Source organism: Oscarella lobularis, chromosome 14 (assembly GCF_947507565.1).
Source record: "Oscarella lobularis chromosome 14, ooOscLobu1.1, whole genome shotgun sequence".
NCBI classification, from domain to species: Eukaryota; Metazoa; Porifera; class Homoscleromorpha; order Homosclerophorida; family Oscarellidae; genus Oscarella; species Oscarella lobularis.
Genome location: NC_089188.1, coordinates 509,673 through 641,477, shown reverse-complemented (window position 1 = coordinate 641,477; position 131,805 = coordinate 509,673). Strand labels below are relative to the sequence as shown.

The window sequence follows — 131,805 nt, the reverse complement described above, 5'->3', positions numbered from 1 at the left end:
GCGCTGCTGGAGTTTCTACCGATCCAAGCAAGATTTCAAAAGTACGCGACTGGCCGGTACCGTCTTCGAAATCCGACATACGTTCCTTTGTGAACTTTGCCTGTTATCACCGCCGGTTTATTCCGGATTTTTCCGCCATCGCTGCACCATTCCACGACCTCGCCGCGCCACGCACATTGTTCTCTTGGACAACAACAGCACAGACGGCGTTCAAAACGCTTAAGGCAAAGCTTACGTCTGCTCCGGTGCTGGCATTCCCCTGTTTCAACACTCAGTTTTGCCTCAAAACCGACGCCAGTGATATCGGGCTCGGCGCTGTTCTCACGCAAATTATTGACGACGTGGAGCGACCGATCACTTATGCTAGTAAAAAGCTCGATTCAGCGGAGCGCATTTATAGCGCAACGAAAAAGGAGCTGTTTGCTGTGAAATGGGGAATGGCGCACTTTCGTCCCTATCTTCTCGGAGCAAAATTCGTCGTCGTTACGGATCACCGCCCCCTTGTGCACGTTCGCACCATGAAACAGCCCGCCGGAAGAATGGGTCGTTGGCTGCATGCTATCAGTCAGTTTGATTTCGAGGTGGTATACAAACCCGGGCGACTTCACACGGATGCCGACGCGCTGTCGATGATCTGCGCCGCTACGACGCTTCTTCCCTCAGTTTCATCGGACGTGCTTATCGCTGCTCAAGCCGCCGATCCCGCTATTGCTGCGGTAATTTCTTGTCTACGTGCGGGCGCCGACCGTCCACCGGCTGCAGGCATGTGGAGAACTGGAGCACTTCGACGTTTTCGCCAAATATGGTGTCAGCTTGAGATCGGCGGCGATGGCGTGTTGTACCGCAATACCCGTCTTGGAGCACAACTAGACAAAACGAAGATTCTGGTTGTACCGTCGACTCTCGTTCCGGACGTTTTGCAGCAAGTTCACGCCGACCCTATGGGTGGACACTCTGGCGTCAACAAAACCATTGCGACTCTAATTCAGCGCTACTATTGGCCCGGTTTCTCTTTGTCCGTTGACGACTACATTCGTCACTGCAGCACCTGCCAGAAAACAAGCCCGGCCGTGCCGCGTCCGAAAGCACCCTTGCAACCGATTCCAGTTGGAGGACCCTTTGAGATGATCGCGATGGATTTCTTAGAGCTACCACGTACCGCCCGCGGCAACCGCTACGTGTTGGTGGTTTCCGACTATTTTACCCGCTGGCCAGAAGCTTTTGCCACAGCCGACCAGAAGAGCAAAACAGTCGCGCGCATTCTCATGGACGGAGTCGTGGCGCGACACGGCCTGCCTCACGTACTGCACTCGGATCAAGGACCGAGTTTCGAAAGCAAAGTCATCCGTCATCTTTGCGACTGGCTTGGCATTCGAAAGACGCGCACTACGCCGTATCACCCACTGGGCGACGGCTTGGTGGAGCGGTTTAATCGAACGCTATTAGGCAAGCTACGAGCTTACTGCCACAACAACCCGCATGATTGGGATCGCTATCTGGACACCGCGTTAGGATCGTACCGGACGTCCACGCAAACGTCGCTAGGCGCGTCCCCTTTTGAATTATTGTATGGGCGGCGTCCTCGTCTCCCCACCGACGCGGCATACGGAACGTCCTTTTCTGACGCAGTCGACACAGGCGAACACCTACGAAAAATCCAAGCTCGCATGGCCGCTGCCCGAGAAGTGGTTGACGCCACACGTACGGCCGCTCAAGACCGCCAACAACGAGGAGCCCCAGTTCACCACGAGATTTACGATACCGGGGATTTAGTGTACCTCCACAACCCTGGTTGTCTGCGTGGCAAAGCTCACAAGCTACTTTCGGTCTGGGACGGACCGTTTCGTATCGTCGACACAAAAGGAAGTCACGTTTACGTCATCAGCCCGGTCGACAAGAAAGGCAGAAAGCGTTGCGTCCATCATGACCGGTTGAAGCGATGTTATCGTAGACGTGACGGTGATCTCGATGTCCACGACACCGAGCAAGCGCCGTCAGGGGAGCCCTTGTCTCGCAGACACGCTCCTGCGGAAGAACAGGCAAATTCCTCTACACCGCCGTTGGAGAGTGAACGACAGTCTGTGCGTGATATAGAGATCGACAACCGTAATAACGGGACGGTCGAGGACAGCGAGCCTGCGTTCACTCTTCCAAACACGGCTTTTATGCTGTCACCAACCGCAGGCCTCGTCGAGCGAACGGAACCGATAGCGGAAGAGCCCGATACGGACGTTCCCGCGGGAGTTGATGAGACCGTTCCGAGAGTGGAAGCCCGCAATGCTGATGTCCCCGAGCCAACCGCGCTGAACGAGGGACCTCCAGTTCAGTTAGTGCCTGTTCGCGAACCGGAACCCCGGAGCCTCCACGCCGCACCATCCGGCTGCCTCGACATTTCGACGGATTTGTAATGACGTCGCGCGCCGACGAGGAGGACGAAAACGACATTTGAGATTTGAGAACCCCCTAGAGTATGCAGTGGTGTGGTAAAGTAAGATACGGGACTTAATAAGGGAGGGTAGAATGGGCGTGTAAAGGAAATATAGATCAGTCTTGGTTCTGATTCGAGTAGGCGAGGATCTCGTTTATTACACAAGGACGACGTCGATCAGCTCCATCGACAAACAAAGACTTTGGACATTTCGGACGATCGATCTGCTTTGGAAAAGGAGATCTTGTAAGACAACGGACTCGTGGAAGAATTCACGATGAGCTTTGACTTGCGCATGCTCAGAGTCTTTGACCTGACCACATTTGCATAGAACGAACATGGCGCAGCCAAACCGCTGGATCACCCACGATCGCACTCGATGAAGAAGTGCGGCGAAGAAAGCGAACTGGCTTTGACGCCCAGAAGGGACCCCCTTTCGGGTCCTTCTCAATCGAACGTCGTATTCGGGCTAAGAGACGTTGCTCTGTGGACGAAAGACGCTTTCGAGAAGTAAGGTTTGCGTCGTCGCGCCAAGTAGAAATAAGGGAGTGTTTGTAAATGGGGCTCCTATTTAGGAACCTTGGTTTTCGAAGTCGATTCGTGCTAAACTGTGGCAACGAGGTGATTCGGTAGGCTGAGAAAAGGTAAGTCGTTCATTTCTAGGTTTTATCCGTCATGAGAAAAGGAGCGTGTCGACGGACCGCGCCCACTAAGTGGGAGTGGTCATTTCTTGTTCAGCCTGTTCCATATTTATTATCCATGTATATCATCGAACTTCTATTCTAGAAGTACAGATGTCATTTAAATCGTCACCTTCCATTTCCACTGTCCGTTCATCATAGAGATGTAGTTTTAGGTAGTCGGATAGAGGAATAACTTCATTAAATAATAAATTAATAACTTCTGCTCTCTTTGCTTTAGATTCCTCACCATCATCATTACCACAGCCACGAAATTTTCTTTGTGCACGTGATGTGTATGCCTAGAATGTTCCTATGATACGGCCAAGCACCTTGTTATAAGAAGATGAAAGAAAGCGTTTCCGATCGACAGTGTAATAGGGTGCATGATCGACGGTACAACTTCCCTTCCTGTTTGTATAAAGCGGATCGTTGATCTTCCAACGTAACGCGCGTTGATTTCCAGAAGCTAGTGCCGCTAACAGTCGCTAACCACCTGGAGTTCTCAAGCCTCTAGCTGGTATAGGAACAGGCGATTTCTTTCTCTCATGCCCTTATGTCCTATTTATAGACGTTTATAGCAATGATTGTAGAAGTTACAACGATTTTAAAAAATTCTCGTCGTCGCAACATTATCGAAAACTGTCGTCAAGCATGTTCATTGTCAGACGGAGTGCACTGACGTCGATATTCACTGTTTCTACGCTGCGTGAGAAGGATTCTAAAAATGCATTACTAAGGCATCCCACGAAAATGAATAAATATGCAGGCTTCAGCTTTGGACCGTGTCAAAATCATCGCAGCTTACAGTTAAATACCCATACCTCCTGACACGATTCTCAGAATCATTCTCTACGTTTGACGGTTTCCAATTGAATTGGTGCAGTGCCTGCGTCTCCTAGTGAAATCTGAACCGTCTTATACGCTGCAGTAAAACCGTTCCTAATCGCCCTTAGCCGTGCTTTTGTTAAGTTCCTGGCAAGGAAGGGGATGAGGGATGTGAATATTGTACTGTAGATGCGAGTTGAACAGACTCGAAAAAGCTTGTTTTTAGTTTACTGATTTCACGCATTTTAATAAAATCAATTATATCCCGGTGTGGGGGAGGATCAAAGGCGCCGACGGGGTGATAAACCTCGTATCATCCCGGGATGATATATATCACCCCTGCGGTCGTCATTGACGACGGCGATATAAGGTTATCGGCCGTCGTCAATGACGACCGCAGGGTGATATATATCATCCCGGGGAAAAGGGGCCCTTACATGCGATTTACCTGCTACATCTTACGCGACAGTTCGGAGAGAGTTCGGTCGAAGTGAACTAACACTCTAAGTCTTACAGCGAAGCAATTTTACGCGTGCAATCAGTGGTGTCGCTAAGGGTGGGCCAGGTCGGGCCAGGCCCGACCAAAATTTCTGTGGTCCGACCAAAAAAATTATTTTCTTTTTCTTTGTAAAATAAAAATTGGTTGGTTTACTTGTTAGTGTAGTTTCTTAGGGTTAGGGTTGGTAAAAATAATGCTTTAGTAAGGATTCGGGTAGAGTATATCTGAAAAGAAAAATTAACGTAATGACCCCGCCCACTCAAAAACTTTCGGATTAATAGGCACTCCTGCGCCTCACGGCGCCTACGCCTATCGTTGGTCCGACGGTTCGCCATTTGTGTATTCGAACTGGAATAATTTGGACGTTCACGGCAAAACGGAATTATGTGGCGCCGTCATTCCTCGATGGAGTAGAGCTTCTACTTTTCCTTATCGTATGAGTTGGTCTCTCGTATCCTGCATGTCTCGAAACCGATTCATCTATGAAAAACCGATGAGTGGGTTTAGTTATTGCTTTCGAAGATTTATGAAGAGAAGGTTTGTTTTTGTCGTAGATTGCGTCGTTCGACTTGTCGACGGCTTTACTCCGAATCGCGGCAGCCTGGAGATTTTTGTAGACGGCGAGTGGAGCCGTGTCTGCATAGGGCGAAATCGTATGCCAACGGCGTTCGCAGTTTGTCGACATTTGAATTACCGACGTCCTTTCTTTGTCCGTGCGTTGAACCGCTCCGCCGAGGAAATCAGAAAAAATTTCTCGCACATTGTCTATTGTACGTGGAATGAGGCTCTCAGCTGCACGTATAATAGAGCCACTGGCGAAGAGGAGATATTTTTATCATGTCAGTCCGCTCAATAACGCGTTCAATTAGAGTACAGCTTGCAGGGGACACATTGCTCCGAAAGGGATTACTGGAGGTTTCTACTGATGGTAGTTGGAAGAAAGTTTGCGCTCTTGGCAGACACCTACTATCAAAACTACCTCAGGCTACTTGGGATTCGATAGTGGAGGGATGAGATTCATTTCTGCTTCCAGCAGAGGGGGTGATTGGGGGACGTTTTAAGGTATCTGTATGTCAAATTCAATTGAAAAATGCAGTTTTAAGAGATTATTTTTCAAGCGCTGTATTGACTTCATTTTTGTCGAATGCTATAGATCAGAATGGCAAGTCAGGCTTGTGAATACCGTTCATAATGTGCCAGAGACAGAGGGAACAATTCAAGTTTTTGTCTTCAACGTGTGGAAATACATGTATGTCTGTGAAGACAAGTGGAACATTAATGCAGCTCAAGTGGTTTGCAGCGAGTTAGGCTATGAGAAGGCAATCTCGGCAAAAAGAAACTCTGAATTAACTTCAAGCAACCGAAAGTGGTCTCCGTTGAAAGTGCTTTGTCACGGAAACGAAACAGCTCTTAGACGCTATACGCACTTTAAATCCATATCCGGTCAACAATGCAAAGCTGCTGGACTCGTTTGCAAAGAAAAAGAATGTAAGGAAAGCTATTTATTTCCTCAATAAATTTGCAGTATACTTATTTATAGATTGCCCATCAGGGAGGTCTTTGTTTGCGGACTACTGTTACACTGTTTCCCATCGCATGCCCTATTACGGCAAAGTCATCGAAAGTGGAGGATGTGGTCCGGTCAATAGTGTTAGCATTAGCAGTCCTCACGAACAGGCTTTCGTGCTGTCTCTTCTTGCTGACATTAAAGAAGATGTTTGGATTGGCTTGAAGAGGAAAGATGGCGAAGCATTCGGATGGCGTAACAAGGAACCTCTAAGGTTCTTATGATTGGACTGAACGACATTTTCTTTCGTACGTTGCGTCTTTAGGCACGTCTTGTGGGCTATTGGAGAACCGCAATCCTTTAATAGGTGCGTTGTGATTGACCCTCTCGATGGCTACTGGAAAACGTCCGATTGTTACCGTAGCAGACAAATAGTATGCAAAGTTGCTCTTTGTAAGATGTTCGACTTGATTTTTGAACATACCGCATCTCACGTCATTTTTTGTTTTCTTTTCTAGTCAACATTAGTAGAGAAATTCGTGAAGCTACGGATTTGTCAGCAAAAGGTTCGTGTGGAGAGCACGAACTCCACTTCAAAAATGCGCGCTATTATCAGTCTAAGGAAGACATTGAGCTCGTATCGCAAGAACGTGCTTATCAAATTTGCGAAAATCGTAATTCTAGTCTGGCTTCGATAGACACTCTACACGAAAACGCTTTTATTGCAAAGGAAACATCACCGGTTAAAGGATCGCTCTATTGGATTGGTTTAGTCTACAATCGTACCTCGGTCAAAAAAAGCTTTTAATGGCTTAGTGAGGCTTTGGTCAATTTCACTAAGTGGGCAATGTATGAGCCAGCGGTACAAAATAGGAACAGTCGGAGTTGTGTTTTGTTTGGATCGAACGGGCAAGAGTTTGTCTGGTCTGTTTCAAACTGCTCTAAAAAGGCTGGATATGTCTGCAAAAGTACATTAGGAAGCTACACTCTAAGGCCATTTTAAATAATTAATGATAATTGTGTTATAGGATTGCTGAAGAAATCGAATGAAAGTATCTCAACTGCGCCTAAAACTGCAAATGGGTGTCATTTTTAAAATTTTATTTTTTGCCAAGATCAGTCGTTTCTTTAGCTGTTTACGTTTGTCATAACGGTTGGACGATGCTTGGCAACCGCTCTTGCTTCAAACGAATTAACCAAAAGAAGACGTGGCAGGATTCTGTGACTAACTGCGAGATAATGGGAGGCTCTCTGGCCAGAATATTGTCTGTTCGAGAGCACGATCGCCTTAACGCTAACATTCTCAACAGTGAAGAGGCTTGGATTGGACTTAATGACGTTTCAATGAGGGCTTTTACGTTTGGAAAGACGGCTTGTCTTTAGTTTACGTGAACTGGGGTGCATCCGAAGCTGAAAAGAGCGCTTTCTTACGAAGAAAACATGATTGTGTAGCTGCATCATCAAGTTTTTGGACAACACATAATTGCATTGAGAAGAAGCCCAGCGTTTGTTTTATGAGTGCAAGTCTAGGTATGTCGGTCGAGGCTAAGGAGCGTCTTTTACAACGTGATTTCTATAGATGATGATGAATGCTGCAACAACACGAACATTTGTCACGTCAACACAACTTGTGAAAATACATATTCTTCCTATAACTGCAGCTGTAATTCCGGCTTTACTGGAAATGGGACAACATGCAAAGGTTGGATTATTAATCAGGGAGTGCACATTTTCACTTATTCTTGGATTGCAGATATCGACGAATGTGATCACATCTCTAACGATAAAAGTCAAAGATGCATTAACACCGTTGGGTCATATGAGTGCGTTTGCGAAAATGGATATGCAGGCAATGGCAGTCACTGCGTTGATATAAACGAGTGCAATTTGGCTATAACGAATGTCATTCCCAGTCTACATGCATACACGAAGACGGCTCTTACCGCTGTATGTGTCTACCTGGCTGGACAGGAAACGGTAGTTTTTTGCACTGATGTCGATGATTGCGACATAATGAGTCCATGTCATTTAAATTCGAATTGCAAAAATCAGATTGGTTCATTCGTGTGCACTTGCCTGCATGACTGGAAGGGAAACGGTTTTATCTGCGACGACATCAACGAGTGTGAGATGAATAACTCATTGTATTCGAAAGCCACTTGCACAAATGAGGATGGCTCCTACTCGTGTACTTGTCTTCGAGGCTGGACTGGAGATGGATTCACTTGCTCCATACACTGATGAATGCTTCGTTGGAAAAACGTGCTACCGTAGGGCAATGTGTAACAACACAGAAGGATCGGTTCAATGCTGGTGCTGCAGTGGTTATGCGGGCAATGGAACCTATTGCGAAGGTACCTAAATAAAATTCTTCATTGAGTTTGAAAGTGGCAGTATTAATTTTTATTGTCTTGCAGTTGTTGCAGTCGCGTCGAGATCTCTAACGATGATCATTTCGCCAGTCGTCAGCACGATTACTCTGATCTTTTTCGCCGTTATAATTTTTGTTGCCTATGCTCGACGCGGAGCTCAACGGTTCGGATGGTCGACCTTTAGGATCTTTCTTCGCCGAACCACCCGAACAATGGGAAGTTAACCGTGGCGACATGACTCTTCTCGAAAAGCTGGGCGATGGCTTCTTTGGCGTTGTGAACAAGGCGTATCTTTTTCGCACTCCAAAGAGGAGACTTTCGAGTCGTCTTTCGAGTCGCCTTTCGAGCCGACTTTCCATCTTTTCAAGCCAATCTCGAAAGGATTCGACTTTCTCTGCAAGTGAGAAGTCGGTTGTTGCTTGTAAAATGCTCAAAGGTATATACATGCTCGTGTTTTGTACTTATTGATTTTTTTGTTTACATTGTCTCTTATGTTTGTAGGATCGAATGTGGAAAATGAAGAGTTCCTAGACGAAATCAAGCTGATGAAGCGGATTGGTCAACATCCTCATATTGTCAGCCTGGTTGGATGCATAACGACAAACACGCCGTTCTGTCTCATTGTGGAATATTGTCTTCACGGTGACCTTCTCAACTACCTCAGAAAAGAAAGACCCAACAAAGTGAGGACGGCCGAAGCTTTACTTTTAGTCACAACTCTGTTGTTTCTTTTGCATTAGCGTATTGAACAGGACCAACTGTCGTCGAATAAAAGCATCTCCATCTCTAGCTTTGATATCGAGGCGCGTGAATAAACTCTTTAGCAGCAAAGTACCGTTGACTATTCTTTTAACATTCGTTTTAGGATGAAACGCTCACGTTGCCGCTCGACTGCGACTCAGTTAAGCATCAAAAGCGTGAGATGAATGATGATTTGAGTGAAACTACAGACTCAGACTCGGCTACTGACGGTAAGACTTTCGAGAAGTCAAAAGGTACGTAGAGGCACAAAAATTTATTTTACAAAGGTGAAGGTGAAAGCGGCAGCAGTGATGTTGGTTGCAAATGGAGGTCTTCCGATTTAATATCATTTATGTAGCAAATTGCATCTGGAATGGTGTGCTTATTAAGTATATAGATAATAACTTGGAACTTATTCACTCTGCTTGGTTGGCACTTTTAGGAATATCTTGCTGGTAAAGGTTTGGTTCATCGTGACTTAGCGTGTCGAAACGTGCTCGTGTGCGAAAAAGAACTTCTTAAAGTATCCGACTATGGACTAACGAGATCCGTCTATCAAGATAGCGTGTATTCTCAAAAGACCGCGAGACGTCTCCCTCTACGATGGATGTCTATCGAAGCCATGACGCATCGTCTCTTTTCCGAACAGAGCGACGTGTAAAACTAATGTTTGATGATTGACTCAGAGCGCGTTTTGCTATAACAGATTCTCGAATGTATAGGTGTAGTCATGTGGGAAATATGTACACTCGGTAAGCTTAGCCATGTGATTTTTCTCTCCATTGAACATTTTAGCCCTGTAGGCTCTTTGCGTATCAAGTGAAAAACTTCTGTCGTATTTACGAAGAGGTAACCGGTTGAGCTGCCCAGAGAACTGCTCCGTTGACCTGTGGGTAATTTGTTTTGTGATTATGGCCAGTTATTTATTGCCATGGTCTTGCAGGTACGAGATGATGTCTGCATGTTGGCACGCAGATACTGAAAAGCGCTCATCATTCTCGAGTCTTAGGCAGCATCTTGGAAAAATGGTAGAAGCAAAGCAACAGAGCAAATACGTCGTGTTTGATGCTACAAGCCCTCATTGTTCTTGCGAGGAAATGGAATCATGGGATGAAACAATGGAGTCGGAAAGCGATCTTGATTCCTCTGAGATCAATGAAAAACAGTTACTTTCAGGCAAGAAGCAATTCTTTTGCGTATGGCTGTTTTTTTCGTTGTTGTTTTTTCGTTGTTGATACAGCTGTATTTCTTGTTTAATCCATGTTCTCAAAATTTTAAACATACATATATCGCTTTGTTTTCTAGGTCTGTGTCAATGGCAACACGAGTGAATTTGATGATGAAAAAGAAGAGGGGTCTTCCTGATAAAAGTCCAAGACGTATGTTACCATGGAGACGACGACTGTGGTCATTTTATTGACGGAACTTATGTTATCTGGGTCTGTGACTATGACAACACGTCTGCACGTAGTCTTTTTTTGATATCACTTTGGAGATTCAAAATTCTAAAAAATTGTGACAAAAGCTGATAAAAGTTTACTGTCCCTGATTAAATTAGGAACCTCGGTGGCGATGCCAAACATACTTCTGACCCGTATGTCCGGGTATTATAAACAGTTTTTCCTCGTTATTTGTTGAAAAGCAGCCTACCTCGATCTACGCGGGCATACGGGCATTAGCAAAGGCAAACGACAGTCTTAGTCTCTCAGAGCTTATTCCATTGCAATTACGTATCGCGAATAAGAAATTTTGTTCATTAGCCCTGTCTATGATGGTGCACAACGTTTTGGATCTTAATAATTCGACACGTGATTTCGAAACACAAACAATGGCAGATCGTCTTGTTTATCAAAGGAACTGGGACGATTGATCGACCTGGGGATGGCTAGAAGATCTTTAAAGGAACCGGACACGCGAACGTACGAAAGAATCCATTGCCAGAGCCCTAGTTACATCAGTACGAAGAAGGCATATGCATCACTGGTGGTCAGGCAAATAGAACATCGAGAGACTTTGAGCATAAGAACAGCGTCGGCTCGGCTTACGTCTGGGGATTTCAAGTAGAAAGCTCTGGACACACGTGATAAGAAGTACCGGGTTAAATGCATATCTATCAATTGCGTGAATATACTAAAATCGAGCCAATCTAAACACGGCACAAAGAAAAAAGCACTCGACTGACTTTGTCTCAATACGAAGTGCCCGTCAGCGAAAAAAAATGATAAAAAAAGTCACACCCCTAATCGTCACCTGATCGGATGGCAAAAGGAAGATCTTCGCTGCCACCGCTTGCGCACAAATATCTGAAAACACGAGGCCAGTATCCAAACATCGAAGCAACGTACTTACCCGAAACGACGAAAGAAGAGCGCGTCTGTGTTAGCGTGACCAAGGTCGCACCACGTGGAGGTCCAGACGCTTCGCAACCCAGTCGACCCTCACCAACGGCATGAATTGGATCAGAACCCACCTTGGGTGAGCCCCCGAGGTTCGTTGCCACCCCGGGAGACGACTATCGCCACCGCCGAAGAGGCCCGCTCATCGTGTGCTCGACGTGGAGGAGAGCCGGCCAACGTCGACGCTGTCCCATTTTACACAGTAGAATAAATCTACGGTGAAACGGAGCGAGTTGAAGCGCTCCACCGTCGAAAAGACGGCGGCACTCCGATCCGGAAGCCCCTAGAGGTCTTAGGGTAGTCTCGTTCCCAGCCCCTCCCCCTCCGTTAATATCACTACGGGGAGAGGGTCTGGGGACATGCCTTTGTGCACCGCTCCCCCCGATTTTGGGTGGGCGATAATTGGATGACGTAGTAGCGGCGAAGTAGCAAGTGCACGCGCGAAGTAGCAAGTGCACACGCGATTCAGCGTTGCGCGTCGATTTCTAGCTACACGGATCGCAAGAATCTCGCTCTATAGGGTATGCGCTGCAAAAACGGTTTCGCCGGCAGTAGTCGGCGAGTGCGGTGCGAGATAAGCGCACACGAGCGCAGATCTCTATACCGGCGAAACCGTTCTGCTGCGCCCCTTTGCATACCCTATAGAGCGACTCGGAGATTCTCGCGATCCGTACTGTAATGTAGCTGGAAATCGACGCGCAAAGCTGAATCGCTACTTCGCGCGTGCACTTTGCTACTTCGCGGCTACTACGTCATCCAATTATCGCCCACCCAAAATTGGGGGGAGCGGTGCACAACGAGATCAAAGGCATGTCCCCAGACCCTCTCCCCGTAGTGATATTAACGGAGGGGGAGGGGCTGGGAACGAGACTAGTCTTATGGTTGCGCCTCTAATCACTTCCAGATCGTTGCTCCAGGACGATTGCGTCGGTCGAATCGATGGCCCCTCTGGCTCCCTGTCTTCCAACGACTCACAGAGCGTACGAGCGAGTTCTCAAGCGACGGGGTTACGTAAAGAGGGAGAGCGTCGTGCACGACTTTATGTAGCTCGTGCACGAACGATGACGCGGGCTCTTCTCTCATTGGACGATGGGTGTGCGTAATTAACCGCAACGATGTCACGAGAGACAGCGTTGCCTTTTGCACCTCTACGCACAACCAAAAATGGTAATAATTGGAGTGATCACGCGCGTGCAGCGTTTGTCCCAAAAGAAGAGGGAAACAAGAGACGAACACGTGCACGCGTGCATGGTATAGCCGGATGTGACGTCGACGCCTCGCGAAACGCGACGAAAGCGCGACAAAGAGCGACCAAAAACGTTCAAACGCTTTCGAACAAGTTCGCTTTCTGAAGAGAACGCAGCGAACTCGATCGAAGCTTAACGAAATAGAGCATTCGCGAGATATCGAGCCCTAGCTCTGTACAATTTCAGTTTGGGGGGGGGGGGGGGGGGGGGAGCACAATCGATAAAACGACCAAAATTACGTTGCATGTGTTCGTGGGAATGGAGAGGAACACTTTCGCTCACCTGCTTCGAATGCGTGCTTGGATCGACGCACTGTCGACGTCGGATCGAGGCGCTTGGACGACGATTTTACCTCATTTCGATCAATATTCAGTCGCGAAGACATAATCGATCGTCCAAAATGCATAAAAATCGAGCAGCGGAGAGAAGAGAGTCGAGGACGAGCACGCTAAGATTCAAGATGGAGGACAAGACACTTGTGGACGCGACGTTATTATTCTGTCAGTCGATATTCTAAAGGCCTACACCTAGTGTGCCCAGTTGACGCGTCTCAATGTTTCCTTATCCCCGAAGAGACGAATTCGAAGCTCGCCCCCCTCCGTCGTAAGTCCAACTCTTTTCTCCGTTGCTCAAGCGAAAATTAAGACGTTGGTCTCCATGAAGATTAAAGGACGAAGTTCACAATGGCCCTTGCGGAAAAAAGTATCGTGGCCCGAGTGATTCTGAATGCCCAAATGGGGCCTCACCTGTCCTTTCTATTCTATCGTTCCATTGTGTTATCGTTATGGAGACTCCACGGAATGTACGAGCTTTTTTACTTTTGTGTACGTCGATATAATGTTTGTGAGGCCCCTTTTGTATCGAAGGCATAGAAGAAATCTTACGTTTTTAAACGTTAGGAAAAAATAACAGTGAAGGATTAAACAGTGATCTTCACTGTCGTAAAAGATGTACCTGTTTAATTCAACTGGGTATGAAAGAATTTCCAAAAATTGACTGACAGTGTTAGACCTTAGGGTCTTGAAAGAACGTCTGTCAGACATTTAGACGACACTAGAGAGTACACTTACTCAACTATTCCTTTGCACAATTGACACAACATGCATGCACACATATAGTGTATATACCCAGAATCAGAAAAACATTGGGGAACAGCAAGATGATTTGACAACACGGTTTACAACTTCTAATTTCGATTTTCACAGAGTCAGTTAAACCGTCAATACTTTTCGACAACAGGACGGACAACAATAGCCTTCGCTTCTTCATTGACGTAAACATTCAAGGCAACGCTCCACTTAGACGTGCTTCTCCATTTTGCCAATTTGGCAAGGAAGCCGTGAATGTTCAGGAATTTCTCATACTTGGAAAAATACTCCTGACTTTCGATTTGCCTGATTCCCTCTCGCTCATCAGACGGATTCATTTTCACTTCGACCATTATTCCGCATTTTTTCGAGTGCACGACAAAGTGAGGCCGCACGCCTTCTTCTAGAGCGAGAGAAGGATGCACTTCGAGGGAGCCGTGAGATTGTTCCATCAGTATACGCAAAGCAATCGTGAGAGAAGATAAATGAAGCTCAAGAAGGTTAGAAGCCCGCTCGTCGAATCCCTCGTCTTCAAAGATTTTAGATGGCAGGTTCTCCTTAACGGAACCCATGTGACAAGCCCATTGGAAAATATCTTGGTTCTCGAGAGCTTCCGTTGTCTTGTCAAACATTGATCTTTGCATCATTTTTCTTCGATTCTAAAATCGACGAGCAATTATTCCCATCGTACGAAATAACAGTGAACGATAATCGCTCATGCATGGGGGTGGGTCTAAGATTAAACCCGATGAACGGTTTAGGGGTCCTCTGTGAAAATATACAAAGAACCGGTTTACTTCTTGGTCGCGAGTGAGCTTCGGCACGCTCTTGGTACACACTTACAGCTCGATCGTTCGCAGGGAAGTCGCTCAAAGCGCAGGGCTCTTCGTGGTTGGTGTTGGCGCGCGTTAGAAATTTTGTTGATGACGTCAAGGTGACGACAGATGGCGCTTAAAACAAAGAATATGATCACAGATAGCTAAAGTGCACTAAATATAGCTCTGTGAAAAACCGCGTTGTAAAAAAGTAAGTGAAATGTTGCAAAATGCTTGATATTTAGTTGATCGAGTGGGCATTTTTCTAAAATTTTTTGATATTAATTCTACAAGTGCATTTAATGATGTTCTCTATATTATAGTTTAATGAGCTAATAATAATTGTAAGCTGAAGCGCTGTAGTCTACATGTATATGTGTATCTCTGCTGTTTAGGTTTCTGATGACGTTTACGTATGTACGACGTCTGAGGTCTGATCACGTGAACGTTATGCTGATTCCCGCAGATTCCCGCGTCTTTGTCCATGTGACTGTAAGTATTTTACATCAATGGCACGTGCCAAACTCGTCCCTGCGATCTTATTGGTCGTTCAGTTACCCGCATTGATCGGGCAGTTGCCTCACCGAACGCCTTCGCACACAACGTTCCTCCGATCGCACCGCGCTGCTGAAGTTAGCACGATACCCGCTCGATCTTTCTCGCTCTCGGAGAAGAACTGCGACAAAGAAAAGCGACTATAGGCACCAATGGCAAGCGCTCATAGGTAAATTCGAGTCGTTTTTGCCCGAAAAACTCGTCCATTAACAGCTACGTCGAACGATCGATCGTTGTTCGTTTCATCACTGCCGAAAGCCTTGCTCGCGCTGCATTCTGAAGGCTCTAAAGCGACGCAATGGAAGAGGGGCCCCTTTCGCGATCGCACGAAGTCTTTTGCTGAGAGGCGCTGCTTGTAAAACGAAAGGGACAAGGTATGCGTTACGCACAGCGTTGGAAAGATATGAGTTGTTTTTGTGAAAAGGGGGGCCTTTTTTGGATATTTTTTCCCAAGTCCATTCAACTGTGGGCAGCAACGAGATTCAGTAAGCTTCGAAAATGGTACGCCATTCATTTCTAGGTTTTATTTGCGAAATACGCCTCGTGGCGACCCCGCCTCCAGTATGGGTGTGGTTATTGGCTCTTTAGCTGCCGAAAGACAAGTCTTTCATTCACTAGGCTATAGGTGTCAAAGAACAGTTATGTAAAGACCACGCCAACAATGTGGGTGTGGTCAGAATGTTCCATGATCCATATAATCATTAGCATCGTGAAACTTCTAATCTAATTAGAAAAACAGAAGTCATTCATATCTTAAAATTATTTTCACTTTGTTCAATTTCATTCTAATTTACAGTCCATCTTTAGTTACCTTCAATTTCCACTCAGACCATTCATTAATTTTCATAGAGACTTAGCGTTTATGAAGTAGGATAGAGGGATATAATAAACACTAATAATTGAAAAATAATGATTAACTTTATATACCTATAATTTTAGCTTGCACGTTCGTTTTGTAACCTATTTGCTTCGGCAGGGGCACTGGAGGGATCGTCGCAAGGGGCCAACGGAAGATACCTCGTATGGTTTTTCCAGGTCTACAAGGCCACACTACAGTATTGGGGACGAAAGCTCGTTGTTCTACAAGTTTACGAAAGCGCTGGAAAACCAAGATGTTTTTCAATGGGCCTGTCATTTAGGCTCCACTTTAGAGCAACCCCCATCTCGTATCTTTGAACCAGACGGACGCGACAAGATGCCTTGTAACTTTGTTGAGACTCATTTATTATCTCTCTGGAAAACTTTACATATTCTGGCGGCATTGTCTGCCGTCGGGAGCATAGAAGTGCATTCTGATCTCGCTTTAGAAGAAGACGTGCGACCTCACTTCGTGGTGCACTCGAAAAGATGCGGAATAATTGTCGAAGTGAAATTGAATCCGTTCGATGAGAGAGAAGGGATTCGGCAAATAGAAAGTCAGAAATATTTTTTCAAATACGAGAATTTTCTGAAGAATGGATTTCGTCCCAAACTGGAGAAATGGAGTCAAACGTCAAATGGGGCGTTGGTTTGAATGTGTACGTAAATGAGGAAGAAAAGACCGTTCTAACCCATCCTGTTGTCGAAAGGTATGAAGATATGTGACAATCGAAGTTGTAACCGTTTGTCAAAGAATCGTTCCTCATTTTGTACTGCAAACGTTTTACTCATGATTATGTTACTCTGTCGTCCACCACTGTTTTTTCGTGCACGCATGTTCTTCCGTGCACTGAAATAAAATACAGATTATTAACACTGCACTTGGCCAAGTGCGATGTGTTCTATATTCGTGCAATACTGTTTTCACTGCAATAAGGCTCTCAGGCTTGCAATGAACGCGTGATGACCGGTTTCTAACACTCGTCATTATTACACGTCCTAATTAATTAAAGAGCATTCAAAAGAAATTGAGTTTAGCAAAATTATTATTAAACAATTTTTTCTGGCCTATACATTGATAATAGTTATGAAAAAATTTTTTCTGGCGCTGTTCAGGACATCGTTGTCCTGGAAAAGAAATTGGCCTATTATGACGCAGATTTAGTGTCGACATTTTACGCAGTAACAGAAGTGATGCTGAATACACTATAGCATCGCTTACTGCTGCCCGTCGAGCTGCTCTCTAGCATTAGGAAACCTGTTCTAAAAAAGAGATTTAGTGTCAAGGCTTCCCTGGCATTGATCGTACATTCTGTCGACACATTTGACGCCATTGCTTTATGCAAACACCTCGAAAGATATCTAGCGATGAGAGGGTCACACAAATGTCGCGCTCTTGGAAGCTAGAAGCTATACGACAAGATAATAACCGGGAAACGACGAATAAATTCTGTCGCCCTCCATCTTGAATCTTAGCGTGCTCGTCCTCGATTCTCTTCGCTAGCTGGAGGAGTAGCCTCGCGTGCGCCAGGCCCTTCTCCTCCCCGGGTTTATCCGGGAGCAGAGGAGAAGGGCCTGGCGCACGCGAGGCTACTGGAGGAGAGTCGCAGATTTCTCTGCAGTCGCTGATCGAACATTGAGTCGTTTCTACTTCGTTTGAGGCTGCCCAACGTGTGAAACACGCTCTGTGAATCACTTTGTAGGTTTTAGCAAAGGGATGACGAAGAATTTCGCCTGCGATGCGGATTTTCTGGTGAAAGTGTTGCAGAAATTGGACGATAGTTTGAATAGGACGAAGTGGATTGTGCCTGTGACGCCTCGCGGCGATTTGGAGGTCTTGCTTCTGGCTGCAATACGGTTGTGCAAGAGAGGTTAGTTTAGATGGAAGGGGTTTAGATTTTCTAAGGGAGACCCTGTCTTACTCTCAGGCTTGGATTCTAAAAGCGAGTCGTGTCAGAGATTCTTTAGAGACGGTCTCTATTCGTCGTTTGTTAGAATTTTGACCAGGCTTTCTGCTCGTGGAATGCCGAAATTCAGGTTTGGGATTTTTGCGAATTTATACACGTACATATAATGATGAAGATTTTTTATAGCAGAACATTCAAGAGAACAATCTTCGACTTGTTCAATTTTGCGTTCTCAAGTTGAATGACGACGTCTTGCATCTTCTCGATCTTCTGGCAATGGTCTTAAGTTCTTCGTCTCGCTTCCACGTTGTCAACAACACCAAAATGTCTGAAAATTCTGATTACGTACTAAACTAATCAACACCAGAAGTTCTAATAGAAAACGCTTCTTCCTTAGGCTTTTAGTGATGTAGTCTATGCAAAACCGGCAAAACCTAAACCCAAGGTAAGCAAGAGGTCATACTGCACTAGATACGTGTCTCTAAATACAAGGATATTTTTTTCATTATCCCCAGGGTTGGCTTGTCGATTTTGTGAACGCCTTTGGATCCTACAACGGATTTGAGATCTTGCGAAAGCGCGTACTTGAAGGCAGCAACCTGAACGTGAAAATCATGGCTGCGCTCATTCGGTATTTGAAAAGAATTTTAGACTCTCATTAATAATTTCTTTCTCTAGACCTTTTGGCGGCTGCGCTCACGTTTTGACTTTGGAATGCCTTCAAAAATACGTGATTCCGTGCGCCGATCGAATGCTGGACGTGTTGGAGAGTCTCACCGACGACGATTTGAAAAGGGAGGCGAAAAACGAGGCGAAGAACAAATCTTTTCGTCTCTATTTCGAGTTAGTTCACCCGCCAAAAAATCTACTTTTCAACTTAACTATTTAGTATGAAAGTCTTTGAAAGTTGTTTATCGGGGCGATCCGGATCGCAAGGAGGTGATTCAGAAAGTGGAGGAGTTGAGAATGAGGATGATATTGAGGTAAGAAGGTGGATTCATAAATTTAAAAATACGCTCATTTATTCCATACGCAGGCTCCTTCAAATATCGTCCTTCAATGGAAAAATGAACGCTCTCAACGAAGTCAACAAAATGGGCTTAGCGTCGTACGGTTCTTCGTCGTACGGACGACAATAAGAGAAGGACGAAACTGTCGGCGCTGAAACGCTAGTGGTAAGATATAGGGGAGAGAGAGGTCTTCGTTTCTTTCTTTCAAAGACTGCTTTCGCCTCTTTTCCCGTCTCGTTCAGTTGTAGATCAAGAAAAACGAAGTCTTGACTGTTGTCTTGCGCGACAATCTTCACCAGCCTCAATACGTCGAGAAACTGGAGAAAATTTTGCAGTTCATGATTCGACAGAACGCGTTGAATCAGGCGGATTTGGATGCCATTTGGGCCGCTCAGGTTGTTACGGAGACGAGACGTTTTGTTTGTAAGTTCTACGCCTGCTGTAGGGTGCAAAGCATGATGCGATCGTGAAGAACATACACGATCCTTTGGCGAAGTTGGCGTGCAATTTTTCTTCTAAGCAGCTTGATTATCTTTTTCATTGTTTTCAGGTGCATTTTCGGATTGGTTTGTCGTTTTAAATTGGTCCATTTTCGATGTTTAGGAGAATTGGTTGCAAGCCGGAATGCTTCAAAAAGAGAAAATGATCGAATTGAGACGGCGATTAGCTGAAGACGACAAAGACGGCGTGATGGTTAAAAGGTACCATGTAATTATTATTTAAATCTTGTTGTTGTCGGTTGTGCCTCCGTTGCTCAGTGTATGGTGGCTAGTCTACGTAGTAGTGTGATACTCGTCGTGTGCGAGTAGCCCGACTCCTCCCTGAAAGGGCTTATCGTCTCATAGTGTTTATATACGGTTCCTATTTCTTATCTAGGTACTGGGATTGCTATGGAACTTAGCCCATTCCGAAGACTGCCCTACCGAAATAATGGATGAAGTTGTAAATGCCCATATCAGAATATTAGACTACAGCTGTGCAGCAGTATACATATATGGTAATAACGTGTATGACAGTACTTTTCATCCAGGAACTAGATCAGCACAGACGTTTGTGGATTGAACGATGCCTTGCCGAGTTGAAGAGCGACACGTGGGTCCTTCCAGCGATCAAGATGATGCGAGACATTTTCACCACGTACATTGAGGTATCAGGAATAGAGTTTTTTATGAGGGGGGCACATTGATACATGATGGAAATTAGGCACCGCACGAACCACTGGCCATTCGGAATACTACTATAGGCAGGACATGATTCAGCATTTTGACTCCCAATCAAGTATGTTCGAACTTCTGAAACAATTTGGAATGCTACATACAAAGTGAGAAAATCCTTTGAACTTGAAATTGAATATTTGATACATTTCGAGCAAACGATTATTTCTTTTTCGCGCTGCAGTCAATCTTGGCGCAACTTCCGAGGACATCGTCCTCGACGGTAGAACGAATCACGAACGGCAGGTGAATGACCGACTGACGTTTCTCAAGTAAATGAAAGAGATAAAGGCTACTTGACTCCTTGCAGTGAATTTTTTCATTCTATATTCGTCCTCAAAGAGGGGAAGCTGTACCTTTCTTTGAGCCAATCTATCAGGGTAATAGATATAAGAAGTACTGTCCTTAGAAGAATTTCTGTTAGACGCTTTTTTTAGATTTGGATCTGTTTGGCTAAGAGAGCCGTGTTTCCCTGCGATAGGGAGGCCTGTTTCAAATGGGTCTAAAAGGTTTGCTTGTCTTTTTGGTCGTTTTCCTAGGTTGTCAGTCTTCATCGTCCTAAGGTTATGGAAGAAGTCCGTCGCTTAGCGAGATAAAGAAATTTATTGACAATTCTTTTTATGGTTAGATATTTTGATCGTGCGTTCAAACTGGTAAACCAGACCAGTCAGAAATTGATCGCAAGGGAGCACTAATTCGTCACGTCGAATCTATTCATAAGCGGAATTGACTACCCATGGAGCGAGATGATGGAGGGTACGGCTTCTTTACACCAATGGCACGCGCCAAACTCGTTCCTGCGATCCTATTGGTCGTTCATCAATCGATCAGTTGTTTCACCAAACGCGCTTTCGCACCTTGCCCTGAAGTTCGCGCAATGTACGCTCGATCTTTCGCGATATCAAAGAAGAACTGCGACGGAGAAAAGCGACTACGCCCCAATTTTACGTAAGTGCTCATATGAAATACGGTTATAAAACGTTTCAGAGTGAGGGAGAAGTACTAATGCACAACGATGAACTTAATTGGAAGTGGCACCCACGCCAAGACACCACACCAAGGTCGAATGGTGAAAATGAAACTTGTGAAAAGCGCATGCTCGTTTCAATAAGGGCGTTGCCGTTGATCTACTTTTCCATACAACTCTTTATCCGTTTCTATATGGCAACAGGCTGCGGTTTGTCTCGTACGAAATCTTAGTACTCGTGACTCATACATAGACGCTACTAGCTGATTTACCCGTTCATCGAACGGGTTGTTTAGGCGTTTGTATTCAGACATGAGCGCATATGAAATTATGCTTATTCGGCCGTTTTGCAATATTCTAACGGCATTTTACAGCGTGTTGTCAACCCGCAGTGCCGCTCGCTGATAGGCCGGTTTTTCTGCGACTGTTACGACTCTATTCTGCTATATATCTCTAACGCTATATCTCTAATGCACGAATCGGGTCTCTTAAGCGCCGCTGCAATTCGACCTACGTGGGCTAGCTACGGCTTTTTTACCCGCGTTAGCTTATTGGAATACAGCTGCAGTTTCTTGTCGAAGCTCATTTACAGCCGCAAAAGCTATTCAAGGTGAAATCTCAGGCTGTATACTCTGGTCATTTCCTACGCTGTAAACCAACTTGGTTTGTTTGGAGGCGCCCGATTAACATATCGTAACTATTTTGTCATCTATTTGGACATTCGGTAATCGGTCGGGTCCATGTACAGCAGCCGATCCTTGGTAATTTGCAGCTGCGCTGAATCCGGTCGTAAGTCATTCGTAACTGCTGTACATGATAGTCCTTGCCCACTAAAAAAGCTTCAGTAGCGGGCCTCGGCATATAAGTAAACCGCTCCTCTACCCAATCGCGCGGTCCCATCGCAGCAGAAGCAGACGGTCACGATCTATTCACAGCTGCTCCAACCGGGCTAATCGCTGCATGCAGCAGCAGAAGAAACAGCAGCAGCAGTAGTCGCGTCGGTCAATTCACTGCTCAGATCAATCTGCGCAGTAGTCGCGCGTTTAGCTGTTGCATATGGTCCAGCCTACTGAAGATGCGAAATAACCTCTCTCGTTTCCAGCGCTACTAATAGACCGGAGCCGCTTTGCAGCTGCGAATAGACCGGTCCTTGTCCAAGAGCCGCAACCGGGCAAATTAACCTAATTCTATTTCGCAGCAAAGATGAGTTTAACGATTTTGTCTTTTCAAAATCGGCACATCGTTTATCTTCCCATCATTTAAAGCTGCCACGCAAGTGAACTGCAATATGTGTTTTCTGTTGAAAGTACTCAATGTGTTTTCTGTTGTAGGTACTCAATATGTTTTCTGTTGTAGGTACTCAATGTGTTTTCTGTTGAAGGTACTGAATGTGTTTTCTGTTGTAGGTACTCAATGTGTTTTCTGTTGAAGGTACTGAATGTGTTTTCTGTTGAAGGTACTGAATGTGTTTTCTGTTGTAGGTACTCAATGTGTTTTCTGTTGAAGGTACTCAATGTGTTTTCTGTTGTAGGTACTCAATATGTTTTCTGTTTTAGGTACTCAATATGTTTTCTGTTGTAGGTACTCAATGTGTTTTCTGTTGTAGGTACTCAATATGTTTTCTGTTTTAGATACTCAATGTGTTTTCTGTTGAAGGTACTGAATGTGTTTTCTGTTGAAGGTACTCAATGTGTTTTCTGTTGTAGGTACTCAATATGTTTTCTGTTGAAGGTACTCAATATGTTTTCTGTTGTAGGTACTGAATGTGTTTTCTGTTGAAGTTACTCAATATGTTTTCTGTTGTAGGTACTCAATGTGTTTTCTGTTGTAGGTACTCAATGTGTTTTCTGTTGTAGGTACTCAATATGTTTTCTGTTTCAGGTACTCAATGTGTTTTCTGTTGAAGGTACTGAATGTGTTTTCTGATGAAGGTACTCAATGTGTTTTCTGTTGAAGGTACTCAATGTGTTTTCTGTTGAAGTTACTCAATATGTTTTCTGTTGAAGGTACTGAATGTGTTTTCTGTTGAAGGTACTGAATGTGTTTTCTGTTGTAGGTACTCAATGTGTTTTCTGTTGAAAGTACTCAATGTGTTTTCTGTTGTAGGTACTCAATATGTTTTCTGTTGTAGATACTCAATGTGTTTTCTGTTGAAGGTACTGAATATGTTTTCTGTTGTAGGTACTCAATGTCTTTTCTGTTGAAGGTACTGAATGTGTTTTCTGTTGAAGGTACTGAATGTGTTTTCTGTTGTAGGTACTCAATGTGTTTTCTGTTGAAGGTACTGAATGTGTTTTCTGTTGTAGGTACTCAATGTGTTTTCTGTTGTAGGTACTCAATATGTCTTCTGTTTTAGGTACTGAATGTGTTTTCTGTTGAAGGTACTGAATGTGTTTTCTGTTGAAGGTACTCAATGTGTTTTCTGTTGAAGGTACTGAATGTGTTTTCTGTTGAAGGTACTGAATGTGTTTTCTGTTGTAGGTACTCAATGTGTTTTCTGTTGAAGGTACTCAATGTGTTTTCTGTTGTAGGTACTCAATATGTTTTCTGTTTTAGGTACTCAATATGTTTTCTGTTGTAGGTACTCAATGTGTTTTCTGTTGTAGGTACTCAACGTATTTTCTGTTGTAGGTACTCAATGTGTTTTCTGTTGAAGGTACTGAATGTGTTTTCTGTTGTAGGTACTGAATGTGTTTTCTGTTGAAGGTACTCAATGTGTTTTCTGTTGTAGGTACTCAATGTGTTTTCTGTTGAAGGTACTCAATGTGTTTTCTGTTGAAGGTACTGAATGTGTTTTCTGTTGTAGGTACTCAATGTGTTTTCTGTTGAAGGTACTCAATGTGTTTTCTGTTGAAGGTACTCAATGTGTTTTCTGTTGAAGGTACTCAATGTGTTTTCTGTTGAAGGTACTGAATGTGTTTTCTGTTGAAGGTACTCAATGTGTTTTCTGTTGTAGGTACTCAATGTGTTTTCTGTTGAAGGTACTCAATGTGTTTTCTGTTGTAGGTACTCAATATGTTTTCTGTTGTAGGTACTTAATGTGTTTTCTGTTGTAGGTACTCAACGTATTTTCTGTTGTAGGTACTCAATGTGTTTTCTGTTGAAGGTACTGAATGTGTTTTCTGTTGTAGGTACTGAATGTCTTTTCTGTTGAAGGTACTCAATGTGTTTTCTGTTGAAGGTACTCAATGTGTTTTCTGTTGAAGGTACTCAATGTGTTTTCTGTTGTAGGTATTCAATGTGTTTTCTGTTGTAGGTACTCAATGTGTTTTCTGTTGAAGGTACTCAATGTGTTTTCTGTTGAAGGTACTGAATGTGTTTTCTGTTGTAGGTACTCAATGTGTTTTCTGTTGAAGGTACTCAATGTGTTTTCTGTTGAAGGTACTCAATGTGTTTTCTGTTGAAGGTACTCAATGTGTTTTCTGTTGAAGGTACTGAATGTGTTTTCTGTTGTAGGTACTGAATGTGTTTTCTGTTGAAGGTACTCAATGTGTTTTCTGTTGTAGGTACTCAATGTGTTTTCTGTTGAAGGTACTCAATGTGTTTTCTGTTGAAGGTACTGAATGTGTTTTCTGTTGTAGGTACTCAATGTGTTTTCTGTTGAAGGTACTCAATGTGTTTTCTGTTGAAGGTACTCAATGTGTTTTCTGTTGAAGGTACTCAATTTTTTTTCTGTTGAAGGTACTGAATGTGTTTTCTGTTGTAAGTACTCAATGTGTTTTCTGTTGTAGGTACTCAATATGTTTTCTGTTTTAGGTACTCAATATGTTTTCTGTTGTAGGTACTCAATGTGTTTTCTGTTGTAGGTACTCAATATGTTTTCTGTTGAAGGTACTGAATGTGTTTTCTGTTGAAGGTACTGAATGTGTTTTCTGTTGAAGGTACTCAATGTGTTTTCTGTTGCAGGTACTCAATATGTTTTCTGTTTTAGGTACTCAATATGTTTTCTGTTGTAGGTACTCAATGTGTTTTCTGTTGTAGGTACTCAATATGTTTTCTGTTTTAGGTACTCAATGTGTTTTCTGTTGAAGGATACATACCCTGGAAGCAGGAAGTGGTACAGTGTCAATTGCACAAAAACATGCATCAGTGATACGTACTCTGCAAGCAGGGAATGGTACACTGCGAATTCCACTATGCGGTAAACTTAACTCAGGGGGGAAACATGCATCAGGGATACACGTATTGCAATGGCAGGGCACTCTACCAGGAGTCGCTGGAACCTCGCAGCGAGGTCGCTTTCGCGCGGAAGAAGCCATGGAAAAACGGAAAGACAAAGGAAGATGGCGGCGGAGAAAATATGCATAGCGCACTCTAAGGCGATTCGAATTGGGGCGAAACGCGACTTCACGGCGGCGATTGCTCGATTCGGACCGGTAGAGAACCCGCGCGAGACGTCGCGTTTTGAATTCCGGCGCGATCGGCGGCTCGGGAAAGCGGCGGCGGAGGAGGATCCGCGGCGGGGGTCCCGACGATCGCGCGTTCAATCGATTGCGCGGAAGGGCGTTCGGAGCGCATCGGCGCGATCGACGCGCGGTTTCGGCTGCGTCCGGCGGCGAAATTTGAAGGCGAAAACGCGACGTCCCGTATTGGAAACGCAGGCCCCGTACGAAGCTCCGTAAATTATGGGAAGACTAGCTGATTTACCCGTTCATCGAACGGGTTGTTTAGGCGTTTGTATTCAGACATGAGCGCATATGAAATTATGCTTATTCGGCCGTTTCTTGCAATATTCTAACGGCATTTTACAGCGTGTTGTCAACCCGCAGTGCCGCTCGCTGATAGGCCGGTTTTTCTGCGACCGTTACGACTATTCTGCTATATATCTCTAACGCTATATCTCTAATGCACGAATCGGGTCTCTTAAGCGCCGCTGCAATTCGACCTACGTGGGCTAGCTACGGCTTTTTTACCCGCGTTAGCTTATTGGAATACAGCTGCAGTTTCTTGTCGAAGCTCATTTACAGCCGCAAAAGCTATTCAAGGAGAAATCTCATGCAGGCTGTATACTCTGGTCATTTCCTACGCTGTAAACCAACTTGGTTTGTTTGGAGGCGCCCGATTAACATATCGTAACTATTTTGTCATCTATTTGGACATTCGGTAATCGGTCGGGTCCATGTACAGCAGCCGATCCTTGGTAATTTGCAGCAGCGCTGAATCCGGTCGTAAGTCATTCGTAACTGCTGTACATGATAGTCCTTGCCCACTAAAAAAGCTTCAGTAGCGGGCCTCGGCATATAAGTAAACCGCTCCTCTACCAAATCGCGCGGTCCCATCGCAGCAGAAGCAGACGGTCACGATCTATTCACAGCTGCTCCAACCGGGCTAATCGCTGCATGCAGCAGCAGAAGAAACAGCAGCAGCAGTAGTCGCGTCGGTCAATTCACTGCTCAGATCAATCTGCGCAGTAGTCGCGCGTTTAGCTGTTGCATATGGTCCAGCCTACTGAAGATGCGAAATAACCTCTCTCGTTTCCAGCGCTACTAATAGACCGGAGCCGCTTTGCAGCTGTGAATAGACCGGTCCTTGTCCAAGAGCCGCAACCGGGCAAATTAACCTAATTCTATTTCGCAGCAAAGATGAGTTTAACGATTTTGTCTTTTCAAAATCGGCACATCGTTTATCTTCCCATCATTTAAAGCTGCCACGCAAGTGAACTGCAATATGCTGTAAACTCAGGGGGAAAACACGAATCAGGGATACATACCCGGAAGCAGGGCATGGTACACTGCGAATTGCACTATGCAGCATTAAACTCAGGCGAAAAACATGCATCAGGAATACATACCCTGCAAGCAGGGAATGGTAGACTGTGAATTGCACTATGTACAGTATGCAGTAAACTGAGGGGGAAAACGTGCATCAGGGATAGATACCCTGCAAGCAGGGCATGGTACACTGCGAATTGCACTATGCGGTATTAAACTCTGGCGAAAAACATGCATCAGGGATACATACCCTGCAAGCAGGGAATGGTACACTGTGAATTGCACGATGTACAGTATGCAGTAAACTCAGGGGGAAAACGTGCATCAGGGACACATACCCTGCAAGCACGGCATGGTACCCTGCGAATTGCACTATGCGGTAAACTCAGGAGGAAAACATGCATCAGGGATACATACCCTGCAAGCAGGGAATAGTAGACTGCATCAGGGATACATACCCTGCAAGCAGGGAATGGTAGACTGTGAATTGCACTATGTACAGTATGCAGTAAACTCAGGGGGAAAACGTTCATCAGGGATACATACCCTGCAAGCAGGGCATGGTACACTGCGAATTGCACAATGCGATAAACTCAGGAGGAAAACATGCATCAGGGATACATACCCTGCAAGCAGGGAATGGTACACTGTGAATTGCACGATGTACAGTATGCAGTAAACTCAGGGGGAAAACGTGCATCAGGGACACATACCCTGCAAGCAGGGCATGGTACCCTGCGAATTGCACTATGCGGTAAACTCAGGAGGAAAACATGCATCAGGGATACATACCCTGCAAGCGGGGAATAGTAGACTGCATCAGGGATACATACCCTGCAAGCAGGGAATGGTAGACTGTGAATTGCACTATGTACAGTATGCAGTAAACTCAGGGGGAAAACGTGCATCAGGGATACATACCCTGCAAGCAGGGCATGGTACACTGCGAATTGCACCATGCGATAAACTCAGGAGGAAAACATGCATCAGGGATACATACCCTGCAAGCAGGGAATGGTACACTGTGAATTGCACTACGCACAGTATGCAGTAAACTCAGGGGTAAAACGTGCATCAGGGACACATACCCTGCAAGCAGGGCATGGTACCCAGCGAATTGCACTATGCGGTAAACTCAGGGGGAAAACATGCATCAGGGATACATACCCTGCAAGCAGGGCATGGTACACTGTGAATTGCACTATGCGGTATTAAACTCAGGCGAAAAACATGCATCAGGGATACATACCCTGCAAGCAGGGAATGGTACACTGTGAATTGCACTACGCACAGTATGCAGTAAACTCAGGGGGAAAACGTGCATCAGGGATACATACCCTGCAAGCAGGAAGTGGTACAGTGTCAATTGCACAAAAACATGTATCAGTGATACGTACTCTGCAAGCAGGGAATGGTACACTGCGAATTGCACTACGCACAGTATGCAGTAAACTCACTATGTACAGTATGCAGTAAACTCAGGGGGAAAACGTGCATCAGGGATACATACCCTGCAAGCAGGGCATGGTACACTGCGAATTGCACCATGCGATAAACTCAGGAGGAAAACATGCATCAGATATACATACCCTGCAAGCAGGGAATGGTACACTGTGAATTGCACTACGCACAGTATGCAGTAAACTCAGGGGTAAAACGTGCATCAGGGACACATACCCTGCAAGCAGGGCATGGTACCCTGCGAATTGCACTATGCGGTAAACTCAGGGGGAAAACATGCATCAGGGATACATACCCTGCAAGCAGGGCATGGTACACTGTGAATTGCACTACGCACAGTATGCAGTAAACTCAGGGGGAAAACGTGCATCAGGGATACATACCCTGCAAGCAGGAAGTGGTACAGTGTCAATTGCACAAAAACATGCATCAGTGATACGTACTCTGCAAGCAGGGAATGGTACACTGCAAATTCCACTATGCGGTAAACTTAACTCAGGGGGGAAACATGCATCAGGGATACACGTATTGCAAGGGCAGGGCACTCTACCAGGAGTCGCTGGAACCTCGCAGCGAGGTCGCTTTCGCGCGGAAGAAGCCATGGAAAAACGGAAAGACAAAGGAAGATGGCGGCGGAGAAAATATGCATAGCGCACTCTAAGGCGATTCGAATTGGGGCGAAACGCGACTTCACGGCGGCGATTGCTCGATTCGGACCGGTAGAGAACCCGCGCGAGACGTCGCGTTTGGAATTCCGGCGCGATCGGCGGCTCGGGAAAGCGGCGGCGGAGGAGGATCCGCGGCGGGGGTCCCGACGATCGCGCGTTCAATCGATTGCGCGGAAGGGCGTTCGAAGCGCAGCGGCGCGATCGAAGCGCGGTCACGGCGGCGTCGGGCGGCGAAATTTGAAGGCGAAAACGCGAGGTCCCGCATTGGAAACGCAGGCCCCGTACGAAGCTCCGTAAATTATGGGAAGATTCAGATATTTCTCACCCTTGGGATGAAGTGGTCCTGCCTGGTCATGTTTTTCACGAACTTTCTGAAGCTTTAATTCCTTCTCTCATTCTTGACGAACTTTTGATTGAGAAATTGATTACTAAAGCTGAATGTGAAGACATAAAAAGATGCCTTACTCCTGCAGAGCAGAGCCACAAACTCCTGCGGTCTCTCGTGAGCCGCCAAAAGGAGGATTACCTTGTCTTTCGAAGAATTTTACAGAAGGCGCCAGGCTGTGAAAATGCTTACGCCATCTTACTCTCTTCGGAGGAGAGAGTTCTTGGAGTAAGAAATTGGACATTTCTCCATCTCGTGTCTCATAGCTTAACTTATTAGAGTCAAGCTATTTACTACCCTGACCAGAAGCTTATGGCAGGCGTGTTGTTTGGCCGGCTCAAAAGAATTCTGAAAACCCATTACAAAAGTATGAAAAACATATCTGATGTCTATAGCAAATTTGATTTCCTTATTTTCACGGCAAAATTTAATTCTTTACGAAATCAGACGCTTGAACGTCTACTTCATCCTAAAGCTGGAATTGTTCCTCTTTCTCTTAATGAAGAGGATAGAAAACGTTATGGTAAGAAGCGAATTTTAAAGTATCAACTTGCCGATGAGGAAAAAGACTCAGTGAAGGAGTTTCGTGATAAAGTGGAAGAAGCTGAGAGAGAGAAATCAGACTCGGGTAGAACTCTTTTTCTTGTTATAGCTGATGAAAGCCACTGGGGGACCGTCAAAGCTAAAGAGGTTGAGGACGGCAATCTGTCTGCGAAAAAAACCCAAAAAGCCTTCGATGAGTTTGTTAATACCTGGGGCAAACATGAGGACGTTGTCGTTCTTCAAGTATCGGCGACGCCGTTTAATTTACTCACAATCAATTCTCGGATTCCTCAAGTATATTACCAAGATCTTGGCTCAAAAACGAAAAAGGAAGTACATGTCGTTCATTGGGCAGAATTGATTTTAGAGCAGTTTCAGAAAGGCTGTGCCGTTCGCCTCTCAACTATAAATGGCGAGTGTTGTGTAGGTGTTCAAAAAGGAAGTCACAATGTAGTGGCATCTTCTGTTGAAAGCCTGGTTTATATTGACGGATCGCAATCAGTTTCAGGACAAAATGTTCGTTTGTACGAATATGATGAGGAAACTAACAAAGTTGGCCGAATTTTTGGTTTGTTTGCTGGTACAAATCTTCGTTCAAGAATGCGTGAATTCGATACTGACGTAATTGCTCTCTGTCAAGATGACAGTTCAGACTATTGTTTTGACTTTGAAGCGGTTTTAGATTCAGGAATGGGCGTCGTTTCATGAAAGGCCGCCTCGAAATTAATAGGTGTCTACCTGAAAGCGGAAAAGATAGATAAAGAAGGGAATTGCAAGATCCGTAAAGCAGCGGGTGTTGAGCAACTGTCTCAGCACCAAGTCAAACAGCTGCCTCGAAACTGTGCTTTTCAAATTGATGTCATCAAAGTGCGTGAAAAGGAAGCTGGAGGAGAAATGGTTGGCAGTTCCAAGCGGTATCTCTCACTCAATTATTATATTAATAGCCTGATGAGAGATAAACATGAAAATCGGCTCATCAAAACAGACGAAAGGTTTTATGCTATTTTGGGAAGGATGCAAGAACTGGACTTCTTTAAAACGAAAGCCGCTGATTCAGACGTTGTTCTTTCTTGGGAGTATGCTTTCCTTCTTCTTTGGCTGTTTTCAGACAAATCCGAGACGCTTATAGACAAGATGCTTATAGAAGTACCCTTCGAGCGGGGCTTATTGGCCGATTTTCTGAATGAATTTAAGCAGGAACTAATGAGTGAAGAAGAAAAATCCGCTTTTGAAAAATTTTGTGAAGCGTTTGCTTTGGAAACAAGTAAAACATTGTTTGGGTGTCTAAAAAGAAAAAATATAACAGAGGAACTGAAATCTGATTTGAAAAACTTCAGCGATGCGCTATTTTTGCCTTCTGCCGATTCTGCCGATGTTTCTACTATGATACAACTGCTGCATCCTCATTATGAGCGGCCGACTCTCTTTAGCAAAGTTCTACTTTGCGTTCCAACTCTTGCAATTTTGCTCGATTTAATCTTTCAGAAGCCGTCTATTAAAATTGCTCGCGTCAAGTCTAAAAAGATGGGCGAAAAAACGGCTGAGAATATCAGATTAGCTTTACGTGTTTCAAAATGCCGTTCCGTCGGCAAAAACATGCACTCGTTCTTTGTGATTTGTGACTTCGGAAAGAGGGATATAAACGAGGAAGTGAAAAATTTGCTTCGTGTCGAGGAATTCCAAATGCAATCTCAGTTTGGCCGTTGCTAGTCAGCTGAGGCTAAAGGTCAATGCTTATGCTTAGACTTCAAGCCAGCGGCTGAGGATCCACTTAAATGTGCTGGCTGCAAACATCAACATCACCTTTTTAAAACCTATCTGGATTTGGAGTTTGTACCCTGCTTGCTAATCCTAGTGAAAAAAGCGCGAATGGGAGACACCTTTCCTCATACTTTGAATGCCATGGATTTGAGATTGTTTAAAAATGAGACAGTACAAGTTACTATAACGCAAACGATGCAGGAACTGGGAAGGCTTTGTCGGTATGTTGACAGGAAAGAGAAAGCAAATGAGCCTTTTGCAATAGTGGGAAAGGCACTGTACAATGATCTTTATAAACACGTTAAAAGCTGCGCTTCTTTTACTGCAATCGACATGATTCCCGACGCAAAGATGGCTGTAACCAAAGACAAACGTAAATGGGAACAGGAGAAAGATCTACCGTTCCGTGTTCGCTGGCTTCGTCATGAAGCTAGATCGTCAAGTTGTGATTATAAGAACACGTACGACCCAAAAGGCATTCTGGAAAATCGTCTTTTGCTTCAGGCGGAGCCTCAAATCGGAAAAACGGGCACTTACTTGAAGTTTTTGGAAGATCTGAGAAGCAAAATCTGTCGAGACGAGGATTCAGAATTAATTGACTGTGGAAACTTTGATACTGAAACCGAAAAGGATGAGGAAGCCTTCGATAGTGAAGCATTATTTGATGAAGCGGAATGGATCTATCCTCATTACGCAAAATTTACGTGGGAAACAGCACGTCGATTGAAGTATGAACTCTCTTCGTCAAAGTACGAAAAATTACGGCACTATAATCCGAACGAAAAACGCTCCGAACTTGTTAAAAATATTATAAACGCATTCTATCCTAAGTTAATTGGGAGAGACACGCGTGATGTAGCCCCGCGTAGGAGAGAAAGAAGTGATTTTGTTGTGGAGTGGGAAGAAGAAATGCACAACGTCAGAAGCTATTCTGATTATCACGCCGCTACAAACTGCCTCGTTTGTTATCCTGCTAGAAGAGAAGCTCATTTTGACTTAGTAACTTTAGGGCGGAAGTTTGACAAGTTAAAAGACTTTGAAATTGAAAAGGTGACTATTTCAGTACCTGGAGGACCTTCGTTCGAAAACTTTAGATTAGCTCTTAAGAGTGGTAGTCCTGAAGCCCTCCGAGATTTCAAATGGGTTTTTATTCCTTCGCACAAACGAGCTCATAGAGCGCTGTTGAACTTCTCGCACTCACTCAAAAGAGGATCGGTTTTTAAACCGTTATTTGCTTTGGTTATTAGGCAAAGTGAATTTCAGGCATATCAAACTGTTTGGGGAAAATTCCATGTTATAATACAGTTACCAACACGTTTTAAGTTGCCAGAAGATTTGCAAAAGCAGCTAGATTACAAGTACACGCACGCTGAAGATAACGAGAGCAGAATTGGATTTGCTCGACTGTTTATGCAGTTATTTGCTCATGCGCTAGGCCTGGAATTTGCCTTTCACATGGACGACAACGTTTCTTCGCTGTATTGCATTGATTTTTCTAAAAGAGACCAAATGAAGATGAAGAAAACGTACTTGACGACAGTCCTTTCTCACCTCTGGAATCAATTTGATCCTGTGGCAGAATTACCAGAAGAACTGCAACAAAGTTCCCTTAGCGGAAAAGTCATCGAATATTCTGGCAAACAAGATAAGTATGGCGTTCTTGGAATGAAGTTTGATCGTCTCGGTTACAAAAGACCGCCTTTTCGTCACGGGAGACTTGGTGCTCTTTACCTCTTGAACGTGAAAGCGACTTTTGAAAAGAAAGTTTTCTTCATGCCTACCCCCTTTTTGGAAGACGTCATGTTCTGCGACGACTGCGATGCGAAGCAATTGTTATGCTGCAAATACGGGCGATTTGCGTTTGTTAAAGCGCCCATCGAAGGTCGTGATGCATTTGTGGCAACCGGCGTAAAACCTTCTGGAGAACCAAAAACACCAGCGTCTGTTAGATCGCCCGTCAAACGCGCGAGCCTATCTGTGGCATTCGGCGTAAAACCTTCGACGGAACAACAACGATCGGAGGTTTATAGAGCTCCCGTTAAAGGTGTGGATCTATCTGCAGCATCTTGCGTGAAACCGTTCACAGGGCCATGGCTAAAAGCGAAAAAGCCAAAACGCGACTTTATAGTTATTTCTGATTCGTCTGATACAGCCGTTTCACCGCAAGAAGGAGACAATTTAGGCGATTCTACATCAGAGCTACTCGGTGAAGAAACTTTACCTCTGCATAAGTGTCGCTGCCACCACAATTCACTGAAGAAAGGGCTTGGGGAACTTCTTAAAAGTTTGACATATGAGTACGATTCGTTCTCTCCATGCTACCAGCACATGATAAAAGATATGTCTTCAAGGCACTTAAAGAAAATAAAACGCAGATTTGAAAAATTCGAAGTAGGCAAGATCGTCGATCCAAGCGAAAGGAAAAATCTTCTACTTTTCTGTCATTTATTGACAACGACATTCTATCCAGTTGGCAAGATTCGGTTGGTCTTTTTCTTCAACTAGACTTAGAAAATCATATTCATCGAAAACGTTCTGAAATAGAATTTGCCTGGGCTTTGCCTATTAAAATAGCTCTAAAGCTAGAGCTAAACACAAAAAATAGCATAATAGAGTTTCTAGGCAGATGTAAAATCAAAGTGGATCAGTGCGATGTCTGCTGGACATGTTACCACAAACCAGACAGCGCTTACAGTGTTTTGGTTGTTATTGTCAGTAAAGGGAACTATAAAAAAAGGAATCAACGTAAACGAGATCTTTCTTTGTCGCCTAAAGATGAAGATGCTTCACGTCCTCCAAACAAGATGTTAAGATTGAACTAGATTAGTCGTTACATTCTTCTACGCATCGAAATATAGGCTTTACTACTCCAAGCACACTCCATGCAAAGATCTTGTAAATAGCTCACATGCACATGTGTATACGTAGCACGTATCTTGTAGCAATTATGCATCTGTATTTCTTTATCAATTCTACCTGTTAAATGGGGCAGCTCGTGTCGCATAGAAAATTCCCAAAAAACATTTCGTTGGCGTTTTCGTTCTATTTTACTTATGGCTTTTACGATATCATGTCTTTCGTAGCTGTAGGACCTCGGCTTCCGGACATTTTGCAATTTCGGACGCTCGCACAGCAAATCTAGAGAGCGGATTCTACATACATCCGTATGGCGCATTTCAAAGTCCAATCCCTATGGCCAGGAATAATGTGCTCGAGCGCAAATGAATAGGCGAATCAATAGCCCAAACTATCATGATTTTATTAGAATATTAGACGAAAACTCTGCATTCGTACAACAGTATAACTTTCGGACACCTACGCTAATGCAATTAGCTGCTTGAAAACGAGTAACTTTCTTAAGGAGCTGTGCTGTTCAGTGCAGAAAAATGCATTTCTTTGGCCAATTTGCACCTGGTAATAATACCGAACACATGCAGAGGGCCACGGAAGTCTTGTTGCGCATGCGTTTGCTTACATGTTAGAAATCGAGCAAAATTACGAATGTTTTCGTTTAGCTCCTATTACTGGAAAGAAGTATGGAATTGTGAACAGGCTATAGTGCCTACCGTGGCTGCCGTGAGAGTAATAGACGATGATGGAGATGTTTCTATTGCGTAATTCAGAAGAAATTAAACAGTGTAGCCTCTCCCAATTTTAAAAAATGTGTGAAATATTGTGGAATCCATTCAGGGGGTCGCTAGCGAAGCAAGAAGAAAAAATCGCACCGTTGTTCTAAAGTACGTCAAAAATAACTAGTCTTTCTAGTACAATTCTGTTTGTTTCAGCTTCTCTGTTGTAGTTCCGCGCAATGCAGCCGTTGACAATTAATGCTTCAAATACTGCTATTAGAGACGTAAGTTTTCTAACGCTGCGTTTGCTAATTAAATCTTTTTCTGTTTTCTCACGCGACTATAGGGTGTCGCTTTTGTTGCAGCAGCTGGAAACAAAGGCGACGAAGATGGTGAAGTATCTCCAGCGGAAATTTAAGCCAAAAAAAGTATTTGACGACAATTCTTTCTCACCTCTGGAATCAATTTGATTCTATGGCAGAATTACCAGAAGAGCTGCGAACTTCTCATTGCAGAGTCGTTGATTATTCCGGTGAACCAGATACGTACGGTGTGCTGGGCATGAAATTTGATCGTCTACGATACAGGCGACCACCTTTTCGTCACGAAAGACTTGGTGCTCTCTACTTATTGAACGTGAAAGCAACTCTGGAAAAGGAATGCGATGACTGTGATGCAAAACAACTGTCGTGCTGCAAATTACGGTCGATTTGTGTTTGTTAAAGCGCTCATCGAAGGGTCCATAGAATCTCCGGCATCAGTCCACGGAGCAAAAAAGAGAAGAGCGCGAACAGGAGAGAAAAGAACTCAGAGAAGAGCTCAGAGAAGAGCTCGAAGTAAACAGAGAAAAGCTCCAAGAAGACAGTGAAGAGCTGGAAGAAGACTTTTTAAAGTTTGGCGATTCTTCTGCGATGGCCGATACTTCTAGAATGGCTCCTTTACCGCTTAGCGTAGAGCCTTTTGCGGAGATAAATCAGGAAAACGTGGAGGCTATTTCTGATGCCTTGATTTCACCGGCGCCAAGAAGTGAAATTTCAGCTGTTTCCTCAGATTCTATTAGAGACGCAGAATTCCCGCTGTTTGAGTGCCGTTGCAGTCACAATTCGACCTTGTCACTCAAAGAATTACTTGACCAACTCCTTGTATATTTGAAATACGAGTACATGGTTTTCCCACCGTGCTGCGAAAAAGACATGTGTAAAGATATGTCGTTGGCAAATTTAAGAACGGTAAAAGACGCTTTTAAAAAATTTAGCGTTGAGCAAAAAACAGTTCAGAGAAATCATCGGATCTGTCACTTTTGCTGTCGTTTGTTGACAACGAAATTGTAACAAAATGGCCAGATTCAGTTGGTCTTTTCCTTCAACTAGATCTAGAACATATTATTCGTCAAAAGCGTTCTGCAGTAGACTTTGCCTGGGCTCTGCCAATTGGTCTCGCTTATACCTTGAATTTGACAACGAAGAAAAGCATAATTAAGTTTCTTGGCAAATGTAACATTAGAGTTGCTCAGTGCTATGGCCAGTGGACTTGTTTTCACGAACCAGAAAGTCCTAACAGTGTTGTGGTTGTTATTGTCAGTGAAGGTTACTTTACAAAAAAATTCTGAGCGAAAACGAAGCTTTCGCTCGTTGCATGAAGATGAACGTGCTTCACCTCCCCAGAAAAAGATCATCAAGATTGAAATAGATCAGCCTTCAAGTCATCGCTATTATGAACAGATTAGTAGACTTCTCCCAGCGCGTTCTGTTACATTGTAAATGTTACCCACGCACACATAAGCAAGCGCGCGAGCACACACACACACACACGCTCTCGACTAGGAGCGGCCAATGTGCCAAACATTTTTTAACATCGAAGACAGTGAAGGTCATGACAAACCGCGTACTGACGTAAACTTTTATAAAAAATTTGCATGGTAGACAAAAACACACGCATGCGCAGACACACGCACACATATACATACCATATGTACATGTACATGGGCAGGACGGAGTTTCAAATGCGCATGTCTCGTCGTTAGGGTTACATCGCGCAATGGAATGTTCTCCATACGCGTTGATTTAGCCTCTTTCTCCTTCGAATCGCACCAATTCTTCTTCGAAAAAGTGCATCGAACCTGAAATTCTATCAATTGAAGAATGGGGCGTAGAGCGGGGTCCCGTCAAACAAAAGTTAGGATCGCTAGGTTAGTGCCAGTCACTGGGCCCATAGCTTAAAAAGATAAAGGTAGTATCAAGGCTACTAACTTACCTCCTATGGCGGAATCGCAAAAACAGGCCTCATAGAACCCATTTCAGAACCCTACAGGCCACTTCTTTGACACAAGTTTTGGCTTTTAGAAAAGCCGGGCTTCTGAGGGTGGAATGACTGTCAGCACATCTGCGATTCTATGTTCATGAAGCCCTTAGTATTAGCGTCTCGTAGCCGTTTGAGAGTAGCCATGATCAGTTCGTACGATGGTTTGTCGATGCCTTTCCAGACGCTTCTTCTGCACAGCTGAAACGTACTGGGGTAGAAGGCAGATTTTTGAGAGACGCCCTTAGTTGCTGCTGAAACTCCACGGTGGTGTACCATTCATCATCGACTGCGTTTTCGATATCTTCCTCTCCATCGTCGTCTTCTTCTGCGTTGTTTTCTTCCTCGATTTGTTGACTCGTGGCATTCCCCTTGTTGAACGTATCTGATAATTTTTCAATCGAGTTCAGCAGAAACGGTCCGCAGTAGCGACACGACTGTTCTTCTAAGCAGAGGTGGTGGAATGAGTGCCCGCAGCTTAGTAAAGCGACTTCTTCATTCTCCATAGCGCAGTCTTCAGAATCGCAGAGAAACTCTTGTGCTGGCAATTTAGCCGTTGAGAAACCGAGAGGAAGACTTCTTTGATCCAATGTGCAGTTAAATGTTTTTAGTTTGAAATGCTTCCTTCGTTGTCGAGCCACCGGAGTTTCTTTGGATTGACCTGGAGACCATGTAATTCTATAAATTTGGTCACAAGAAAATTTGCCGTTTTTCCCGCTAGAAGAGCAACGTTGTGCTTGTGGCGCTTTCTCAAAGTATCTTCCAGAAAATGAGACCAGAATTCATGATCAAAATTTCTTGCGCCGAGAACATGAGCGATTTCTATTATTTGTTCTGCAGACGTCCAGGCCGGGCACTGCATTCGTAGTAATGAGTAAAACGTTTCGACCTTTTTCTCAGAGAAGACGTTCATGTACGACGAAAAAGTACTTTTCCACCCAGGTGCCACAGTTTCATGATGGATATGATCACTTATTACAGATAGCATTGCTTTATTGTAGTTGTGTCTTTGCTGGACGATGAACACAACAGCCATCCGTAGGATTGATTCCTGCCACAATTCGTAGCGAGATCCTCTGTGAATTGTGGCGTAGAAGTAGAAGACAAGGGGTGTCAGCTCGTCGAGCAAATGTCTCAATGCAAGAAATTCGATGTCTTTGCAGACGCCAAAGAGACAAAGAACGTCTTCTCTGACTGTTAGCCAACCGCCAAAAAGAGCAGCAAGAAGAGTTGTCATTCTGTGGAACTGCGGTTTGCGGGGAAGCTTTTTCTTCTCTCCAAAGAGGTATTTGTACAACTCTACATAGACATAACAGTAGACAAATGGGGTAGATTTAGCTAATAAAATTACCTGAGAAAACAGGATAGTACAGAGTAAATAGGTTTTCCATGCTGTTGATGTAAATATGAAATGGCCCTAGCATGGGCACAAGAGATAGTATTGGAGACTGTTCGCACCGACTCTAGATTAAGAAACAAATTGTATCTAATTTACTAAAATATTTTCTGCTACCTGTGCCACCAGTTTCTTCAAAAAATAGAATGTCGGATAGTCTCCAACCGATGGCAATAGATATTTGGAAAGATAGCTGTTAGAATTAAAATTTTTATTAATAGGTAAATGGTAGATTATAAACCTTAATTACCTTCTCAAAGCCGGGTAACAGTCAAGAGCTTTTTCGATAACGGCTTTGTAATCAGCTAAGGATTTTAGTCCTTGCTCGGATTCGTCCAGCAAGCAGCAACTCTTTAGAGAATCAAGGTCTCTGTGATTGGGAGTTGCATAGCACCTAGTAAGGCAAAAATCTAAATTTTACTTCACTGTCTAAATTGTTATGTTTTACCTCTGATTTTTAAGGGATGATTGAATATCCTTTACGTTAAGATTTCGGAAAGAAGAAGGCAGTGAAATCAGCCATGATGCGCCCATAAGAGACGACAACCGCTCAGTGAAATATTCGGTTAGGCGTCTTTTTGCTATTCCTCCTCTAACGAAATTTTCTGAGGGTTGGTAGTGAATTGACGCTCCTTCTTGAAGATTGAGGCTAGGTATGGTTTGATGGACATCAATAATTGCTGTAGCGAAGTGCAATGCTCGTGACGTTTCCGACGATGTTGGCCTTTGAATAGTGTGGATGCTGTGGAAATCGTCTACAACGAGCACCGCCAAATGATTTTCACTAGTCGCATTTTCAAGGCGAGAGTTAGTTAGCGTCGTGTTTCCGGTTGCTAGTTTTCGTCGAAATTCTCTGATGGTCTTTGGATGGGTGCATATTCCGAGTCGTCGTCCGCATTCTAGCGCAGCTTCCGAGCAACCCGATAGCGAGAGATACAGACCGACATCATTCATGAACGTTGTGTTAAGCTTGCAAAAGAAGGCGGTTATGAGTAGCCAAAAAATTAACCGAGTCCTAACCTGATTTCCTAGATAAGCCAATCGGTGAAGTTCTCCAACAACTCTTGTGCGCCGAAGTGAAGCTCGTCTCTCTGAGTCAAGAGTAGAAGAGTAGTCACTTGTGATAGCCTTTTCTATCTGGCAGAAGAGTCCAGGAGAGTTTTCTTCGCAAAAGCTTTCCATTTCTGACGGATTGTAGAGCTTTCCATTTGTAGGTACATGGAGCCTGAAAGCTTCTTGGAACGATTTTACGAGAACAGGGAAAGATTCTGCAATGACAATCAGTAGCGTCAAAAATTGGTGCTCGGTACGTGAAAATTACCGTGTTTCAATCGTTCGTTTTCTTCTCTAAGTGACTCATTTTCTTGCTGTAATTTATCTGGAAAAATAGGTCATTCAGAGGTGGGTGACCGGCAATTAAAGCAAACACATACCCTTCTCTGATTTTGTAAGCTCTAGCTCGGTTTCTAGACGGCTACAATAGGCTCGAGCTTGGTCAATGTCACCGACTAGTACATCTGTCCGATAGAGTGAGTAGACTATATATACCGTTATAAATTCACGCCCAAATTTTCTCACCGTTTTCTGCGACCGCTCTAGCCAAATCGCCACGAACATTGCTCAAATGCTCGGAGAAAGTGTCTGAGGAGAGGTTGCGGTAAACGTGATGTTACAAATTACTAGTAGGAAGCAACGCATTCACCTAGATACGCCTTCGCCGAGTCCATTTCCTGATGAAGCTGCTCCCTCTCAAACAGCAACTGTTGGACTTGAACAGATGCTGCAGCAAGCTGCTCTTCGATCAATCCAAGCTGCTCAGTTGGACTCGCAGCAGTGGGAGTGGGAGAGACCTAAAAATAGATCAGAGATATCTAGATATAGATATAGATCTCTCGGTTGCGTAGAACCAACTTCGATTTCTTCCCCAAGCATTGACGCCACCGATGAACGCTTTGCGGGTGGCCGATAACGCTGGTGCGATGTCACTTCTTCAGCCGAGTCGATGTTGTCGTGATGCCACCGGCAGATGAAGGCAGCTGGCTCCCCGGTGATATCGTCGAGAGCGGCGTACAGTCGCTCAGGGCAAGGCCGCAGCGCTCCAAAACACCTAGGAAAATCGAAAAGAACGCAGCACTTCTTAGATTTTTTGCGCGAGACCCGATAATGCTCCAAGCATAAGGCCACGTCTTCGAAGAATCCTAGTTCGCGAGCGCGTCGTCCTGAAAAAGACGTGGATCTGCCGAAGCACGCACTGCGCGAACGCGTATGGGTAAAGTTTTCGAAATAGCACGAGAAATCGCTCTGCATCGTCCTGGTAGGTTCGATCGAGTGTGTGCGCGATCGATGCCAGCTGAATTTTTAAACCATTTCGGCCGTTAGGCGCGATTTTTTGAATGTATTTGTAGGTTGCTACGTGTTTGTAGCTATACAAGCGGACATCAGGTGCGGTCATGTTGCGGTCAAGCGGTGTCACAACTTTCAAACCGCTTTTTCTCGATTGACGTCCCCCTCAACTAAAATGACGTCAGGGCTAAAATCAAAGCTTATTCATTGAAGCTTCGATATGCGTAATCTCAAGCTTAGCCAATTCGAACTCGTCTTAGCCGAGCCCTTTTTCTTTCACAAGGTCTCCATGGAACGTTAACTATTTACTTCATTGGCTGATTTAAGGCGCGTGCGCGACAAGGTGTGCGTCATTGGCTCTCCGCCCATTGTTACGTACCAGCACTCGTACATGCGCATTTGAAACTCCGTCCTGCCCATGTACATAGTGGTCGTTCGTTTCTTGGACTCTATCTGTTTTTTAGGCTTTTTTACCTGCACAGCACGTTTGAAAGACATCACCTACTACCAGAAGCGATTTTTGCATGTGAACGCGACGATCTAACTAAATGCCAAAAATCACGGCGACTCACAGGGCGCGCGCTATCACGGACCACGAGGCGAGGCTTCGAGCCCTTCGAGCGACTTCTCTATAGCTACCAACGACGAGCTACCAACGACGAGCTGTAAGTAAGGATTGAGGACGCACCGAAGAGCACTCGCGTGCCACGTTCTTGATATATTGTCACAAGGGACCCCCTATACCTTCATCGATCATTTCTCTTAGTCAAACGTTCGACCTGTTCTTCCCCACCCGAGTGGCAATACTCGTTCACTGATATTTCGTAATTTAAATAGAGAAAAGCGCGTCTCTTTTGATAACATCTAACGTCGATTATAGACGAGAAATGCATTTTATTGCGAGGACTGTCTTTGGTAATTTATTTCGCTTCGTTCGCGACAAACCTTCGTTCTGGTAAGCTAATTAGCTAAAAAGTACAACTTTTCTGCTTCAGTAGATAAACTTGGTTTTTCCAGGTCTACTAGGCCACACTACAGTATTGGGGACGAAAGCTCGTTGTTCTACAAGTTTACGAAAGCGCTGGAAAACCAAGATGTTTTTCAATGGGCCTGTCATTTAGGCTCCACTTTAGAGCAACCCCCATCTCGTATCTTTGAACCAGACGGACGCGACAAGCTGCCTTGCAACTTTATTGAGACTCATTTATTTTCTCTGTGGATAACTTTGTATTCTCTGATGGATTTGTCTTCCGTCGGGAGGCTCCCGAGCGTAGAAGTGCATTCTGATCTCGCTTTAGAAGAAGACGTGCGTACTCACTTTGTGGTGCACTCGAAAAGATGCGGAATAATTGTCGAAGTGAAATTGAATCCGTTCGATCAGAGAGAAGGGATTCGGCAAATAGAAAGTCAGAAATATTTTTTGAAATACGAGAATTTTCTGAAGAATGGATTTCACACCAAACTGGAGAAATGGAGTCAAACGTCAAAATGGGGCGTTGGCTTGAATGTGTACGTCAATGAGGAAGAAAAGGCCGTTGTAACCCATCCTGTTGTCAAAAAGTATAACGATCTGTGATAATCGAAGTTAGGAGTTGTAAACCGTTTGTCAAAGAATCGTTCCTCATATTGTACTGCAAACGTTTTATTTGTGATTATGTTACTCTCGTCTCCCACTGTTTTATCGTGCATGCATGTTCTTCCGTACACTGAAATAAAATACAGATTATTAGCATTGCAACTTGGCCAAGGGCGATGTGTTCTATATTCGTGCAATACTGTTTTCACTGCAATAAGGCTCTCAGGCTTGCAACGAACGCGTGATGACCGGTTTCTAACACTCGTCATTATTACACGTCCTAATTAATTAAAGAGCATTCAAAAGAAATTGAGTTTAGCAAAATTATTATTAAACAATTTATTTTGGCCTATATACATTGATAATAGTTATGAAAAAATTTTCGGGCGCCGTTCACGACATCGTTGTCCTGGAAGAGAAAAAGGCCTAATCTGACGCAGACTTAGTGTCGAAATTTTACGCAGGAAGCTGGAACAGAAGTGATGCTGAGTATATCTGCACTACAGCATCGCTTACTGCTGCCCGTCGAGCTGCTCTCTAGCATTCAACACATTAGGAAACCTGTTCTAAAAAGGCATTTAGTGTCAATGCTTCACTGGCATCGTTTCGTACATTCGGTCGCCACATTTGACGCCATTGCTTTATGCAAACACGTCGAAAGATATCTAGCGATGAGAGGGTCGCACAAATGTCGCGCGCTTGGAAGCCAGAAGCTATCTGACAAGCTAATAACTGGGAAACGACGAATAAATTCTGTCGCCCTCCTCCATCTTGAATCTTAGCGTGCTCGTCCTCGATTCTCTTCTTTCGACTGTTCGATTTTCATGCATTCTGGACAATCGATTATGTTTTCGCGACCAAAGATAGATCGAAATGAGCTGAAATCGTCGTCCAAGAGCCTCGAACCGACAGTGCGTACATTATAGCGCGCTAGGGGGAGAGTCGCTGATCGAACGTTGAGTCGTTTCTACTTCGTTTGAGGCGGCCCAACGTGTGAAACACGCTCTGCGAATCACTTTGAAGGTTTCGGCAAAGGGATGACGAAGAATTTCGTCGGCGATGCGGATTTTCCGGTGAAAGTGTTGCAGAAATTGGACGATAGTTTGAATAGGACGAAGTGGATCGTGCCTGTGACGCCTCGTGGCGATTTGGAGGTCTTGCTTCTGGCTGCAATTCGGTTGTGCAAGAGAGGTTAGTTTAGATGGAAGGGGTTTAATTCTGTGGAGATTTTCTAAGGGAGACCCTGTCTTACTCTCAGGCTTGGATTCTAAAAGCGAGCCGTGTCAGAGATTCTTTAGAGACGGTCTCTATTCGTCGTTTGTTAAAATTTTGACGGACGAGGCTATTGGCTCGTGGAAAGCCGAAATTCAGGTTTGGGATTTTTTGAGAATTTATACACGTACATATAATGATGAAGATTTTTTATAGCAATACATTCAAGAGAATAATCTTCGACTTGTTCAGTTGTGCGTTCTCAAGTTGAATGACGACGTCTTGCATCTTCTCGATCTTCTTGCAATGGTCTTAAGTTCTTCGTCTCGCTTCCACTTTGTCAACAGCGCCAAAACGTCAGAAAATTCTGATGACGTACTAAACTAATCAACACCAGATGTTCTAATAGAAAAACGCTTCTTCCTTAGGCTTTTAGTGATGTAGTCTATGCAAAACCGGCAAAACCTAAACCCAAGGTAAGCGGAAGGTCATACTGCACTAGATACGTGTCTCTAAATACAAGGATATTTTTTCATTCTTCATAGGGTTGGCTTGTCGATTTGGTGAACGCCTTTGGATCCTACAACGGATTTAACATCTTGCGAAAGCGCGTACTTGAAGGCAGCAGCCTGAACGTGCAAATCATGGCTGCGCTCATTCGGTATTTGAAAAGAATTTTAGACTCTCATTATTAATTTATTTCTCTAGACCTTTTGGCGGCTGCGCTGACGTTTTGACTTTGGAATGCCTTCATAAATACGTGATTCCGTGCGCTAATCGAATGCTGGAGGTGATTGAGAGTCTCACCGACGACGATTTGAAAAGGGAGGCGAAAAACGAGGCGAAGAACCACGCTTTTCCGTCTCTATTTCGAGACAGTTCACCCGCCAAAAAAAACTACCTTTCAACTTAAATATTTTATTATGAAAGTCTTTGAAAGTTGTTTATCGGGGCGATCCAGATCGAAAGGAGATCATTCAAAAAGTGGAGGAGTTCAGAATGAGGATGATATTGAGGTAAGAAGGGGGATCCATTAATTTAAAAATACGCTTTCATTTATTCCATACGAAGGATCCTTCAAATATCGTCCTTCAATGGAAAAATGAACGCTCTCAACGAAGTCAACAAAATGGTTTTGGCGTCGTACGGTTCATCGTCGTACGGTTCATCGTCGTACGGACGACAATACGAGGAAGACGAAACTGTCGGCGCGGAAACGTTAGTGGTAAGATATAGGGGAGAGAGAGGTCTTTGTTTCTTTCAATGACTACTTTCGCCTTTTTCTTGTCTCCTTTAGTTGTGGATCAAGAAAAATGAAGTCTTGACTATGGTCTTGCGCGACAATCTTCACCAGCCTCAATATGTCGAGAAACTGGAGAAAATTTTGCAGTTCATGATTCGACAGAAGGCGTTGAATTCGGCGGACTTGGATGCCATTTGGGCCGCTCAGGTTGCTTACGGAGACGAGTCGTTTTGTTTGTAAGTTCTACGCCTGCTCTAGGCTGGAAAGAGTGATGCAATCGTGAAGAACATACACGATCTTTTGGCGAAGTTGGCGTAGAATTTTTCTGCTGAGCAGCTTGATCATCTTTTTCATTGCTTTCAGGTACTTTGCGATCTTTTTTTCGTCGTGTTTTGGTTTATTGTCGACGTTTAGGAGAGTTGGGTGCAAGCCGGAAAGCGTCAAAGGGAGAAATTGATCGAATTGATTCGGCGATTGGCTGAAGACGACAAGGATGGCGTAATGGCCGGGAAGGTAGGCCGGCGTCTGGAATTATTTAAATCATCCTTTTGTTGTTGGTTGTGCCTGCGTTGCTCAGTGCATGTTGGCTGGTCTACGATACTCCCACTCTACCTGAAAGGGCGTGCGGCGTCGCTTATCATCTCTTTGTATTTACGGGTATCTCTATTTTTATCCAGGTATTAGGCTTGCTATGGATCCTAGCACATTCAGAAGACTGTTCTACCGAAATAATGGATCAAGCTCTAAATGCCCACATAAAAATATTAGACTACAGCTGTGCAGCAGTATACAAAATAGTCTATATGGCAATGACGCGTGTAGCAGTACTTTTCACGTAGGATCGAGATCAGCAGAAGAGTTTGTGGCTTGAACAATGCCTTGCCGAGTTGAAGAGCGACACGTGGGTCCTTCCAGCGATCAGGATGATGCGAGACATTTTCACCATGTACATTGAGGTGTCAGGAAAATAGTTTTTTATGGGGGGCACATTGATAAATGACGGGGATTAGGCACCGCACGGCTCGTCCACTAGTCATTTGAATTACTACTATAGGCAGGACATGATTCAGAATGTCGACTTTCAATCAAATCTGACCGCACTTCTGACGACCAATTTGGAATGCTACATGAGCAAAGTGAGAAAACACTGCGGAGGTGAGATTAAATATTTGATACATTTGGAGCAAACGACAATTTCTTTCTCGCGCTGCAGTCAATCCTGGCGCAACTCCCGAGGACGTAGTCCTCGACGGTAGAACGAATCACGAGCAACAGGTGAATGACCGACTGACGTTTCTCAAGTACGTGAAAGAGAGAGAAAGGCTGCTTCACTCCCTGCAGTGAATTCTTTAATTCTAGATTCGTTCTCGAGGATGGGAAGCTGTACCTTTCTCTGAGCCACGCAATCAAGGTAATAATTATAAGAAATAGTAAGGTATCCGTAGAGAAGAAAATTGCCTCTTTTTTAGATTTGGACTTGTTTGGCTAAGAAAGCCGTGTTTCCTTCTGATAGGGAGGCCTGTTTCAAATGGTTTTCAAAGGTTTCCTTGTCGTTTGGTCTTTTTCTTTGGTTGCCATTCTTTGGCGTTCTTAGGTTATGGGAGAAGATCCCGATTTGGAACCCCCAGGCTACAAACAGTTCTTTGAAGATCACGTCATGAATCTAGATCCCGCTCTGTTGACTGAAGGCGGAATGAAGTTGGTTGCGTAACGAGATAGAGATATTTATTGAAAATTCTTCTTTTCGTTAGATGTTTTTATCGCGCGTTCAAACTTGTAAACCTGAATAGTCATAAATTGATTTCACAGAGGCACAAATTCGTCACTTCGAATCTATCCATGTCCGGAATCGACTACATATGGAAGGTAGGGCAAAAAAACAGAAAGACTCCACATATGCATCATCATCTTGTATATGTATTCCTTACTTTGTCATACATATGTAGGCTCCTTAGGCGCTTTGCTAGGATTATCAATTCTCTAGGTTATTCTATGTGGCGCTGATGAAGTCGTGTTCAAGGCAATAGAACTCATGAAAGACGTTCACACTCATCTCTCGCCTACTCTATTGACCCGTCAAGTTAGCCAATGACGAGAGGAGAACAGAGTGGGCTTTTATTGATCATTTCTCTTTTGTTTTTTCTCTACAGGTGGCCATTCACATAGATTTCATAAGAAAATGTTTCGAGCATCTCAAAACGTCTTTCGAAGTGCTGAAAGTTCGTCTTGAGGCGCCCGAATGGCACGTGCACGTCACTCAAATGGTCCGCTGTCTGACGCTCTTCGAGAATACATCGCCCAATGCGACGACGCTCACAAAGGCGAGAGGACGTTTCTGCCCCACGGAAAGTAAGAAAGCGAGAGGGAGAGAGGCGCATTGCCATTATTGGATATACGACGATCTCGAATAACTCAGGTCGTCGCTTGGGAAACACATCATGTTGACCGTGCGCTTTCCTCTTCCGTCGGGACGACAGGAGGATTTGGAAGTGTCGACGCACGGCAACGAATCTTTAGGAGCGTTGCGTCGCAAGATCATACGATTGTACGGGGAAAGAAAGTTTGGGGAGAGTGAGCATTAGATTTTCGTTATTATAGAAAAAAAGGGTCGTCGTCGCAGGGAATCAAAATCGATTTATCAACGGAGAGGTGGTGAATCCGGTGGATGATCGCCGACTGATGCATCAGCTTTCGATTTGAGAGAGAGCGGTGAGTGGGGAAAGTAGCGAAGGCGGACTCCCTCTGAATTTCTTTTCAGGTTTTGTCTGCAAAAATTCGTTATAAACGACACGGATCGCTGTCTCAGGATTCCTCTTCCGATTCGTCGACGAATTCGCTATCGAATCTTTTCGACAGCACTTCGAGTTCCGAGACTGAGCAAAGTCTTCCTGGAGTGGTATACGCTCTCGTTTTCAAACTAAAATCGTTCTAGCGTCGCTTTTCTGTTCAGATAATGGCTAGGGATCCGAAACACTGTTTGCTTCTCCTTCAAATTGGTCAGATGGGAAGCCAGTTGAACGCGTCCATTCTTCGCGACAGTGCGCGCGAACTGTTGGACTTGATTCCGTCCGATCAGAAAATACTCGAGAAAATTTGTCAGTGCAAAGACAAAGGAGGTTTTAGGCAACTCGAGGAGATGTGTTTTCAACTTCCTCCGCTTCACACACTCTATCATCTAGAGGTGCGGAAAATTACGACTGTTACCCGTGGGGGATATTGACGTACCTTTTTTTCTTTCTATCTAGGTTTTGCAGTCGCTTCTTCTTCCTGTGACGTCGTCTCCCGACGACGAGCAATCGGACTCATTTCAGCTTTGGTTCATCGAAAATGGGGGCATTCGACTGCTTCTCAAATTGCTGGAGAGTCCCGATTTCGTCAAGGACGCCGACGTGAACACCAGAAAGTCAGTTTATTTCCAATAAAACTAGCGAATGACTTTCGTAAAATTCTCCCTTCTTTCAAGATCGATTTATCATTTGACTATAAGACTGCTGCGTCTCTTTCTCGCATCGCTCGGAATGGTTCAAGCGTTTCATTGGGCGAAGGAGTTGACCAGTGAAAGTCCAACGAAAGAGGCGGCCGCGTGCGGCCGAGTCGAACAGCTACGCGAAGCGCTTTTGCACCTACCTAGCATTCATTTGGACTTACTACTGAAACAGATTGTCAATTGGATAGGCCAATCGGCTTCAAAGACAGTGCGTTACAATATCTCGTAATAATTTTTTCTTCATTTTTCTTGTTTTTCGCGTAGGTTTTAGACGACGTGAATCTAGTCACTTTAGAAACGGTACGACTTTAATGCTGACTAAGGAGCACAATTAACGCTTCTGATCATTTTAGTTGATCGCCTGCGTGACCTCCGAATGGAATTCCCAATAGCGATTCGCCGAAAGAGATCCTCCTAATTGCGTGTATCGGTTGTCTACCGCTTAGAAATCAATCCTTTCATCGTTTGAAAACTGTCTTGTCGATCGCCATCTTCCTTCTTGATTATTTTGATCAGTTAAACAAATGCCGAACAAGCGGCCGACGCGGCACGAAATAATTTACAGAAAATAAGCAGTACAGAGACAGCGATGTGTAGCGCGCGCAACTGATCAATTTTTTATGTTTCGAGGCAGAGGAGAAAAGTCAAATTAAAAAATTGCAAAAGCGGGGAAATTTAAGCCGAACTGAGGTACGTTCACTGTTATACTCTCTCAGCTATAAAAGGGTACCAAATATCACAGACATGACAATGATACTCAATATTATAAACTGTAAGCGACACAGCCAAAGTGCCAAAGTAGAAAATTTCTTTCCTTGTTCTGTATTTCCTCTTCGATAGTTGCTCCAGCTCTAAAATTATGAGATTTTATTTACAGCTAAAAATTCGTTCGACAAGTACTGCACCCACCTTCCCGGATAGGTAGAGAGCATAACATGATATTGGAGATGGGGTTGATACGGCACAAATAACAGACTCGCAAATGTGTGTGTCCGGAATATCTACGATGCTAATTAGCGTAGACGCAGGCTTATTTACCTAGAATGAACAGTAGTCTTTTGGAAAGCAGTTAAACGGCATGTCGCTTTTAAAAGAACTTTGGCAGGTTTAGGCGGCTCTTGAATGACTTCCTCTATTTGAAACATCTCCTTTATTCGACTGGGATAGGCAAAATTCAGCGGCGAAGAACGAATAGGTTGACTTATCAAAGAAGGGTTGAATCCCGGAGCCGAAAAAGGGCGGGCGCCAGCTATAGAGACACAATGTCGTTATTAATTAAGCGTTAAGCGACGTTTGCACAAAGATCGAAGTTCTAGTTTCCAGTGAAAGCAGAAGGCTTGAGATCTATCTCACCGTTCTTCATCGCCTTCTGTTCTGCTCCCACGACGTAGTTGATATAAATGATTACCTTTAGCCGGGAGCTGTCGATGTTCTGAAGAAGGTATGCAGCACTATAATATTGAGCCCTGGGCCGTCACACACTTTAAATTAATTAATGGAGAAAGCACAATACATCTACTAAAGTGTTGTTTTGCTCGGCGTTGGAAAGGCTTATTTGCAGCAACCAAAGCTTTTGCTCTTTTCTTGACGCCAAGAATTTAAAATAGGCGTTGAGTGCAGATTGCGTTCAACAACTTTTCAAAGCTTTTCGTCGAATGCAGAAAAGCCTGGTGAAAAAAGGAGTTGACCCTTCCGTGATGTCACTGCATGGCTTGCACAAATCCTGCTAAACAAAGTAGGCATATTATGTAGAAACCGTCACACGCCTGTTACACATATTATTTTTGCACGATAACTCAATAAAAAGCACTATAGCATAAGATACAGCGCCGTTTGATCAGGCCATAAGCTATTTTTGAAAAGCCTTTTTGATCTAGAGCCACCACAGCTTTTGCTCTTCGTCAACGCCATCTATTCCAAATAGACATTGAGTGCTCCTTTGCAAGTTTGAGACAAATTCGACAGCTTCCTCTGTTTTTGCTGTAGCAGGTAATTTTATGAAAACGAGGGTTTTCTCACCCCACGGTGGAAGTCGCACGCCCAGTTGTATGGATCGATTTGCTTTAATCGTTTGTACCATAGGATCAGGTAGTGGCTGCCAGAACGAACAGAGTGATGGAGCACACGACTAAGAGCAGTTCTGTTAAAACTTAAATTGATTTAAGTTCAAGCTTGCACTTTTACCTTGAATAAGCTTCCCAAACCGTAAAACCTGTACTTATTGATGAATTCTGCGTCTGTCTCAAACTCCACCTTGCTAAGAATTTCTACGCTTCTTATTAGGCTTAGAGGAATTGGAAAGTAAACAGCGTGTGCTCCTTCTTTCCATTTTAATTTGTAAGCCTGATGAATTTGTCCAGGCACAATGTGCCGGTAAAAGGTTTTTTCTGAAGAAGATGTTAATAAAAGTAAAATTCTACAGAAAAACTTGCCTTCTATATTATTTTCAGAAAAAAAGATAAGTCTTTTAGACGTGAGAACTGCTGTTCCTTGAGGAAGAGGGTCACGACGAAATGCTGTTATTTTTTCCGAAATGAACGTCACTTTTTCATAACGTAGTTCTGTAACGGGCGATGTCAAAGTCTCGTATTCAGGTATTGTTAGCTTATGAAAAGGATCTTCACTAAGCCGCGTCTAAATATAGAAAGATTAGCAGTCTATAATGACAAAAATCTTATCCTTTATTTTATCGTGCGTTTGGACTTGAAAGAGTGAGATAAGAGTTTTGCAAAACCCAAAAAATACCTACTTTGCACTGATTTGCAATACACCATGATTGCTCTCACCTTCACTTCTGGCATAACTCCAGTAGCGACACTGGTTGTCAGCGCATATGATGCTTGTTGAATTCTATTGCCAACGGTTTTTGCTAAAGCTTTAGCAACAGGTTGCACCATCTCTTGGCAGAAATTTTTTTCGAGTGCTTTCATCTGTTTCTCAAACGAGTCTTGGCCTTCTTCATCCGCACTTCCGAAACTGTAATTCACGTCTTTCCATGCTGCCGCATCAATTGCGTCATCGTATTCATTCATTGCATGGGAGTCGCCTGGAATAGGATGTTCTGGCTTCAGCTTCAAAAACGGATTGTTTGGAGTGCTCTTTCGCGGGTTGGAAATGCTTGACAGCAAAACAGCTGACGCTAAAAACAGCTAGTTACTTGAACATCAACTTTATACTCGCCGCTTGGGGGCTCGGATTCGGCTTGGCTCGAATCGGACCGACGTGATCGGCGGCGAGCCGGGCGGAAACGTTCCCCCCTAGCGCGCGTTAGGCCCAATCCTGAGCAGCACAGGGCAACTCACAGGTAGGATATATCAATAGGGCGTTTGACCTGACCTTTCTCCCTCGGGTCACGTGAAGGGTCAGGTCACTTGACTAGGATTGACGATGGCAAGCGAATCTTCACATAAGAAACGCGTGCCATTGAAATCTCGCTGGGCAACGACAGCCAGCCGTCTGTCTTCAAAAAAAGATCAGAGCGTGGCGGTCAGGATCAGGGTGACGCCGGCGATAGCTTCGACAGAGTACAACGTCCTTTCTATGGATGTTTCGAACGAGGAGAAGTGAATTTGCGGCAAAGGAACAATGGCATGCTCTTCCAGGGATGTTACCAAAAGTCTTGCTTCGCTTTTTGGAGACTGAGAAGCGAGAGTTTCGTTCATTTTCCTGCTAGCTCGGTCACGTGCAAACGATGACGCAATGTAGTACGCAATCCCGGATGCGATAACAACACTTGCGAAATACTTTTGTTTTCGCTATGGAAGCAGAAGTAAAGATTTACCTATATTTGGATACTTTCCCTAGAAAATTAACGTGAATTATAAACAATTCCAGCAGGAAGGGCGTTTTTTGATATCCTAAAGATAATCAATGTGCCTATATAATAAGACTCCACCTGCAAGCCGTAATCTTCCTTATTTACGAGCAACGAGTCGATTTTCCAACATGTAGATGTAGAGAGCTGGCTCATAATTCATTCATCGTATGTATCTGTGGAAGAAACAATGGTCGAGTACTCGCACAAATCGATGCATTCGTGAATATGTAGTCCCTCGCATCTGGCGTCACACATTTGTTATACGTTAATTTTTAGTTCCTCAAACCGTCGTTCTAAACCCTCCTTCCTAGTAATTAGACACCAACAAGTGGAACATTGAAGTTAATATTATTTACGGTTATATCTGTAAAAATGTTCGTTATAGACGTGGAATTTGTAATTATTCTGATAGTGATAGTCGTTTTCAGCAACGATGTTTTCTAAAAGAAATCCAGCCCGTTTCTTTCTCGATCATGATCAACGTTGCTAAGTCACTTTATGCAGCATTTCTGATACCCGTTCTACAGGTTTTTAGAATCCTAAAAATATATTGATATGAAATCGTAGACTATAAAGACGTCAAAGTGCAACTGTCGTACCCATAATCATGTATCTGTGATTTCCATTGGTCAAAATCGAGACGATTACGTAGCCCGTACGCTTCACTTCTAGCTAGCAAATCACAAAATTCGATTTTGACTCTTGAAAATCACAGATGAACTTAATTGGCTGTACGATCGCAACAGTCAAGTTTGGGATTTTAAAAAACCGTGAAACAGTCGGGAAAATCGCACAAAGTTACGCTGAACCCGGCTCGAAATGATCGTTCTGTGAGGATGCAGCTAGGGGACGTACTCGCGAATATATAGTTATATGACTATGCATGCTATATATAGTTATATAGTTATATATAGAACTATAGAACTATATATAGTTATATAGTTATAACTATATATAGTTATATATAGTTATATAGTTAGTCTACTCATTACATCTATCTTGAATCTGTGGTCCGTACGACTCAATTGATAAGCAGTAGGCAGCGTTCTTGATCTTAGGCGGACTATTCGGCTTCATGCATTGTCGAAGCCGTATTGACGATGTGATCGACTCGACTGCACAAATCGTTTTCTTCGCTAATTTCTGCCACCCATCCAATTCTGGATATAAAAGAGTCAACGATCGACGATCGGGCCGCGGGACTCATTCGTCCATCCATGCATGGGGACGGGATAATGCAGAAGTTTCCATAAAACAACCAAAGAAGGATGAACGTCTACTGCGCGTGCGCAAGGGTTGCGAAACAAATGTCGTTTCTTCGTCGAAAAAACGTCTCCCCTGACCATGACTCTCAAGCCATCTCACCCGAGAAAAGGCGTTCTCATGAATGCGCGTTGATCGACGATCATCTTCACCTCTTCGGAGGTTTCGACGGATCGGAACACGTTCCCCGCAATGAAATATTTGTGGTGAATGTTCGATTAGCGGAAAAGAAGTGGATCCGCCGATGGACTCGAGGTCAAACGATTCCCCCACCTGGTGAGGGGGCACGATGTGTGGTCATCGACAAGATAATCTACTCCTACGGGGGAGAGATAGGCGAGGGTCGTTATCTGGGAATCGTTTATCGTCTCGATCCGAAGACCATGAAATAGCGACGCCTATCCGAGGAAAGAAACCGCACGATCGCGCGTACTGCTGTTTGTGTGCGATTGGATCACGAATGATCATGTTTGGAGGTGAGGGCGGATTGAAGGAGCTTCCTCGTCACCGAATCCAGTCTGGAGCAATTCAGGAAGGAGAGCACAACTGGAGTAACGATATTTATGAACTTCAATTTGAAGAGGGAAATGAAAAGGGCAAGTAGATTTCATATCAGTTTGGTAATTAATAATTTGAAATATGGACTAGGAATGTGGTTGGATTTGGATCTAAGCGGAACACGGCCAAAACCACTTCATGGCGCTGCCATGGCCTCCATTGACCAGCATCGAGCATTACTTCATGGAATGGACATGAAGAATGAATGTCACTCTCTTTTGATCAGTCTAAATCAAAAAGTATGATTTCCACTTAAAGCTGAGCAATTTGTAGCATTATTTTTAGTCGTGGACGATCATTGATTTTGATGTGAAACCATCACCTAGACGCGCCCATGCAATTTGTCAACTAGTGACGGAAGACTTAGAAGACGAATCAATTTGTCTTCTCGTCGGTGGTGAAATGGTCGACAAAGCAAATTCTGACTACTTTTACGTTCTGGATTGTGACAATGCCAAAGCGTATAAGGTTGCAATTGTATTTTCATGGAATATTTATTGATGTTATTTTAAGATGGACGTCGATACACAATTGGGAAAAGTTCGCCGTCACACGTGTCATTGTTTTCAGAATGAAGACAAGACTGCAGACGTCATTGTCTGTGGTGGGGCCGATTCGAATGTATGGTGGTACAAACCAATTTTTAACGGTTTTCGTCTTGGTAATGATTTCGTCTCATTTTAGCAGCATAAATTTAGTTAATTATAATGATATTTTTACAGACGTAAAAAACAAGCCGTACATGAAAATTAAACGAGAAATTCTCTCGTAGAGGCGGGCGTCAGTTCGTACAGAAAGTCCATCAGCGAGTCTTCTATTTCAAAGTGGCACGGAAGATATTGAAATGTTGCAACGCGAGTTGGAGCATTTGCGACGAAAATGCTCTGAATTGAGCGGCGAAAAAACCTCTATCAGGTTATTTATCAGGTTGATTATGATATTAATTGATAACGTATTTTTTTTATTTTAGAAATGAGCTGACCTTTGCCCAACGTCTTCTGCATGGTAAAGACGAAGAAATCACACAAATAAGGTTACTTATAAATTTAGTTTGTACAGTATATATGTTTACTATATATGTATCATTTAATTCCTTTTTTGAATTTTTTGATTTCAGAGAAGAACTTACCTCTGCTTATAGTATTGTAGAGCGTAAAGACGAAGAATTGGCTGAGATCAGGTTATTAAAAGTAATGAATGTATCTAAAACTGGTAATAGCTTTTTTAATTATAAGCAAAAATTGGCGTCTGTTCAAAGAGAAGCTTCTTTAGCTTATGGTCGTCTTGAACAGCAGAAAGACGAAAAGATTGCCTCTATTAGAGGGTAACAAATAAATAATTGATTTAGCGATTTTTGGGATATTTAATCGTTTTTTTTTCTAGGAAAGAACTGACCACTTGTGAACGTCTTGTACCGCGTAGGGACGAAGACATAGCTCATATCAGGTTTTGACAATATAAAAAAATTGTAATTAATAACGTGAATTGTTTTTTTATTTAGAGATCTCCTGCACGGTAAAGAAGAAGAATAAATCATTCAAATAAGGTATAATTAATTACTGAACCACTTGCTCTGAGAAAGGAACAATGCCCAATGAACTGTTATAATATAGGCAAGCAGTCGTCAGTTCTAGACTACCAGGTGAGTAGAATTAGATTGCAAAAGCGAGTTTGGCTTGATCGCATTTATTCCAGATGCTTTTCCAAAGACAGTCAACGAGTCTCTCACTCGTGTTGTCGCGACACTAGTAGAGGCAAAATGGCAAAAATTTGCTGTTTGTTTGGGACGAAGAGCCAATGCCATACCGCAGTACAAAGAAAAGTCTGATGAGAATTTGATTCGGGCTATGATGATCATAGAGGATTGGGTAGCACAATGCGGTCGAGAGGCAACGGTAAATGCTCTTATCCGAGCTTGTGAAGAATGCGGTATTCACAGAGATAATATTGAAGCTGCGTACAAAGACAAGTTGTGACTACATATTAGGTAATACGGATAAATGGAGTTAGTGGAATTATCCACGTAATTGAAAACACCTAATGACACCGGTAGTGAATGCATAGGGAGCTTCGTCTCCATACCAACAATTATATTTAGAAAAGGTTTGTTTTGAGTCAGACTCTTTCTATTGTTTTTTTTAGTGTTTCTTCGTTTGTTTATTAGTTCTTTCTCTTTTTATTATTAGTATCGGCGAAGCTTGTTGTATGTTTTCTCTAACTTTGAGCATTTGTTTTCAGCCCAGAGAACCCTATACATACTTCCCGCCTACGAAGACAATTACAATTTTTGTATTAAAACAACTATAGAAAATAAAATTTCAGCACAAAGTATATCGAAAGCTGAAATATTTAGCTCCTTTGGTGGCTACCTACAATCTGAGTTAATAAAACGGCGGACTTTGACCCTAAAGAAAGGCGAAACTGTAAGAGTACCCATCGAAAATCAAAATTAAATGATAATGCGCTTTTGACGTTGACATTCTCACCGTGACGGACGAGATATTAAACGCCAAAAAAATTTGTGCAGTTGCACGCACAGTGAAGCGGGCAGAGTTCCCTGACCTGCATCCACGCACTAATTTATTTACGAGAAAGAAAAGCATTCATATGTCTGACTGCATTTCACCAGCGAATAGCTGAGCCACTTATGGGCTTCCTCCGTCGTTTCAAACTCAAATCAATACAGTATTAGCAAATCAGTAAGTCATTCATAGCCAATCATTAAAATATTTAAAATAATCTGAAATAAATTTATTCGCGTTCTCAAGCTCGACTTGAATCTAAAAAACGCCCCACTACAAAACGGAAACTTGCGCAATCACGAAAAGCTCAACTAAAAGCCTAGAAACAAAGCCTAGAAACAATTGGAGACCGAGAAAAGCCAATCTACGACATCAAACAAGGAAGGATACCCTCTTTCGAGTTTCCACGAAAACTCTAAAGATCCTCTGACCACTAAAAACGCCCGAATAAACCTTGAAACAGAAGCGGAAGGCCTCAAAAGGCTCAGAAAGCGATGTCGCTAAAAAAATGAGGACTCCCGGATAAACTTTCTACAACCCCGTATCAAACGTTCTTTGGGGCAGAGCGAATCGCTTTCTAGGTCGAAAACACGGCTTAGTGTGATCACGAATTGTTTTATTCACTGTACAATATTCACTGTACAAGACGGTTTGGCTATTTGAGGAGACGCAGGGGATGCAAAGAATCGTGTCAGGAGCCTCGAGTCTTCTCTCGACTATTCGATTTCTACAGTATGCATTCGAATACGTATTCGCGACCAAAGGTAGATAGAAACTTAGATCTATATATAGAGAATGATGGCCTGGTGTTGGCCACCATGAATAGCCTCCCACCGCTTACAGTACGCGAGCGCCTTAGATAATGTGACGTCATAAAATTTCATGGTATTATATATTCACGCTGTTTTACATGTATCACAGACCTGCAGCTCAGTCCTACGCACATGCTCTATGTACATACATAGAGCAGCTGAGCTCATGTTTAAGTTCCTAATTAGGCGTTCTCTGATACTGGTTTTGAAGTTTATTGTCTGCGGGCTTGTCTGCGTAGGTATGTGTACGGAAGTGTGTACGGGTCATATTTCCTGCTACCCGTACACGCGTACATACCCACCCAACATACTGTACATGAGTGGATACTTTTGATTGTGACGTCAGAGCGTGACAAACAAAGCAGTAGTTTCGCCTTCTCAACGCATTTATAAAACGGAAAATGCTACAGATCAATTTGAAATAGGGGTTTCTAAGCATTTTTTCTGTTTATCAAAGAAAAAACGCTGTATTCGCGCCGTAAATCGCCTTTTTCGGGTCGCCGTTTTAGGCCCCATTTCGCGCATACGCTTTACAAAGTAAGGGTTTTTCCTATGTGACGTCACAATACTGTACCGAACAGACGTACGTACATACATACACTTCCGGCCTTGAGATCACGTTTGAGAGAGCCTCCCTCGCCGTTATACGGGCTCGCAAACTGCGTTTGCCACCCCGTACAACTGCGGTGGTCGGCTCACGGATACTAGTATACTCCTCTAGTATCCGTGGTCGGCTCATAAGCTTAAATCGTCGTTCAAGTGCCTTGGACAGTGCGTTCAGGCATTCGAAGCGATTCCTGAGAAATGCACGTGAGCGATCGAACGCGTTCCTCTTCGAGCAGATACCGCGTAATTGTTCTTTTTCTATCGACTATGGTCCCCAGAACTAAAATTGCACGAAGCTACGGCTCGATATATCGCGAGTCCTCTAGAATCGATCTAGTTCGCCGCGTTCTTTTGGGAAAGCCAACTCGATCGAAGGTGTTTGAACGTTTTTGTTCGCGCTTCGTCGCGTTTTCGTCGCGTTTCGTGAACGTGAACGATAACGTAGACGTCACATCCGGCTATATACCATGCACGCGTGCACGTGTTCGTCTCTTGTTCCCCTTTTCTCTTTCGGACAAACGCTGCACGCGCATGATGACTCCAATTATTACCATTTTTGTACATTATTTCAAGTATTCCTTTTATGTGAATTACAATCGTTTTCAAAAGACTTTATTCTAAAGTACCGTACTAAATGTGCTGCTATATACCTACATGTATATGTCATCTCCTCTGGTCTTTTGTTTTTAGTAGTAAAATAAACACTTGCAGTCATCGCATCATCGCAATTTTTATTCACTAAAGAGATTTTTCATTGTAGGACTGTTGAAGAAAGTAATGCAGGTTCTCGTTCTCAAAACCTCTCCGAGGCGTAGGATGTCACTCATCCGGTGCACGTTCTGCTACGTTATTTGTTATCAAAGAATAACGGATTTGCTTTGTACAAACGGGAAAGGAAGTTGCATCTTTGACTATTGTTGTGCTGACAATCGGAAGCTCTTTCGTCCATCTCCTCAAGACCGGTATGAACCGTTAGTCCTAAAGACCGGTCATCATGCGCAGCACATGGCATGACTGGGAGCCTTTTTTCGGTCAGAACGGTCTTGTACGGAAATAGAGCAATACTTATAATGCATACGGTCGATTTCAAACGCGGCGTTATTGCACATACACATCAATATTGCAAGGCAATATATACTGCGCTAATAGCGCTAAGTTGATGTTTTTTGGCACCGTTTCAATGAAGTCTTGTTTATGTGACTATAAAAGGCATGCGCGCCCTGCGTAGATATAAAAGAACAAGTTGCCCCCAACTCAACAGTCGCTAACCTCTTTTTCAGATGAAATCGTTATGCTTTGCCGTGTTGTTCGTCGGTGCTTTGTTGCATTTTGTTCGAGTTGAGGGAGCTGGTACCTCACGCTATATTGAAACCGGCACAGACTATCTCGAATTTTTTTCTAGCCGTTTTACATGCACCGAAAGGCGAACACGTCAAGAACAAATATATAGTCGTCCTTGACGATCATGTCACCGTTGAACAACGTAAGGCGACCGTAGGACCGCATTAGCCAGGCAGTTTATGAGAAAACCATGTTTTATCTGTTTCGCTAAGCTCTCACGTGCAATCACCAGAAATATACCAGTGGTTTTTAAGCGTGGCTCTTAATAAAAACGAGATTGTATGAGAGCAGCTAGCGCTGAATATTGGCGTCATCTGTGAGATAGTTTATGCAGTGTTGAATTATGTAGTACGTTCATCTTTTTCTAACAAAATTTGTAATAATTAAAGGTTGAAGGCAACATCTCTAACGTTAAGTAATACTTTCTATATAGTGCGGCTTTTGCTTTCTTTCTTTCAGAGCTAGAGCACGTGTCTAAAATATTTGAAAATTCCGTCGACGAACCCCCCAAAATTGAAAAAACGCTCAATATCGGAAAACATTTCAAGGCTTATTCAGCCATAATGAATAACGCGTAACTTTTATCTTTCTTTTTATTAATTAACGTACCCTTATTCGAAATTTCAGCACCCTTGAACGAGTTCTCCAACTCCCGCACGTCCAATATGTCGTGCCAGAAGAAATCCTACGTTTTAGAACGTTGGATAAAAAAAATAAAAGCGAGGGCATACACAGTTATTTTCACCGTCGCAGAAGAAGTCCCTGTACAACTCAATCAGATGCAGACTGGGTATGACCGTATATCCAACCGTGTATAATATCCGTCAATGTTAGACCAACCGACGTACCTAGGGTCTTGAAAGAACGTCTGTAAGGCGTTTCCACAACACACGAAAGTACACTTACTCAAGTACTATCTATTAGATTTATAAATTTATTCAATTGTATCTACTTTCTTTACAAAGAAAATTATCAAGGACAAGGCGTCGACGTTTACGTGATTGACACGTGCGTAATTTCATTGGTACAGTAATAGTTCTAATCTAAATATAATCATTGTTGCTGTAGTGGAGTGTATGCAAATCACCGCGACTTTGAAGGAAGAGCAAGAATTGTACGTATGCATAAACGGATGTCCGACTAAAAAATAGCTCGACGTTAAAAAGGTTAAAGACTATGTCAATGTTCGAAATCCGGACGAAGACGGTCACGGAACTTTTGTGGCCTGTGCGTCTTCTCTTTCGTTGAATTTGAGCCGTTTATTGAATTTTTTATTTAGCGCTTATCATTGGAAAGAAGTACGGAGTAGCTAAGAAAGCTAGAGTGGCTGCTGTAAGAGTGCTTGACGATGATGGATATGCTACTACTCAGTAAATAATTAAGACTAAAGCAATATTGTTTCCCTGGTTTCATTTTTGTGTCGTATAAGAAAACTTGTGGAGTCTATTCAGTGGGTCGCCAGCCAAGCACGGTATAAAAGAAGCACCGTTATTTTAAAGTGCGTAAGGGAAAGTACGTGATAAAGAATTGTCATCGAAACTTTATGCCTAAGCTTTTCCGTTGGTGTTCCAAGCAATGATCTTATTAATCATGCGGCAAGTGCGGCTGTTAGAGATGTAGGGGTTTCTAATTCATTTGCTTCTTTCTTTGAAAATCTTTTTTGTATAACTATACAGGGTGTTGTTTTTGTTACGTCGGCTGGAAACGAAGGTGAAGACGCTTGCAAGACGTCTCCAGCTAAAGTTGCAGAGACGTAAATGATACTACTAAATAGTCAGTTCAGTCAATCGGTAATTGCCGATTTTAGCATCACCGTGGCAGGTTCTGACAGAAATGACAGGTTTATGGTTGCACGCAAAGTTCAGTCAAATTTTGGAGCTTGCGTTGATATATTCGCTCCAGTAATTAGCAGTACTATTATACAGTTATCAGGTATCTTTGAAGCTTTCCCCAGAGTCAAGATATATTAGGAGCCGGTACCACCAATCCATCATCCACGAAGACAGACTCTGGTACGTATAATGCGTTCAATAAAAGTTGAATTATTAATCACTCTTAATTAAAGGTACATCTTTTGGAACAGCTCTAGTGGTAAGAAGGCCTAAAATGTTTTCAAATGTAAAAGTAATTTTCTTTTTGCAGTCAGGAATACTGGCCAAGCTTCTTAGTGAGAATCCACGTCAAACGCCGTCCCAATTGAAGCAGTATCTCTTACGGTAAGCTTGCGCCTCCACTGTAAAAATTTGTTAGCGTCGCTTTTTAATGAACAGAAGTGCTAGCAGAGATATATTGAAACCACCAATAGGACATTCATGGCCTCCAAATACAGCGAATCTTCTTGTTCATGACGGCTGTTATTGAGACGGGCGACTTATTGAACGTGCTCAATATTCGCTTACTACTGAGCCCTTTGGCTTTGTCGTTTGTTGTCAATTTGTTGTGCGCTGCGTTTGGAATTCTGTTGCTTATAGGTATAAATGTTTTTTTGCCGTTTCTATGCAGGTAATTCTTTGACTGGTCGACCTCCCATTCAAGCAACAAACAGGTTTGGAACGATCTTTCTCCTAAATTAAACTCATACCTAGATCGATCTGGCCTGATCTAGGTGTGAGTCTAGAAAATCATGATCTGCAGGGTTTACATCACCAACGACGTTGTGAGTCCTTCAGCAAACGAATTTACCGCTATTCTAAATTTCGAAAAGTTTTGCGATGAGCCCCGAATTAATGGTATAGTTCCCACTCCCTCACCCCTATTTGTTCCCCTCCCCTCACCCATTACGTACGTAGCTTTAGGGACCTAGTCTATAGACATAAAACTCTGCATTTCGATGTTACTCCTCCTCCAAATTAGTATAGCATTATTGGACTCTGGTAAAACTCGGGAAGACTTGGCCAAGTTAGATAGATAACCATAAGCTAGATGTAGCTCACGGTTTTATTTATGAATCAACAGTGGAGCTTTTCTGCCCTTTTTAATGTCATGGTATTGAATTACGTAAGCATACTTATTTCATCTTCTTTTCAAGGTAAAATACCAGTGAATATTTATCTGTTTAGAAACGTCCTCTTAGATCTACGTAATAGCTGCTCGATTGGATTGCTTAGCGATGCTTATTACCCATCTTCCTCCTCCAACAAAAATTTTATCATCAGTGACAGCCAATGAACACTCATGCCGTTTATTCTTCATTTTCTTTATCGTTTCCCATTTTCCATTATTAATATGAAAACAATCAACACGATCACTCCCTCTCCCTCCCACAAGATAAATGTTTCCATTGCGTCCAATTGATGATCTGAAATCAAGTTGATATTTGTCTGGTATTTTACTTATTAAATCCAAATCACTCGTTTCACTTTTCCATTCATAAATACTCGTACATCGATACGTGTCATTCATATTTATGACATATCCTTTTCCTTCACATTCAAAGACACTCCATATTATTTGAATCCCCGGCAAATGATGCTTCTCTCCCTCCCATGCTCCCTTCTTAAACTGAAGCATTCTGTCCTCCCAACCAACATGTAGAATTCCATTGATTTCAGTTACACGTCCACATGGATAACAACAATCAATGGGCAGATTTGGTTCGTTTGTTTCCCATTTGAGACTGGGATTTCCCATCGAAGGTCCAATCTAAGTATATGTAACTGTCAATCACATTTCTATCAACCCAATTCAATAACCTTAGTTCTCAATCCGAGAACAGTCATTTCGGCGCGAGCAAAGATCTCCCTTCAATTTTTTCACTTTCTCAATCGCAAGTCTATCACTTTCATGTTCTACAAATAGAATCTGTTGAGTCAGATCACATCGAATTAAGCACATTCCCGAGTAGTAGTTCTCTTTTCTGGCTCCAATAACTGCCGCACAACATGCTCTTGTCGTTCCGTTTCTCGTAGAATGTCGACAAACTCGTCGAAGGCCGTCTCGATCACCTTTTCGCGGCAAAATGTCGACAAGGAGCATGCGCGATTTGTCTTCGTTCGTCTTGGACGAATCGCGCAGCATTGCGTACAGTGGCGTCGCTAAGGGTGGGCCAGGTCGGGCCAGGCCCTACCAAAATTTCTGTGGCCCTACCAAAAAAACTTGTTTTCCTTTTCTTTGTAAGAGAGAAATTGATTGGTTTACTAGTTAGTGTAGTTTCTTAGGGTTAGGGTTAGTAAGAAAAAATGCTTTTGCAATGATTCGTGTAGAGTATTTCTGTAAAGAAAAATCAACGTAATGACCCCGCCCACTCAAAATTTTTCTGGGGCTCTGCCCCCGGACCCCCGCATTCTGTCCCGACCAACAGAAAATCCTAGATACGCCACTGATTGCGTATTGCTCTCGAGAGACGAGTCGCTCGGCGAGAAGACGATCTAGAACGGACATGGGATCGAACACTTCGACGATCGACGGAAGATCGTCGTGTCGTGGACGCGATTTCTCCATCAAACGTTTGTCCATCGCAGGCGCTTCTCTCTTCTCTCTTTTGCGGCGAGCGCAGCAATGGACAGATGCGCGGGGAATTGCGCACTAAATGAGAATGGGATCGAGTTGGTTCGGGGAGTCCCCTTTCGAGGGCACGAGATCAACATTTGTACACACAGGAAAATATTATGTTTTTGGAGGTCAATTTTATTGTTTCGTCAGGTCAATCGTAACGAAATCTTTTTTTTTCATTTCATTTGAGTCTTAGATTGGTCGTCGCGATTTTTTGATCAAGGTCAAAGTTAATTCATGTTCTCCATTTGATTTCACTTTTGTAAAATTGACATTACCATTATATGCATGTTTTATTATTGAGCAAACGTTAACTATGGTAGATGAGTGCTATTCATCGACAAGAAAACAAAGACAAAGTAGAGAGCATTCGTTTGATATAATAAATTGAGATGCTAATATTATTTTGTTGCAGGCTAGGTCACATGTGCACGAGCTCCTTTGCCAGATGAGCTCTTCCGATTTCAATCCAAGGGCCATTCAAGCAACATTTGACAAAAGATGTGTTTTCTTGACAATTTTTAAAACGTTCTCTCCACTGGTAATCGTAATTATTAATAACATTTTTACTTCAGTTTGACCGTCGGCTCTCGGTCACAAACGGAAAAAATTTTCTCTATTGTTTTTTTCTTTCGTCACATATTGAAATTCTGGTTTCTTTTAGAGAATGTTATGTAGACGTAGCGTTAGAGACGAGAGGATCGTGAGCACGATCCTGCATAAAGAGGTGTCGCAAAACTAAATTGAAAGCAGTGTGAGTGACTCTAACATTGCTTCACGGGGAAACAGTGGAAGAGTTTCGTTTCAGCTATGGAGCTGTTGCGGACTGCTAGAAGGTAAAGTTTGCTCGTGTGAGCCTGATTCGTTTTGTGTAAGGGTTTCCTAACGCCGTTTTCTCCATCGGAGCGTCAAATTACGTCGAATTGACAACGAAATAAGCAGAGATCGCTTCGATTCAAAAAATCAAATTTTCTGAAAAAAGTTCTTCTTAGAAAGACAGGAAAGTGAAGTATATGAATTTTTGTTAGCTTGTGAACGGGAATTCAGCCAAGGTATACGTATGCCCAGTATTCGAGTTTCTCCTCGTCCGAGAAATTATAATTTTTTTCTTTCGCCGGCGATTTATCTTATAGAGCATGTAAAAAGAACCTGAGAAAGTCATCTGAAGCGACGTGGAAGTGTACGTCTTTTTTTTATCGTTAGAGAGACTCGGAATTGAACGGTGAGCATTCGACAGATTTTTATTGGGACCCGAAAACAAATTTATATTTTTAAGCATTCAACTGAGTTTAGAGCATCCGATCCTCCCACTACTATTAATTGATTTTCTTTTGTTGTGCATGTACCATGTGCGTACCTTCCCTCATTCATTGATGGCAATGGAAGCCAATCCCCAGACAATTCATCATACATTTCAACACATTTGCTACTTCCCCTTCCTCCTGTTGCGACGAGTTTTCCATTCCATGATGCCAATTCGCACCAATTCTTTGTAGTTGGCTTGACATCAATCCACTCTTGTTTTTGCATTGAAAAACATTCAACTGAATTCCCCATTCCCCATCCCCCTCCTCCAACAAACATTTTATCATCAATCACAGCCAATGAACACTCCCACCGTATATTCTTCATTTTCTTTATTGGCCCCCATTTTTCCTTATTAAAACAATCTACTCGATCACTCCTCCACCCTCCCACAAGATAAATTTTTCCATTGTGGCCAATTACTGATCTCCCAGCGAGCTGATGTTCACGTGGTATTTTAGTTAATAATTCCAAATCTCTCTTTTCACTTTTCCATTCATAAATCCTCGCGCATCGATACCTGTCACTGATATCCATGACATATCCTTTTCCTTCACATTCAAATACACTCCATATGAATTGAATACCCGGCAGACGATGCTTCTCTCCCTCCCACGCTCCCTTCTTCAACTGAAACATTCTTTTCCCTTGACCAACATGTAGCATCCCATTGATTTCAGCCACACGTCCATATGGCGCACAATCAATAGGCATGTTTGGTATGCTTGTCTCCCATTTGAGATGTGGACTTCTCATCGAAGGTCCAATCTAAATGTAACTAATTAAAAAACCCTTAAATCGATTTCTTTAAGACAAAATCACGTCCACCTTAGTTCTTAGACTGATGTTTGTCACTCTCTCCTTCATTTTCTCTCGTTTCTCTTTCTTCAATTCCTTTTTCGTCTCTTCTTTCTCTTTTATCTCCTTGTTTTTCTCTTCTCTCTCTTTCTTTAATTCTCTTTCCAATTCCTTGATTTTTTCTTCACTTTTCAAAGAAAGTCCCGTAGAGTCATAGCGTTCATTTTCCTCAATCATCTGTGCGACGTGTTCCTGTCCTTTAGTTTTTCTCAAAACATTCAAAAATCGGTCAAACGAAGTGGGGCCTCTTTTCGGCAAAATCGAAACAAGAAGTGTACCCGATCTTTTCTGGTCATCAATGGAATCAAGAGAGAGCCGTTCATATTCTTGAGCAGTGATGAGTTCTTCGGCGAGAAGACGACTGAGGAAAGTGAGAGGCATCAGAATTTCAATCAGATCATGTAGAATCGAATGCACACGCGTTTTCCATCTCTGATCCATTTCAAAGAGAGCAGAAGAACGAACGAAGCGATGTCAAAGCGAGATAAACAAAAGTGGGGACTTTGGGGACGGGGTGACTTTATGTAGCTCGTGCACGAACGATGACGCGGACTCTTTGCTGATTGGATGATGGGTGTGCGTAATTAACCGCAACGATGTCACGAGAGACAGCGTTGTTTTGGCACCTCTACGCGAAACCAAAAATGGTAATAATTGGAGTGATCACGCGCCTGCAGCGTTTGTCCCAAAAGAAGGAGGGAAACAAGAGACGAACCACGTGCACGAGTGCATGGTATAGCCGGATGTGACGGCTACGTTTTCGTTCACGTTGACGAAACGCGACGAAAACGAGAAGAAAACGCGACAAAGCGCGACTAAAAACGTTCAAACGCATTCGATCGAGTTCGCTTTTCGAAAATAAAGCGGCGAACTCGATCGAATCTTAGCGAAATAGAGGATTCACGATATCGAGCTGTAGCTTCGCGAAATTTGATTTTTGGAAGTCGCAGTCGATACAACGAGTAAATGTACGTTGAATTTGCTTGTGGGAATAAAGAGAAACGCGTTCGCTCACCTGCGTTTCGCCGTGGTTTCGCTTCCAATGCGTGGACGCACTGTCCGAGGGGTTTGAGCAACGATTTCAGTCCATTTCAATCTATCTTTGGTCACGAAGACGTAATCGATCGCCCAGAATGCATCAAAATCGAACAGTCGAGAGAAGAGAATCGAGACGAGCGCGCTAACTCCCGCTAAGATTCAAGATGGAGGTCGACAGAATGTATTCGACTTTTCCCTGTCATTGGCTGGTCAGATAGCTTCTGTCTTCAAAGCGCGCCTCTTTCATGTGATTCTCTCATTGCTAGATAGCTTTTCAACTTGTTTATATAACGCAATGGCGCAAAATGGGGCGACAAAGCGTAAGAAACGATGTCAGGAAAGCCTTGACACTAAATTTCTTATACACAAATGGTTTCCCAAGGCATTGAATGCCAGAGAGTAGCTCGACGGGCAGCAGTAAGCTGTGCTTTAGTGTATTCAGCATGACTTCAATTTCATCGTAGATTTTCGACTTGATCTTGGATATGATGCGAAATATTTTCAACATGTATATCGAGGTGTCAGGAAAATTTCTTTTTATTTATGTGCAAATTGATGATGACGGGGATTAGGCACCTCATAGCTCGTCCACTGACCTTTCTATCAAGTTGCTACTATAGGCACGACGTGATTCAGCTTTTACCCGCCCGATCAAGTCTGATTGAACTACTGATCACCAATTTGGAATGCTGCATGATTTATGTCGCAGGTGAGGTCGAGTATTTGAAAATTTGAAGTAAGCGAAAATTTCTTTTTCATGCTGCAGTAATTCTTAGCGCAACTTCTGAGAACGTAGTGCTCGACGGTAGAATATATGACGAACATCAGGTGACTGACGTTTCTCAGGCAGGCGCAGAAAAAAAATGTTTCCTGGCTTCTTTCAGTAAATTCTTTATTCAAAGATGGGAAGCTGTATCTTTCTGTAAACCACGCAATCAATGTAATAATTGTATAAATTGAGAAAACTTTGCGTTCAAGTCCTTTTTAGATTTGGACTTGTTTGGCTAGGAAAGCCGTGTTTCCCTACGATAGGGAGGCCCGTTTCAAATGGTTCTCAAAGGTTTGCTTGTCTTTTTTGTCGTTTTCCTTGGTTGTCAGTCTTCATGAATGATCGTCCTAAGGTTATGGAAGAAGATCCCGATTTGGATGCAGATCTTTGAAGATCACGTGATGAATTTAGATCTCGCTCTGTTGACTGATGAAGTCCGTGGCTTGGCGAGATAAAGAAATTTATTGACAGTTGTTTTTTCGTTAGATATTATGATCGTGCGTTCAAACTGGTTAACCGGACATGTCAGAAATTAATCGCAAGGGGGCACTAATTCGTCACGTCGAATCTATTCATCAGGGGAATTGACTACCCATGGAGGGTACGGCTTCTTTACATCAATGGCACGCGCCAAACTCGTTCCTGCGATCCTATTGGTCGTTCATCAATCGATCAGCTGTTTCACCAAACGCGCTTTCGCACCTCGCCGCTGAAGTTCGCACGATGTACGCTCGATCTTTCGCGATTTCAAATAAAAATTAAGTGCAACGAAGAAAAGCGACTTTACGCCCCAATTGTACGTAAGTACTCATACGGTTTATAAAGCGTTTCAGAGTGAGGGAGAAGTACTAATGCAGAACGATGAACTTAATTTGAAGTGGCATCCCACGCCATGGTCGAATGATGAAAATGAAACCTGTGAAAAGCGCATGCTCGTTGCAATAAGGGCGTTGCCGTTGATCTACTTCTCCATACGACTCTTTATCCGTTTCTATATGGCAACAGGCTGCGGTTTGTCTCGTACGAAATCTTAGTACTCGTGACTCATACATAGACGTTATTCAGATATTTCTTACCCTTGGGATGAAGTGGTCCTTCCTGGTCATGTTTTTGACGAACTTTCTGAAGCTTTAATTCCTTCTCTCATTCTTGACGAACTTTTGGTTGAAAAATTGATTACTAAAGCTGAATGTGAAGACATAAAACGATGCCTTACTCCTGCAGAGAAGAGCCGCAAACTCCTACGGTCTCTCGTGAGCCGCCGAAAGGAGGATTACCTTGTCTTTCGAAGGATTTTAGAGAATACGCCAGGCTGTGAAAATGCTTACGTCATCCTACTCTCTTCGGAGGAGAGAGTTCTTGGAGTAAGAAAATGGACATTTCTCCATCTCGTATCTCACAGCTTAACTTATTAGAGTCAACCTATTTACTACCCTGACCAGAAGCTTATGGCAGGCGTGTTGTTTGGCCGGCTAAAAAGAATTCTGAAAGCCCATTACAATAGTATGAAAAACATATCTGATGTCTATAGCAAATTCGATTTCCTTATTTTCACGGCAAAATTTAATTCTTTACGGAATCAAACGCTTGAACGTCTACTTCTTCCTAAAGCTGGAATTGTTCCTCTTTCTCTTAATGAAGAGGATAGAAGACGTTATGGTAAAAAGCGAATTTTAAAGTATCAACTTGCCGATGAGGAAAAAGACTCAGTGAAGGAGTTTCGTGATAAAGTGATGGAAGCTGAGAGAGAGAAATCAGACTCAGGTAGAACTCTTTTTCTTGTTATAGCTGATGAAAGCCACTGGGGTACCGTCAAAGCTAAAGAGGTTGAGGACGGCAATCTTGCGGCGAAAAAAACCCAAAAAGCTTTCAATGAGTTTGTTAATACCTGGGGCAAACATAAGGACGTTGTCGTTCTTCAAGTATCGGCGACGCCGTTTAATTTACTCACAATCAATTCTCGGATTCCTCAAGTATATTATCAAGATATTGGCTCTAAAACGAGAAAGGAAGTACATGTCGTTCATTGGGCAGAATTGATTTTAGAGCAGTTTCAGAAAGGCTGTGCCGTTCGCCTCTCAACTATAAATGGCGAGTGTTGTGTAGGTGTTCAGAAAGGAAGTAACAATGTAGTGGCATCTTCTGTTGAAAGCCTGGTTTATATTGACGGATCCGAATCAGTTTCAGGACAAAATGTTCGTTTATCCGAATATGATGAGGAAACTAACAAAGGTGGCCGAATTTTTGGCTTGTTTGCTGGTACAAATCTTCGTTCACAAATGCGTGATTTCGATACTGACGTAATTGCTCTCGGTGAAGATGATGGCAGTTCAGACTATTGTTTTGACTTTGAAGCGGTTTTAGATTCGGGAATGGGCGTCGTTTCATGAAAGGCCGCCTCGAAATTAATAGGTGTCTACCTGAAAGTGGAAGAGATAGATAATGAAGGGAATTGCAAGGTCAGTAAAGCACAGGGTGTTGAGCAACTGGTTGCGTAACGAGATAGAGATATTTATTGAAAATTGTTCTTTGCGTTAGATGTTTTGATAGTGCGTTCAAACTGGTAAACCAGAACAGTCATAAATTGATTGCAAAGAGGCACAAATTCGTCACGTCGAATCTATTCCAGACCGGAATTGACTACATATGGAAGGTACGAAAAAGAAAACAGAAAAACTCCCCATATGCATCATCGCCTTGTCTATGTATTTCTTACTTTGTCATACATATGCAGGCTCCTAAGGCCCTTTGCTAGGATTTTCAATTCTCTAGGTGATTATGTGTGGCGTTGATGAAGTCTCGTTCAAGGCAATAGATCTCATGAAAGACGCTTATACTCATCTCTCGCCTACTCTATTGACCCGTCAAGTGAGCCAATGACGAGAGGAGAACACAGTGGATTTTTAGTGATCGTTTCTCTTTTGTTTTTTCTCTACAGGTGGCCATTCACATAGATTTCATAGGAAAATGTTTCCAGCATCTCGAGTTGTCTTTCGAAGTGCTGAAAGTTCGTCTTGAGGCGCCCGAACGGCACGTGCACGTCACTCAAATGGTCCGCTGTCTGACGCTTCTTCGAGAATACATCGCCCAATGCGACGGTGCTCACAAAGGCGAGAGGACGTTACTCCCCCACGGAAAGTAAGACAACGAGAGCGAGAGAGGCGCATTGCCATTATTGGATATACGACGATCTCGAATAACTCAGGTCGTCTCTTTGGAAACACGTCATGTTGACCGTGCGCTTTCCTCTTCCGTCGGGACGACAGGAAGATTTGGAAGTGTCGACGCACGGCAACGAATCTTTAGGAGCGTTGCGTCGCAAAATCATACGATTGTGCGGGGGAAAGAAAGTTTGGGGAGGGAGAGTGGGCATTAGATTTTCGTTATTATAGGAAAAAAGGGTCGTCGTCGTCGCAGGGAATCAAAATCGATTTATTTCTCAACGGAGATGTGGTGAATCCGGTGGAAGATCGCCGACTGATGCACCAGCTTTCGATTCGAGAGAGAGCGGTGAGTGGGGAAAGTAGCGAAGGCGGACTCCCCCTGAATTTCTTTTCAGGTTTTGTCGGCGAAAATTCGTTATAAACGACACGGATCGCCGTCTCAGGATTCCTCTTCCGATTCGTCGACGAATTCGCTATCGAATCTTTTTGACAGCACTTCGAGTTCCGAGACTGAGAAAAGTCTTCCTGGAGTCGTAAACGCTCTCGTTTCCAAACTGAAATCGTTCTAGCGTCGCTTTTCTGTTCAGATAATGGCTAGGGATCCGAAACACTGTTTGATTCTCCTTCAAATTGGTCAAATGGGAAGCCAGTTGAACGCGTCCATTCTTCGCGACAGGGCGTGCGAACTGTTGGACTTGATTCCGTCCGATCAGAAAATACTCGAGAAAATTTGTCAGTGCAAAGACAAAGGAGGTTTTAAGCAACTCGAGGAGATGTGTTTTCAACTTCCTCCCCTTCACACACTCTATCATCTAGAGGTGCGGAAAATTACGACTCTTACCCGTGACGTATCTTTTTTCTTTCTATCTAGGTTTTGCAGTCGCTTCTTCTTCCTGCGACGTTGTCTCCCGACGACGAGCAATCGTATTCGTTTCAGCTTTGGTTCATCGAAAACGGGGGCATTCGACTTCTTCTAAAATTGCTGGAGAGTCCCGATTTCGTCAAGGACGCCGACGTGAACACGAGAATGTGAGTTTATTTCCAATAAAACTAGCGAATGACTTTCGAAAATTCTCCCTTCTTTCAAGATTAATTTATCGTGTGACTATGACACTGCTGCGTCTCTTTCTCGCATCGCTCGGAATGGTTCGAGCGTTTCATTGGGCGAAAGAGTTGACCAGTGAAAGTCGAACGAAAGAGGCGGCCGCGTGGGGCGGAGTCGAACAGCTACGCGAAGCGCTTTTGCACCTACCTAGCATTCATTCGGACTTACTACTGAGACAGATTGTCAATTGGATAGGCCAATCGGCTTCAAAGACGGTGCGTTACAATCTCTCGTAATAATTTTTTCTTCATTTTTTGTTTGTCCCGCGTAGGTTTTAGATGACGTGAATCTAGTCACTTTAGAAACGGTTTGTTGTATACAGCGGTTCGCCTGGAGCGCGGCGGCGGGAGCCGCTCACTTAGCCAAGGCGTCGGTGGACGCGATTCACAAGGCCATGGAATCGGTGCGGCGACGTCAATCCTGTAGTCGCCTTTTTTTATTCTCTCTTTTCTGTGTAGAAACCCATTGATTCAGAGAGCGCTTCACTTTGTAAAGAATCTTTGGGGGTAAGTGGTGGAGCCACCCCGGTGCATGTAAGATCTCAAATCTGGACACTAGGTGCTTTCCACTCTACTCGCACTTCAGCCCAACTTGCAGGAATCCTTGATCAAAGAGCGCGACTGGCAGACGTTTATTATAGACCTATTGCTAATGAGTAGAAACAGGTAAACGTTCTGAAATGCGCGAAGAGGAAAAATTTGGGTGACGTGCGCTTTTAGGCCTCTTCGGCTCACTGTCTGTGATCAACTTTTCCTCATGGTGACTCGATGCTTCACGACGTCAAACCCTCTTCGTTTTCTTCTCACGCACTTGTTCACTTATCTATCCCTTAGTTTCGATACGTTAAGACTCTTTGTTTTATATATTTGCGGGCTAGACTGTAGTTTCGGAGAATGAACCTTCTTCTTCCGAATATTTCACTCTTCTTTGCAAGTAGGCAGGCATTTTTTGACGGTGAAATAGAATGGATTATTTCTTGCTTTCAGATTGCTAAGCGATGTGCGGCAGACAAAGGCGTTTGCTTTCGACGCCTATCACAAACTGAAACTCGAAGTGGAGTGGCTGAAAAAAGTCAAAGTAAGTCCCTGGAGACGACACATCTATTGAAATTCCTGACTCCTCACCAGGCTGACTTCCTGTCGTCTCGAGGCTGTACGACAGTCGAAGATACTCTTCTCGAAGGTCGTTTAAAAATCGCGAAAGAACTGTTGCAATTTCAACCGGAAGACGTGACGCGTCGACTCGGATCAGCCGAAAATGGGGGGAGAACCTCGTCCAGGATCTCGTCGAAGAGTTTCTCTGCCCGGCGTCGAAGCAGCTCAGCCTCTACACCAAGGGAGTTGGTGAGTTGGCCAGAACCTTTATGAAGGATTGTTCCTCGTTTTGTGAAAACTTATTTGCAGCTCCTCTTCCTTCTGAGTCGAAGGAGGCGATTTGCTCGTCGCCTTCTACGCAACTTGCTGCCTATGATCTACTTGTAGTTTTGTGCTGCAACTGCATTCCCAATATGGAACGACTTTGCCAGCTTCAGGACGAACTCTTCTACTCGGGTTAGCACCACGGAATAATTGAGGATGTTTCGCTAAATGTTTCAATTCAAATATAAACAGCTACTTATTATTGTTATTTTACTAATTTAGTCCGGGTGTATTTTGAATTCTAGAACACGAAATCCGGGTAACGCTCATAGTAAACCTTTTGAGTTTTGACTGAATTTTCGCAAGACGCGCCTCGGCAATAGTGCATGGGATGCAGTCAAAAACTGTTTTTCTAGACGTTGATGCTTTTTGGCAAAGTGAGGCTCCCTATGGGGTCTCAAGAACTGTTTTTTCGCATTGCGAAGCGGAAGGTAGCACTTGCGACGCGAGTTAAATATTCTCTTAGACAATACTTTAAAGGCCTACACCTAGTCGTGGCAGTCAACGCGCCTCAGTGTTTCCCTATCCCCGAACACACGAATTCACCCTTCGCTCTTTCGAAGCTCGTCTCTCTTCCGTCGTAACTCGAACCCTCTTCTTCGACACTCAAAGGAAAGCTAAGAGATTGGTCTCCATTGGAATTGAATTATGGAAGCTGTCGACGTTCACAACGGCCTCTGCGAGCAAAAATATCGTGGCCCTAGTGAAACTGATCCCCAAAAGGGGCCTCACCTGTTCTCTCCATTTCACACTTTATTCCTCATACAAAGACTCTACCCAATGAAAGCTATTTATGAAGTCTTTTAGACGAGAAGGATCGGTAAAACTATATGTTTGTTGGCCTCCTTTCGTTCTGACATTGTGAACACAGTGTTTTGGAGCTGGTTTTGGCAACGTGGACGTGCGTACAGTTGTTCACAGGCAGTGGGCTGTTTTCGCGATTACTCCTTATCTTTTAGATTGCCTCGTTCAATTTAGGCGTCATCTAACTTGTGATGTAACCGAAGGGCGTTGACAAGAAGGATTTAAATCTGCAGTCGTCTCATTAGTGACGCTCCCACTGCTTCTTTGATATTATACGTAGGGGTGAGTGTAGATCGACAGCTTTTGCTTTTCATTGTATTCATCACTCTTATCGTCGCCAAGTCGTCTCTCGGCGAAGAAAACTCGCTGTTCTCTAAAGTCATTCAGTTTGTCGACAATAGAAAGCCCGGTCAATTTTTTAGGCGACGTTCTGGTGTCAATTGTGATACGTTTTATTTCTGACGTGCACCCTTACCCTCGCTCAGTTGTTTTATATGACTACGTTACTTCTAAAAGCACACAATGTAACGATAGATTCATGAATAGCAGTACTATTGTACAATTAAAATGTTTTTAATTCGTAAATAAAAATTAATTAAGCTTTTCTAAATCATTGACTGCAGATGTTGCTGAGGAGAAGTGGTTAGCTTAGCACATGAACCATGCAGTCTAGCAAGTAATTATGTCATTCTGGAAGATGAAGCCGAATTGCTGCTGAGTGCAATCTGCAGGCTTTAACTTTGCTTAGTACAGAGACCAAGGCTTAATTTGAGAATGACCTTTGACGTACGAATGGTCAAGATAAAACCCGAGTTTCCGAAAAGAGTCTTCTTTTAGGCAGGCAGACAGACATAAAATAATTCCGTTTTTTGTATCATTGTCATCGACAACATCTCTTTGTGCCGTCTTCTGTGCGACAATGCTTACGTCAAAGAATACTATTTACTAAGGTAAACAATAACGTCTTGGCATCCGGTGTCACTGACTAGCGTATATGTAGACTGAGACTTCTGTTTTCCCCTCATTTCACTGCTGGGAACTTGAGAACTCACAATGCTACTCTTCTTCATTATTTTGGTTACTGTTTCCTTCGAATCAAAATGGGGAACGACGGCAGACCATAATCCGATAATCGTCTCGTCACAAGGCCCCACCATCTGCTTGCCATTGGACCAGTACGTAAACGAAACAAAAGGCGAGGTTTGACTTTCTAACTCGAACAGTTCTTTCTTTCTACTCGTCGCGATGTTTCCTAGAAAGGAGAAAAGGGAGCCAAAGGACAAAAGGTAGCTAGTCGCGTCATACAGTGAAACAGGCACGTGATGTTAGCGCTATATAAAAAAAGGGGGAAGGTGCACCCCGTCTCGTGGGTCAAAAAGGACAGGTACTCTATATATTTCCACGTTTACTACACAGTCAACGTGCGTGTCCGCCTTAGAAAGGAGACTTGTGGGCTGGGTTGGTGGAAGGTAAGAAAACGAAGGCGTATTTTTATATGGGACCTGTAAAAATAAGGATGGCTATTTCTGAACGAATCGTGTTCCTGCTCTTGCATTTATGAACGAAACAATCTATCCCAAAGCGGAATATACAACGTTCGGCTGCCAGGCTCAAATCGGACTATTCAAGTCTACTGTGACATGGACACGGACGGAGGTGGATGGACCGTTTTTCAACGAAGACAAGACGGATCTGTCGATTTCTATCGCGGATGGGATCCCCAGTCGTTGGCCACGCCCGGCCGACCGCAGTCGTTCTTTTCGTCGTCGTAGCCGGCGGGGAGAGGACAACGACGCCACCCAGTGCCGCCCAACCGGTTGCGCAACCCGACCGACGACTCACGGTCCGGCCGTGAGTTCGTCGACCGGCCGGCTCGGACGCCACAGGCAGCGCCAGTCCCCTCCGACGCGCTCGGCTACCCGGATTCTCCACCAGATGTTGTGCTGGGTCGACCAGGGTGTTTAGAGGGCGACGAGGGAGCGGATCGAGCAGAGAGAGTCGAGGTTGGTTGCTTCTACGTTTAATCACGCCGGGGTCAATGTCCCGGGACACGTGACTATGCTAGACATACGCATGCACGATAAAATCCACAACATCTCTCATCGCTAGATAGCTTTTCAACGTGTTTACAGAACGCAATGGAGCAAAATGGGACGACAAAGCGTAAGTCGACAGGCAGCAGTAAGCTATGCCTTCGTTTTTTCAGCATCACTTCTGTTTCATCGTAGATTTTCGACAGATCTGGGTCAGTATGTAGATCCTTTTCTGCTTGAGGCTATCGATGTCGTGAAACTATTTTTTTCGTAGAGTAGGACCTCGGCTTTCGGACATTCTGCGATTTCGGACGCTCGCACAGCAAATCTAGCCAACCGATTCTGGCTTCCTATGGCGCATTTTAAAGCCCTATCCCTGCCAGGAAGATTTGCTTGAGCGCGAATCAATAGACCAAACCCTCGTGATTTTATTAGAAGATTAGCGCGCGCAGGTCAAATCCTCCGCTTTCGGACAACGGTATCGCTTTCGGACACGTATGCGTAGCTCATTCAAATTTTAATGTTTCGCCAAGAATTCTCTATCATAGAGCTTTCGAACGCAGTAAAGCTTTAGCTAAATGGTCAAGTCGATCTCCTGCTAAAAATCGACGAACGTACCGACATCGCACCTCGGTTTTCGGACACCAGTTATTCCGTTTGCAATGGCCAAATCCGTTTGTAAAACACTACTCTGAATTTTCTGTAAGGAATTTCAGAAGTTGATTAGAAACAAGTAACTTTTCTAGGCAATTGGGCTGTTTAGTGCCGCAAAATGCATTTCTCGGGTTTGCTTTAGTAGCAATAAAACTAAAAATAGCAACGAAAATACCCAAACTGGTACAGAAGCAAGCGGTGCGAAAAAAAGTCACTCTAAAACTTTGTTTTAATAAAAAATATTCAGTTTGTTCAAACCTTATCGTAGCGTCTGTTTATGGTATATTGCCAAGAGCTCATGATCAGGCTACGTCAAGCTGCGTTCAATATTTTATTAATTGGCGTTCTAAGATTTTAATTTGAGTGCTCCTATATAAAAATCAAATTTCAGATTCTTCGTATCACACTCTGGCTGTGATACTTTCATGAAACTCGATTTCGCTAAAAATGTACTTGCTCTACTTAGGGAAGAAACATCCAGAGACAGATACTGTAAAAAGGCGTACTTTTACGTAATGTTTCTGATGTTGCCATTAATATCAGCACGACAAATGAATTTTGGCGTAAAGCACTGTATGCGACCGAATTTTTCAGTAAAACGAAATTTTAGGTTGACTTTTTCTTCGCACCGCTTGCTTCTGTACCAGTTTGGGTATTTTCGTTGCTATTTTTAGTTTTATTGCTACTAAAGCAAACCCGAGAAATGCATTTTGCGACACTAAACAGCCCAATTGCCTAGCATAGTTACTCGTTTTCAATCAGCTTTTGAAGTTCGTCTCAAATACCTTACAGAAAATTCAGAATAGTGTTTTAGAAACGGATTTGGCCTTTGCAAACGGAATAAGTGGTGTCCGAAAACCGAGGTGCGATGTCGGTACGTTCGTCGATTTTTAGCAGGCGATAGACTTGACCATTTAGCTAAAGCTTTACTTTGTTCGAAAGCTCTATGATAGAGAATTCTGTGAAAAAAAATTCTTGGCGAAACATTAAAATTTGAATGAGCTACGCATACGTGTCCGAAAGCGATACCGTTGTCCGAAGGCGGAGGATTTGACCTGCGCGCGCTAATCTTCTAATAAAATCACGAGGGTTTGGTCTATTGACTCGCGCTCAAGCACATCTTCCTGACAGGGATAGGGCTTTAAAATGCGCCATAGGAAGCCAGAATCGGTTGGCTAGATTTGCTGTGCGAGCGACCGAAATCGCAGAATGTCCGAAAGCCGAGGTCCTACTCTACTGGCATCAGAAAAGGCGAACAGTCGAATTGCAGATCAGCGCGTCACCGTAAAGATTTTTTTTGACGAGAGTCGCAATGGAGCACAGGGCGGTCACGAGCAATATGGAAACAACGCTGGAGACCCTCATTTCGCCGAAGAAACTGAGATAAGCAACCGACGAGACACGTTTTAGTACAATAGTGGCGCGTCGAAGTCAGCGTTCTGACTCTCTTTTGAAGAAATGTTGTTACAGGAAGCGGTTTGCTTCCTGGAAATGATTGCAGGTGGGTACCTCACGAAAGGATCTTGTGGAAGCGATTGTGCAGGTGCGCTAGCCCGCCCAGGAAGTGAATTCTGTTTATCCATGATGAAGCCTTTTTGGTAGTATGTACTCCTAAGAAAAAGCCTTCGTGCCGAAAAAAAATATTACAAGAACCGGGTTGGCTTCCTGGAAGTGTGGGTCCCTTTTGTTTTCACTGGAGACCCCACACAAGGATTTTGTGGAAGCGATTGCAGGTGCGCTAGCCGGCCCTGGAAGTGAATTCTGTTTATGATGAAGCTATTTTGGTAGTACGCTTAGCCAAAAGCCTTCGTGCCGGAAATCTGAAATGAGAAGACAGAGAGGAATTAAACCAGATCGAGGTTCCTCCAGCGAATAGCTTCTCACTGAAGCACGATAAAATTCACGTCTCTTCCTACTCTCCCTCATTCCCCTCTCATGAATTCATTAACAAGAGTTCTCATAAGTACCTCTCAACCCATTAATTCTGAGCCGTACGTAAAGCAATACTTCCAGTCGTGCGCATCTGTATACTTAAGACTATCTCGTTTCGCCACACAGACGGTCTTTGGGCATAAAAAGAAGTCGGCGTCTCTTGGTTTTGCCAGACGTGCGCTGCACTGAGTGCTGTCAAGAATGAAAGTCGCGATTGCGTTTCTTCTCGTCGCTTCTCTTCTGTCGATCCAGACCGAAGGAAAACAAGCGATGTCGTTGCAGTGTCTGAAGGCAAGAAACTTTTACACGAATTGGGCAAGGTCGTGGACAAGCTTAATTATGTCTATATAGGAAGAAGTGCTGACTTACGAGCTTACGATGTTTCAAGATCTCTGGTCCAATCAGCAGGCCGAGCACTTTCTTCTAACGGCAAAAATTGAAATCCGCTGCATTGCAGGTTTGATTTGCAGCACAAGCGAGCAGGCCAACAGAATAAGACGTTCTTTCGCAGATGGTTTTTTACCGCGATATGAGACGCGAGGCATGAAATACTCTGTAAAAATAGTCGATTTCAACGTTGACGTCGTCGCGAAAGGAGATAGCGTGGAAGACAGCGTCGAAGACAGTGTCGAAGACGTCGTTGAGACCACGACAGAGTAAGCCTGCGTCAACAACTTCAATTGTCTTATTTCCATGCCCTCCCCGTAAAAGGGAGGAGTGCCTGCATGGCTTGGGAACGAAGCTAGGTCAACATTTAAAGTGCGTTGACAAATGATATGTCCTGTGGGAAAAAAAGGCGGCGGTTCTGGGGTACCTAGGCGGTGCGTACGTATCGAGTGAGCAATAGTATACGTAACACAAGACGAAGTTATGTAGTTTGGCGCAAGTAAAGGGATATGCAGCGCGCAATATTGAGGCTTTTACTATACTATGTCTGAAATCGAGGTTTGCGCGTGGAAAGCTGTAGAAAACGTCGATTACCGGTGGGCGTCGGGTGTGCGGCTTTTATCACCAAAGTAGAAATCACTACCGAGAGACCGACGGCCTAGTAGAAAGAGCTGTAGAGGAGCTTCTTACAAGCATGGGGCAAGAAGATTTAGACAGTGAAGACGGTTTAGCAGAAGACAAAGACCTTAGTAAAGTTTCCTTTGGCATGAAAGCGGTACATTTTTACCAATTAATTATGCAAATGGACGTCGGTCAGGAGGACGGATTTAAATACATTACAAAACGGAAATTAGGTTCCTGCTCAAAGTGTACGGACTACTGCACTGCAGTAAACGCAGAAACGCGTTTAAACGATAGGAAATAGCATTGATATTGATTCGAACTGTGGAAGGCAAACGCCCTCTGAAATCAATATCGCCCCGCCTTTTTTCCCACGGGACACATAATTAGTGAACGTACTTTAGGTCTAAAACGACTAAATAATTAATGATCTAGACCCAAAACTGGTTCAAAAGCGGCTATGCGATCTCAAATGCGCAAAAAATTCGAAAAGATGTTCTGTTTCGTTCAACTGGAAAATGGAACCGTCGCTTACGTGCTGCACGCGCGCAACGATGACGTCCAAGTACTCAACATAAAGAAGGCAATCGCTTCTCTTTTCCAAGTATCGCTGGAGAAAGGCGAACACGACGTCGAAGAAAAGGGATCGACCAATGAACACACCGCTCATTACAGGTACTCGCAGGAATTATCTAAAGCCTATAGCTATGTACAGTATGCGTTCGCAGTGTTGAAGAAGGCGACAACGGCGAGGTCAAGGTTCACATGAAATACTCCAGTGCAAACGTGCAACATTTTCCCGCGGGATCAAACGTCGATCCGACGGACGTCGACTACGATGAAGAAGACGAGATCGTGTACGAAGACGGCGTGCCGAAGATAATAACGGGAACATTGCACGCGGCGCTTTTCCCCGCCAAAGAAAACGGCGAAGATGATTCGGGCGAAGATGATGATTCGTACCAGTCGAACAGCGTCCTAGACAATGAATTCGTCTCTGATCAGAAATACACGCTGACGCTAATCAGCAGGCAAAAGAACCCGCCGCAAAAACGATCGACAGTCATGGTGCGGGTCGACGATACTCATGGTCTGCAGACCAGCTCCGTTGAATCGAAGCACGGGAAAGGCAAGTGCACCGCAATGCATCATCCAATCGTATCACGAGCTTTATTCCAGCCGATGTCGTTCAAGACCAGCGGAATTCTCTAAAAGCGCAAATTCCGCTTTTAATCGACTTAATGGACGAAATAGCGGGCGTTGACGGCGACTACAATGGCTCATGTAAGGCATAACTTCGTGTGATATATTTTGCCTAGAAACGAGCCGCTTTCTCTACAGACACCAACCTGGTGTATATGCTAGAGTTAGAGGGTCTGTGCGAGTATCTTCGCTGTTCAGATGGAGCCAACACCCCTGTCAGTGATGCGGTCATCGATCACTTTGAAACTGTGAGTCTGCGCTCTGCTACTAGTGAGTGACTCTTTCCAGCTCTCCTTCCTATAGGGTTCGTCTAATTTGCGTCATTTCCTCTTTCCCCTTCTCGTCTCCTCCAGCACCAAAGCGTCCCAAAAGGTAGTTTCGTACGTACACCTTAGTTTATTGCCTCGCAACTCGCTTCCCTTCTAGCAAATCAGCTTCGCCCTGAAGGATCATAAAAGATACAACTTGGATCTCAAATTCATTCTGACCAGCATTCCCTTCGTTCACCATCCTTCCCAAAAGATCGTCGCTCTTGTCAAGGCATACGCAAACGACGAAACGGAGCAGGCGCGCGACGAAGCGCTACTCGCTTTAGGCTCTCTCGCCGGAAGCTCGGACGCAAAAACGTCCGATGAAATCACCGAGCGCCTTTTGGACCAACTCCGCAAACTCAATTTGAAGTCCGCCCTATCGTTTGCCAACGCCACAACTCTTTTTTTCGCCTTAGGAAACACGCGCAATTCGGCGGCAATCGAACCCCTCAGCTGCGTTCTCGTCAACGCAACTGTTTTTGAAAAAATTCGTCACGCTGCAGCGTTCGTCCTTTCTAGCCAATTCGACGAAAGTCGCGTCGACGAAGTCATACTTGAGCGCCTACGCCGGCAACGCAACAGCGAGTCCGTTTTCTATGGCGTCGCGCATCTTCTCGCCAATCGCGCCGCGCGGAACGACGGAGTTCGGACGGAGTTGGAAAAGTTCGTCGCAGCCTATTTAACGAACGAAAATCACGCCGACTACGACAATGCAACGACGACGTCCCGAACTCGACGATCGACTACGACATCGACCTACTGGGCGCATTCCAACAGTCAGTTCAACGACATAAGCAGTCTCTCAAGCCGAAGGCAAGACCTGTCTGACTACCAAAACCACGCAGCCTACCTCTACGCCAGACGACTGGGAGTCGACCAGCTTCACGTGCGTCTAACGGCCGGAGGTTTTGCAGGAGCAAACTCGATGAATCCATCGATTGCCAAAATATTTGGCAAAACCGTCGCATACGCCCACGCTTTTGGAAGAGATTATAGCCTCCTGGAATCGTATCTGATTGTTACAGGAACCGAGTCGACCTTAAGCTTTACGGTTTTCGCTCGTGTCGGTTTCCAAACCATTATTCCCTATACGTCAAGATCGTTTCCTGCTTGCTTGTCAAGAGAGACGCCGGTTGGGAAAGGAGCTAACTACAGGGTTTTGAATGCCCAACATACTATTTACTTGGCCTTTGGAATCAACGTGCATCTCTACTTGTCCGGAAACGTTCAGCTAGCGGGGACAGCCGGTTACGAACTGTGCCCAACGCAGCCAAGTAATCTTGCAAAAGCGTATTTTAAGCCGTCCATCTCGTTTACCGCAAATGGAGGTGCCACCGCGGGAATCGTGGTACGACGCTTTTCCAGTCTCTTCCTAAGCCTTTTAGTGTTCTTTCACAGGCTGCTCGAGGTGGAATCGATGTGAGTGCCTCTGTTAAATACTACATAAACGCCGAGGCCAGCCTTAAATTGGAAAGTCCAACACTATCGGCTTGTTTGAATGTCTTCTTCGGTCAAGAGCCTGTCTCGGTGAAAATTGGAGCATTCTATCAACTTTATGAGATAAAGCACAACGGATGGTTTAGCGTAAGTCTATAGATGAAAACTATATACCGATGGCGCCGATTGTAGCCTACACTTTTCTCTGCGTAGTTTCACGCCGGATGGTCTGAAAAACGGTTCATTGGTGCTCTGACGCAGACGTTTACGTTGGTTAAAGCTGCTGAAAGAAAGCTTTACGGTAGGTGCCTTGAAGGCCGAATCGGCTAAAGCGATCAAAGGACGAAAAATCCGCTGACAATAGTCACTTTGACTTGTCTGTTTTGTTTTTTTTGATGTTTGCTCGTACTCAATGTTGCTGATTGTCAATGTACCGAAACACCTGCCACAGCAAAAGAAGAAAAGCCACTGACATTCACAGAGTAACTTGGGCACTTATCTGATCCATCACATGTAACGTCCTCCAATGACGTAACGACTCCAACGTTCATCCCACTTCGAGAAACCCAATAAATTGCGCACGGATTCTAAACAAGAGGGGATCGAAGGAGAAGGACTTAGGACGCTTGATTTTTGGGAATTGTTTATGACGTCAGTATTGTGAATGAAGTGGAAATTGTTCTGAAACGACGTGCCACAAAAGATCGAGGATACTCTAAAAAATTCAATGATGTGTTGATACACGCGAAAGAACACTATTTCATTATTAAATTACCAAAACTAGACAACTAAAATCTGTAAAATACTTCTGAAAAAGTAGAGCACAAATAAAATTTCAATCTCGTCTTATCCTTAGACCTACGCCCAATCCCTGAAAAAATTGCCTAATCAATACAAATTTTTCTTAGAATTCTGGCCAACTACCCTTTCTCTTGGTTCTCCCGTTTACCAAAAATGAGGCATCTTTAATTAAAAAATAATTTGATTTGAATATGATAAATCAGGAGCACATACAGTATAGTCGAATAAAAGAGACAATGTAAAAATCCCTCGTCCCACACCTAAGTCCACACCTAAGTCTTCTTCCTGCCACAACAAAACAAGCAAAGCCAATAACATCCAAAGAATTACATAGGCACTTACCTGATCCTTTATTGGTAACATCCTTCAATCCCACTCAAAACAAACTACCCTATAATTGGAGCACGGATTCTAAACTAGATCCTGATAAATTCAAAAGTATCTTACCTATCATAGTCCTTGCCATTGAAATGCTTTCATTCCCAATCATTTCCCTTCTCCGTCCAAGTATTATAAAGAAAATATAGGAACTCGGGTGGGGATGTGTCACAGGTTGTGAGGAAGGGCTTTCACGGCTGGATAGCGTAACGCTTGAGAGGAATAAAATTGGAGACGCCCACGGGCGTGAAAGTTATTCAATTAGTCTAAATATTCAAATCAAATCAAACCCTGAAATAGATTATGTTAATTTTAGAGAACCTATTATCTGTCAAAATTTGCTCTATCAAATCTCTTCTAATCCATCATAAAATGCCGCCTAAAGACGAGCCCCTAAAAATAACGTTCACAAACCGAAAAAAAAGAGAAAGGGGCCCCTCCTCTCTCTACTCTCCCTCAGACCTCAGATTCTTGTCTTCGTTGCATGCAACAATTTGTAATTTGTACAATTGACCTTCAGCAGTCTATTTGACTTCTTCGTCGATGCCGAATCGACGATTTCGCTGCACAATCCACGAGAAAAATTGTTTGAAGGAGAAAACAGGTCGACAACCGGGTCTCATTCGATGATGCAATAGAACGGGCTCAATCCAGAACATTCCGTGAAACACACAAAGAAAAGACGAAAATTTAGCTACTGCGCGTGCGCACTGGTTGTCAGAGAAATGGCGTGGCTTCGCCAAATACTTCGCACAAACGACTCCCCTGACGACGACTCTCAAGCCCACGCACCCGAGAAGCGATATGGTCATGAATGCGCGTTGGTCGACGATCATCTTCATCTCTTCGGTGGCCGCGATGGATCAAAATACTTTCCCCGCAATGAAATCTTTGTGATGAATGTTCGAAGAGCGGAAAAGAAGTGGATCCGTCGATTGACTCGAGGTCGAACATTTCCTCCTCCTTGTACGGGAGCAAGATGTGTTGTCATCGACAAGCATGGGGGGTCCGTCACGAGCGCGCGCTAAACTTCGAGAACTCTTCGTTTCTTGACGTTTTCCCCTAAAATGCATGTCTTTTTATGTATCGCACTTTGATTAAATCTCATTTCAAGTTTGCCTGGTTATTTTTAGAACGGGACGTCTTTGCTTTGCCTCGTTTCGGGGTCGCTACTATTTCGAGGTGCTGCAGGTGGTAGTCATTGACCGTCCTTGCTTTTCAGACATGCATTGTCTTTTAATGTTATTCCAAAACGTATCGGCGTGGTGATGCGCTTCATTAGACCTTGCTCTATCGGTGAAATTGTACATAAATGCAGTGGGCGGCTCAGGAAGTCAGCTAGGCAAGCGCAGACCGGATGCTCAGTCTCCTACAAGGCTGACTCCAAAGGAGAAGACTCGGCCATCGTCTACAGTCCACTCTCCTCAGTCGAGGATGGCCCCTCGTCTCCATCGATTGAAACGACAGAGATCCTACACCTATCCATCCGAACGTGCAAAACGTCGATCTACTCGAAGACACTGTGCACGACGACAGGATGGCAATACCTCCAGTCAACGAAACGAAGGGCGCCAGGATTCATATACTAAAGAAGCAAACATCTCAGAAACGAAAGACAAGCGACAGCGCATCACTCTGCGGCAGAGAAGGCTACTGTGTAGGCGGTTGAAATCGGTGTCTTCCAGAACTGGAATCGGACTACTGCCCGAGATGCAGGCCGCGAAAAGTAGGTCGTGCGCAACGGGACAAAGGTGAGGTTTCAGGCCGCGAAAACGTACGTCAGTAATCTTATTCGTACTTTATTCAGATTCGATCTTGTAACGAGAAGGTATCGCCCAAAACGACGCAAGAAACGGACTTTCAAAAAAGGGTGTGTCACTAGCGCTAGCGTGCGCTCGTGACGGACCCCCCTGATCGACAAGATGATCTACTCATACGGGGGATGGACAGAAGAGGATCATCAACTGGGAATCGTTTATCGTCTCGATCCGAAGAAAATGGAATAGATCGAAGTAGCGACGCCTATCGGAGGAAAGAAACCGCACGAACGCGCATTCTGCTGTTTGTGTGCGATTGGATCAAGAATGATCATGTTCGGGGGATCGACCGAAAAGAAGATTCCTCGTGATCAACTCCAGTCTGGGGCAACTCAGGGCGAATACAACTGGAGTAATGATATTTATGAATTTCGACTTGGAGAGGGAAATGAAAAAGATGACTCGATTTAATATCAATTTGATAATAATTTGAAACATAAACTAGGTATATGGTTGGATTTGGAATTAAGTGGAACACGACCAAAACCACTTGTTTTCGCTACCATGGCAACCATTGAGCAGCATCGAGCATTACTTTATGGAAGGGACGTGGAGAATGAATCTCTCTCTATTTTGATGGATTTAAATCGCAAAGTAAACCCGCGTAGTTAAATAATAACTAAATCTTTTCAGGAAATATTTTTAGTTGTGGACAATCATTGATTTCAATGTGAAACCATCACCAAGACAACAACATGTAATTTGCCAATTAGTGGCAGAAGGATTAGAAGATGAATCAATTTGTCTTCTCGTTGGTGGTCTAATGGTCGACAAAACCAAATCTGACTATGTTTACGTTCTGGATTGTGACAATTCCAGAGCATATCAGGTTCTTATAATTTTACTTTATTGAAATTTTAATGATTATTTGTAAAGATGGACTTTGATCCACAATTGGGAAAAGTTAGGTTGCACACATGTCATTGTGTGCAGAACGAAGACAAGTCTACTGACGTCATTGTCTGTGGTGGTCTCAATTGGGATTGGTCAGAAAGGCCTATTTTAAACTGCTCTTTTCTTGATAAATAAATTTTAATTGACTTATGTCCGGACGTTTAATGAATAACGTTTTCAAGACGTCAAGAACGAGTCGTACATGAAAATTAAACAAGAAATTCTCTCGTCGAGGCGGGCGTCAATTCGTGCAGCAATTTCATCTCCGCGTCTTTCACTTCCCAATGACAGAGAAATTGACATGATACAACGCGAGCTCGAACATTTGCGACGAAGGTGCTCTGAATTTACAGAAGAAAAATTCTTTATCAGGTTATATATTATGTTATATACTACTGTAAAAGATAATTTCGTCTCTTTTGGTTTTTAGAAAAGAACTAGCGTCTGCCCAAGGAGAAATCACTCTAATAAGGTCAATTGTTCATGTAAATGTTGTTAATTTTGGCTTTTACTTTAAATACTACGGTATGTGTCATTTTAATCTTAATTATCGTGACTTTTTGTGATTTTAGAGAAGAACTGACGTCTTCCCATCGTCTTGTTGAGCGTAAAGACGGAGAAATTGCACATATCAGGTTTTTATTAAAAGTAATAAATAAATTTGATTTCAGCTTTTAAATATAGGCAAGAATTGGCGTCTGTTCATAGAGAATCATTTTTCGCTCAGCGTCGTAAAGACGAACAAATTTCTTCCGTCAGGTTCCCAAGAAAATTACATAATTTAACTTTAGAAAATTTCTGTTCTGTAGGGAAGAACTGACGTCAGTACAACGTCAACGTAGTGTTGCATTGACACGCTGCGAAACCCTTGAAGCATCTCGTGACGAGATGAAGCGACGCCTCGACGAGTTCACTGACGTGTTGAACCTTAGTCCAGACGAAGTTCACCTGTCCAGCCAAAACCTCGGTTCAGGATCTTTTGCAGGTGAACGTCATAAATAGTTATTTATTTAAATTTAACATTGCGTATATGACTAAGGCGTTTCCGTGGGCCAATGGCGCGGAATGAGAGTCGCCGTAAAGAAAATTCACGACCTCATTACAAGTCAACGCAACGTGGCAATGTTTCGACGAGAAGTCCTCGTATGCAGTCGACTCCATCATCCCAATATAATGATCGTATGTGGAGCGGTCATAACCGAAGGATCTCCTCTCCAAATCGTCATGGAATTACTCGAAGGATCCGTCAGTGAAGTCATCGACGCCGCCCACGCATCCCGATCCTATTTGACCATTTACGAGCAGCTGTCTATTGCCATGGATATGACGTCAGGTATATCGTATCTTCATCAGATTCGTCCTCGACCCTACGTTCACGGCTACATTCGCCCGTCAAATGTTCTCGTCACGAGAGATATGACGGTAAAAGTGGGTGACTTGGGAGCGGCTCATATTATCGAGAGTTCTCTGTCCGCTGGTCCAATGAGCCCTCCCTATCTCGCTCCAGAAAGGTTGCCTGAGTCTGGCAGTCCTGCCACTTCGAGCACGTTGAATAGTGACGTGTACAGCGTGGGCGTTTCATTACTTGAGATCTTCACGGGTGTGGGTCCTATTCCAGAGGAGAGGCAGACTCAGCTTGATGCTCTTGCTAGTCGTCCTGTTTTATTCATGCTTTGCTCTTGCTTGATTCGTCGTAATCCCGCCAATCGAATGTCAGCACAAAGGTGCTTCGAAACGCTAAAAGTCAATTTTGTCGAACATGAAAGGGGTTTGACAGCTGAAAATATTCTTACGGCAAAGAAAATAGTTAGTGGTGTTTTTGAGGGAGACACTCATAAGGTCATCGTCCAAAAAATATCTATAGATTGAACGTTTATGTGTACATAGTTTCCTGTTTTTGATGTCTCTTAGGCACTTTTGTGTTTGTAGTTTTGGTTTTTCCAACCGGGCATACAGGCCACCCAAGTATTAAATATACAGTACCGATCATATGTATTAGGCCACCCTGGTTTCTTTAGTAATCATTGTCGTAATACGCGCTCATTCATTCAAAAGATACGTAGAAGTCGAACTTCTGTTTGCACTAGTAACAACCTTCTACCTTTGCTCTTCTTTCGTAGAACAAATGTTGCAAGTTTTGTAGCAACTGTGTGGCGTTACAAGAGCAGTACTGTAACCCTGTCTATTTATAGTGCGTTTTGAAAGTTAGGCAAAACTTAGGCAAAATGAATTAATATTTGACTTCCAAAGTTAATAAGCATTAGTTTTATTGCTTGCGAAATTTTTGAGATTGAAACCAACCTAACTAAAGGCAAAAATCAGAAATTTTTAAAGTTTTAATTTTTTGCAAAGCATTAAGAAAATCCTTGTTTTAGAACTATACGTAGAAATTTCTGTTAAAAGCATCAGCAACTTCAGTAAAAGAACTGAAAAGGATGCTTATTTATTCCTCTTTCATCTAATGACAACTTCGATTTCTAAAGCATTAGTTAGACCAGTTTAGAGAATTAAAATGAAAAGGTGGTAAAATGGCGTTATTGCAAACAGAGTAGCTTCCTAGTCCCAAACTGGAGGCATGCGGAAGACAACTTTGCAACATTTGTCATGTTAAACTTTAACGACTTTTCAGTTAATTAAAAAAAATTAAGCATAGGAAAATTCAATTTTTACGCAAAAATTGTCCTATGTTCGGTGAAGGGTATTATTCTTAGTGTTATCACTAAAGCGCGTATTGTCTCAATGGAATTGCCACAAATTTGCTACAATTGTTTTTTTTTACAAATTTAAGACTTATCTCTTCTTTTAAAAAGAAGCTTTGCTAAAAGCAAAGAGAGACTTTTTTATCACGCATCATACAAACTTGACTCTGTATAAGGGTTACTAGGGGTGGCCTGATACTTATGACCGGTACTGTACATTTTAAATATATTCCATGATCTGTTGATACACGCAAGATAACAGCGATTCTTTAATTAATAATAAATTACCAAAACTAGACAACTAAAATACAATTGGAGTAATGATATTTATGAATTTCGACTTGAAGAGGGAAATGAGAAAGGTGACTCGATGTAATATCACTTTGATAATAATATAAAATATAAACTAGGAATGTTGTTGGATTTGGAATTAAGTAGAACACGACCAAAACCACTTGTTGGCGCTGCCATTGCAAACATTGACCAGCATCGAGCATTACTTCATGGAAGAGACAATGATGAAGAATCTCATTCTATTTTAATAAATCGCAACGCAAACCTGCTTTGTTGAATAATAAATATATTACCAATATTTTTGGTTGTGGACAATCATTGATTTCAATATGAAACCATCGTCAAGACAGTGCCATACAATTTGTCAATTAGTGACAGAAGGATTAGAAGACGAATCAATTTGTCTTCTCGTTGGTGGCCGAATGCTCGACGAAACAAATTCTGACTATCTTTACGTTCTGGATTGTGGCAATTCTAAAGTATATCAGGTTTTTATAATTTTAATTTTCATGAATTTTTAATGATTATTTGTAAAGATGGACGTCGATCCACAATTGGGAGAAGTTATGTGTCACATATGTCATCGTGTGCAGAACGAAGACAAGACAACTGAACTCATTGTCTGTAGTGGTTCTGACTTAACCTTCTTTTCGCCGTTTCTGTTCCGGCCTATTCTTAGCGGTTTTCATCGTGGTAAAATGCTCTATTTATTTTTTAACAACGTCTAAATAATGAATTTTGCAGACGTGAAGAACGAGTCGTACATGAAAATTAAACGAGAAATTCTCTCGTCGAGACGGGAGTCAGTTCGTGCAGCAACTTCATCTCCGCGTCTTTCACTTCCAAGTGACAGAGAAGATATTGAAATGATGCCACGCGAGCTCGAGCATTTGCGACGAAGGTGCTCTCAATTGACCGAAGAAAAATCCTCTATCAGGTTATATATTATGTTATATACTATTGTAAAAAATATTTTCCTCTTTTTTGGTTTTTAGAAAGAAACTAGCGTCTGATCAAGGAGAAATCTCTCTAATAAGGTTAATTGTTTATGTAAATGTTGTTAATTTTGGTTTTTACTTTAAATACTACGGTATTTAATCTTAACGTGACTTTTTTGGTTTTAGAGAAGAACTGAACTCTTCTCATTGTCTTGTTGAACGTAAAGTGGGAGAATTGTTTCAGATCAGGCTATTTATTAAAATTAATAAATAAATTTGGTGATCTTTTAATTAATTATAGGCAGGAATTGGGGTCTGTTCAAAGAGAAGCATCTTTCGCTCAACGTCGTCTCGAACAGGAGAAAGACCAACAGATTGCTCCAATTTGGTAGCCACGAGAAGATAGGCTTATCCAATAGTTGGTATATTTATTGTTTTTTAGAGGGGAACTGGCCACTTCTCAACGGCTTGCACAGGGTAAAGACGAAGTGATTGCTCGCATCAGGTCATTGAAAATAATTCCTAATAAATAAAATAATCAATTTATTACAAAATAGTGATATTAATAATGCTCTCTCTAATGTTATTGTACTGTAGAGGAGAATTGGACGTTTCGGTGACAAACTGCAGAACCCTTGAAGCATCTTGCAACAAAATGAGACGAACCCTGGACGATTTCACTGACGTGTTGAACATCAATCGCGATGATGTTCACGTGACTGACCAGAAACTGGGTTCCGGAGGATTTGCAAGTACATTCTATTTAATTAATTAAGAAATATTTCGGACCTCCCCAATTGCATTCAGGCGTTTCAGTTGGCCAACGGCGCGGAGTGAGAGTGGCCGTGAAAAGATTCACGACCTCATCACGAATCGTCGAAACATGGCAATGTTTAAACAAGAAGTTCTCGTCTGCAGTCGACTTCATCATCCCAACATCATGACCGTTTTCGGAGCGGTGATGGCCGAAAGAGTTCCTTTTCAAATGATCATGGAATTACTCGAGGGATCGGTTGGTGAAGTCATCACAGCCGCTCACGCTTCCGAGTCTTATTTGACTATTTACGAGCAGCTGTCTATTGCCATGGACGTGACGTCAGGAATCGCATATCTTCATCAGAATCGTCCTCGTCCCTACATCCACGGAGACATTCGTCCTTCAAATGTCCTCGTTACAAAAGATATGAAAGTGAAAGTAGGTGACTTGGGAGCAGCTCATCTCATAGAGAGTTCTCTGTCCGCTGGCCCACTCAGTCCTCCTTATCTCGCTCCAGAAAGAGCGCCGCGTGCTGACGGCACTGCCGCTTCGAGCACGTTGAGCAGTGACGTCTATAGCGTGGGAGTGTCCCTTATTGAAATATTCACAGGTGAGGGTCCTGTACCAGAAGTGAGGCACACTCAATTGGCCTCTCTTGCTAATCGTCCTAACTTATAAATGCTCTGCTCTCGCTTGATTGATTGTAACCCGGCCAATCGACCCTTAGCCCAATTATGCTACGAAACGCTTTTAGCTGAATTTGTTGAGAATAAAAGTCGCTTGGCAGCGTTAGGGGGGATTGCCACAAACCGAATGGTGAAGGGTGTGTTTGAAGGTGATACTCACAAAGTCGTATTTCCTGGCCTTTTCTATTAGTCTCGTATTTTTCATAGTTATTGTTAATGCTTTCGTGTTTGTAAGTTTCTGTATTTTTGATAAATTCTCTGCTTTTACGTTACGAAGACACACCATTTTTTCTGGTGTAGTATTATTTTTGTAAATAAATCGTTTCCTTTTTGTGTAGGGTAAGCCGCTTTTGAACATATAAACGAGGAAAGCCGCTTACCTAGCCTTGGAAACCCAGACCCTTTTCGCGCGCGTTACGGGGCGAGAAGCCTCATCGCCCGCGGCTCAGTCTATGTTTCCGCTTACCCATAGATGGCTTGTCCCACAAGGACATAAGGGACACCATAATATCTAAATCACTTTTTTATAATAGTCGGCTTTGCTGATTCTCGCAAGGAAATATTAATAATAAATAAACAAACGTAGATAACAACCGACATTTCGCAAATTATTTCTAAACACGGTAAAATCTTTATTGTATGCCGTCTGAAGACTAGCTTACATGCTCTCAGAGAAAATTGAATGAAGATGCCAGGATTGCCTCCAAACGACGGTTTTTCCCTAATGGAGCCCCGATTTTCTAACAACTAGCTGGACGCAATATCTCTTATGCAGTAAACTTCTTACGTCAGTTGCATCGACGATGAATCTTTTCTCGCGTTAGAAAAAGCCAATGAAATTCATCACGTGACGACTTCCCGTAGTAGAATTCCGGCTTTGTCTGAAGATTCAGCTCGATGCACGCTCATCGCACCGACTTCTTCGCCTCTTTGCAGCTCAAGCAGCGCAGATTCAAACACGCCAATAGTTAAGCGCACTTTTCCCGTTCATTTTTCGTCCGCGTGGCGCTTTGCGACAATGCCGGTGTCCTATCTCAACGCGGAGAACGACATAGAGAGCGCGCGTGGATGTTTCTGCTCTCCAGTGACATTTTCGCTACGAGCGACGACGTGACACAGATCGAGGACGTGACAATGCTCGCCTAATCCTTTCGCCATTCGTCGATCCCTCATCACGTGCACTCGCACTTCGTTTCATTTCATTCACTTCTTCTTTTTCTTTAGTTTCGCGAAGAAGAAAGGCAGAAGAATGCTTCGTGTCAGCGCAACGAACAGGTCACCCATTGGGGCCCCAGTTGGTGTAGGCGTGCACTTAGGGGGCGGGGCTCCCTGTGACGTACACCGAATGCCTGCGATGCCACTGCCCTCGCTCACGGGCATAGAAAATTTCCGACAGTCTTCTTTGATTTTTTGGAAAAATGTGCTGGTTGTAGGTTGACACTGTTAAGAGAATGTGTATCAAATCGTTGCCTCCTGTACTGATAATACAGCTCAGGCGATTCGGCTACGACTGGGAACGGTAATAGAGCAAAAATACGTTTGTTATATTGCCTCCTCTTTATACGACGTCTAGTGACTGCGCTGTCAAATACAACGACTACTTGGAAATTCCGCGAGAACTCGACATGGAACCGTACACTGTCGACGGCCTGGCGAAAATCGAAGGCGAACGCATTGGCGTGAACAGCGATGACGAAAGCGACGACGAGGGAGACAAGAAGACTAATCAATGCACTAAGTACAGTCTTGCTGGCGTTGTCATACACAACGGCAATGCGAGCGGAAGCCAGTACTACAGTTTCATGAAGCGGAGGTTTAGCTTTTTGAAATGTTGTGTCCTTCTTTTCAATCTTCTTTTGGTTTTAGGTTGGGCGAAGGAGAGGCTAAGTGGTACAAATTTAAAAACGATGAGGTGTCCGAAGCTAAGTTGGAGGACGACGAGGTTCCTTTGTTTAGAGAAAGAAATGCCTACTGCGCACTGGTTTTATCTAGGAATTGAAAGCTCAATGCTGCGGTGGCGAATATGTCGGCGAGATCTACGACCAAGTTACGAAAAGCATGCAGTATCGTCGCCAGAAACGCTGCTGGAACGCTTATATGCTACTCTACGAACGGGTCGATTCGCCCTCTACCAGTTCGGGAGTTCGCATCTCATCTCAACGCATGACGAGTCTTTGTTTTCTTTTGCAGAGGCGGTCAGCAACGATGCGGGCAAACTTCCCGGCGCAATCGAGCGCGGAATACAGAAAGAAAATCTCAAATTTGTTCATCTGAAGGCGTTGTTCAGTATAGAACATTTTCGTTTCATGAGAAGCCTCGTCGATTCGGTCGTCCCTCTCACTGTCGTCGAGCCGATGGTAACCGAATCCGATATCGATTTCTCTACAGTATAACGATCAGATTCTCGCAGAAGGAGACGCAGGAGAAATTGGTCATGCTCGTTTTAAAGCTCTTGACGAATTTCTTGCTTTCCTACGGCCTTCGAACGAAAAAGGCGATACGAGGATTGGCCAGCGAATGGGTCAACAGTCTCCTGTCGTTGCTCAAGTGCAGTAAGTACATGCGCTTCTGGTTTGCTACATCGGCGCTCTTTCGCCATCCGGAACGCTTTGTCGAGTATCTCCTCGAGTGTCCCAATCAAGAAGTGAGGGAGAGATATGGGGGGGGGGGGGATGCCCAGTCACTTCTTTGTGCTTTTGTAGGTTCGCACGGCTTTTAGTCGCCTTCTTGCCTACCTTGCTTACTTTTCTCACAACGACGGCCCCTACGTAAATCACTCGCCTGTCTACGGTCCTGCCTCCTCTGACATTATTGGAGGTAAAGAAGAGCGAGTAGTTTAGACGAAAAATTTACCGTTGCCTTCACAGCTCCGACGTCTCGTGAAGATCAAACCCTTAGCGACTGCATCGTAGAAGCCGTTCTCAATCTCCTAAACAAGGAAGTGGGCGAACACGAGCGTCACATCAGCCAGTATTTCTACTTCTTTCTGACGTACTGCTCATTCTCTCATGCCGAGGTCAGTGACCCTCTCCCCACGTCCGCTTACGGAAACAAGCTTTTTCTTCTCAGCGTTCTCAATTGCTGAAAATGCGCTTACCGTCATTATTCATAGCGCTCGCTTTGGGCGAGGGTCCGGCTCTGATTGGCAACCGGCACCACGCGACCGATTTTTCGCGTCTTTATAACGTCGTGTCGGTACTCGTGCGTTGCTACGACGTATCCCGTCACATGATTCATTGCGTCAAGGTTGCAACGCAGCCTATCATAATCGTCGATGAGATTTGCTATTTTGATCTATAGGAAGCCGAACCGGCTCCAAATCCGTTCTACGAGCTGTCTCAGCCGGAGGCAATGCACCCGGAAATTGTCGTGGCTTTGTTTGAGAATCAGAAGTATATCTGTCTCGCTTTTGTGCCTTCGATATTTTTTACGTCACTTTTTAGGTATCTGAAAAAGGTCATTAGCGAAAACGCTTCTGCTGAAGACACTTTGCAATTATTTAAAGTTCGTCGTCCCTCCGACGTTCTCCCCACATCGTAGTTTTATTTTGCTTTTTTTCCTCCGAGTTTCTTTGTTGGGAAAATCCTTCGATATCGCGCATGGTTTTAACGACATTACTTTATCAGGTTCATTTTTCGGGGGCACGCGAGAACGTTGGCTAAGAGTATCGCGCGTCGTAGATTACGTACGCGTACGTGTACGAACTCCGACCATACTTGGATTTGCTCTACTGTATGCTCATGCTGGACGACTCCTGGCAGGCTGCTCGTTTCTTAAACTGCGTCAGAGGTGCGTGGAAAGGAGAGCTATGCTGTCGGCGGAGACATCTCTTTTCCTTAGGATTCCAAGAAGATCGGCTTGATGGCATCATGGATATAATTCGCAGATCAACAAATAACCAGCCGAAGAGATCGTACCAGTGCATCAAAATGCTTGTCAATCTGTTCACAACGTAAGTAGAATTTCCTCAATGAGCGCTTTTCTCCGATCCTGCGCTTTTTGCTTAGATCTCGAGTGGCGAATGAATATCTCAAAGAAGAGTCCATTTTCCGACCTTTTAAAGCGTCGGTCGATTGGCTAGGAGACGAACTCGACAAAGTGAGAAATATAGTTCAGATTCTTCGTCGGTCACCTTCTTTCTCTAGCGTCCCTACGGTCACTCGTATTCGCACAACAACTCGTCTCCGCCAGCGCAGTCAAACGAATCGTCCCAAGGGTACGAATACATTATGATATCTTCTACAGCTCCTAGCCATATTAATCCGAAATAGATACTTTCTGGAACTGTCGAACAGCGCCGGTCATACACTTACAAAAGCCCACGATTTACTACTAGAAGACGTAAGAAATGCACGCGTTTCTTTATCAGAGAGCCTTCTGTTTTCAGATAAAGAAGGAGCAAGACGAAGCGATTGGCGAAGCGGACGACGACGACGTTCCGAAAAGCGAGAGTCCGACGGGAGCGTTGGAAGGGACCGTACCGGAGGTTAGTCAGTACCAGAACAGTCAGTCCCACGGTGGGACGTCGTCGGGTGCGGACCAGTCGGAGCTGGACCTATCGTCGCCGGAACGCGTTACGTCGTGGGCGCGCCACAAGTCGAGGACTCGCGTGGAATTCTCGCGACCGACGAAAACGACTTCGCTCGACAATTTGGACCAGATTGACAATATTCCGAGCGGCAGTCCCGGCCATGTGCCAAACGACGAAACGATCGGCGAAGCGGACGACGATGACGTAAGAAATTCTCGCGTTTCTTTGGTAAAGAGCATTGTATTGCTCTCATAATCAAACGGTAAAATCGTTGTCTTACGTTGGGAAAATTTCATGAATTGTTATTATATGTCCCGAAGAGAGCCAAAGTGTTGTGACGCATGCTATAGCTATTGAAGAGAGGTTTTCTGTCTCTTTTCACGTGCAAAACGGATATATTCATAGAGCGATTTATCGTTTCGAAACAGCAGTATCCAATACATGCAAAGCCCAATTGCTAGATGTTATTCGTATCACAAAAGTACAAAGACATAATTTAACCAATGTTTACAATTTATTAGACTGAAAAGACTGAAGAAAAGGAAAAATCTTCTTCTGCAGAAAACGAAAGTTCTTCTGAGGTACATGGCTCTGCTAGAGTATTATGGTATGTGATTCTGTGTATTTCTGTAGATCATTCGTTCTCTTCAGCGTCAAATAGAAAAGGAGAGAGCTACTGCTCGATTAAACGAGAGCAATTTTACCGAGAAGTTCCACTCTTATGAACAAGTAAGTGGGCTGGTAAAGAGTGTAACAACTAATAGGAAAACTCTGCCTTAGGTGATTCGTGATTTAAAGGTCGAGAAAAGTAGACTTCTTTTAGAGCACAAAGAGAAGATGGACCAATGTCAAAAGGCCAGTCGGTCCCTCCGTGCACGATCTGTGCGAGCAGAAACGGATCTCAGTAAACAGATACATAAAGGATATAGTGCCAAAACTATGGTTTAATATTAGAAAAGTTGTCTGGACGTTATACTCAACTGGAGCAAGAGTATGCGCGAGCAGAATCAGATCTTCGTAAAGAGAGGTATAAATGGTAGTATCAAAGCTATGATATGTTATTAGGAAAGGCGTCTGAACGTTACGCTCAACTGGAGCAAGAGTCTGCGCAAGCAAAATCGGATCTCTGTAAAGAGATATATAAAGGGTGGTATCAGAACTATAGTCTTTTACCGTATTAGGAAAGTTCTCTGCACGTTGTGCTCAACTGGAGCGAGAGAACAGTAGAAAAGAGCATGCTAGACTATTTCATTCCATGACTATGCTCTTTTATTAGAACGGGCTTCTGAACGTTTTGTTCAAGTGGATCGTCGCCATAGGCAAGACCGCCTTTCACTGCATGCAGTGTGTACAATATGTGAACGTACAGTAGTTTAGACTTGGCAGAAACAGCCCTTCCCTGTACTAGACCTAATGTTTTACATTATTTAATTTTTAGGAAGGAACTTTCAATAGCAAACCAACGTAGAGATGAAGACATCGCTCTTATCAGGTTTTTGGCGCGCGATGCATTCGTACCTGTCTGTCTGCTAGTTCTCTATGATTAAAGACAAGAATTGGCGTCAGTTCGAAGTGAAGCATGTGAGGCTCAACGCCGTCTTGAACTTCAAAAAGACGAAGAAATATCTTCCCTCAGGTTTTCGAAAAATAGTTTCTGAAATGTACAATTATTAAGTAATTTGTGGGCTTTATTGTAACAAGGAATGAACTAACGTCAGTGCAATGTAGTTATCAGTAAGAACGCTGCTGCAATATAGCTTGTGCGCTTAGTTTTTTGCCGATTTTTTAGAGAAGAAATGGCAATTGCACTGACCCGGTGCGAAACCATTGAGGCGTCTCGTGATGAGATGAAAAGCCGCCTTGACGAATTTACTGACGTCTTGTGCATCAATCCAGACGAGCTTCACTTGTCGGACCAAAAACTCGGTTCAGGAGCATTTGCAGGTACAGCTAAATTGACACTGGAAACGATATACAGTGCCTATTACGCATAACACTTAGGCGTTTTTGTCGGCCAATGGCGAGAAATGTCAGTTGCCGTCAAGAAAATTCACGATCTTATCGCGAGTCCACGCAACGTGGCGATGTTTAAACGAGAAGTTCTCGTGTGTAGCCGACTCCATCATCCCAATATCATGATCGTGTGTGGAGCGGTTATGGCCGAAGGATCACCTCTCCAAATAGTCATGGAATTACTCGAGGGATCCGTTGGAGAAGTTATTGACGCAGCCCATGCTTCGGGGTCTTATCTAACTGTTTACGAGCAGTTGTTCATTGCGATGGATATGGCGTCAGGAATCTCGTATCTCCATCAGATTCGTCCTCTTCCCTACGTCCACGGCGACATCCGCCCTTCGAATGTTCTTGTAACACGAGACATGAAGGTGAAAGTAGGTGACTTGGGTTCGGCGCACATTATTGAGAGCTCTCTGTCCGCTGGTCCCATGAGTCCTTCTTACGTCGCTCCCGAGCGAAGTAGCACTTCTAGTACGTTGGCTAGCGACATCTATAGCTTCGGCGTGTCTTTAATTGAAATTTTTTCTGGTGTTGGTCCTATTCCGGAGGAGAGACAGACGCAGTTGGCTCTTCTCGCTCCTCGTTCTCATTTATTCATGCTCTGCTCTCGATTGATTCGCCAAAAGCCCGCCGATCGAATGTCAGCGCAAAGGTGCTTTGAAACTCTCAAAGCCGCTGTTGCTGAAAATCACAGTAAATTGCCTTCCCGATAAATTTTTGCAGCCAAACGGTTAGTACAGGGAATTTTTGAGAGTACCATGCACAAAGTGTCCCTCGTCAATGTCTCTTTTACGTAACCTTGTTCGAGACTCCTTCTTTTTGATTGCCGTTGTACTAAAAATGTTTTTATTTTGTCTCCAGCATTGATTCGATGTCTTGCAAAGCCTTTCTTTTTGTAACTCGCGCTTGTCTAACTTATAAGTTCTAATAAATATTTAAACTTTTATTTGTGAATCGAACGTCGTGATGAGTCGGAAAAACAGGACCAAAATTCTAAGCATTTGTGAGAAGAGCAGATGGGAATTTACTGTCCCTGATTAAATTATGAATCTTGACGGCGATTACAAACATATTGCTGTCCCGTATGTCCGGGTAGGGTAAACGGTTTTTGCTCCTTATTTCTTGAAAAGCCGCTTACCCTACCCGGACATACGGGCATCAGAAAAGGCGAACGACTACCTTAGTCTCTCAATTCCATTGCAATTACTAATCGCGAATAAGAAACTTTATTCATTAGTAGTCTTAATTGTTTATCTTCACAAAAAATTATTCTATTTATATAAAAGAGTCAACTTTGTAAAAACAAGAACGCATTTTTTGCCTGATCGAGTATTCTTGAACTCTCCGCCAGTGGAAAACATTTATAGAACCTTGGCCGACAAAAAACGGTCGTGCAACCGAAAGCTTGAATGAAAACAATACCAAAACTCAAACACTTACTACTTTCAGATAGCACTTTTTCAACTAGAAGACGCGCTCATTGAACCCAGTATAAAATCGACATATCGTGACGTCCTTTCAGTTGCGATGACCACAAGGAGCGACCAACAAGGTGATCCGCCGTCTCATTTCAGAAGAATCTCGAGCGGTCGAGCAAAAACCCTTGCAGTAGGATTTTTTCTAGGCCTCTCTCTTCTTCTGGCCGCTACTCCCGTGTTTGTTTACTATTTTGCTGACATACCAGCACGGAACGAAGTAAATGAAGCATAAATCTTTTCATACAGAGAGTCTACGCGCTATTGTTTAGTGCATGCCAACGCGGTAAATCTTAATGAAATCGAAGCGCATTTTTGTTACCAGTTGGCTGTCGGTCTCAGCTGGGGTTTTTTCGTGTTAATTAATGACAAGTTCTCTTTATAGGAACGTATGTGCGAAGAGAAATCACTTCAGTTCGTTCCAAAAGCCGTAATAGATCAATCCCACTGCAGATCAATGCTTTCTAATTATAACAGCGACACAATGTCTGGTGTTAGCACAACTAAAGAGAAACTGAATAACATTTCGGTATCAGGATGTGGAAACTTCTCAATGGCAGAAAATGATTTGGAAATCATGTTTGACGCTATTGATACATCTAACCTACCAGATACCGCCAAAACCGACACAAAGAAGATGCTTTGCTTATACGCTTTCGGAGATTGCGGAGACTTGGTCAAACTAAAGAAGAAAACTAAACAAAATGATTGTGATTGTTCAGCATTTTCCGAATTCCAAAGTCAGACAAACTTTAAACCGTTGCTAGGCAACTTATTATCCTGCTTACGAGCTCCAAATTTTGCGTTGCCATTTAATATTCCTTCTTACATAAACAAAAGCAACGAGACAGTCTGTTCAAAGGACTTCCTACCCACTACAAGTCCATGTTTGCAAACTTGCGGCATGTACTGCTCCCCTCTGTGTAATCAACCAGGAAGTTCAAAAGGCGCAAACATTTTTTACATCGTATTTTACATCACAATTGCGCTATACTGGATTTGCATTGGGGTGCTGTTTATCACATGGCTCAAGCTAAGAAAATTGTAAACAAAAAGCCTCAAAAAATTAATAACGTTTCTGTAACGTTTGCCATTTTATTTAGAGCCAGTAATCAGGCTCAAACCGGATTGTCTTTTTGCTTGCCACTCACAGTTATCAGTAAGCTTCGATTGAATATAGAATATGCGTTGATTATCGAACATGTAATAACTAGATATCGCTCTAAGCATGACTTTCATTTTTGGTCAAAAGGCTATATACTGTAGGACCAACAACCGGTTTGAATCTATCTATAACCCAACAAGACTCTGCCTTATTCAAGGTACATTGGCGTTGGTAATAATTGACGAGTATACTCACATTAAATCGATTTAGGATATCTCGCCCAATTTGGGGCACTCTGGTTTGTCTTTTCCTGGCTAAACTCTGTGATCAATGCACTAGTAACCGTGTGGAGCCCCCAAAGGTTCAGCGAGAAACGTAGAAAAGCACTTTTCGTCATTCAGATAACCCTATCAATAATCGCACCGGGAGGGCTTGTCGCCTTCGCCTCACTACGTGGTATTCGCTACTCCGGGACAAATGTTTACAGCATATTCTGCGTACCTACAATCGACTGGTTCTTGTACACCTACACACTGCCGGTCAATGGCATTGTTTTCTGTGGAACAATAGTTTCGGCTATTGTTATGTACAAGCTCTATAAGGTCAGTATAGCTTCAATTATTGAGATTAGGCAGTATAGCTACCGGTTTCTTTTCTAAGGCAAAAAAGTCAGCCTTTTTTCAGTACTGCCCCGAAAGTAGTCAAAAAACATTTGAAGCTTACTCGTTGGTTCAAAAGAGGTTCTTCTCTCTGTCAATTCTAATGCCTCTTTGTTTCGCCTCATTTGCGACGGTTTCTATAATTTATGCGCGAACATCTATTCCGCGTCAAGGAAAAGCTTTGAGCTCGCAAAAATGCTCTAACGAGTCCCAACGGTGCAAATCTGACTTCCAGGAACCAACTCAAGCCTCCCTTGCACCAATAGCCGGTTGCCTACTTTTTTGGCTTTGTGCGGCTGCTGTGGTGGCTTATGCCCTCATACCTAAGGCAGCAAGAGCCTACTGGCTGCAACTGTGGCGAAAATGCAAACGACAAAATAGGAGCGCACGTTCAGATAATAAAACCGAAAGCTCAACAAGAAGAACACGTCTATTCTCTTCCTCAAGTGAATACAGTGTAGAGAGCAGTACGTAATTTGCCAGTATTCAAACGTGCATGCAGGGTAACGTAGATTACGACAGCGAGAAAAATTATACTTATTCACTTTGCCTTGTTACGAGTCATGCATGTCTGGATATCCAGTGCCACGTACAACCTTCGATCATGATCAGTTCAGTGACTATAGTGCGCCTAAATCAATAGGATTTGGATTGTCGTCCACCAACATGTATTGCACTATTTAATGAATGGACACCGATCCTTCTTCATTAATTAAAGTAGTGGGAACGGCTATTTAAAATACCAATAATGGAACATTTTAAAATGCATTCTGCTCTTCGAAGAATGCTTACTCAAAGGATCTTCTTCCGGGGAATTTTAATTAACATCTACTGACAACTACTAAGACATCCCACGAAAATGAATAATTGGAATTAAATATGCAGGCTTCAGCTTTGGACCGAGTCAAAATCATTGAAGCCTCCAGCTGAATACCCATACCTTCTACATGATTCCTCCTGACACGATTCTCAGAATCATTCTCTACGTTTGACGGTTTCCAATTGAATGGTGCAGTGCCTGCGTCTCCTCGCGAAATCTGAACCGTCTTCTACGCTGCAGAAAAACCGTTTCTAATCGCCCTTAGCCGTGCTTTTGACCTAGACGGCAATTCGCCCTAACCCGTATAGCTTCGCTACGGCTCACGTGTTTCTGTGAGATAACTAAAGTCTCTCTCGAGTTAGATTAGTTCTGTAGTTCGTAGATCAAAGCCTCGGGTCGGTCTAGGTGCTCCTGATCGACTTCAAACCCGAAATTTGGCGAGAGCAGTGATGGCGCACGTGATCAGAAGTTCCCGGTTGAGGAAAAAACTTACCGGTATTGATGAATCATCCAACTCAGTGGCGTAGCCAGGGGGGGTGCTTTGGGTGCTCGAGCACCCCCCTCAAGTTTGCTGAAAATAATTAAACTAGATAATTATGTCCCGTTGTTAGCCATCATGTGATCCCCGAACACCATTAGCACAGTGTCCGATCTCTGTTACTGCCTACAGCATGTGCATTATGGGAATCACATTGCCTAACCACACCTTAATCTGCCCGGAAATATGTACTTTCTGTAAAAATGGGAATAGGGCACCTGGTGGCTATGCCTTTACACCACAGATTGAAGGTGTTCTGTTTACATGTATATATCAAAAGAGCGATTCACCTGTCGAGTAAAGGTGGCACAGAGTTACCCTTCCCTGCATGGCCCCCTCGGGTGCATGATCAAGTGACACGTTATCAGCTCGCAGTTGGGTTTGCGTGCTGCGAGCGAAGACAAACCCAACGTTCTCATTTACTGCGTTCCTTCGATGAGCGTTACTAATTAAGCTCAAATGTTATGTGCCAGTTATGCTATGTAATATGCCTACATATGTACTCGTTCCAGAAAGCTTTGTACACAATCCGAAGTTACTATCTCTGCTTGGGCCTACGCACTGTTTTTCGTTAGAGGCCTTAAATAGCCAAATAAAAAAGGGCGTGGTCCAAAAATTTTCGCGCGCGAACCTCAGCACCTACCTCCACTTAATCCTGGCTACGCCACTGATCACTGTTAGTGGAGAAGATTCTGTAGAAATGGAATCGGTCAAGTTTTGAAATAAATCTGCACGAAAAACGCTCATCATTACGGCAGTTAAAAATAATCGATGAACGAGCCTTTGTGATTAGGACAAAGGCACAGAAATCGGACTTCGTAATTGTAGCACATTCCACCATTTGGTTGGTTCTTGTTTATGCATACCAGTCCCATAGCTGATGTGCAAAATAGATTTTGGCCTGTTTTAAGTGCTTCTTGATCTACATAAAAAGAACGTTTCTTTTCACATTGTTACAATGACAATGACCCTACGATTGGATGTCCTGCGGCATTGTACAGCGCCGGGACGGTCGCAGATAGGGCGAGAAAATAAGTTACGCTGCTCATAATCTCCAGTGCCTCCTGGACCGTCTCTGTCGAGCCACTCTGTCCAACATCCCAATCCTATAAACGCCTGGATCATACATAATCCAATGGAGCAAATGCCCTACGTAAGTCAAACGGAGGTTTTGTTGGAGCTAGGTGAGTAAACATTAGTTTGATTACGATAAACTTTGCTGGAGCCTACCTTCAACGTAGTCGCAGGGACAGAGAAACTTTACTTCGTAGTCGAGGCACGTTTTACCCCAATCCTGTTCAGAATTGACGCAGAAGAACCCTACCGACGGAGAGCAGGTCAATTTTCTTCCGGTCAACTTGGCATCTATGTCTGAGCAAAGAAGGAATGGGGACTTATAACTCGGTTTGATTCGGTTTTTGTTACGAGTTTGAACAGTTCTGCAGCGAACTGCATCAGGTTGCTTGCATACTTTGTATCCTGATCTGCGAAGGGTGTCTAACTTTTCATAATCTCCAGTCCAACCTGGGTTATCAATGTTGAACCAATCTGTCCAACATTCTAAATTCCCAGACGCTACAACTACATTTATTGTCTGATAAATTTTTGACCGTACTTAAAGCGGGAGTAGGCGTTGTCGGTATATGTGTCAAGGATATAGTTGATGCCTGAATTTCTGATAGTCGTATTTCTGCTCCAATGGACGGCTGGATGTTTGCAGTCGTCTACACAGGAATTGAAATAGATATCTAATTCAGTTGCTCTCACCGTCATAGGTGAAGGCGAAACCGCAATTTTGTAACTAGTAGATACAATGCCAGATATCACTGCTGGTTGAAGTGTGGGACCTGGCGTACTTCTCAAGCTAGAGAACGCTCCTGAATGCGGAAATAAGGTTCTTGAGGAACACGTATCTTGATGATATCATTCAAAATGATTGACAACAGTCGATTGAGCATTACTACAAGTTTACCTGTCAAGCGCGATATCTTAGAGGTTCTCCAGCAGTTCCTTCACGCACAGCCCTTATATGTACCAAGACCTGCTTTGCCGCACCGTGAAGACTGAGACTCGCTTTAACGTCCTTCACAGTGAGACTGATGTTTTTCCGGTCTGCACCAAAGTGGCCTTCGGGAGCATAGTCAACTCGATAGGTTACTCGCGGAAGACCAGAAACTGCATTCCAATAAATATGCAGATAGCACCCGGTGATTTCCGTGACGCCAAATATCGTAGATCTGCGCGGTTCTACCGTGAGAAAAGAACGGGATATCAAACATGCAGGAACAACGCGAGAGTTGATACTACAGTACTTGAATTAGGAATTTGTTTTGAAATGCTGACGTCCAGGGAAATTTTCGCTGACGGGTATGGACCCCAATTTCGGCCGAACAATACATACTGCCCGTTGGAAGACTGGTTTTTGTATTCGGCGTAAGAAGTGAAGGATTCTACTGAACTCTGTAAACCTCCACCAGAAACCGGAAAGAAATCGACTCTGTTCGAAAGAATTTTGTCCGCCTCGTTATGACAAGTCCCATTCTCACAGCTGTTAGCATCCCAAAAAACAACCGTCAGATTGGTATAACTATCATCACCATAGAAGTGATCATTGCGTACAGTGAAGTAGAAGCCCACCCAAGCAGGAGCGGACCTTGGAGCTACCAGAAATAGAATACCGCAATGAAATTGTACAGTGTAACTATTTTAAACCGTTTGGATAGGTTTCAATGGTTGTCTCGTAGGTATGCCCTTGAACACCCGTTGGTTTAACGTAGGCCCATTGAAAGACGTAAACTGTCATTGGCTGAAGGTCTGCAGCTGTCTGGACATTAGGAAAAGTGACTGATGCATCGTAAATCTCCGCAATGGTCGTCCATGGATCTTCAGATCCGGCTGGCCGTTGGCGCAGAATATACACTACAGCACCAGTCACTCTGCAATATGCAGAATGAAAGCGAAGCGTTAATGACACGTTAGTTTTAGATTCGTCGTAGAAACAATTGTTTTCTAAAGCAAAGTATGGTAGCGAAAATCATTATTCACCTGTTTCACCTTCGGTAGTCAAAGTCACCCAGCTGCTGTGCCCTACGGTCTTGTTACTGGCGTTGTCACCGCCTTTACTGCAGGCAATTTTGGTTGGGGAGTGTGGCGACGCTTCGTCCCACGTTTTCACTTGAAGGTAGTTCTTGCCCACGTAAAATCCTACTTCGGGTTTGATTTTGGTCAAATCAATGACGGAAGGGGACCTCTTCGGAAAGAAAGCAAGCCAAGAAGCCTGGAAATCGGTTTCATTTGTTCGGTTGCAGAAGAATGTGAGAGACGTGTTTGTGGCAACACTGCCACTCTTTGGATATGCGTCAAAGCCGTCGCCTTTCGCTCGCACGTAAAGAACGACGCTTTTGCCTTCTACGAAAACGGGGACTCACCCACTGTTTAACATTGCAATGACCTACAAACCGTTGTAGCAAAAAAGTTGCAACAGAACTATTGCCACCTTGAGAGCGTCAACGTCCATAAACGAGAAAGAATCAAACGAGAAGAGCGGATTAGGCTGGCTTTCAAAATCCGCCTACCGGAACTAACCTATAATAGAAATCTCCGTAGGAAGTGTGGGGGTGTTATGGGGCGTGTTAGGAAGGAAGTATTACACGTCCGAGTTACTCGGCGACTAAATCCATACTACCTATTCCCGTATCTCATTTTCTGAAGTTAACGCATCGCTTCTCAGCATGCTACATTTGCAGCGCTAGGTGCTCTCTTACTATCTCGTTGTTAAGAGCCAACTGCAAGTCCTAAAAAAACAGTACATTGCTGGTAATTGTGAGATCTTAGCGAAACGGAGAAAGTGCGCTAAAACGTGGTTGTCTTATAAGTGCTACTTTAGCTGTTGAAAGCTGCCTGGCTATTGAAATCCAAACGTCACCTTACGCTGTTCAACGATGAAACGTTTTTCAAGGACGACTACATAATTTTTCATAAAGCGTTATCCTGTTCCTGCAGGAAAAACGTCTAGAAAGAAAACTCGATATATGGATTCAATAAAGCCTGAAGTACTACAGCTCCATCTGCTGGAACCTAATGCAACCACACACAGACGAACACGGTAAAGCATACCGACTTCATCTGAAAAAGAGATTTGCGGCTGACGAGTTGGAAGCCCCAAAGAACGCTCGTCATTATTTATTAAAGGACTTTTAAAGAGCAGGACCTTCGAGCCTTCAAAAGAAATTGAGATCTACTAGCAAAATTATTAAACAATTTTTTTCTGGACTATACATTGATAAAAATCGTTGAAAAAATTTTTTCCGCCGCCGTTCACGACATTGATGTCCTGGAAAAGAAAATGGCCTATTCTGACGTAGAGAGCGTCGAAATTTTACCCAGAAACAGAAGTTATGCTGAATACACTACAGTATCGCCAACTGCTGCACTTCGAGCTGCTTTCTAGCATTCAATACCTTAGGAAAACTGTTCTCAAAGAGAAATTTAGTGTTAAGGCTTTTCTGACATGGTTTCCGCCTTTCGTACATTTAGTCGACCCATTCGCCGCCATTGCGTCATGCAAACACGTCGAAAAGACATCTAGCGATAGGAGAGTCACACGAATGGCGCGCTCGGAAGATAGTAACTATCTGACCTGCAAACGAAGGGAAAAGACGACTAAGTTCCGTCGCCCTCCATCTTGAACCTTAGCGCGCTCGTCTCGATTCTCCTCTCTCGACTGTTCGATTTCTATGCGCATTCTGGACAATCGTATACCCTCTTTCGAGTTTCCTAAACATGCTCTTACCACTAAAAACGCCCGAATAAACCTCGAAACAGAAGCGAAAGGCCTCAAAAGGCTCAGAAAACTAACGAAATTGATGACTCCCGGATAACCTTTCTACAACCCCGTATCAAGCGTTCTTCGAGGCCAAGCGAATCGTTTTCTAGGTCGAAAACACGGCTTAGTGGGATCACGAAGTGTTTTATTCATATTGGCTATTCGAGGAGACGTATAAAAGTCGACGAAGGAATCCACGTGCTTCTCGTGATGGCGGTGATAACCGAGCTAACAGAGCATAATGTATTACAAATCACATGACACGAAAAAGAGAAAGGATACAAAAGACACACGAACACAAAACAATTGAACAGCAAATAATCAATCACAACTAATAGAGTTTTCGATGCCACGTAGCCAGATCTTCCCTCTTGGCAATGCGAACGAACTCCTCCTCAACGGCGAGTCCCTTCGGAGTAGCCAGACCAGCGACAACCCTTCCGCATTCATCAGCCAACTCACGATTTTCCTTCGTGACGAGAAGACCGAGACGAAATTCATTGACACGAACCGGCTTCTCTTTCATCTCTTCGCGAGCGACCACGATAAGGCCGTACATGGCCCCTTGGTTGATGCCCACAAGTCCAACGGACTTCATGAACATAGGTTCACCCCCTCGACCGGTTACGTATGTATACGTGGCACCCTCTGTATCGGCAATTTGTGGGAGAAGTTGCGAGCTGAAGATGAAGTGAGATCGAGATCCGCTTTCAACTTTTATTCATACATACAAAAAGAAATTATAAATTTTTTTCGTGACCTTGCTCAACTTACACACTTCATCCCATTCAGACACCGGTTGGCCTATTGTCTGGCCTTTCATCCAAAAACCGCCCAATGAGCTGACCACGTGATTCACTTTAAGATTCTTTTCGTCGAGAAATTTGACTATTTGATCAACGCCGTGTGTAGTTCCAGCTGAAGCTACCAAAGTGAGCAAACGAGACCTCTCATCTACAAGAGAACACGTGAGAACACGGACACTGCTATGTTAGATGACGTCACGTGATCCACATACGACCCTCTCTACTATGCGCTCTCGCGGAGAAGGCTCAACGCTAATAATCGCAAACTTCGCTTTAAGATACCTACTTTCGTGCACAGCGGCGATGAGATCGTCTAGTCGTTGTTGCGGACGCGAAGGCACGACGACGGTCGCCCCAAGCGCGAGGAAAGCACGCACGGTCGCCGAACCAATAACTCCAGCACCGCCGGCAACTAATGCAACGAGATCCTTCAGTGTCTCCATCCAAGAATGCGAGAGGATCCGGCAAGAACTTTGAGCATGCGCGCGTGTGACATTCCCCACATGACGTCACTGATCCGCGATGGATTCAGAGATTGATGGATTCGTGTACGGTACGGTCTCTTACAAGATCTCCTATTCCCAAGCCGATAGATTGTTCGCAATGTCATTTGTCGATGGTCCCGATCGACGTACGTCATCAGTGGCGGATCTAGGATTCGAGCAACGGGGGGTCCATGAGAGAGGTTGCGCGCGCCAAAAATTTTTACCGACCACGCCCACATTGGCGCATTTTCGTTGCATTTTAACATCTACACAGTTTCATTTTTCTCGCGCAAATCTGCAAAAATGTTGTCAGTTAAACTTTTTTGCAAATTTCACGAGATATTTTCATCAGGGCGTTGCCTTAGACCAGTCAGCAAGCACGATGAGGTGTCTAATTAACTTTCATCGGCTAAATCTCCTCTCCCTAACCCTAACCTTAATCTTAAGTGGCTTCCCACATACAAAATCACTGCGTTTACTTCAATTTTACTTTGAAAAAAATTTTTTTTTTGCTTAAAGGGGGGGTCCATGGACCCCATGGACCCCCCCCCACCCCTGGATCCGCCACTGGTCATGGTTCTCGATCTCTCGCCCTCCTTTTTCGATTCTCTTCTCTCGACTGTTCGATTTCCATGCATTCTGGACAATCGATCACGTATCCGCTACCAAGAAATATTCGAAATGACCTGAAAGCGTCGTCCCATGCAGTGCCTCGGGCAGTGCGTTCACGCATTCGAAGCGATTCCTGCAGCGAAATGCACGTGAGAGAACGCGTTCCTTTCCATTCCCACGAGCAAATACAGCGTAATTGTGCTCTTTCTATCGACTGTGCTCCCAGAACTAAAATATATATAGCGTGTACGGCTCAATATTTCGCGAATCCTCTAGAATCGATCGAGTTCGCCGCGTTCTTTTCAAAAAGCCAACTCGATCGAAAGCGTTTGAACGTTTTTGGTCGCGCTTGGTCGCGTTTTCGTCGCGTTTCGTCAACGTGAACGAAAACGTTGACGTCACATCCGGCTATACCATGCACGCGTGCACGTGTTCGTCTCTTTTTCTCCTTTTTTTGGGACAAACGCTGCACGCGCACGATCACTCCTATTATTACCTTTTTTGGTTGCGCGTAGAGGTGCAGAAAGCAACGCTGTCTCTCGTGACATCGTTGCGGTTAATTACGCACACCCATCATCCAATGAGAGAAGAGTCCGCGTCATCGTTCGTGCACGAGCTACATGATGTCGTGCACGATGCTCTCCCTCTTTACGTAACCCCGCCGCTTGAGAACTCGCTCGTATGCTCTGTGAGTCGTTGGAAGACAGGGAGCCAGAGGGGCCGTCGATTTGACCGACGCAATCGTCCTGGAGCAACGATCTGGAAGTGATTAGTGGCGCAACCCTAAGACCTCTAGGGGCTTCCGGATCGGAGTTCCGCCGTCTTTTCGACGGTGGAGCGCTTCAACTCGCTCCGTTTCACCGTAGATTTATTCTACAGTGTAAAATGGGACAGCGTCGACGTTGGCCGGCTCTCCTCCACGTCGAGCACATTACTTGCGGGCCTCTTCGGCGGTGGGTATAGCCGTCTCCTGAGGGGGCAACGAACCTCGGAGGCTCACTTATGGTGGGTTCTGATGCAATTCATGCCGTTGGTGAGGGTCGGCTGGGTTGCGAAGCGTCTGGACCTCCACGTGGTGCGACCTGGGTCACGCAAACACAGACGCGCTCTTCTTTCGTCTTTTTCGTGTAAGTACGTTGCTTCGATGAATGGATACTGGCCTCGTGTTTTTAGATGTTTGTTCTCAAGTGGTGGCAGCGAAGAACTTCGTTTTGCTATCCGATCAGGTGTCGGTTAGAGGTGTCACTTTGTGTCTCTGCTTTTTTACTGCCGGGAACTTCGCTTTGCGACACAGACAATCGGGCCCTTTTTTTTCTGCAGTACCTTCTTAGATTGGCTGAATTTTAGTCGGAGTAGTTAGGGATCAAGATACCAGCAGTGAAGTGAAGAACAATACATATACTATATTGGTGGATGCCAAGACTTGCATACACTAACTAGACAGCGGAAAAGCTAGACATTGCTTTCTTTTCGATGGATGGCAGTCGAAGCTATTATGGATCGCACAGTTACTGCAAAGAGCGACGTGTACTAGAATGTTAATTTATGTCAATATTTCCTCTATACTTCTGGCTCTATAGGTGGTCTTTCGGCGTAACAGTGTGAGAAATCTATACTATTGGTTTTCGGAATTTGACACGGATTTCTAATAATACTAAGTTTCGGGCTCTGCAGGAGCGTTTCCTTACACACTCATTCCTACAGAAACTCTTCTGTCGCACGTTTCAAACGGCAATCGTCTGGAGCAGCCTGAGACCTGTAAAGACTCAGTGTGAGTCAAAATGTGACGCGGCGTTTTTTATATGACGTGAAATCCGGGTTGTAATGTTTAGGTACCGCTTGATTCTCACCTGCTGGGACCAACTTTCGAAAGCCTGTCGAAGACACTCGAACGCTTGCTAGGGGAGGAGAATCCCGATAAGCTCTACTTGGACCTTGATCATATTGCCGAAGAAGGTCCAGGGAACACAGAGGAAGACATTCTATCTGACACAACTGAAGATAATGAACACGCAATGGATGAACCGGCACACTGAAAACCCTCTAAGCAGAAAGAAATTGTGAGAAGACGGCAATCATTCATTTTATATACACTGTAGCGTCTCACCTGCTTCTTCTCACGTTATTGCGTTTTAATGTTTGATTGTGCTAGTCTCAAAGCGTTGTCTCTCTCTTTTAATTCTGTTGAATGATATGTATGGGAAACTGATTGTCATTTCGCAGAATAAAGGCAGTTATCGAATTTACTGCAACAACTGCAAAAAATAAAAATAAATTCTAAGTCCTTTCGAAAAGGAGAAATATTACTTCCATGCGCTCATGTTTGACGTGGCCAGTTAGTCGAGTGGTTAGGAGTGTGGTTAGGCCGGTTAGGAGTACCGAAACAGACAGACCCGTATGTACAGTAGGTACAGTAGGTAGGAGGAGTTATTGGGTTCGAAACTCGGTCATGACAGCAGACTTTTCAGGAGAACTTGTTAATATAAAACTGGTCTCGGTTATACCCGTATGTGAAATCAGTACAATTTTTAGTTGAAAATTAGTAAATAAGTAAAACAGTTTTTTTATTTTTTACAATATTATTTTGAAATATTTAAAATGTTTTAAAATTTTCTAAATACAGATTTCATAATAGTTACTGCAACGTCATAATGTTCTTTTCCGGAAAATAATTAAGTATATGACAACTATTCCGAGAAAATAACAGAATACGAGTGTTTAAACGACCACGCCCACGCATTTTAAACGGCACGCCCACGCATTTTAAACTAACGCTCACGCTTTTTGTGCGGCGCGCCCACGAGAGAAAGAAAGCTATGGGTGTATACTCAGAGAATCTGTCGCGGACTATATCTAATAAGAGATTTGTCGCATCTCTGAACACTTCATCTGACCCATAACCCTGGAATTTTCTCTACCTTCCAATTATTTCAAAGGAAGGTAGTATCAAAGTAGAAATTTTATCGTACGCTTATTGTTTTCCATAGAGATAATAAACACACACACACACACACACACACACACAGATGGGTTTCTAAAGACTAGTTGCTTGCGGAAGCAGCCTTTTTGCCAGTCATTCCTCTTTAACTAAAGTTCTCCGCTTTCCATTTTCATCACAGCGACTGAATAACTAGGTGGCGGAGTGCAAATTTCCATTTCTTCCATTATTCTTTCGTAGTTTCCCGTATTGTCGGATTCTCTTTCATTTATATTCAGAACACGTTTACGTTGAAATTTGAATCGAATAAAGATACGTGCAATGATTGTAAGCAGAATTCCAATTGCTCCTAGCACAACATACAACACGATAGGTTTATTTTTGATACCAGACTGAAGTGGTGGCAGAGATGATATCAATTGCGAAGTAGGAGGTACTTTCGTAAGACCTGGAAGTTTAATTGTACAGCTGTGGAAAACGCTTCTAAGAGTATGAGAAAATCTTACCATCAGGACAAGGGCACACAAACCGGACTTCGTAATTGTAGCACATTTCTCCACTCGGCTGGTTCTTGTTTATGCATACAAGACCCATAGCTGGTGTGCAAAATAGTTTTTGCCCAGTTTTCAGTGCTGCTTGATCTACGTAAACAAAACGGTTTTATTTTCACATTATTATAATGACGATGACCCAACGGTTTGACGTTCTGCGGCATTGCACAGACCCAGGACGGTCGCAGATAGGGCGAGAAAATAAGTTACGCTGCTCATAATCTCCAGTGCCTCCAGGACCGTCTCTGTCGAGCCACGCTGTCCAACACCCCAAGCCTTAACAACGCCTGGATCATACAAATGTAATAGAGCAAATGCCATACGCAAGACAAACGGAGGTTTTGTTGGAGCTAGGCGAGTAAACATTAGTTTGATTACTACAAACTTTGCTGGAGCCTACCGTCAACGTAGTTGCAGGGACAGAGAAACTTTACTTCGTAGTCGAGGCACGTTTTACCCCAATCCTGGTCAGAATTGACGCAGAAGAACCCTACCGATGGCGAGCAGGTCACTTTCCTTCCGGTCAACTTGGCATCTATGTCTGGGTATGGACAGAACTGAGACTTCATAAGTCGGTTTTATTCTGCTGTGTTACGAGTGTGAACTGTTCTACAACGAACTGCTTCGGGTTGCTTGCATACTTTGTATCCTGCATTGCGAAGAGTTTCTAATTTTTCATAATCTCCAGTCGACCCTGGGTTATAAATGCTGAACCAATCTGTCCAACATTCTAAATTTCCAATCATAGCAGAAACATTTTTTATCAGATGAACAGTTGACCTTACTTAGAACGGGAGTAGGAGTTATCGGTAGAAGTGGCAACGAAGTAGCTAATGTCTGAATTTCTGATGGTCGAACTTCAACACTGACTAGAATTTGTAACACGTCGAAAGTTACTAAGACAGCCTCTATATGTTCGTTGCTTACAAGAAAGTGTCGGATTGTTTAGTGGAGAAGATTCTGTAGAAATAGAGTCAGTAAAGTTTTTAAATAAATCTGCATGAAAAACGCCCATCATTACTGCAGTTAAAAATAATCGATAAACGAGCCTTTGTAATTAGGACAAGGGCACAGAAACCGGACTTCGTAATTGTAGCACATTCCACCATTTGGTTGGTTCTTGTTTATGCATACCAGTCCCATAGCTGGTGTGCAAAATAGATTTTGGCCTGTTTTCAGTGCTTCTTGATCTACATAAAAAGAACGTTTCTTTTCACATTGTTACAATGACAATGACCCAACGATTGGATGTCCTGCGGCACTGTACAGCGCCGGGACGGTCGCAGATAGGGCGAGAAAATAAGTAACGCTGCTCATAATCTCCAGTGCCTTCAAGACCGTCTCTGTCGAGCCACGCTGTCCAACACCCCATGCCTAAAAACGCCTGCATGGATCATACAAATCTAATAAGGCAAATGCCATACGCAAGTCAAACGGAGGTTTTGTTGGAGCTAGGTTCATAAACATTAGTTTGATTAATACAAACTTTGCTGGAGCCTACCTTCAACGTAGTTGCAGGGACAGAGAAACTTTACTTCGTAGTCGAGGCACGTTTTACCCCAATCCTGGTCAGAATTGACGCAGAAGAACCCCACTGATGGCGAGCAGGTCAATTTTCTTCCGGTCAACTTGGCATCTATGTCTGGGTATGGACAGAACTGAGACTTCATAAGTCGGCTTTATTCTGCTGTGTTACGAGTGTGAACTGTTCTGCAACGAACTGCTTCGGGTTGCTTGCATACTTTGTATCCTGCATTGCGAAGAGTTTCTAATTTTTCATAATCCCCTGTCCACCCTGGGTTATCAATATTGAACCAATCTGTCCAGCATTCTAAATTTCCAATCATAGCAACTACATTTATTATCAGATGAACAGTTGACCTTACTTAGAACGGGAGTAGGAGTTTTCGGTAGAAGTGGCAACGAAGTAGCTTTTGTCTGAATTTCTGATGGCCGAACTTCAACACTGACGGATGTCTTGAAGGTCACAGCGGTCTACGCGAAAATATAAACCAATATTTTTCATAGTGCCTTCTACCGCGAAAGATGAAGATGAATCTGTCAGTTTGTTACTTGTAATTACGAGGTCTGATTTTCTTGCTAAATGCGGCAAAGAGCAGAAATGCCTTAAACAACTCGAGAAACGCACTTCCTTTACCGAGAAAACTTAAAAGAGAAGATGACATAATGGCGTTGGTAGGCAGAAGTGATTCATTTTTAGCTGTAGAATTTGTAACACGTCGAAAGTTACTAAGACAGCCTCTATATGTTCGTTGCTTACAAGAAAGTGTCAGATTGTTTAGTGGAGAAGATTCTGTAGAAATAGAGTCGGTCAAGTTTTGAAATAAATCTGCATGAAAAACGCCCATCATTACTGCAGTTAAAAATAATCGATGAACAAGCCTTTGTAATTAGGACAAGGGCACAGAAACCGGACTTCGTAATTGTAGCACATTCCACCATTTGGTTGGTTCTTGTTTATGCATATCGATTAATTCTAAGGGCATAAATATTTAACTGAGGGCATAATCTTTAATTCTTAGAGCCTAAATATTAAATTAAGGGCCTAACCTTTAATTCTCAGGACCTAAATATTAAATTGAAAGCCTAATCTTTTATTCTTAGCAATTAAATATTAAATGGAGGGCCTAATCTTTATATCTTACAACCTAAATGTAAAATGTAGGGCTGATCTTTGATACTTAGAGCCTTAATATTAAATTGAGGCTCTCCTCTTTAATTCTTAGAGACTAAATATTAAATTGAGGACCTAATCTCTAATTCTTTGGGCCTAAACATTTAATTGAGGGCCTAATCTTTATTCTAAGGGCCTAAATATTAAATTGAAATTGTAATCTTTTATTCTTCGCACCAAAAATATTAAATGGAGGGCCTAATCTTTATATCTTACGACCTAAAGATAAAATTTAGGGCCTAATCTTTAATATTTAGCACCTTAATATTAAACGGAGAGCCTAATCTTTAATTCTTAAGGCCTAAATATTAAATTGGGCCTAAATAATAAATTGTAACCCTAATCTTTAATTGTTAGGTTCTAAATATTAAATAGAAGGCCTAATCTTTATATCTTAAGGCCTAAACAAGAAATTCAGGGTCTAATCTTTGATTCTTAGAGCCTTAGTACTAAGATGAGGCAATCATCATTAATTCTTAGGCCCTAAATATTAAAATGAGGGCCTAATCTTTAATTCTTAGGACCTAAATATTAAATTGAGGGCCTAACCTTTATTTCTAAGAGCATAAATATTAAATTGAGAGCCTAAATCTTTCTTTCTCAGAGTCTAAATAATAAATTGTGAGCCTAATCGTTATTTCTTAGAGCCTAAATATTAAATTGAGAGCCTAATCTTTATTACCGCAGGCCTAAATATTAAATTCAGGGTCTAATCTTTATTTCGTAGAACCAAAATATTAAACTGAGTTCAACCTATAAACATTGACTCATAAGGATGGGAGACCGTCTAAGGAAATTGAATTCAACCTCTAAAAATCGACTCATAAGGATGGGAGACGGTCTAAGGAAATTGAGTTCAACCTCTAAACATTGACTCATAAGGATGGGAGACTGTCTAAGGAAATTGAGTTCAACCTCTAAACATCGACTCATAAGGATGGGAGACGGTGTAAGGAAATTTAGTTCAACCTCTAAACATTGACTCATAAGGATGGGAGACTGTCTAAGGAAATTGAGTTCAATCTCTAATCATCGACTCATAAGGATGGGAGACTGTCTAAGGAAATTGAGGTCAACCTCTAAACATCGACTCATAAGGATGGGAGACCGTCTAAGGAAATTGAGTTCAATCTCTAATCCATCGACTCATAAGGATGGAAGACTGTCTAAGGAAATTGAGTTCAATCTCTAATCATCGACTCATAAGGATGGAAGACTGTCTAAGGAAATTGAGTTCAATCTCTAATCATCGACTCATAAGGATGGGAGACTGTCTAAGGAAATTGAGGTCAACCTCTAAACATCGACTCATAAGGATGGGAGACCGTCTAAGGAAATTGAGTTCAATCTCTAATCCATCGACTCATAAGGATGGAAGACTGTCTAAGGAAATTGAGTTCAATCTCTAATCCATCGACTCATAAGGATGGAAGACTGTCTAAGGAAATTGAGTTGAATCTCTAATCATCGACTCATAAAGGATGGAAGACTGTCTAAGGAAATTGAGTTCAATCTCTAATCATCGACTCATAAGGATGGGAGACGGTCTAAGGAAATTGAGTTCAATCTCTAATCATCGACTCAGTTTACCATTCCAGCCGTGAGTCCCGCTTTGCTTGCCGCCATTTTCAACGTATTCTTCAAATCTTTCACCGCTTCCGTCATGTTTCCGGCTGCCTCATTGATTTCCGCAAACGCTTCGGTCAGCACTCGAATTCATCCATCCAGTCAATTGTGAAGAGTAGATTTTGGAGCGACGATGAGATGAGGAACGTCTATGGCTCGCAAATACTTCAGATAGGCAGGAAGAGATTCTGTCTGAAACGTCTTCCTTAGACCTTAAAAAAATCAAATCATGCAATGAACTAAGGAATTTCGAAAAATTGCATCAGCCAAAATTCTATTTGATCGCTGATCGAAAAACGACATTCGCCAGTTGAGCCCACGTATTTGATAATCTGTCATTTCACCGTTTTCAATATCTGCACAAAGACAGTGAAAAAACATGAGCAAACACTTCGTAACGCGTACAAGAAGGAGACCACGAAAACGACGTAAGATAATGCGACTGCTCTTTCACTATAAATTCGTCTGCCTAACGCCTACCACAAAATGAAGCACGAACCACTCCAAAGGATCTCGGGGGACCCTCTTCAACTCACTCGGCAGAGACGCTAAGTTCGTTCTCATTCAAAGCTTTTTGTAGCTCGTGCTGCATTTTAGGACGAAGCGTCGAATCCGTCGTGTACAACTCGGCGCGCTCGAGGAGAGAACTGAATCGCTTCGCTCGATCAGACTCCTAGAAGAAAAAAAGAACCGAATCGATGCTGAAAAGTCCCTGCACGACGTAAAGAACGACTTCGCCTAAGAAGAGCGATTCCGAAACGCCTTCGGAGCTTTTTTCCCTCGTCTCGATTGATCATTCCTTTTTGTTCTATACGTAGAGCAATTGTTTCAATGTCAGGAAGCGGAAAAACGCTTACTTTCTCCATTTCGCCTCCAAAAGTCTAACAGAAAAACGAGCGTGCGCAGAAGAAACGTGCATGATTGTAGGCATGTGATCTAACTAGATAATGATGGCCTTTTGTGAGCCATCATGTGATCCCCGAACACCCTCAGTACGCTATCTAATTCCTTTTACTCTAATTTTAGAAAAGCCTATGCGCATCACACTGCCTAACCACGTTAGTTAGCATGCCTTATTTTCTGCAAAAATCTATAATTAATTTGACATCTTATGTGACCCAGAGCTACACCTCCCTACGGCAACCTCTGTCCCTTCGGTCACGAGGCCCATTATCAGCTCGCAGTTGGGTTTGCGTGCTGCGAGCTTCGCTCGCAGCACGACAAACCCAACATGCTCCTTTACTGCATTCCCTTGAGAAAGCTATTTGTTATGTGCCCGTTATGTTTATCAAACATAGATATAACAGTGCTGTTATATCTATGCTGAAAACTATTGAACACCATCCGGGGTTGCTATCTACTGTGATGTCACCTTTTTTGGTATATCATTGGGAAATATACGGGAGATTATGACATCACAATGAATGTGATGTCATAAAGGCACCTTTGTGTGTGATTGGCTTAAGAGCGATTGTGACGTGAGCGTTACCGACAGACATGCAGACAGACAGACACACACACACTTTCCGATTTTGGCCGATCACGTTTGAGAGCCCCTCCCACCAGGGCGCGCGCGGGCGTCGCCCGCGCGTGCCCTGGTGGGAGGGGAATTAGTTCATTTATACGACTAGATAATGATGGCCTTTTGTGAGCCATCATGTGATCCCCGAACACCCTCAACACGGTATCTGTCAATTTTAGGAAAGCCGATGTGTAATAAACGAGATCCTCGCCTACTCGAGTCAGAACCAAGACTGATCTATATTTCCTTTACACGCCCATTCTACCCTCCCTATTTAAGTCCCGTATCTTACTTTACCACACCACTGCATACTCTAGGGGGTTCTCAAATCTCAAATGTCGTTTTCGTCCTCCTCGTCGGCGCGCGACGTCATTACAAATCCGTCGAAATGTCGAGGCAGCCGGATGGTGCGGCGTGGACGCTCCGGGGGTTCCGGTTCGCGAACAGGCACTAACTGAACTGGAGGTCCCTCGTTCAGCGCGGTTGGCTCGGGCACATCAGCATTGCGGGCTTCCACTCTCGGAACGGTCTCATCAACTCCCGCGGGAACGTCCGTATCGGGCTCTTCCGCTATCGGTTCCGTTCGCTCGACGAGGCCTGCGGTTGGTGACAGCATAAAAGCCGTGTTTGGAAGAGTGAACGCAGGCTCGCTGTCCTCGACCGTCCCGTTATTACGGTTGTCGATCTCTATATCACGCACAGACTGTCGTTCACCCTCCAACGGCGGTGTAGAGGAATTTGCCTGTTCTTCCGCAGGAGCGTGTCTGCGAGACAAGGGCTCCCCTGACGGCGCTTGCTCGGTGTCGTAGACATCGAGATCACCGTCACGTCTACGATAACATCGCTTCAACCGGTCATGATGGACGCAACGCTTTCGGCCTTTCTTGTCGACCGGGCTGATGACGTAAACGTGACTTCCTTTTGTGTTGACGATACGAAACGGTCCGTCCCAGACCGAAAGTAGCTTGTGAGCTTTGCCACGCAGACGACCAGGGTTGTGGAGGTACTCTAAATCCCCGGTAGCGTAAATCTCGTGGTGAACTGGGGCTCCTCGTTGTTGGCGGTCTTGAGCGGCCGTAAGTGTGGCGTCAACCACTTCTCGGGCAGCGGCCATGCGAGCTTGGATTTTTCGTAGGTGTTCGCCTGTGTCGACTGCGTCAGGAAAGGACGTTCCGTATGCCGCGTCGGTGGGGAGACGAGGACGCCGCCCATACAATAATTCAAAAGGGGACGCGCCTAGCGACGTTTGCGTGGACGTCCGGTACGATCCTAACGCGGTGTCCAGATAGCGATCCCAATCATGCGGGTTGTTGTGGCAGTAAGCTCGTAGCTTGCCTAATAGCGTTCGATTAAACCGCTCCACCAAGCCGTCGCCCTGTGGGTGATACGGCGTAGTGCGCGTCTTTCGAATGCCAAGCCAGTCGCAAAGATGACGGATGACTTTGCTTTCGAAACTCGGTCCTTGATCCGAGTGCAGTACGTGAGGCAGGCCGTGTCGCGCCACGACTCCGTCCATGAGAATGCGCGCGACTGTTTCGCTCTTCTGGTCGGCTGTGGCAAAAGCTTCTGGCCAGCGGGTAAAATAGTCGGAAACCACCAACACGTAGCGGTTGCCGCGGGCGGTACGTGGTAGCTCTAAGAAATCCATCGCGATCATCTCAAAGGGTCCTCCAACTGGAATCGGTTGCAAGGGTGCTTTCGGACGCGGCACGGCCGGGCTTGTTTTCTGGCAGGTGCTGCAGTGACGAATGTAGTCGTCAACGGACGAAGAGAAACCGGGCCAATAGTAGCGCTGAATTAGAGTCGCAATGGTTTTGTTGACGCCAGAGTGTCCACCCATAGGGTCGGCGTGGACTTGCTGCAAAACGTCCGGAACGAGAGTCGACGGTACAACCAGAATCTTCGTTTTGTCTAGTTGTGCTCCAAGACGGGTATTGCGGTACAACACGCCATCGCCGCCGATCTCAAGCTGACACCATATTTGGCGAAAACGTCGAAGTGCTCCAGTTCTCCACATGCCTGCAGCCGGTGGACGGTCGGCGCCCGCACGTAGACGAGAAATTACCGCGGCAATAGCGGGATCGGCGGCTTGAGCAGCGATAAGCACGTCCGCTGAAACTGAGGGAAGAAGCGTCGTAGCGGCGCAGATCGTCGACAGCGCGTCGGCATCCGTGTGAAGTCGCCCGGGTTTGTATACCACCTCGAAATCAAACTGACTGATAGCATGCAGCCAACGACCCATTCTTCCGGCGGGCTGTTTCATGGTGCGAACGTGCACAAGGGGGCGGTGATCCGTAACGACGACGAATTTTGCTCCGAGAAGATAGGGACGAAAGTGCGCCATTCCCCATTTCACAGCAAACAGCTCCTTTTCCGTTGCGCTATAATTGCGCTCCGCTGAATCGAGCTTTTTACTAGCATAAGCGATCGGTCGCTCCACGTTGTCAATAATTTGCATGAGCACAGCGCCGAGCCCGATATCACTGGCGTCGGTTTTGAGGCGAAACGGAGTGTTGAAACAGGGGAATGCCAGCACCGGAGCAGACGTAAGCTTTGTCTTAAGCGTTTTGAACGCCGTCTGGGCTGTTGGTGTCCAAGAGAACAATGTGCGTGGCGCGGCGAGGTCGTGGAGTGGTGCAGCGATGGCGGAAAAATCCGGAATAAACCGGCGGTAATACCCGGCAAAGTTCACAAAGGAACGTATGTCGGATTTCGAAGACGGTACCGGCCAGTCGCGTACTTTTGAAATCTTGCTTGGATCGGTAGAAACTCCAGCAGCGCTAACGACGTGGCTCAAGTACGGAACCTCCGGACGGAGAAACTGGCATTTTTCGGTGCGTAGTTTTAAACCAGCACCACGAAAACGTAGAAAGACAGCCCGCAGGTGGTCGAGGTGATCCGTAAACGTGCGGGAGTGAACGAGGACATCGTCAAGGTACACCATACATGTGTCCAAGTGTAACCCACGTAGAACGAGATCCATCAAGCGTTGAAACGTTGCGGGGGCGTTGGTCAGGCCAAAAGGCATAACCTCGAATTCGTAGTGTCCGCCGTTTGTAGAAAAGGCTGTTTTAGCACGGTCTTCGGCGGCCATTATCACCTGCCAATAGCCAGACGCCAGATCCAGCGTACTGAAATACTTTGCGCCGTAGAGCCCATCGAGAGTCTCGTCGATACGTGGGATAGGGTAGGCATCTTTCACTGTCAGCTCATTGACACGACGAAAATCCACACAGAATCGAAATGATCCATTTTTTTTGGGAACGAGCAGGACCGGCGAAGACCATGGGCTGGAGCTAGGTGTAATGACACCCATGTCGAGCATCTCGGCGACTTGACGATCAATCTCAGGGCGGAGATGATAGGGCTGGCGGTACGGCGGTGAATGAACGGGGACGTCTTCGGTAGTGACAATGCGGTGCTGGGTCACGTCGGTGCGTCCGAGGTCAGCGTGTTTCCGACTAAAGATATCGCGGAACTCGCCGAGAAGCCGGACAAGCGAGGCGCGCTCGGAAGGTGACAATTGCGGCGTAGGGCCAAGAGGCGGAGTCCAGCCATCATCGGTGGGAACAGCGTCGAAAACGGAGGCGGTCAACTGCTCTTGATCAATCACGTCCGCCGTTCCAAGACGTTTGCCTTTGTAAAGCTTGCGTTTTCCCGCCGTATTGTAAAGTCGTACCGGAATTATGCCGGTAGCGTTGATCGCCAGCGACGCCGGAGCCAGTAGATCCGATTTACTCTCTAAAGTCTCTAGCGGTTCAAATAACAATGGACCAGACGAAGAACGACAAGGTTCTTTCGTAACAGCGTCAACAACCAACCCAGCGACGATCATCTCACGTTGATCCGCCGCGAAAACAACAGATTCGGAAAGAACAATTGAATACACCGGCTGCGACGCTGACGGTGGAGAAGGCGATGGCGACGGCGCCGGCGCGGGGGTGAGAAGCGGCCACGCGGCACCGGAAGGAAGTTGCAGTTTGCGAGTTCGAACAGCAATGTCCAGGCCATGACTAACAATGAAATCGGCACCAAGGATTGGATTCGTTGCTATATCCGCAACACGAAAACAATGTCGGGTAGTCCAAGAACCGAATGCGACCGGAAGTTCGACCACACCAGCAACAGGCACCGTGTGACCGCTCGCCATCGCGAGGCGCTCGGTGCAAGGCAACACAGGGAATGACGCGAAAGACGGCGGAACGATGGAAATCGCTGCTCCGGTGTCAATGAGACAACGGAACGACACGCCGTTCAGTGTCGCCAGCGACTTGAAAAATAGAGTCGGAGGATAACGGGGACGCCTGGAGGGCGGCGACGTAATGAATTATGGGCGTATGTTCGCGCGAATGCTCAGAGACACACTGTGCGGAATTTTCATGTTTCCCCCCAAACTTCGGACAATTAATACGAATATGGCCAAACTGTCCGCAATCCCAACAGCGACGCTGAGAAACCGGAACAGGCGCGCGAAGAGTGCTTGGGAGTCCCGAGGGAATGGCGTAGACAGGGTGGGGCGAAGCGTCGTTGCGGGTGAGACGTTCCAACACAGAGGTGAGAAGAGCGGTCTGCGTTTCGACGGCTTTCATCAAAGACGAGGCAGGCGTGGCCGTCGCGACGAGTGGATGTGGCGCCGCTGTAGCATCGCCGGAAATGGACGAATCTTGAGAACGACGGCGACTTTCTGCCGTTTCGGCGGCGTGAGCTTCGAGTGCAAGGCGAACCGCGTCGTCCGAACTGGTCGGGGCGCCATATCGGACACGAAGACGAAGATTCGGGTCCAGCAGCCCATCCAGAAACTGGTCGCGCGCCAGCAGATCGCGCTGAGTCAAGTCCATCGCTGGAAACGCTTGCGCGGATAGACCGTTGACCGCGTTTCCGAAATCCAAGAGAGACTCGGCGGGGCTTTGACGGCGAAGGCGAAACGTCTATCGCTTAACCTCCAAACGATTTGCCGGTAGAAAACGGGTGCGCAGCGCGGCGACGAGGGAGGAAAACTTGGACTTTGTGTCGGAGGAAAGAGCACGGAGGGCGTCGCGAGCAGGACCCTGCAGACGCATACCCAAAATGTGGCAGCGAGTGGCGTCGTCCCAGGCGTTGAGAGTGGCGCAAGCTTGAAAATCCTCCTCCCAGTCGTCCCACGATTGATCGCTGCTGTTACGAAACGGAGGGGGAAGCAGGGCGCTGTAGCGGAGGTTGGCTGCAGCACCAACAGTGTCGGTGGGTGGTTTGACGTCGACGGGAGCCGGGGGCTGGCCGTCGTTGTCGGTGGAAGACATGGTACTCCTGTCACCAGTGTAATAAACGAGATCCTCGCCTACTCGAGTCAGAACCAAGACTGATCTATATTTCCTTTACACGCCCATTCTACCCTCCCTATTTAAGTCCCGTATCTTACTTTACCACAGATGTGCATAATGTGCATCACACTGCCTGCCTAACCATGACCTGCATTATTTTCCGCAAAACCCTACAATAAGCTAATTTGAAATCTCATGCGACACAGAGCTACCCCTCCCCAGCCCAACTTTTTCAGGTGATTGTGTCACGAGGCCCATTATCAGCTCGCAGTTGGAGCTTCGCTCGCAGCACGACAAACCCAACGTGCTCCTTTACTGCGTTCATAAACGTTACTAATAAGCTCACTGTTATGTGCCCGTTATGTTTATCAAACATAGATATAACAGTGCTGTTATATCTATGCTGAAAACTATTGAACACCATCCGGGGTTGCAATCTACTGTGACGTCACCTTTTTGGTATATCATTGTGAAATATACGGGAGATTATGACATCACAATGAATGTGATGTCATAATGGCACCTTTGTGTGTGATTGGCCTAAGAGCGATTGTGACGTGAGCGTTACCGACAGACAGACAGACAGACACACACTTTCCGATTTTGGCCGATCACGTTTGAGAGCCCCGAACACCAGGGCGTTGTTTCTTAGTGGGGCCCCTTTTTAGAACGCGTGTTTTTTCGAAGCGAGTGCGCGTCGGCAAACCGTCGCGACAATATGGTAAGCCGCGAAAAGGTCAGCTATATCATTTCTAGGTTATATTCGTGATGACGAAAGCAAGCACGTGTTGACCGCGCCTACATTGTGGGTGTGATCATTTTTTCGGAAAATAGGTGTATCATTTTTCTCATTGCCGTTTTTCATCATTACATCTTCACCTTCAGTTCATTATCCATGTCCACTTCCTGTCCATTGATTATAGCCCTCTTAGAAATTCAGTTTTATAGGTAGTGGAATAGAAGGATATAATGACAATTTTTTTCTAATAATGATGGTTTAATCTATAATATTGTCATCTGAATGTATTTATTTCTACTTATCTATTACCGTTGGCAGGCCGTCGCAAGTCGCAAGGTGAAGTGGAGGAAGGTAGTAGGAAACCCACTCCTTTTCTCACATACCATCACCAACGCCACCGCCACCATCACCATCACAGCATGACCGCCACCATCACCACCGCCACAATCACGTTAGCCTCCAATAACTCCACCGTTACTACCGGTTACCATTTCAAGAAGCAAATTCTACTTCTAGAAACTGCATAGTATTAATAGCAAACAGAGTCTATCAATTCTTAGCTAATGCGCATGCTCAATCTTATCAGGTACAGTTACGCTTGCCATATGACACCGACGTTTTATACTGCAAAGAGAGCCATTGATCGCGCTCAGAAACGTTATGACGAGGTCGTGTCGACGTTAGAATCGCATTTCGGCCAAAAGTCAGCATTACAACCTCCGAAAGACGTGCAAACGTTACCTGTTTGCATAGCCAAGCCAATGATTCAAATTAGGACAATTCATCATGCATTCCGGGCCGGTGATTCGCCGAAACCTAGAATCTTTATCAAAGCGTTTCTAATGTTTGCAGCTCACGGACTCTGCTTATTAGTGTGCGAATAATAGTGCTAGTTGCCTAATTAAATCGTAGAAGCCATAGATGTAATCATGTAACTGACTAGCTAGTTACAAAGATGAAACACCAAGCTGTTATCGTGCAGGCTAACTCAACTCGAGGTCTTGAGTAGGTGCCCCTCTCTGAGTGTTGAAACTTCTCTCAGAGCAGCTCTCCCTCAGGTTCACTTTGTCGTCGGGCCGAACTGTTCGCTTGTAGCAACGCTCGTATATGTTCTTCCAAAACTTTCGGAAGTCCTTGGCCGTCCAAAAAAAGACGACAAGGAAAAAGAGAGACGCCAAAAAAGCGAGGCGATAAACGATCAAAAACGCAAATGTTACGTTTTCAATTATCGACTTTTCCTTGCTCTGACACTCGTCTTCCAAAGCAAGATATACGCATTCGACGTAACTTCCAAAGTTGTTCAAATTTACCCTATCGCGAACCGCATATACGATGAAACTATTTATAATTATGATGATTTCCACGACAAAGACGACGACCAGCAAAAAGGCGAAACGACGCTGAAGATCGTTCAACTGACTGACGTGCTTCTTTTGCTGTAAGTCCTGAACTTGAACAGATGAAAAAAGCTCTTGCCGGTTTAAACTCTAAGAATGTAAAAAATAATTTATGGTAGCAACTTAGAAAAGACTCTAGCGTCTCGTTTTGTAATAGCGGTTAGGCAGTGTGGCATCGAACTTTTAGCCTTGGGATCTTTCTTATTATGTTAAACATGCTAATTTGTTTAGCAATAACCTAAAGCATTCAAGCACATTTGGCTGCTTTTACAGGGGTAACAATACAAACTCCTCTGTAAACTTGGTATATACTAAGGTACACCGTTGTTTAGACTGCTGTTCTATGCATCCATTGTCCATGGATGTTCTTACCTGCTTCTTTAGTGTGTAAACCAAATGAACAGCACATAGTCCGCCGACGGCAATGTTAACTTGTTGGGGTAGAACGAGGAACAGATTATAAAGGAGCGAGTTTCGGATTGTTGAGCAGGAGTAGCAAAGGAGAGGATTGTAGTACGCACTTTCTCCCTCGAGCCAGTAGGGACCGACTGCAAGCACAAAAGCGGTGCCCCAGACCAAAAAAGCCTCAACGGCGTGAATCGTGTTTTTACAAGTAGCAAACAGACGGCTTTTTGAAAGAACAATGGCTATCCACAGATTCACAAAACCAACAACGCCCCACGAAACGCTAGAAACGTAGCCGAAATTTTGAATCATTGCTACAAAAATAATAAAAATGAGCAACATAGGTATTAAAATTCATACTGCGAACGATTGAAAAAGTACAAGAATCCGATCGCAGAGCTTTGAGAAGATCTTGTTCACCGCAGCAAAGGGCTTTCTCTCGTCCAAGTAGTCGCCCAACCAATTCGGAAAAAGCTGTAAGTAAAACTCCTCGATTTGAAGTTGACAAAAAAGACATTAACCACTCACGCATCGTCATAAGAGAAAGCAAGATGTAAAAGGAAACCATGAGGTGAGGAAACTTTTGCCTGTGAAAGACCCATTAATAACTGTATGTCCACACCACCAGTTAGCTCCACAATTAATTAAGATGGAAGATCGCTATCATTACAATCATTTGTATTGCTAGCTAAGATAAGTGCTTCTAACTTCTGGAGCTTGCTAAAAGTATTCTCTTACTTTGATTTGATTGCGATTATTGAAACTGTTGCTGCAACAAGTACCACAAAACCGGCAATTGTCGTCACGGCAAAAAGAATTAAATCGATCCTTCTTTTCGACTCTCCGAGCCAGTTCCAATTGAGACACGAAACGTAGCAGCACGGACTGGAGTCATTTCTCAACATCAAGTCTTTCTGGCATCCTAAACATATCTCATAAGAAGAAAATTATTTTAATTACCAAAGTACCAAAATCTGTGAACCTATCGAGACAATAAGAATTTATTAATGAAACAACAGCTGAGATGCTGATATTAGCATCACGAAGGCCTGTTCTCAGCTCATCAAAGGAGACGTTCAACGTACGCATTATGCCTCGAATTTCAAACGGAGTAAGCGTTTGAAAAACAGATTCACTGCTTGGTTGTTGCCAAAGAACGTTCAAAAGCTGAAAGCACTTGGGCGTGCGTAGTAAAGGGAGTAGGGAAGGAGATAGGAGTTTCTGTACATCAGGTTTCGCCAACAAATCTGTCGCCACGCTACTAGGCAGCGAAATTTCGACGTTACAACTGCTTCCGTTCACAAAAGAAACGTTCCTTCTAGCAACGATTTGCTCCTTGAAGTGAAAGAGATAAAGTGGTGCTCCAGTGTGAACATGTATAATTAATTGTGAGTACCAAACGTTCTGAGGTAAAGTCCCAGTTAGGGTACAAGAAGAAGAGCGACGGTGTAGACGCAATGGCTAGCACCATAATTCCGCAACCGACTGCAAAGAGGTTCAGTTTTGCGTCTTTTGCTTCGACTTGCAACGTCATGGGTGGGGTTCGCACGTGAGTGGGCGTGAGCAATTATACAGAGCTCGAGCACGCGTCGATACAGATAATATTTTCTTCATAAGCAGCATTGCAATTTGACGGAGTAACGCCAAAATACAATTGGGTCTGTCTAAGGATTAATAGCTTAATATGTCGTTGTCACATTCATGGCGTGGTTCGATTCTGGTAAATCAGTCCCAATTACTTTCATAATTAGCTTTCGAAGTTACATGAATATACTCGCCTTTCCAATTTCTTTTCAAATTTAAATTCCTTGCTCATACACTTTGCGATCACGCACGCTAACAGAGAAAAGGCGCGGGAAAGTTTTCTTCAAAGTCTCCATGACGATATTACAGAAACTTTCTCAGGCTTGTCGGCATCCATTGCGGAACACGTGACTAAACGTTTCAACCAATCCCGGATAGGGAAGCGATGGAGTCAGAACAACGAGAAGGTGAGAGCGAGTTAGGAGCCTGCAGTCAAAGTAGCCAGAGGCTAAAATCAAAAACGGTTGAGAAGTGGGTTTTATAGAACATGACGTATTCGAGTCATTTAATCGCGATGTGGAAGACACAATACCATCCGCCTGTCAGGCCGTTTTTCTCCCATACTCCGTGGAGAAAAAAAGAACCTTGTCATACTCGCGATACGTCATCAGTCATGCGCCTAAAATTCCTTTCCTAGCGTACGCCAGCTTTGAGAACACTTCATTTCCCACTTTGGATAAACTCGTTGACGCTCTGGTTTATGAAAGCATGAACGACCCAATCCCGGCAAAAACTGCAGATATTCCAAATGATGCAAGAATTTTTTGCAGGAGCTTTAGCCGCTGCTATAGCCTCCGACCATTGACAATTAACGCATTTGATTAAAAACCTGTTTCAAAACCAATTGTGAACAAGAAGAAGTGAAAGTTTTTGTTCAAACAGGCTTGGAGACGCTTACCGGTTCACCACTAAAATTTCTTACGCCAAGAAATGCTGCTACTTCGTTTAATAAGACTGTCAACTTCTGTTTCTTATTGTGGAGAAGGCTTTAGGAGGATCTGAAACGAAAGATACCTCATCGCATTTAATTTTAAAACAATTTATCACCGAGTAAACGAGTTCGAGAAGAGAACGCAATAAAGTCGTTCATTCTTTTGCAACTGTAATCGATTGATTTCACTGCTTCAGCTTTGACTGCAGCTGCCTAAAATACACAATATAAGACTTATAAATTCTATCATTTATCTAAAATGCTTCTTTTCTTGCACGTCACACTGTTTGGCTACTCTATCGTTTAGAAAGTGTGGAGCGCGTTCTTGCGCATCAAAACAGTGGAGCACGTTCTCGCGAATCAAAACTGCGGAGCAAGTTCTCGCGCATCAAAACCGTGGAGCACGTTCTCGTCCATCAAAACTGTGGAACTCGTTCTACTTGAGAAAAAAGTCGAGAAAATAGGTGAGGTCCCTTTTAAGGGTTCACTACAACCCGGGCCACGAGACTTTTGCCCGTAGCGGATGCTGTGAACGTGGCACGTACGTATAATCAAACTGAAGTAAAAAATGCCTCTAAGCTAGCGTCTCGTCGTCGTAGGAAAGCCTCCGATGCACGACAAAAGAACGACGAGCCTCGAAGAAGAGAAGGGTATTTTTGGATCTAGCTCGATGAAGATCCAATGAGCCTCTTCGAATGCCCGTCTCAGCGTAGGCCTTGAGTATTCCTACAAACAGAAAAAACGACTTTCGCTTGAAAGGCTTTCCTTCTGCTTTGAGATGCGAAAAACAGCCGAAGAGACCCTTTAGGGGGCCTCACTTTTGTGAAAACGTCACCATCGCGCGACATTACTTTGAATTTCGGGAAGTATTGAAGGACGTGGGCAGTGGCGTAGCCAGGATTAAGCGGAGGTAGGTGCTGAGGTTTGCGCGCGAAAATTTTTGGACCACGCCCCTTTTTTATTTGGCTGTTTAATTAAGGCCTCTAACAAAAAACAGTGCGTAGGCCCAAAGTAACACAGCAGAGATAGTAACCCCGGATTGTGTACAAAATTTTCTGGAACGAGTACATATGTAGGCATATTACATAGCATAACTGGCACATAACAGTTGAGCTTAATTAGTAACGCTCATCGAGGGAACGCAGTAAAGGAGCACGTTGGGTTTGTCTTTGCTCGCAGCACGCAAATCCAACTGCGAGCTAGCTGATAACGTGTCACTAAATCATGCACCCGAGGGGGGCCATGCAGGGAAGGGTAACTCTGTGTCACCTTTACTCGACAGGTGAATCGCTCTTTTGATATATACATGTAAACAGAACACCTTAAAATCTGTGGAGTAAAGGCATAGCTACCAGTTCCTATTTTTACAGAAAGTACATATTTCCGGGCAGATTAAGGTGTGGTTAGGCAATGTGATTCCCATAATGCACATGCTGTAGGCACTAACAGAGATCGGACACCGTGCTAAGGGTGTTCGGGGATCACATGATGGCTAAAAACGGGCCATCATTATCTAGTTTAATTATTTCAGCAAACTTGAGGGGGGTGCTCGAGCACCCAAAGCACCCCCCTGGCTACGCCACTGGTGGGGCCAGGCCGCGAAACACGGTGCCGGCACCAGAGATTAAGTAGAAGAGGCATGCGTAACTCGCGCTATCACGTGACTTTTTCTGGTACACAGGTCTGTTGTCGTGGCATCCCGGATGCGATTCGACTCGTGAAGTGCGTGGCTGTACGAGGATTCGTTTAGAGCGACGGTTTCGTGCC

The 131,805-nt window shown here is 44.0% G+C and overlaps 19 protein-coding genes and 2 long non-coding RNA genes across 33 annotated transcripts; 14 read left to right on the top strand and 7 right to left on the bottom strand.

The window, feature by feature from the left end:
- Positions 1-8,548: 8,548 nt before the first annotated feature.
- LOC136195467 (tyrosine-protein kinase receptor torso-like) lies at positions 8,549-10,420 on the top strand. Its single transcript, XM_065984793.1, has 7 exons — positions 8,549-8,714; positions 8,816-8,997; positions 9,055-9,117; positions 9,180-9,285; positions 9,517-9,712; positions 10,065-10,251; positions 10,361-10,420. The coding sequence occupies exons 1-7, from the start codon at positions 8,549-8,551 to the stop codon at positions 10,418-10,420; spliced, it is 960 nt and encodes a 319-aa protein (XP_065840865.1).
- A 7,183-nt stretch (positions 10,421-17,603) lies between these two features.
- LOC136195533 (ubiquitin carboxyl-terminal hydrolase 9X-like) lies at positions 17,604-21,449 on the top strand. Its single transcript, XM_065984872.1, has 17 exons — positions 17,604-17,885; positions 17,943-18,051; positions 18,108-18,266; positions 18,319-18,366; positions 18,437-18,552; positions 18,600-18,764; positions 18,811-18,904; positions 18,958-19,096; positions 19,174-19,326; positions 19,377-19,481; positions 19,535-19,632; positions 19,808-20,078; positions 20,135-20,252; positions 20,330-20,417; positions 20,488-20,525; positions 20,583-20,720; positions 20,774-21,449. Exons 3-8 carry the CDS (start codon positions 18,198-18,200, stop codon positions 19,084-19,086), a joined length of 621 nt encoding a protein of 206 aa, XP_065840944.1. The 5' UTR covers positions 17,604-17,885; positions 17,943-18,051; positions 18,108-18,197; the 3' UTR covers positions 19,087-19,096; positions 19,174-19,326; positions 19,377-19,481; positions 19,535-19,632; positions 19,808-20,078; positions 20,135-20,252; positions 20,330-20,417; positions 20,488-20,525; positions 20,583-20,720; positions 20,774-21,449.
- On the top strand, positions 21,106-31,519 carry LOC136195526 (uncharacterized). The gene is made up of 3 exons (XM_065984859.1): positions 21,106-21,322; positions 29,267-29,565; positions 29,617-31,519. The coding sequence occupies exons 1-3, from the start codon at positions 21,106-21,108 to the stop codon at positions 30,586-30,588; spliced, it is 1,488 nt and encodes a 495-aa protein (XP_065840931.1). The 3' UTR covers positions 30,589-31,519.
- Positions 31,477-34,666, top strand: LOC136195466 (GREB1-like protein). The gene is made up of 2 exons (XM_065984792.1): positions 31,477-31,530; positions 31,591-34,666. The coding sequence occupies exons 1-2, from the start codon at positions 31,477-31,479 to the stop codon at positions 34,144-34,146; spliced, it is 2,610 nt and encodes an 869-aa protein (XP_065840864.1). The 3' UTR covers positions 34,147-34,666.
- A 6,975-nt stretch (positions 34,667-41,641) lies between these two features.
- Positions 41,642-42,959, top strand: LOC136195235 (uncharacterized). The gene is made up of 5 exons (XM_065984528.1): positions 41,642-41,773; positions 41,822-41,916; positions 41,979-42,071; positions 42,128-42,202; positions 42,265-42,959. The coding sequence occupies exons 1-5, from the start codon at positions 41,666-41,668 to the stop codon at positions 42,821-42,823; spliced, it is 930 nt and encodes a 309-aa protein (XP_065840600.1). The 5' UTR covers positions 41,642-41,665; the 3' UTR covers positions 42,824-42,959.
- A 2,002-nt stretch (positions 42,960-44,961) lies between these two features.
- Positions 44,962-47,824, top strand: LOC136195529 (ubiquitin carboxyl-terminal hydrolase 9X-like). Of its 2 annotated transcripts, none has more exons than XM_065984861.1 (16): positions 44,962-45,051; positions 45,107-45,260; positions 45,333-45,485; positions 45,537-45,641; positions 45,693-45,791; positions 45,956-46,063; positions 46,118-46,234; positions 46,289-46,433; positions 46,492-46,579; positions 46,638-46,689; positions 46,748-46,819; positions 46,873-46,976; positions 47,030-47,144; positions 47,263-47,358; positions 47,429-47,627; positions 47,695-47,824. In XM_065984861.1, exons 5-16 carry the CDS (start codon positions 45,780-45,782, stop codon positions 47,721-47,723), a joined length of 1,137 nt encoding a protein of 378 aa, XP_065840933.1. In that variant the 5' UTR covers positions 44,962-45,051; positions 45,107-45,260; positions 45,333-45,485; positions 45,537-45,641; positions 45,693-45,779; the 3' UTR covers positions 47,724-47,824. The 2 variants fall into 2 exon arrangements, with proteins under 2 accessions (XP_065840933.1, XP_065840934.1); XM_065984862.1 differs by having other exon boundaries at positions 45,856-46,063.
- A 58-nt stretch (positions 47,825-47,882) lies between these two features.
- LOC136195532 (ubiquitin carboxyl-terminal hydrolase 9X-like) lies at positions 47,883-49,610 on the top strand. Of its 3 annotated transcripts, none has more exons than XR_010671910.1 (8): positions 47,883-47,987; positions 48,037-48,174; positions 48,229-48,459; positions 48,524-48,681; positions 48,742-48,973; positions 49,030-49,065; positions 49,119-49,340; positions 49,396-49,610. XR_010671910.1 is itself a non-coding variant. In XM_065984871.1 (7 exons), exons 3-7 carry the CDS (start codon positions 48,232-48,234, stop codon positions 49,155-49,157), a joined length of 693 nt encoding a protein of 230 aa, XP_065840943.1. In that variant the 5' UTR covers positions 47,883-47,987; positions 48,037-48,174; positions 48,229-48,231; the 3' UTR covers positions 49,158-49,610. The 3 variants fall into 3 exon arrangements, 1 of the variants encoding a protein (XP_065840943.1); XR_010671909.1 differs by having other exon boundaries at positions 49,119-49,455; positions 49,508-49,610; XM_065984871.1 differs by having other exon boundaries at positions 49,119-49,610.
- Positions 49,368-50,149, bottom strand: LOC136195534 (uncharacterized). The gene is made up of 4 exons (XR_010671911.1): positions 50,119-50,149; positions 49,863-50,014; positions 49,675-49,803; positions 49,368-49,616 (listed from the first exon to the last, which is right to left on the bottom strand). It is a non-coding gene; the product is annotated as an uncharacterized lncRNA (long non-coding RNA).
- Positions 50,150-50,266: 117 nt separating this feature from the next.
- Positions 50,267-52,473, bottom strand: LOC136195530 (uncharacterized). 7 transcript variants are annotated; one of them, XM_065984868.1, is made up of 5 exons: positions 52,377-52,473; positions 51,552-51,904; positions 51,198-51,399; positions 50,950-51,152; positions 50,267-50,893 (listed from the first exon to the last, which is right to left on the bottom strand). In XM_065984868.1, the coding sequence occupies exons 2-5, from the start codon at positions 51,795-51,797 to the stop codon at positions 50,639-50,641; spliced, it is 906 nt and encodes a 301-aa protein (XP_065840940.1). In that variant the 5' UTR covers positions 51,798-51,904; positions 52,377-52,473; the 3' UTR covers positions 50,267-50,638. The 7 variants fall into 7 exon arrangements, 6 of the variants coding, with proteins under 6 accessions (XP_065840940.1, XP_065840941.1, XP_065840935.1 ...); XM_065984869.1 differs by having other exon boundaries at positions 50,267-50,736; positions 50,785-50,893; positions 51,552-52,466; XM_065984863.1 differs by having other exon boundaries at positions 51,552-52,303; positions 52,377-52,466.
- Positions 52,474-53,596: 1,123 nt separating this feature from the next.
- LOC136195531 (uncharacterized) lies at positions 53,597-56,250 on the top strand. The gene is made up of 12 exons (XM_065984870.1): positions 53,597-54,441; positions 54,494-54,642; positions 54,689-54,871; positions 54,917-55,064; positions 55,126-55,318; positions 55,374-55,436; positions 55,521-55,583; positions 55,639-55,727; positions 55,787-55,849; positions 55,905-55,949; positions 56,017-56,045; positions 56,099-56,250. Exons 1-5 carry the CDS (start codon positions 54,135-54,137, stop codon positions 55,173-55,175), a joined length of 837 nt encoding a protein of 278 aa, XP_065840942.1. The 5' UTR covers positions 53,597-54,134; the 3' UTR covers positions 55,176-55,318; positions 55,374-55,436; positions 55,521-55,583; positions 55,639-55,727; positions 55,787-55,849; positions 55,905-55,949; positions 56,017-56,045; positions 56,099-56,250.
- A 1,252-nt stretch (positions 56,251-57,502) lies between these two features.
- Positions 57,503-62,204, top strand: LOC136195527 (uncharacterized). Its single transcript, XM_065984860.1, has 19 exons — positions 57,503-57,689; positions 59,104-59,305; positions 59,624-59,693; positions 59,746-59,826; positions 60,144-60,258; positions 60,312-60,474; positions 60,537-60,594; positions 60,650-60,692; positions 60,753-60,798; positions 60,851-60,911; positions 60,964-61,054; positions 61,114-61,182; positions 61,237-61,300; positions 61,361-61,437; positions 61,492-61,585; positions 61,639-61,696; positions 61,750-61,775; positions 61,827-61,900; positions 61,955-62,204. The coding sequence occupies exons 3-19, from the start codon at positions 59,624-59,626 to the stop codon at positions 62,043-62,045; spliced, it is 1,281 nt and encodes a 426-aa protein (XP_065840932.1). The 5' UTR covers positions 57,503-57,689; positions 59,104-59,305; the 3' UTR covers positions 62,046-62,204.
- A 5,463-nt stretch (positions 62,205-67,667) lies between these two features.
- Positions 67,668-75,177, top strand: LOC136195525 (ubiquitin carboxyl-terminal hydrolase 9X-like). Its single transcript, XM_065984858.1, has 29 exons — positions 67,668-67,793; positions 67,841-67,894; positions 67,949-68,085; positions 68,143-68,204; positions 68,261-68,316; positions 68,365-68,436; positions 68,498-68,579; positions 68,632-69,156; positions 69,211-69,509; positions 69,561-70,604; positions 70,684-70,798; positions 70,918-71,013; positions 71,084-71,283; positions 71,351-71,479; positions 71,538-71,655; positions 71,705-71,842; positions 71,897-72,127; positions 72,181-72,338; positions 72,398-72,629; positions 72,686-72,817; positions 72,873-72,920; positions 72,973-73,079; positions 73,134-73,347; positions 73,401-73,491; positions 73,542-73,757; positions 73,818-74,263; positions 74,313-74,652; positions 74,704-74,733; positions 74,792-75,177. Exons 10-23 carry the CDS (start codon positions 70,588-70,590, stop codon positions 73,309-73,311), a joined length of 1,899 nt encoding a protein of 632 aa, XP_065840930.1. The 5' UTR covers positions 67,668-67,793; positions 67,841-67,894; positions 67,949-68,085; positions 68,143-68,204; positions 68,261-68,316; positions 68,365-68,436; positions 68,498-68,579; positions 68,632-69,156; positions 69,211-69,509; positions 69,561-70,587; the 3' UTR covers positions 73,312-73,347; positions 73,401-73,491; positions 73,542-73,757; positions 73,818-74,263; positions 74,313-74,652; positions 74,704-74,733; positions 74,792-75,177.
- A 3,372-nt stretch (positions 75,178-78,549) lies between these two features.
- LOC136195764 (uncharacterized) lies at positions 78,550-83,642 on the top strand. The gene is made up of 15 exons (XM_065985221.1): positions 78,550-78,866; positions 78,926-79,056; positions 79,112-79,314; positions 79,382-79,546; positions 79,607-79,712; positions 79,767-79,911; positions 79,967-80,014; positions 80,699-80,938; positions 80,992-81,392; positions 81,443-81,547; positions 81,605-81,714; positions 81,770-81,838; positions 81,893-83,125; positions 83,176-83,361; positions 83,428-83,642. Exons 4-15 carry the CDS (start codon positions 79,457-79,459, stop codon positions 83,542-83,544), a joined length of 2,850 nt encoding a protein of 949 aa, XP_065841293.1. The 5' UTR covers positions 78,550-78,866; positions 78,926-79,056; positions 79,112-79,314; positions 79,382-79,456; the 3' UTR covers positions 83,545-83,642.
- A 10,933-nt stretch (positions 83,643-94,575) lies between these two features.
- On the top strand, positions 94,576-96,140 carry LOC136195465 (ubiquitin carboxyl-terminal hydrolase 9X-like). Its single transcript, XM_065984791.1, has 9 exons — positions 94,576-94,612; positions 94,669-94,835; positions 94,889-95,122; positions 95,181-95,295; positions 95,346-95,494; positions 95,548-95,724; positions 95,779-95,870; positions 95,922-95,982; positions 96,045-96,140. Exons 1-9 carry the CDS (start codon positions 94,576-94,578, stop codon positions 96,138-96,140), a joined length of 1,128 nt encoding a protein of 375 aa, XP_065840863.1.
- Positions 96,141-99,036: 2,896 nt separating this feature from the next.
- On the top strand, positions 99,037-99,738 carry LOC136195464 (uncharacterized). Its single transcript, XM_065984790.1, has one exon. The coding sequence runs from the start codon at positions 99,037-99,039 to the stop codon at positions 99,736-99,738; it is 702 nt and encodes a 233-aa protein (XP_065840862.1).
- Positions 99,739-100,582: 844 nt separating this feature from the next.
- On the top strand, positions 100,583-102,264 carry LOC136195463 (uncharacterized). The gene is made up of 5 exons (XM_065984789.1): positions 100,583-100,720; positions 100,886-101,544; positions 101,604-101,659; positions 101,715-101,822; positions 101,876-102,264. The coding sequence occupies exons 2-5, from the start codon at positions 100,892-100,894 to the stop codon at positions 102,262-102,264; spliced, it is 1,206 nt and encodes a 401-aa protein (XP_065840861.1). The 5' UTR covers positions 100,583-100,720; positions 100,886-100,891.
- A 412-nt stretch (positions 102,265-102,676) lies between these two features.
- Positions 102,677-103,536, bottom strand: LOC136195050 (uncharacterized). The gene is made up of 2 exons (XR_010671769.1): positions 103,409-103,536; positions 102,677-103,362 (listed from the first exon to the last, which is right to left on the bottom strand). It is a non-coding gene; the product is annotated as an uncharacterized lncRNA (long non-coding RNA).
- A 696-nt stretch (positions 103,537-104,232) lies between these two features.
- On the bottom strand, positions 104,233-108,356 carry LOC136195243 (mucin-5AC-like). 4 transcript variants are annotated; one of them, XM_065984538.1, is made up of 20 exons: positions 108,262-108,356; positions 108,133-108,206; positions 108,005-108,082; positions 107,901-107,955; positions 107,739-107,840; positions 107,553-107,633; positions 107,208-107,416; positions 107,082-107,118; positions 106,677-107,030; positions 106,335-106,631; positions 105,935-106,282; positions 105,595-105,869; positions 105,390-105,535; positions 105,238-105,346; positions 105,048-105,182; positions 104,853-104,993; positions 104,776-104,802; positions 104,597-104,728; positions 104,404-104,544; positions 104,233-104,350 (listed from the first exon to the last, which is right to left on the bottom strand). In XM_065984538.1, exons 13-20 carry the CDS (start codon positions 105,393-105,395, stop codon positions 104,262-104,264), a joined length of 780 nt encoding a protein of 259 aa, XP_065840610.1. In that variant the 5' UTR covers positions 105,396-105,535; positions 105,595-105,869; positions 105,935-106,282; positions 106,335-106,631; positions 106,677-107,030; positions 107,082-107,118; positions 107,208-107,416; positions 107,553-107,633; positions 107,739-107,840; positions 107,901-107,955; positions 108,005-108,082; positions 108,133-108,206; positions 108,262-108,356; the 3' UTR covers positions 104,233-104,261. The 4 variants fall into 4 exon arrangements, with proteins under 4 accessions (XP_065840610.1, XP_065840609.1, XP_065840608.1 ...); XM_065984537.1 differs by having other exon boundaries at positions 107,082-107,416; XM_065984536.1 differs by lacking the exons at positions 104,233-104,350; positions 104,404-104,544; positions 104,597-104,728; ... (2 more) ...; positions 105,048-105,182; positions 105,238-105,346 and having other exon boundaries at positions 105,391-105,535; positions 107,082-107,416; positions 107,548-107,633.
- A 320-nt stretch (positions 108,357-108,676) lies between these two features.
- LOC136195106 (dehydrogenase/reductase SDR family member 2, mitochondrial-like) lies at positions 108,677-109,727 on the bottom strand. The gene is made up of 3 exons (XM_065984372.1): positions 109,540-109,727; positions 109,222-109,401; positions 108,677-109,161 (listed from the first exon to the last, which is right to left on the bottom strand). Exons 1-3 carry the CDS (start codon positions 109,694-109,696, stop codon positions 108,779-108,781), a joined length of 720 nt encoding a protein of 239 aa, XP_065840444.1. The 5' UTR covers positions 109,697-109,727; the 3' UTR covers positions 108,677-108,778.
- Positions 109,728-114,506: 4,779 nt separating this feature from the next.
- On the bottom strand, positions 114,507-118,199 carry LOC136195462 (mucin-5AC-like). The gene is made up of 10 exons (XM_065984788.1): positions 118,125-118,199; positions 115,726-115,834; positions 115,536-115,670; positions 115,341-115,481; positions 115,264-115,290; positions 115,082-115,213; positions 114,889-115,029; positions 114,767-114,799; positions 114,620-114,708; positions 114,507-114,569 (listed from the first exon to the last, which is right to left on the bottom strand). Exons 1-10 carry the CDS (start codon positions 118,197-118,199, stop codon positions 114,507-114,509), a joined length of 945 nt encoding a protein of 314 aa, XP_065840860.1.
- An 8,505-nt stretch (positions 118,200-126,704) lies between these two features.
- On the bottom strand, positions 126,705-129,060 carry LOC136195461 (uncharacterized). Its single transcript, XM_065984786.1, has 7 exons — positions 128,920-129,060; positions 128,492-128,858; positions 128,262-128,445; positions 128,052-128,110; positions 127,884-127,997; positions 127,491-127,837; positions 126,705-127,208 (listed from the first exon to the last, which is right to left on the bottom strand). Exons 1-7 carry the CDS (start codon positions 129,055-129,057, stop codon positions 126,705-126,707), a joined length of 1,713 nt encoding a protein of 570 aa, XP_065840858.1. The 5' UTR covers positions 129,058-129,060.
- Between the last annotated feature and the right edge of the window lie 2,745 nt (positions 129,061-131,805).

What these genes read in the sequence shown, in the direction of transcription:
- LOC136195462 (XM_065984788.1), bottom strand. Translation starts at nt 118,199, where the DNA reads ATGACGGAAGCGGTGAAAGATTTGAAGAATACGTTGAAAATGGCGGCA. An exon ending in AAAACCTCCGTTTGACTTGC is followed by an intron (nt 115,214 to 115,263) that starts GTATGGCATTTG and finishes AGGCGTTTTTAG; the next exon opens with GCATGGGGTGTTGGACAGCG. An exon ending in AAACAATCCGACACTTTCTT is followed by an intron (nt 114,709 to 114,766) that starts GTAAGCAACGAA and finishes TACAAATTCTAG; the next exon opens with TCAGTGTTGAAGTTCGACCA.
- LOC136195464 (XM_065984790.1), top strand. Translation starts at nt 99,037, where the DNA reads ATGTCAGTTGCCGTCAAGAAAATTCACGATCTTATCGCGAGTCCACGC.
- LOC136195531 (XM_065984870.1), top strand. Translation starts at nt 54,135, where the DNA reads ATGTGTGGTCATCGACAAGATAATCTACTCCTACGGGGGAGAGATAGG. An exon ending in TGATCAGTCTAAATCAAAAA is followed by an intron (nt 54,643 to 54,688) that starts GTATGATTTCCA and finishes CATTATTTTTAG; the next exon opens with TCGTGGACGATCATTGATTT. An exon ending in TTTTAACGGTTTTCGTCTTG is followed by an intron (nt 55,065 to 55,125) that starts GTAATGATTTCG and finishes ATATTTTTACAG; the next exon opens with ACGTAAAAAACAAGCCGTAC.
- LOC136195467 (XM_065984793.1), top strand. Translation starts at nt 8,549, where the DNA reads ATGACTCTTCTCGAAAAGCTGGGCGATGGCTTCTTTGGCGTTGTGAAC. An exon ending in TCTCTAGCTTTGATATCGAG is followed by an intron (nt 9,118 to 9,179) that starts GCGCGTGAATAA and finishes CATTCGTTTTAG; the next exon opens with GATGAAACGCTCACGTTGCC. An exon ending in GCAAGAAGCAATTCTTTTGC is followed by an intron (nt 10,252 to 10,360) that starts GTATGGCTGTTT and finishes TTTGTTTTCTAG; the next exon opens with GTCTGTGTCAATGGCAACAC.
- LOC136195533 (XM_065984872.1), top strand. Translation starts at nt 18,198, where the DNA reads ATGGTCTTAAGTTCTTCGTCTCGCTTCCACGTTGTCAACAACACCAAA. An exon ending in TGTCTGAAAATTCTGATTAC is followed by an intron (nt 18,267 to 18,318) that starts GTACTAAACTAA and finishes CTTCTTCCTTAG; the next exon opens with GCTTTTAGTGATGTAGTCTA. An exon ending in TCTTTTCGTCTCTATTTCGA is followed by an intron (nt 18,765 to 18,810) that starts GTTAGTTCACCC and finishes TTAACTATTTAG; the next exon opens with TATGAAAGTCTTTGAAAGTT.
- LOC136195243 (XM_065984536.1), bottom strand. Translation starts at nt 107,139, where the DNA reads ATGGACGTTGACGCTCTCAAGGTGGCAATAGTTCTGTTGCAACTTTTT. An exon ending in GCAACTTTTTTGCTACAACG is followed by an intron (nt 107,031 to 107,081) that starts GTTTGTAGGTCA and finishes CCGTTTTCGTAG; the next exon opens with AAGGCAAAAGCGTCGTTCTT. An exon ending in CATTGAAACCTATCCAAACG is followed by an intron (nt 106,283 to 106,334) that starts GTTTAAAATAGT and finishes TATTTCTGGTAG; the next exon opens with CTCCAAGGTCCGCTCCTGCT.
- LOC136195532 (XM_065984871.1), top strand. Translation starts at nt 48,232, where the DNA reads ATGGCTAGGGATCCGAAACACTGTTTGCTTCTCCTTCAAATTGGTCAG. An exon ending in ACACACTCTATCATCTAGAG is followed by an intron (nt 48,460 to 48,523) that starts GTGCGGAAAATT and finishes CTTTCTATCTAG; the next exon opens with GTTTTGCAGTCGCTTCTTCT. An exon ending in GCCGACGTGAACACCAGAAA is followed by an intron (nt 48,682 to 48,741) that starts GTCAGTTTATTT and finishes CCTTCTTTCAAG; the next exon opens with ATCGATTTATCATTTGACTA.
- LOC136195461 (XM_065984786.1), bottom strand. Translation starts at nt 129,057, where the DNA reads ATGACGTTGCAAGTCGAAGCAAAAGACGCAAAACTGAACCTCTTTGCA. An exon ending in CGATAGGTTCACAGATTTTG is followed by an intron (nt 128,446 to 128,491) that starts GTACTTTGGTAA and finishes AGATATGTTTAG; the next exon opens with GATGCCAGAAAGACTTGATG. An exon ending in ATAATCGCAATCAAATCAAA is followed by an intron (nt 128,111 to 128,261) that starts GTAAGAGAATAC and finishes GGTCTTTCACAG; the next exon opens with GCAAAAGTTTCCTCACCTCA.
- LOC136195527 (XM_065984860.1), top strand. Translation starts at nt 59,624, where the DNA reads ATGAAATCGTTATGCTTTGCCGTGTTGTTCGTCGGTGCTTTGTTGCAT. An exon ending in TCACGGAACTTTTGTGGCCT is followed by an intron (nt 60,912 to 60,963) that starts GTGCGTCTTCTC and finishes TTTTTTATTTAG; the next exon opens with CGCTTATCATTGGAAAGAAG. An exon ending in CTTTTGGAACAGCTCTAGTG is followed by an intron (nt 61,776 to 61,826) that starts GTAAGAAGGCCT and finishes TTCTTTTTGCAG; the next exon opens with TCAGGAATACTGGCCAAGCT.
- LOC136195466 (XM_065984792.1), top strand. Translation starts at nt 31,477, where the DNA reads ATGCACTCGTTCTTTGTGATTTGTGACTTCGGAAAGAGGGATATAAAC. An exon ending in AGAGGGATATAAACGAGGAA is followed by an intron (nt 31,531 to 31,590) that starts GTGAAAAATTTG and finishes GGCCGTTGCTAG; the next exon opens with TCAGCTGAGGCTAAAGGTCA.
- LOC136195525 (XM_065984858.1), top strand. An exon ending in CGTCGCAAAATCATACGATT is followed by an intron (nt 71,480 to 71,537) that starts GTGCGGGGGAAA and finishes TCGTTATTATAG; the next exon opens with GAAAAAAGGGTCGTCGTCGT. An exon ending in GCCAATCGGCTTCAAAGACG is followed by an intron (nt 72,630 to 72,685) that starts GTGCGTTACAAT and finishes TGTCCCGCGTAG; the next exon opens with GTTTTAGATGACGTGAATCT.
- LOC136195530 (XM_065984868.1), bottom strand. Translation starts at nt 51,797, where the DNA reads ATGAATGAATACGATGACGCAATTGATGCGGCAGCATGGAAAGACGTG. An exon ending in GAGTTATGCCAGAAGTGAAG is followed by an intron (nt 51,400 to 51,551) that starts GTGAGAGCAATC and finishes TTCTATATTTAG; the next exon opens with ACGCGGCTTAGTGAAGATCC. An exon ending in GTTTGGGAAGCTTATTCAAG is followed by an intron (nt 50,894 to 50,949) that starts GTAAAAGTGCAA and finishes AACTGCTCTTAG; the next exon opens with TCGTGTGCTCCATCACTCTG.
- LOC136195526 (XM_065984859.1), top strand. Translation starts at nt 21,106, where the DNA reads ATGAAATACGGTTATAAAACGTTTCAGAGTGAGGGAGAAGTACTAATG. An exon ending in CTATATGGCAACAGGCTGCG is followed by an intron (nt 21,323 to 29,266) that starts GTTTGTCTCGTA and finishes GGGAAGATTCAG; the next exon opens with ATATTTCTCACCCTTGGGAT. An exon ending in CGGAGGAGAGAGTTCTTGGA is followed by an intron (nt 29,566 to 29,616) that starts GTAAGAAATTGG and finishes TTAACTTATTAG; the next exon opens with AGTCAAGCTATTTACTACCC.
- LOC136195465 (XM_065984791.1), top strand. Translation starts at nt 94,576, where the DNA reads ATGCTACTCTACGAACGGGTCGATTCGCCCTCTACCA. An exon ending in GGTCGATTCGCCCTCTACCA is followed by an intron (nt 94,613 to 94,668) that starts GTTCGGGAGTTC and finishes TTTCTTTTGCAG; the next exon opens with AGGCGGTCAGCAACGATGCG. An exon ending in TCGAGTGTCCCAATCAAGAA is followed by an intron (nt 95,123 to 95,180) that starts GTGAGGGAGAGA and finishes GTGCTTTTGTAG; the next exon opens with GTTCGCACGGCTTTTAGTCG.
- LOC136195764 (XM_065985221.1), top strand. Translation starts at nt 79,457, where the DNA reads ATGAAAGTCGCGATTGCGTTTCTTCTCGTCGCTTCTCTTCTGTCGATC. An exon ending in TCATCGATCACTTTGAAACT is followed by an intron (nt 81,715 to 81,769) that starts GTGAGTCTGCGC and finishes TCCTTCCTATAG; the next exon opens with GGTTCGTCTAATTTGCGTCA. An exon ending in GTGCCACCGCGGGAATCGTG is followed by an intron (nt 83,126 to 83,175) that starts GTACGACGCTTT and finishes GTTCTTTCACAG; the next exon opens with GCTGCTCGAGGTGGAATCGA.
- LOC136195529 (XM_065984861.1), top strand. An exon ending in TAGACTACAGCTGTGCAGCA is followed by an intron (nt 46,064 to 46,117) that starts GTATACAAAATA and finishes CTTTTCACGTAG; the next exon opens with GATCGAGATCAGCAGAAGAG. An exon ending in GACCGACTGACGTTTCTCAA is followed by an intron (nt 46,580 to 46,637) that starts GTACGTGAAAGA and finishes CTTTAATTCTAG; the next exon opens with ATTCGTTCTCGAGGATGGGA.
- LOC136195463 (XM_065984789.1), top strand. Translation starts at nt 100,892, where the DNA reads ATGTGCGAAGAGAAATCACTTCAGTTCGTTCCAAAAGCCGTAATAGAT. An exon ending in CTTGCCACTCACAGTTATCA is followed by an intron (nt 101,660 to 101,714) that starts GTAAGCTTCGAT and finishes TGTAATAACTAG; the next exon opens with ATATCGCTCTAAGCATGACT. An exon ending in AAGACTCTGCCTTATTCAAG is followed by an intron (nt 101,823 to 101,875) that starts GTACATTGGCGT and finishes AAATCGATTTAG; the next exon opens with GATATCTCGCCCAATTTGGG.
- LOC136195106 (XM_065984372.1), bottom strand. Translation starts at nt 109,696, where the DNA reads ATGGAGACACTGAAGGATCTCGTTGCATTAGTTGCCGGCGGTGCTGGA. An exon ending in CATCGCCGCTGTGCACGAAA is followed by an intron (nt 109,402 to 109,539) that starts GTAGGTATCTTA and finishes GTTCTCTTGTAG; the next exon opens with ATGAGAGGTCTCGTTTGCTC. An exon ending in GTCTGAATGGGATGAAGTGT is followed by an intron (nt 109,162 to 109,221) that starts GTAAGTTGAGCA and finishes TATGAATAAAAG; the next exon opens with TTGAAAGCGGATCTCGATCT.
- LOC136195235 (XM_065984528.1), top strand. Translation starts at nt 41,666, where the DNA reads ATGTACATAGTGGTCGTTCGTTTCTTGGACTCTATCTGTTTTTTAGGC. An exon ending in CTACCAACGACGAGCTGTAA is followed by an intron (nt 41,917 to 41,978) that starts GTAAGGATTGAG and finishes TATTGTCACAAG; the next exon opens with GGACCCCCTATACCTTCATC. An exon ending in CGCGACAAACCTTCGTTCTG is followed by an intron (nt 42,203 to 42,264) that starts GTAAGCTAATTA and finishes TGGTTTTTCCAG; the next exon opens with GTCTACTAGGCCACACTACA.